We start from the raw sequence: 144,179 nt of genomic DNA, 5'->3' as shown, positions 1-144,179 counted from the left end.
ACTGTGGATGTTGTCTACCTAGACTTTAGTAAAGCCTTTGTCACTGTTTCCCACAACATTCTCCTGGAGAAACTGGGTGCTCATGGCTTGGACAGGTGGCCTCTTCGCTGGGTAAAAAACTGGCTGGACGGCTGGGCCCAGAGAGTTGTGGTGAATGGAGTTAAATCCAGTTGGTGGCCGGTCACAACTGATGTTCCCCAGGGCTCAGTATTGGGGCCAGTTCTGTTTAATATCTTTATCAATGATCTGAACGAGGGGATCGAGTGCACCCTCGCTAAGTTTGCAGACGACACCAAGTTGGGTGGGAGTGTTGATCTGCTGGAGGGTAGGAAGGCTCTGCAGAGGGATCTGGACAGGCTGGATCGATGGGCCGAGGCCAACTGTATGAGATTCAACAAGGCCAAGTGCCAGGTCCTGCACTTGGGTCACAACAACCCCATGCAGCGGTACAGGCTTGGGGAAGAGTGGCTGGAAAGCTGCCCAGCAGAGAAGGACCTGGGGGTGTTGGTCGACAGCCAGCTGAACATGAGCCGGCAGTGTGCCCAGGCGGCCAAGAAGGCCAATGGCATCCTGGCCTGTATCAGAACTAGTGTGGCCAGCAGGAGTAGGGAAGTGATCGTGCCCCTGTACTCGGCACTGGTGAGGCCGCACCTTGAATACTGTGTTCAGTTTTGGGCCCCTCACTACAAGAAGGACGTTGAGGTGCTGGAGCATGTCCAGAGAAGGGCAACAAAGCTCATGAAGGGTCTAGAGCACAAGTCCTTTGAGGAGCGGCTGAGGGAACTGGGGTTGTTTAGCCTGGAGAAAAGGAGGCTGAGGGGAGACCTCATCGCTCTCTACAACTACCTGAAAGGAGGTGGTAGTGAGGTGGGTGTCGGTCTCTTCTCCCAAGTAACAAACGTTAGGACGAGAGGAAACGGCCTCAAGTTGTGCCAGGGGAGGTTTAGATTGGATATTAGGAAAAATTTCTTCATGGAAAGGGTTGTCAAGCACTGGAACAGGCTGCCCAGGGAAGTGGTTGAGTCACCATCCCTGGAGGTATTTAAAAGATGTGTAGATGTGGTGCTTAGGGACATGGTTTAGTGGTGGACTTGGCAGTGCTAGGTTAACGGTTGGACTTGATCTTAAAGGTCTTTTCCAACACAAATGATTGCATGATTCTATGATTCTATGATCCTGTTCCCCTCTCTGGCTGATCAGGATGAAAGCCCATTAGTGGAAAGCATATACGTGTATCCCTATGGTAGCTGGTCCTAGACACCCAGTCTATCCCATAGCTGGCCGCTGGATCCCCAGGTTTTCCCACCTATTAGCACCTGGGCAAGCAAAAGTCTAAGACCTGCAGCCCCACTCCAGCTGTTGGTACTCAGACCTACACACACTCACGCAGGCACACTACATATTGCTCAAGTAACTGGCCTCAGACAATCTCTGTATCCAGTAGCTGGCACATGGATCCCCTTGTCTTCCAGCTGCATCATGTACAGACACACACACACGCAACATGTCTCTCTGCTAGCTTGTCCAGACCTAGTAGCTGGCCTTCCCAGGAGCTCTCTCTCAGACCTTCTGGTCTCTTCAGTATCCTGCCCAGACTGATGGTCAGTCTAATACTTGGCCTGACATACACACCCACAAAATAGGCACACTCTCCACTTTCTCCAGTTACCAGCACCAGAGACAAATGGGACCTTGTGTCTCGTGGTGTCCTCTCCAGCGGCTGGCACTTAGGCCTCCATGCACACATATGCACACAGAATAGAGAGCCCTTTACTCAGGAAAATAGTCAGGAATAAACTTTACTGACGGGATAGAGTGTGGTGGCTAGGAACAGGGCATGGCCAGACAAGTGTACCGACCAGCAACCTGTTCACATGTGACAGCTGCTTTTATAATCTTTTCTATCTGTTTTCCCGCACTATTTACCAAAGATTCCAAACCACCTCGATCCCTCCTTTTCCCAGAGCTTGGTTTCTCCTCATCCCAAAAATACTCTTCCCGGCATCCCATGATGAGTCCCACACTCCTCTAATCCCCTTAGTCTGTAAGGTGACCAGGGAGAACATCTTCCATTGACTCATCTGGTGATTCTCACATCTGGACAATGGGGTGGATTGTCCCCTGCAACAGTCCTGGGAGTAGCTGGGTCAGGGTGCACCATTGGCTCTGCTCAGGTTTTGGGGTTCTCCACACATCATTGTTCCTCTGTGGCCTGCATGTCTGTGACTCTATGTCTCTCTGTGCATCTGCTTTTCCTTTCTGCCCTTTCCCCTTCACCTCCAAACACAAATCTTTTAAACCAAAGATAAATCTCAACTGTATTTTTCAGAGGACCAGAGATGTCAAAAATGCCAAGTCCTGAAACATTTCGTAAAAATGAGCTGTTGGACAGCAGAAAGAGACCCTATTAGGTCTTCACTCAGGGGAAGGATGGAGCATGAGTCCAGCCTTTGTTAGCTATGAGAAAATCCACACCAAGGATCAAGCTTAAGATATAAACCTATAGGAAAGTGGACTGTGTTAACTTCACTATAAATAGAATTAATTTGAGCAACAGTTAGAGGCTCTTTGACATATTGGAACGTTTCGTGCTGTATATATGAAGTTAGGAGCTCTGGAGCCAATATTGCCATAGTAAGAAGTTTTTTTCCTTGCAACTAGAAATAAGAAACATGAACATAGATAATGTGATAAATAGCACATTGACTGGGAACCTCATTGCTTGGGGAGCCTGTCATTAAAGCAAGAAAAGCACAAAAGCTATAACTGTAAATGGGATAAAATAAATTTGTGTGTGTGTGAAATAATATTAAAGTAAACCTAGGAACATCTCATAAAAATATTGAACACTGAAAAGAGAATTAGTAACTTAGTCTGATAACACGTTGCATGTAGGCTTCAATGTCACATGGTAATAGTCCAAATAGCATGTCTCTTTATTTGAATCCACATAAAGCAAGTATTGCTTTTAAAACTTAAATTCTGAAATACTCAGTCTAATACTTGAGTCTCCCTTTCAGTTTGTGTAAAATTATGCCTGTGTGTATTTCTGTATTCATTGATAAGCATTAGAACGTACTGTTTTAATTTACGTGCCATCTCTGCATTTTCTTACTTGTCCCATTCACACTGTTTGGAAAGATTGAAGGGAACAGTACAGAATGGCAAGATACTGGGTTCTTGTCATGCCATTGTTTTCCCTGAAGAAGCAAGATTTGCCACAGCAAGCAGGATTACAGTAACAGAGGCATTTAGAATTGAATTCAGGAAGGGTGTGTACAGGTATGCTTTTAGGAATTTGATTTCAATGGGACAAGTTCCTATGCAGGATTATATTGGATTCAAAGCAGTACTTGCATATCCTCATATTTCAGTGTTACAAAACCACCACAGATCATTTCCTACCACACAGCTCTGATAAAAACAGCTAAATATGGTTGGAATGTAACAGATGAGAAGAGTTGTTTTTAAAGGCTGCTTGCTATAGGTTAAGTGGGAGAACAGCAGTTTTTCATTTATTCCTTTGCAGATCTGCACTGAAAGAATTCCAGCAAAGGATATAGATTTAGCAACAAACAGATGAAGTGGTTGGGACATCTTGGTCTAATGATATTTTGCATGATTTTTTTTTTTAAATGGAGGAGTTTATTCCAGATCCTTATCCAAAAATTTATTTGTTTAAGCAGTTACCACAGTAATTGGCCGTTGCAAACACCCAGAGTCTTATAGGGCTGGCATAATGGCCCTGCTCTTAATTTATAAAAATAAATCACAACTTAGATGTTGCTTTGCAGTTCCATGTAGGGAACTGATAGCCAGCTGGAGAATGTTAAAAATATGGTATTTTACTTTTTTTTTTTCATACAGTGGCAATGAAATTTGTTTTCAAGGTTGACCAAAGCCCCAAGACAACATAACAGCATCAAGACTGGTTAGTACAAGCCAATAATTTGGGTCCTCATTTTTAACAGTGTGGAAAATGGCTTTTGGTGAACTGTACATTACAGAACTCTTCAAATTACATACACACATACACAGATGCCATATAGCTGGATATCTTTCCAATGTAAGGTTACTCCCTGCTGTTAATTTCCTGAAGCTATATGAGCACCTTCTCCAAGACTGGCAACAGGCACCAACTAGAGCTGCCTGGAAGACGAAAATTTCCATTTTTCTTAACATCTTAGAGGCTTCAGTATTTGTTTTGTCCTGCTGTTTTTGGAAGAAAAAGCACATTGGAATAAAAATTGCACTGGAACAAAATCTTCCCCTCTGAGGAGAAATAAGAAAGACCAGCCCTACCATTGCAATATGTATTGAGGGACAAACAGCACAACTGTGCCATTGAGGGACACTAAAGTTCAGATCCCTGCTTTGTCTCCTTTGGCCACCTGGATGACTGCTGTGGCCTCTGGGCTACAAAATCAGCCTGTTGTGCTCATTAATAGACTTTAAATTGCTTATATACTAGCAAAACCAATGCTAACTAAAACAAACTGCCTTTGTGAAGTAGTAATTTCCAAACCTACTGAAATACCTCCACAATCACAATAATTAGTAGTTGCTCACAACAGAACCACAGGATCCATGAACCCTATATTTGTGCATGTAAAATAAGACAAACTTTATCCAATGCACTAATAGCTAGTTAAAAAAAACCAAAACAAAACAAACGACTCTTTTGCACCAGGATGAACTTTTCAACAACAGATAAAGGATAGGAACATCCATTATTGACAGAATATTTTTCACTAAATAACAGTTCTATTTCTGAGCTGACAGAGATGATTTTGCAGGGAAGCACATCTTTAAAACGTGCATCTGGAAAACTGACATTTCTTATTCTATTAGATACTAAAACACACTGACCTGATACAGATACTGGTTTTATAGCTCATTACAATCTTGTCTCCCGCATGCTGATCTGTCTCTATGTCACATACATAGCAAAAGAACCCTCTCCTCCAAAAAATTTATCCACTCTTTTTCATCTCAATTCAACTAAATTATCAGTCCAAATGGAATAATTTAAGACCTTTTAAAACCTATATTTAGCTTTAAATTTCATGCTTTGACAGACCCAATTGTATTAATTTTTTTTCAGTAGCTTGTTTCTCTTTTCCAGCTATGCCTGCTGGAAAGACTAAGAAGGTACTATATTTCCCTGTTACACTTGCTTCTGTTTCTCCTCAGAGTATTAGTTACAACATCCCTACTATTAAGCTGTATTCTTCAAGTTTCATTTCAATTTCTGATTGTTAGTAATGAAGGTGAAATCTAGTGTTGGAAGCAGATTATGCTGTATCATCCACCTGAAAAGGTCTTGCAAAGCTTTTCCATCACTGTTAGTAGTTGCTGTCACATTTAAGATACCAGAAAATGCCACGTAACCTGTCTTCTATGTAATTCTTGTGTACTTGGCTAGCTAAAGTGGTCCAAAAAATCAAATTAATGCCATCTGCCCATTCTGCTGCTGCTCCAGAGATGCTGTTCTCAGCTGTCTCTCCTCCTCTTGCTGCATGTGATATGCTGTTGCTCGGAAGGCACCCAGTCAACACCCTGTTTTGACATTTACAGAGGCAAAGGGACATCTGCAAGACAAACTGGAAATAGTAGGTTTGTGGATTTTAGAGAGGTGAATGAGAAGGGATGCACCAGAAAGGACCGGCATAAAGAATGCAAACCATGCAGTTTTGTTTATTTTGATATATAATTCAGGAGCAGAGGGAAAACAGTAGAATTAAAAGTCGGTAAATTTAAAACTGATAAAAGGGAAGGGATATTTCAGCCAAAGTCCAGTTCAGCTACCTTTTATCTGTATTGATTTTGCATAGTTAAAAAGAGTAAAAACCAGTAACAGAATACTACATTCTTTTCGTGTTAGAAAGAATAACTGAATATACCCCAGAAGTAGCTATCTTGAGTACAAATGTATCAGACTTATAAAGCTACTTTAAAGCTTACTAAAGCTTACTAAGCCAGTTATTAATAAAATCATTCATTTTTTTAAATACTAATGAATACGTATTTAAATATGCATATTGTACAGTTTATAGTTAGTATGAAGGGAGAAGTCTAAATCTAATATAACCTTTAAAGTCACTTGTTTCTGGACACAAGATGTTTGGAATAATGAACAGTCAATAACAATCAGTCAAGATAACGATGGTTTGCATGCACTTACATGCATGTAAGTGGGAATACTGTGTGTGAGGAAACAGAGGATTAGGCCCCATTCACTTTAAAAATATTTTAAAAGATTAAAAATTGTGATTTTAAACAATGGTAAAAAAAACACTCCTTCTCTAGCGTAATTAAGATTAAAAAAATAGTCTGCCATAGACTTTAAGAGGTCATCCAGTCCATTCTCCTACCCTAGGCAGGGTTACATATAAGGAAATTTCAGTCTCATAACTCACCTGGCAAATGTTTGTCTAAATTGCTCTTTAAATCTCCAGTGAAAGACGCCACAGCTTCCTGAAGCAAGCTAATCCAGCACTTCACTATCTTGCCATTAAAAGGGTTTTTTTGCTAATGCCCACCCTAATTCTGTTGAAGCAGTTCAAACACATCATGTCTTGTCCTGTTCATAGTGGCTATTATCATGTCTCTCCACATTCTTCCCTTGCCTAGACTAAACAAACCCAGCTCTTTCAACCTTTCCTCACAAGTCATGTTTTCTGGACCTCTAATAATTCTTGTTGTTCACCTCTGGATTCTTGCCAATGGGTACAGACATTTCTTGAACTGTTATCTGCCCTTAGCCGGGCACAGTATCCCCAATGAGGCTTTATTCATATGGAGAAGAAGTATTACTTCCCAAACCTTATATAGCACATCCCCATTTATACAGCCTGTACGGGGAGTCCTTTTTTGAAGTAGGACAAATCTGCTTACTCACATTCAAATTCCCTTTTGCAGTTCTGCTGCCTACTCAGTTGTTCCACACCTTGAATTTGTTCCCATGACTGGTCCGATCAAGGTACAGAACTTATTCTTCTTCGTCTTTTTCTTCTCATTGAGGCATTTCTTTGAACTCTTGAATTAAAAAAAAGGGCAATTTCTGAGTTCAAAAGATGAGATGCTCCAATCCAAAAGAGGAATTGTACATAGGTTTATAACGATGGAAAGACAGGAAAAAAATATGTTGCCATATAAAATTAGATGCAGTTTCATTACTCCAAAGTTATCAACAACACAGTCTCCAATCTCTTATTATAAATGGTGACAGTAAAGTGACCTCTGGTACAAATTACTTCATTCTGGCAACGTTTGAATCTTGACTTAATAAACGGAATCAGTAACTTCTTACTTATCATTAGTAAATAAAAAGAAAAAAGTATGTGGTCATTAATCAAATGAATGAATAGAAGGTCTCCGAGAAAGGTGAATGGATGTGTGGGATTTCCAGTCTTGTCTAGAAAATTCAGGAAAAGAACTCCTTTTTCTTCACTTCCTGTTAAGCTTTTAGAGTAAAAGTTTTCATTCTCTTCAAATGAAAGAATGAGAAAAAGTATGTATCTACAATGAAATACTTCAGTGACAAGCCATCTTCTTTCCTAGGAACATGAATCCTTCCATGATCAGCAGAACGCCTGAAGCCTTATTCCCTGGATCTCCAGGTTTTCTGGTTAAGCTCTCCTCTGAAAGACAAATTCTGGCCAAAGCTTCTTTTATGACTAGAGCACTAACATTGCCTTGCTGCTCTGTTGCCACTCTGGTTTCTGATATTATACTTGAGCTTCTGCTCTAGGTTTTCTCTCAGTAAAGACTGCTTTGGATCTTCTTCTGTCCCAACCACCAATTTATTGAAATTTGCAGTTTAGTGTCTCTGAAAACTGAAGTAATCTGTCAGATCTGGCTGAAATTGGAAAAGGGTTTCAAGATTATGAATAGAGGGGAGAATAACAGACATGAAAACCGGTTGTTAATATCAATCTTATTTCCATAGGAAATCAAGCTAGAAAGCCTGCTGCTGCCTATGCACTATCATGTGTCTTCCTATAAAATACATACTGCGTTGTTCAGGCTTTCTAGAAATAAATGGGACCAAAAAAGTCTTGTTATGAAAGAAACTTTTTGAGGATCTGGGTGTGAGATGAAACCAAGGAAAAGGCTCCTGTTGGCCAGAGAGAGATTGGGTAAAACTCATATGAACACCGAGACAAAGAGGTAAAATGAAAACTGAAATTTCATGCTTAATTGCAGCTGGCATCAGTGAAATCCCCTCTCCTAATTCACTCTGCAGCAATGACAAAGACATTATAATCACTGTCATTTAAATACCAGTGATAATAACGCAGAAGAACAGACACGTTAGAATTTGAGCTGGCCAAAGCTTTTAGGTTTCCATTTTAAATAATTTACACATTTCTGTCATTTTCCCATCTTCATTTAGAGCTATTGGGAACTCTCAGGTGTCAAAAGCAAACTGTGGAAAAACTGTGGAAATATGAAAATTTATGACATCTCAGCCTAGATGTTTTTTGTGGTCGTGTATCTGAACAGTGAAGCAATAGCCTGCTTGTCAGTTTTCAGTTCTGATGTAATTTCTTTTTCAAAAAGTAAACAAAATCCAGTCCTCCTCTCCTCCCTTTCAAACCAAATAACTGACAGGGTCTTAATTACATATATTTCCACTTAAACATTTATTTCTGAGGAAAAAGATTTTTAAAAAGAGGGAGAGGAAATAAACTAGCAAAAGTATCTCTGATCTGTTTTGAACTTGATCATTAAATTGATAATTTTTCCTACCTTCTTGCTTTTCCAAGGTCCCCTCTGTCTTTCCTTCAGAAATTCCTTGCATTGTTTCAACAGCAGTACCTAGTTCATTAATTCAGGCTTAGGCATCCGGTTCTTTTAAAACGGGGTTCCCTCAATCATTTTCTGGTCATGCAAGTAACCTTATTCTCAAATACTATTTTTTTTCTCTCAAAAGCAAATCCACCAGTATTATATTTCCCTATCAGAGAACAAATATATGAATTACAAATTCTTCCTTCTTCCCCCCCACAACAGCCCATTGATTTCATGCACACTTTCACAGAAAATCCAGCAGCTTCACATTCTCCCTGCCCCCAAATCCATCAGGTTTCCCATTCCCACAGTCTACTCCGGCCCCTCTGAACACACCATGCTCCTTATTCCCAAGGACTCAATAAACAGCCCAGAAGCGGAATGTCTTCTCTGCCAGCTCTTCCATGTAACAGCACCAGCATGACGGTGGCAGCAGATGGGCTGCCTTGCAAGCCTCTGCTAACAGCATGACGTGACAAACCGGTCTTCCTGTGGGGCTCTAATTTTTGGCTGGTTGGCAGGCTAGGAAGTGGGAGAATCCGACCTCCCTCGCTTCTGTACATTAGAGAGGAAACAAAAGCCTTCCCCTCCCTCACTGACTTCGGAGAGAGACAGGCTTAAGACCTTCACATTGTGCAGACAACAGACTGCCCCATCCTCCTTCATTGAGCTGGAGAAGGTAAATGCTTCCCGCTGCTACATCACCTGTCTTCCCATGGCATGCCAGAAAGATGATTCCTGCTGTATACACCTGCCTCTCTTGCTTCCAAACCACAGAAAAAGGACAGATTGCTGTTCCCTTGCCTCAGCGATGAGCTGAGTATAGTGTGTGTACGTGCGGTAAAGCTCATCAAGCCTTTTGGAGATGCTCCGTTTGAAAATAATAGTAATTTCTATCATAATACCTCGACTGCAAGTAATTAGTGAATTTCCAAGTATTCTATTTCTTTAAGTTGTTTGCTTGTTGGATTTATTAGGTTCAGCCCTCTAAACATTTATGAATGTTTTTATGTTACTAATGTTATTATATGGAAATCAGTTCAGGTAAGTTCACACAAGTCAAAGAGAATAGTTGTTAGGAAATTTGACTGCAAAAATCAAGGTTATTATAATGAAAGTGAAGCTCTTTCATTTACCCACATGTCAGAAACAAAATGAAGATCATCTTTTGCAATGTTACTTTGGGGAACAACTCCCAAAAGCTGCCCCTTCAAAGTAATTCATTTACATATTATTTGATCATGTAAATATAACATATGGGACTCCATAATAAACCGAGGGTGCTATATTCTGTTAATACATATAACTTAATTAGCATTTACATCAGAGTAACACTAAATATTTACAACATGAAAAATTATTTTACTTAGAGTAATACCCTAAAATAAAAATAACTGATTTCTCACAACAGTTGATCTATTACAAGTACCAATTTGCTGTCTCCTTTCTCTGCTTTGGAAATACACTCCAGTTCTGGTAAACTGACAGACCATAGAATAGTTACCAGCTAATCCTTGTGGACTGAAAGCTCCCAAGATTTCTTGTTCCCCTCCCCCTTGGCAAGAATTAAAGACTTCCTCTTTCACATGGCAAATCTCCTTTTCCACATATTTGCTGTCAGAGCTGTTTCACTAGACCTTTTACCGTACAAATCCAAATTCTTTCTGTTCTTTTTTTTTTGACTGAAATCCATATGTACAGGCAATAGGAGTAGTGAGAATACACATACTCTTCCTCCTCCTGTCCTCCTCTTTCAAGGCACCCGACTCTCCAATGTCCAGAGGTAGTTGGTTCCTTTCCTTGCACCTAGTACCATACAGAAGAGAACTAAAAGCCTTGTTTTTAAGTTCGTATATACCTTGCATATGTATAGGAAAAATGCTGTCATTCCTGTCGGATCAGTCATCCATGTCACCTCTTCCTCCACAGACCATTTTAGCTCTATGCCCACTTCAGTTGCTTCCTTGCTGCTATCCCAAGGGAGAACAAAGAGCAAAAAGGTGAGACGCAGAGGCAATGCAGATGTGCTCCACAGATGTAGAGTGGGGGATGTTCTGCCTCGATGGAGGAACTACAGAAAAACCAATATTATCCCTAGTTTTACATTACTTCATAGCTGCTAGAATCCCCTCTGGTTCCTCAGTTAACACCTCCTTGCATCAGTGAGGCTTAAAACTGGAACAGTCCACCTTCCACATGAAATCCATCTGCAAACATTAGTGTTTCTGCATGAATATAGCTCAACAGTTTGTTTCTAATGGTTCCCATCCTTTTCCCTTGGAAAAATATGCTCATGTGTTACCACTCCCACTGCACATTCATAATTCTCCAACTGCAACCTTTAAGAATCTGATTATGTACAGATCTATATAGCTGCATCATATGTGGATTCAAAACTCCCCTGTAAAATTGATCACAGTGTTTGTAATGGGCTTGCAAAAGTTTCTGTCAAATTAGTCGCATCCTGACTTCTATGGTGTGAAATGTACAGTAATTATTTGTTCCATTATCCACCTCTGTTATCTTTGGTGAGATGAAGCTGGATGGAAGTTGAAAGCTTGCAACTTCTGCAGCTAACCTAAAGAGAGAAAGAAGAGTCCTTCCGAATCAGCTTTCTGAATGGGAGTCAGCAGAGATATTAAAAGGGCTGTCAAAGGTGACACCTCAGGTAGGAGGTATTACCCTAGCTGATTCTAAATACTAGTCCTAATGTGGAACCAGCCTTGCCTTGAGGCTTTTTTTCCAGGCTGCTACTCACCTCTTCAGTAATACTTTTGTTGTGGTTTAACCTCAGCCAGCAACTGAGCACCACACAGCCGCTCACTCGCTCTCCCCACCCTGGTGGGATGGGGGAGAGAATCGGAAGGGTAAAAGTGAGAAAACTCGTGGGTTGAGATAAAGACAGTTTAATAATTGAAATATAATAATAATAACAACAATAACAACAACAACAACAATAATAATAATAAAATATACAGAGCAAGTGATGCACAATGCAATTGCTCACCACCCGCTGACCGATGCCCAGCCAGTCCCCGAGCAGTGGCCCCCCCGGCCAGCTTTCCCCAGTTTATGTACTGAGCATGACGTCACATGGTATGGAATATCCCTTTGGCCAGTTTGGGTCAGCTGTCCTGGCTGTGCCCCCTCCCAGCTTCTTGTGCACCTCCAGCCTTCTAAGTCGGTAGAGCATGGGAAGCTGAAAAGTCCTTGACTAGTGTAAGCACTGCTCAGCAACAACTAAAACATCAGTGTGTTATCAACATTATTCTCCTCCTAAATCCAAAACACAGCACTGTACCAGCTACTAGGAAGAAAATTAACTCTATCCCAGCTGAAACCAGGACAATTTTTGAGGAGGCTGGACCTGGTGTTGGGACTGCACTTCTTTCAGAATGGGTCATCATGTCCAAGCTGACAATGGATTTTGCTGTAAGAAATTGCCTTGTGTCCTGCCTTCTGCATTAAGACACTCAGAGCCAGTAGCTTTAAATCACCTCAGACCTCCATCTGGCCGCTCTGCCACACCAAAGCTGCTCTGTGGATGTGTCCTGCTACGTGCAAAACATGCTCTACAAACTGTGAGTGAACTCACTCACTGTGACATAAAGATGTTGGCAGGGAAAATCTTCAGTTGCTCTTTTTAAAGCATTATGGCTGTGCCAGAGCAGGAGCCTTAGGATGGACCATAGTTTAATCTGTCTTTGAAATGTTTGCTTTTAGCCCAGTTGTTTCTTGTTAGAAAGCACTTTCATTTCTTCTTGTCATTCATCAGTAGTTTTTTTGAACACAGTGTTTAATAGTACACAATGTACAATAGTACATCAACTTAAGACATCAGCTTTTTTCTATTAAAAACAATTTTCTTCTGTGTTGAAATAAATAGTATGATGTCTGAACCTTGAGGATACATTTTTAAAAGGAGCATTTTGTTTTATGCATTTTTATGTGCCAAAAATGCATGCACCCTGATTTACAATATATATATTTATACATTTGTGTAATTAAATAGATGCAAACACTAACTTACAGACCTCTACAGTAAGTGTTTAATGGTAAGTATACTCCCTAGCAGGCTTTTGGCTCAGGCCAGCTATTCTTGGTGTGGTTCAGGGAAGTTAGTAGCCCAAAAACTGCATCCAATAGGCACTTCAGATGCAGCCACCCTGTTTCAGAGAGGAAGAAAGTTTAGGCACATGGGCACAGGGCCAGGCCATGGCACTTGGCCTGTGAGCCAAGTCTGGGGCACCAGTTTGGGGCTGTTTTGTTTAGCACAGATGAAATATACATCCTATGCAATGTGTTTTTGTATTTCTCCTGTAAAGAATAACATATTGAAATAGGTGACTTTAATTAAAGGACCAATTTAAAACACGTAAGTTATTCATGCTTTCCTGCTCTGTTCTTCTGGCAAATTGTAGATTAGAAAGGAGCAAGAAATTATGAAAATAATTTTTTCCTTTTGTGGGTGAACAGCTGGCAAGGGAAACCCTTACTAACATTAAAAACAGAAAACAGAAAAGTTTTTTTTTAATACTAGTATGAAAAACCAAACATGGTTAAATAAAACTAATCTAGTTATTCAATTATTATTTTTCCCAATTAAAAAAAAATCCCTTAAAAACAGGCTGTTGTATGCAAATTGTAATTCAGGACACATCCCCCTGCTAATTATTGATGATGTTTTCCCCATTACTTTTTTGACTCCAGTTATTCCAATATTGAATGGAATCCAAGACTATGCAGTTAATGTTCAATTGGCTACATTTTTTCTCTGCTCACTTTCAGAGATTTTTTTTGCAAGAGGCTTTAGCAATGTCATCAATCCACTGCATTTTGGGAGAACCTTGGCCAAGTTCTGCACTGATTTACACACTGCAGAACATGCAGTCCATTGGTATTGGTCAGGTTACACAAGATCGCATGGAGCAGAATTTAGATCCAGTATATTCTAATTGCATGTTCTCTATCAGTCTGCTTAATGTCCAGAGAAAGAGATTTTTTTTATAGAACAGTTTTATCTAACTGGATAAGTAAGTTTTACCTTCAGATTTTTTATAATGAAATTTCTTTCTTGTATACAATATAAGAATGCTAGAGAATCGATGGTAGTATTGAGTAATATTTTTAATATTTAAAAAAAAAAAAAAAAAACCAAAACACTTCAGACAAAACCTTTTGAATACAAGGCATGACTATGTGCAGCATTTTCTGTAAGAAAGAACTTTGGAGAAAGAATACACCTGAGTCAAATTGCTCAGGTGGCAGGAAAGTCCTTTGGAAATGTGGTAATGACAACTTTGTGAGTGCTAAGCTTTCTTGTTTCTCCAGCTTTGTCGCTTGGTCTAATAAAAATATTATCTGTACCTGCAAGGTTTGCTTCACTTAAGGTACTGATATCACTATAAAAGCAGAGCTGACATACACTGCATAATTTAACTAAAGACTGTCATTGGCGAATCGATATGATGGCTGAGAGGAGAATAATTTAGACTTAACTTATATGATCCAATGTCTAAGATTTTGAACCACTAATGGCTTTGAAATAAAAGAGTCAGCTAGTCCTGCAAATACATCAGGCGGTGGTCAGGATTTCTACTTCTGGTTTTCATAGGAAACAAATCCGGCACCATTGCTGGAGACGCAGAATGCATCTTTATCATCAGTAGAAATAGGGTATTCAAGTGATAATGAAATACCCATAAACACATCAAGAATGGATTAAGGGCTGAGACAGCTTTTGGTGTTCCTGTGCTCATACCTACTTGTATAAATTTTTATGGCTTTGCTTGAACGTTTCCCATGATACCTAGTTATGCATTAAGAGGTATGATGAGTTTAAGTAAAGGAGCTTTACCTTTGGGCTTCATCTGGAAAACCAAGTGGAAAAGAATAAAATTCTAGGATGTCAGATAAAATTCTCTAGCGACGCTGAAATTTTGAACTCCTCCAAGGGTGGTTTGTGTGTCATCAAAACCTGTATCAGCCTAGATCAGTGCATCAATGTACACATACAGGTATATCTGGGGACCTCTTGTTATCACACGAAACAAGAAAAACCTTTCAGATTTTCAGCCCCTGCTGCATAGTGAGGAATATATGTGTTTTCTAGTTTGAAGTGTTACTTGTCTATTAGTCAGTTTAAATAACACCCCAGGCAAAAACTGATTTATCAATTAGCCAGGACGTTTATTGCCCAAAAAAACCCAACACAGTATTAGGACAATGCCAGTAGTTCAGGACTTTTTACCGGACAGGTAGGGCCTAATGTAATAAGTTTGAATTTCTGTAGGCATCCTTCTGGGATAACAGTGTTTGGGTGTCCTTCAGATTCTGCTTCTGATTTAGTTTTGGAGGCTTCCCCTTTTTTAAAGAAAGGTAGAGCATGCCTGGGCCTGTTTTTAACCATCTGCTAGATCTCTTTTCCTTCACAGGCACACAGATTGAAGCATAGGAGTTCTCAGATCACTTGTTATACCTGCATTCACTGTGGCTTTCTCCTCAATCTGTCTCAGTGCTTCATACCTAAGTCAAAGGGTCATCCTCACATACAGGAACTGCTACCTTCTGCTGAACTGGTCCATAGGGGAACAGAGCACTGACTCTACCACCATTCCCTCTCTCCTTTTCCAATAAAAAATCATAGAGGAATAAAGCAAATAGTGCCTGCACTCCTAAGACTTACCACTTTGACTTTTATATGGGCTGCCTGTTTTGTGGGATCTCCTCACTCACTGCAGATCTGCATGATCAGGTCCTTAGATAATATGTGGAGTGGCAGAAGAGAGAAATTATTTTTTCAGTCTGCTCACTTGTAGTATTGTAACACCAACCAGCTTTAAATACTTCTCTTTCCTTGCATTTTAACTCTGAAAAGACAGAAAATATTCCTTAATACTAAGTTAATCCGTTTCTTCAGTCTTTCATCAATACTCCTGATTCCACCACCCACAGTTCTTAACTGTAGTTTATAATTAGATTATCAGTGAAAAATTGCTCTCCCCCTTACCCATGTTTGGACTAGATCATATTTGATTCTTTTATTATGGCTTGTTTAGTGTTCCCTTTCCTGTAGGAATTTTCTTTCCCTTTCTCTTGGCAAATATGATCTACCCTCATGTAACTGCTTCCTTTTTGACCCTTTGACACTCACTGATGTATATTCAAGCATCTTCAATTAAATATAACTGGGCTAAACAGAGGGCTGACCTCATATTTTTACAGCTGTATCACAATTTCTTCTCCCCAAGGATTTCAAATTGTATTTGTTACTATTCATCACTTCTCGTCAAAGATACAAAAGAAAAATCTTTTTTATACTTATTGCAGATATCCTGAAGTTTACACTCATCTGCCTTAAAATTCTAAAATTTCCACTATGTTTATTAACTCTACCTATCTTCAAAGAATTAACTGAATTCTGATCACCCTCCTTTGAAGGACTGTTATCTGAAAATTTTCTGTCTTCAACATGCTAATACTGTAAACCTGAAAGATAATTTTTCCTAACGAGGTTCTTCATTAATACTGATTCTCCACACTGCCATTGAGTCTTAACACAGTATAGCTCTACATACTTCAGTAAAATCACGCTGATATGGAAACATCGTAAAAGTAGAGGAAGAGACCACATCAATTTAAATCGTACGGTTTGGAACTATGATTCTGGCTTTCTTTCATGAGTTCGACAAAAAATGACATGTATTAACTAAGAGCAGTAGAATTACATTGGTCCAATACCTGTATAAGATCAGAATCAATCCTTACATAATATGGTCAGGGAGATGGAAGCTGGAACAAATGCAATAATTCAAATTTACAATTATCCACCAGCCACTGTATATTGCTCTGAAAAAACAGGTAGCAGCTGTAACCTGAATTTAACCAGTTAATAAACCCCTATATGTGTTTGGGCATATAGTGTCCACAATGCTTTAATGCAATGACATATTCTTTTCTGAGTTAGCTAAGTTTGACTTTGGTAACATTGCTTACCACTTTTAGTTAATCTTTCCATCCACCAGGTTTACTCTAGCAAGGAGGCTGCTAGCTATCCTCTCCCATGAAGGCTGTGCTTGCACTGCATATGCAAACAAAACAAAACTCTCCGGATGGTCTACTGCTTTCCTTGCTGCTTGTTTTGGCTCACCTGGGGCTCAGCCAAGGACCCCTGTCATACCCAGTCTGTTTCAGCTCTTCAGCATTCATTTCAGCTACTACACAGTCCACATGTCATTCAGGAAAAGCCATGATAAAAAGGTTGCTAAAGGTTGAATTTAGATGATAAATGTCCAGAAGAAACAGGCTGGGAACAACATTTATAGCAAGCCTATGTAAGGGTGTTCCCAGACAAACCACTGTCATGGTATTGGCCTGGTTCAAGGTGATGTTCTATGTTTACTTACTCTGGCCATAAGCAAAACTCTCAGGGTGAATGTGCCGCATGGAGAAGTGATCTACAGCCATCCTGGACCTATACACATTTCAGGGTAGCTTTGCTTCAATGAGCTCTAGCCTGGTCCCATGGGCTGAATTTGTAGCTGGCATGCAGTAGGTGTGCTCCTGGACTTCTTCCAAGTTAATTTCATCCCAAAGGAATGCACTTCACGTGCTCCGAGAAAACCCTGTGTTACAAACCACAGCATGGTATTAAACTTACTGAGACCAAGCTTCTCTGCAACTAGTACCATAATCAGACTAAGAGAGGGAAAAGGCTGGTGCACATAGAAATCAGAAAATGCCTGTCTTCCTAGTGAATGTTTCAATTGCCCAAATTATTGCTAGTTATGAAGAATATTATTCCTTTCTGATTTAAAAAAAAAAGAAAAAAAAGAAGAAAAAGAGAGAGACAGAGACAAATTGAACAAACCGATCAGTGACAAAACCCCCAACCCTTTATAAATGCACAATTAAGTCTGTTTGACAGTTCAAATCCCACACGTCAGCAAAACTCAAGCCCACAAACCCTAGGAAATTAAGACTGATGGTACACAGCTGCATTTTTGCTGTTTCCAAACGATATCCTAAAATGCCCAAATGCATGTATTCTCCCTCAGTCTTGGTATTGCCCAGACAGTTGGGCATATGACCACAAAGAAGGGACCCAGTGTGCAGCACCTTCACCATGCTAAAGCAAAACTGGTGTTTGAAAGAAATACAATGAGCTGCATTTGCTGTACACTTTGAGCACATTCTCAAATAAGAGCTCCTTACCTACTCCATTTTAGCACCCTTTCATGCAGGTTTCCATCTTTACTTGCTCTTTATGTCCTGCTGCCTCACAGCTGACAATCTCCCTGGTAAAATAACACCGGGCATCATTACTGAAATGGACACCAACATAGCATTAAACGCAGTAAGCTGAATCTCTTGAAGTGCCCATTCACCTGTTTCTTTTCATTCAGTAGCAGTGAAGGGTTGCTAGACATGACCCTAAATAACCTTTCCTCACAGTCCCAGCACTGTCAAGATTTTACAGCTAATGCCTCCCTTCACCATCAGGCCATTTACACTTAACTTAGTGAATGCAACTGGGTTATACATAAGCAGTTTTTAGCAGGAATTGATAGCTTCTAGGTTGGAAGAACTGGTTCATGGTTCATGGAATGGTTCATGGATATAGTATTGCACTTCCCTGTTTTCAGAAACCCTAATTTGAATTACTCTAGCTGTTAAGTCCTTCTATTAGTACGAAAGGAAGGAGGGAGGGAGGGAGTTAGTTTACTTCTTAGGAGAAAGAAGGACTGTGGAAGAGACACTAGGATTTAGGAGAAGACACCATGATTTCAGAGAAGGTACCTTGATGCTTGATTCTGCTGTAGTCTTTTTGTAGGTTGCATCATTTACCTTCATCAAGTCATCCAGACCTTCAGGGTCACAACGACCTACCTTCTGCTTGTTTGTTATGCCTGCTGCTGACAAGAAAATACAATTTTCATCCCTCACAGTCAATCCATGGTTCAAAATTTGTTTCAGAATCTCAGTGAAGTTTTAATCTGACCGAACAAAAACTCTGAAAACTGTCAAGTAATACACAGTCCAATGTTTCACTTGGTTAATGGCAAATGCTTGTTTACAAAAATAATCAGTAGAATCACATTAAGAGCTGCATTCATCTCACATAACTTCAGAAACATAGGTATGGCATTTAGGGCACACCGGCTGCCAAGACTTGTTCTGCAGCTGATGGAGAGGATACCTAAGGAGGCAGCTCAATCCATTTTCCTGGAACAAATGAATATGTTCCTGGAGGTGCTGCTTGTTTAACCACAAGGGGTGCCTAGATATCTAGCATTGACTGGATACCTGTAAAGACAGCAATGTGAAATAATGTACAATCTACACCAAGAGACCTTAAAAACCTCATGAAATGAAACATAACTACAAAATGAACCCCCCAAATTTTGATGTTATGTAAAAAAACAGGAAAATTGAGAGGTCTTGTCTAGATTTGAAATGCCATGGACATGCTTATTTTTTGAAAAATAATCACTGCTTCTTCTTCAGTCATGCTGCCAGAAAAGGGTTTGACAACATTTTTTGGCCACTTCTAGTTATAGCCATGTGTGCTGGCGTAACAAAGGTCTCCAGTCTTTTCATGCTCAGCATTTGAACAGTGCCTAGTCCCAGGAGGGCTATTGTTCAGCAGGGTCAGTAGGGCACTTTAGTCAGCCAGACAATGATAACTAATTTACAAGCTGTGGACTTACAAATTTTATAAGTTCCATGAGAACAAGGTTTACAACATGCAGAAGCTTACAAGCACTGAAGAAACCACTTCCTATGCTCTGTATGGACTCTATCACATGATTTTTTTTTTTACTGCTAAAATGTTACATACTGGACTTCTTAAGCACTTAAGGACATATATTATTGTATCCATATTATTTTTATCTTCTCTTTCTAGCCAAGTATCTAATAATATATAGTGTTCCACCATGGGATGCAAATTTTACTTTTTAATTTGCCAATATATTTCAGAAAGTGTCTTCCATTTGTCAGAGAAAAATTCTATACCTTTAAAATACTCCTGAAGTTTTATGTTATTGCTTCTTTAAGCAATGTTTGAATGCTGTAATGAGCCAGGGAGACAGATGCCTAGAAATTTCAGAAAAAAAGCTCACATTGTGCGAAATTTTCTGACTCACTGTCTTAGACTGTAGCTGAGGTTTAATATGGTCTGCTTCTCTTTGTGATGCCAGCTGTATTATTGTTTTAAACAACTATTTCATAAAACTATCTAGCACCAATGTCCTATGAATCATTAACAATGTTGTTTGCAAGATGACTTTAATCTTCCTCATGTTTTGCTGTAGTAAATTTCCACTTTAATACAAGCCACAGCTACATCCTTAAGTGGAAATTCATTACCCTTAAGCCGAGTGGAGATATCTGCAAACAGAGCTTAGCTTTTACGCTTCTTGTTAACTATTAACATTTAATAGGTTCTGACAACATGTTCAGCCAAGTGCAAGACAGAACTGAAGACAAGCCCTTTGACTCTTAGTGATTAAAAAAAAAGTGACAGTAGTAGCATGTTGATTCAGACAGCTAGGGACAGAAGCTGGAGTTACAAGTACCTGCAGACTTTATTCAGATACTGATTCTGCAGGTGACAGGATCATTCCAGAAGCATAGACAATAAAAACGCTACAGGTCACTATTTTTGTGAATACTTCTTTATAGCTCCAAAATGTGAGCAATAGTGTGAGTAAATCTCTTTTTGACAGCACAGAGGAGGAAAACTGGGATAGGGGCATAACAGGAATAGAGAAGTCTGTGGCCGTGTAGCAAGCGATCCACTGAATTACTGGTTCTGAGGTGGCCACATTCGTGTTTTATAGATGCTTGGGCTGCCAGCCATGATAGATGGCTACTCACGAACTGCACATAGAATAAGCGATGACTGTAGGCTTTTCATCTAAAACTTTGTCTGGTGGCTGAAGTCCCAGCCATCACAGATAGCTGCTATTGCGTTTTGCCCCACATTGTTTGTTCTGTCTTTTGCCTAAATCAGTGTCCTTTCATTTTACCCTACCTACTGAATTGTAACAAAATACCCATCTTTGACAAGCTAGGTAAAGGCTGAGTGCTCCCATTCTTTACCCTGAAGAAAGATCCTGAACACTGAAGAGAAGAGATAGTGAGAAGAGAAATTGCATATGGCAAGTGAGGAAAATTGTGTTGAGGCCACAGCAATTCTATATTTTTGAAGTGCTAGCATGTCTTAACAGAGAACAAAGGATAACATAATGGCAGGTAGCTTAAAGTAATGGTGGAGCTTTGCAATAATTTTCCAGACATTTCTGCAATTTCAAAAATAAAACATGAAATACAATCAAATCTGTAATTGGTTAGAAATAGTTTTTCCCATTTATTTTTCTGAACTTGAAAATCAGTCAAAATTTAGATAATTTGAAATATTTTACCAGCTTTCACCAGTACTCTTACTGATGTCCTCATTATTTGTATTACAGCACTAAATGGGAGTTCAAATTATGGATCAGACCACACTGTGTAAATGCAGCCCTATCCTAGTCCTGTTGTTTCTGTATAATACAAGAAAAAACATAACTCAAGAAAAACAGGGCGCCACAAGGAAGCAATGCAGCAATGTGGATTAGCATGGCAGACAGATCAGCTTGTTTAACCGCTAACTTCCCTGTAAGCATCACAGCAAAGGAGAGGCTAAAAGAGGGATGTGAAGAAAAGCAGCAACGTTTTGCCGGAGGGAAGTCCACCAAAAGGGTGGAAAGTTTGAGAGAAGGGTTAGGGATGACTGTCAGCCAAACTTGATTAATGATTTGTGGAGACTGGCATAAAGGAGAGATGGAAGTGTCAGCACCTGCAAGCAAATAAGAAAAGAGAGTCTGAATGGGAATAGGGCACAAAATGCACTGAAAAAATTAAAATCAGCACCTTACTTAGAAAGACAGGAGATGAAAACAAAGAAAAAACATTCTGAGAACATCTTCTGGGGATTGAGGAGCTCCAGAAAAGAACAAAGCCCAGCTTTCCTACAACTCATTCCCCAAAGAAAACCAAGCTGCTTATTGCTGTGAGACACAGGATAAAGAAATGACCCAGCAGAGTATATGCACTCAGTGGTTAGTGCAATACAAAAGCCTGTTTTGCCTTAACCACATGCATTTATAGAGGGGAGCATTTGTCACTTCTGAGAGAAGTAGTTCTGGGAGGGATGTCTGATAGCAAACTTTTCTTTAAGTTGGATAGCATCTTGCAGGTGCTCCTAGCAGAACAAGACATATGACTGTACAGTCTCTCCAAATGCAGGTTGTGAGATGTTTTTTCATAATGGCAAGGGGTGAAAAGGAGCACAGGCAACATAACACTACTGAGCTCAGTTTGCTAAGTGGGCCAACAGGAGGACCAGTTATCCTCATGCAGACCAGTTATCCTCAGGGTACTCAGCCCCCCGAGCTGGAAGACAGGGACAGTGAGGAGGATGAACCCCCCATAATCCAAGAGGAAGCACTCAACGACCTGCTACGCCACCTGGACACTCACAAGTCTATGGGGCCGGATGGGATCCACCCGAGAGTGCTGAGGGAGCTGGCGGAGGTGCTCGCCAAGCCACTCTCCATCATTTATCAGCAGTCCTGGTTAACGGGGGAGGTCCCGGGCGACTGGAGGCTTGCCAATGTGACGCCCATCCACAAGAAGGGCCGGAAGGAGGATCCGGGGAACTACAGGCCTGTCAGCCTGACCTCGGTGCCGGGGACGATGATGGAGCGGTTCATCTCGAGGGCGCTCACAAGGCATGAGTGGGACAACCAGGGGATCCGGCCTACCCAGCACGGATTCATGAGGGGCAGGTCCTGCTTGACCAACCTGATCTCCTTCTATGACCAGGTGACCCGCCTAGTGGATGAGGGAAAGGCTGTGGATGTGGTCTACCTGGACTTCAGCAAGGCCTTTGACACTGTCTCCCACAGCATTCTCCTCGAGAAGCTGGTGGCTCACGGCTTAGACAGGTGTACTCTGTGCTGGGTAAAAAACTGGCTGGATGGCTGGGCCCAGAGAGTTGTGGTGAATGGAGTCAAATCCAGTTGGTGGCCGGTCACGAGCGGTGTTCCCCAGGGCTCAGTTTTGGGGCCGGTCTTGTTCAATATCTTTATCGATGATCTGGATGAGGGGATTGAGTGCACCCTCACTAAGTTTGCAGACGACACCAAGTTGGGTGGGAGTGTTGATCTGCTCGAGGGTAGGAAGGCTCTGCAGAGGGACCTGGACAGGCTGGATCGATGGACTGAGGCCAGTTGTATGAGATTCAACAAGGCCAAGTGCCGGGCCCTGCACTTGGGTCACAACAACCCCATGCAGCGGTACAGGCTTGGGGAAGAGTGGCTGGAAAGCTGCCCAGCAGAGAAGGACCTGGGGGTGTTGGTCGACAGCCGGCTGAACATGAGCCGGCAGTGTGCCCAGGCGGCCAAGAAGGCCAATGGCATCCTGGCCTGTATCAGAAATAGTGTGGCCAGCAGGAGTAGGGAAGTGATCGTGCCCCTGTACTCGGCACTGGTGAGGCCGCACCTCGAATACTGTGTTCAGTTTTGGGCCCCTCACTACAAGAAATATGTTGAGGTGCTGGAGCGTGTCCGGAGAAGGGCAACGAGGCTGGTGAGGGGTCTGGAGAACAAGTCTTCTGAGGAGCGGCTGAGGGAACTGGGGTTGTTTAGCCTGGAGAAAAGGAGGCTGAGGGGAGACCTCATTGTTCTCTACAACTACCTGAAAGGAGGTGGTAGCGAGGTGGATGTCGGTCTCTTCTCCCAAGTAACTAGCGATAGGATGAGAGGAAACGGCCTCAAGTTGCGCCAGGGGAGGTTTAGATTGGATGTAAGGAAAAATTTCTTTACTGAAAGAGTGGTGAAACATTGGAACAGGCTGCCCAGAGAAGTGGTGGAGTCCCCATCCCTGGAGGTATTTAAAAGACGAGTAGATGAGGCGCTTAGGGACATGGTTTAGTGGGTGGTGGTGTTGGGTTGACGGTTGGACTCGATGATCTTAGAGGTCTTTTCCAACCTCAATGATTCTATGATTCTATGATTCTATTCTATGAGGATAGGCTGCATCAGGAAAAGCCTTCCACACACAGTTACAGTTAACTGAGACCTTCCCCAGTCACCGCCCCACTGAGGCCACACTATGAAGCCTGGGGAAAATGTGACACTTCCTCTAACTGGTCTCAGTGTTGGTATCTTGGGTGGAGGCTTGACCGTGACACGTGGTTCCACCTTCACCTTCACCTTCACCTTCACCTTCACCTCTGCTTCTATTCAGTGTCAGTCATCTAGGTAACAATATTCCCCCCGATCGTTGTTACCTAATATGGCTTGTTAGTCTAGCTGATTTAGAAAAGCCATTAGAGAAACCCCCATTTAACTTGTCTTCTGAGTAGAGCCTTCCTTCTAAGCCATGCTAGAAAAGCTGACAGTCCCTCTAATTTTAAAAATCACTCCACGGTTGCAATATCATAAACAAATGAACAAACTGACAGGCAACACTTAGAAGAAGCCCTCAAAAAGTAAAAGCTCTGACAAACTCTCTCTAGTAACCCAGAAAGAGGAACAAGAAAACTGAAATTTGCAATATAACAAACCTCAGGGAGAATAAAGATTAATTCTATATGATGGGATATAGTGTATGGTACTACTGTATTATCCACAGCCTCTAATCAGTTGGCCTGCTCACATTTTACTACTTCGCTTCTCCCCTCCGAGTGTCCTTAGCTCCATCTCTTTCTGCTCCTCCCTTTTCTGAATAGCTTCCTGTACTCATCCTTTCTGGCATGCCATCTCAGGACTTTTCCTTAAGTCCTGAATGTGCAGAACTATTTTAAATCCTACCATTCAGTGGGATTTGGAGAAATGTGACACTTCACTATGTTGGATTCATCAGGAATGAATAGAAAATGTATCAGAAAGAAGAACCTAAACCAAACATCTCTACTTTACTTCAAACAAGATTTTTTGATGGGAACCCAATCCAGTTCTTAAAAACACATTGTTTAATTATTTATGATGTTTTAAAAAAATTTCTCCACAGTCACATTTTTTCACTTTAGCTTGAAAAATTTAATGTGTCCATCCAAGACTTTCTCTTAATTATTTTAAACTTGTGTAGTTCTGTAAAATTTTGGCTTCTGCATCTTTCCTTGTAGATACTCTTCTCAATTGGGAGGAATCATATGAAATAAGAACTGTTCCACTTTGCATTCACAGCATGGAGAGAGAGGAAAATAAGGTTATGGTCATTGAAACTGTACGGTTTGGGCCCTTTTGGCTACACTTTTTATCCTGGATTATCTGCTGTGATTACTAAAGTGAATAGAAAAAGAAATGTAGAAGGAGGGAAATCACCTGCATTCCCTCCTATTTCTGCATTCATATGGCAAGTGTCAGAACAGTGATGTTTCTGCTACACTTGGGACTTTTGAGGAACTATGTAATTCTGGGTGAGATTCACCTTTATTGCATGCACCATTTTTAGGGTCTTGTCCTGTGTTTCTTGTGCACTCCAAAGCTCCATTCAATGCAATGGATAGTTTGGATTTGCAAAGAATTTTTTTCAGTCTATAAGTGTTTTGTATCCTACAGCAGAGTGATGACAGGCATTAGTGTGGATTCTGCAGTTACCAGTCAGCCTCAAGCTTCAGACAGCTAAACCACAAACCGTCTGTCATAAGCATGGAATTGGGAACTTTGAGTGAATGAAAGCTAGATGGTTTTTGCAGGTTTTAAATCTTCGGAGCCAAAATTCTAACAATATCTATTTTAATCAACAGACAAAGCGATTCCCAGTGAAAAAAGATTAGGAAGAAAATACTTCCTCTCGTCTCTGGTCATGACATCAATTAAGATCATTAGAAGAACCTTGGAAATTTCTTGCATACTGGCAATTTCCATGTGTTCTTCAGAAGAGGAGAGCACAGAAAGAATAAAAAAATCTGTTTAGTTCCAAAGAATGGCTTGAATCTCTGAGGTGCACTACTACTTTTTATTTAAAAAATTAGCTGAAAAACATTCTTCTGATGTGCCTCTCAAATGTTCCATAAATTAATATATTTCAGGTAAAAACAATGCAGATAACTAACATCTGTGATGTGCTTCTTATTCCATGGAAATATTTTGGTGAATATTTATTAATGAAGCATATATTTGTTGATGTAAATACTTCATAAATACTTCATGAGTGGCCATAAAGCAAATCAAGCTAGACATACTTTTTTTACTTATTGAAAGAAAAGAGAAAATTCATTTTTCAGTTAAAAGTTTTGGTAAAACCAAATGCTACTCCTTTACTCTATGCTACTATTTAATGAAGGGAATATTTTAAATCTTTCTCCCTGAAATTCTTTTAAGACTTGTTTTCATATTTCAGAATTTTCTTATGAAGGCCTCAACATTTTTATGTCCGTCTCCAAAATAATAATAATAAAAAAGGACATAAAATTGTAAAAAGAAAATTTTTAATTAACATATTTTTAAAGGCTCTTAAAAATTCTACATAGAAAGGTCTGTGTCTGTCAAAATTTTGATTTGAGGTGCACTTTTCAGCCAGGCACATTTGTATTCATATAAACCCTATGTGCCCTATGTTGAGTTGTATGTAACCTGAAGTATGAGGTGTCAGATTTAGCTTTAACATTAAAATGGAATCCATCTAATGGCCTTCTTTCATACTGTTTTTTGTCTAAATTTTCTATTCTGAATTTGAATATAGCATGCTCTTCTTACAAATATAATCAAGAAACAATAATAACTACTTTCTGAGATTAAAAGTATTCAGACAAACCTGTAAGATGGGATGGATTCTTTAACTTATGGTAAGTTTTAGCACTGATCATTCTCTGTAGGCTAGAATAGGCATTGGATTAACTTCAGTGGCACTACTTTCAATTTAAAACGGTGGGAAAACAAAGTCAGGTCTCTGTGTGCAATGACTCACCACAGGTCTTATAATGCATTATCCTGCAATATGCCTGTTAGGTCAACAGGCATATTGACTTAAGTTGGCTATTGACTTAAGTTGAACAACAGTCAAAGAGGTCCTTACTGAGTTAAAAGTTGTTGAGTGCTTTTAAGAAAAATGTGTGATATTATTTAATATTAAGGGAATCATCATGATAGCAAGAGAGATGAAGAAACACCCAAACCTTTTACATGATAAGTTTCTTCCCTTCATTCATTCGTTCATCTTTCCTTTAATATAGTCCTCCTGGTTTTAATTATTACTTGATTTAAAGGCAACAAAACCAAAATAATCTGCAGCTGAAGGCTGCTGTGTATATTAGCTAAGTTTAACCTGGAACTTTATATGTGTTGTGGTTTAACCTCAGTCGGCAACTGAGTACCACACAGCTGCTCGCTCACTCCCCCCCACCCCCAGTGGGATTGGGGAGAGAATCGGAAGGGTAAAAGTGAGAAAACTCATGGGTTGAGATAAAGACAGTTTAACAGGTAAAGCAAAAGCCGCCCACGCAAGCAAAGCAAAACAAGGAATTCATTCACTGCTTCCCATCGGCAGGCAGGTGTTCAGCCATCTCCAGGAAAGCAGGGCTCCGTCACGCATAACAGTTGCTTGGGAAGACAAACTCTGAACGTCCCCCCCTTCCTTCTTCTTTCCCCCAGCTTGATATGCTGAGCATGACGTCACATGGTATGGAATATCCCTTTGGCCAGTTTGGGTCAGCTGTCCTGGCTGTGCCCCCTCCCAACTTCTTGTGCACCCCCAGCCTTCTAAGTCGGTAGAGCATGGGAAGCTGGAAGGTCCTTGACTAGTGTAAGCAACACTAAAACATTGGTGTGTTATCAACTTTGTTCTCCTCCTAAATCCAAAACACAGCACTGTACCATCTACTAGGAAGGAAATTAACTCTATCGCTGCCAAAAGCAGGACAATATGAAATTAGTCATGAAACATAAATGAGTATTATTTAACTGTCTTTATAAATCACCAGCTATAGTCAATGAGATTACTGTCCTCTCACATTAACTTGTGGTTTGACTGTAATCTGGTTCTACTGTGAGTGTCCCATGGCTTTGCCCTGAAGGAAATTTTGTTCACTGCCATAGACAGTAAGCCTGAGTCTCCCTGATTCTTTTTTTCTGCAGAAAATTAGAGAAAAATAGAGCCTCTTTTTCTTTTTCTCAGTAGTTTCTTATGGCTCGCAGTCAGATTTGGTGTTGATATTTAAAAAGGGGAGAATTGGACTTTAAAACCTAGTGCTGCAACTTTTGTACATATGAGTAGACTAATGTCCATGCAGAAATGAGGACTGAGCCCTGCTCAGCCTGAATATTTGGCTGGAGGTAGTTAAAAGGAGAAAGAGAATGGGATACTGACTGTATGCATAGAGAAATCTCTTCGGTAAACCTCATTTACCTGGTGAAGGGCAGAAGGAGTGCTTGCATGAGTAAAGGCTACAGTACATGGACTATAAATTATATACAAAGCATAGGAAAGAAAATAAGAGGAACCTCTTAGATAGTAAGACCTGAAAAACTCTTTTTTTAATCTACACAGAGACCCAACTTGGACATTTCTTCTAACTCTTCTGAAACCAGCCTCATGTGCACAAAAAGCTACATGAAGACATGTGTGAGGAAAGGAAGCTCTGTTTCTCTGTGAAGACAGATGGGTCCAGGACAATGACAAAGCAGGGACTGAGTCAGTGCACAGTGTGTAGCAGCAAGAAAGGGGACAGCCTGGATTCCCAGACGTATCGCAGGATGGTATCCTCAGCCTCCAGGCATCTAGACTGGCCTCAGCAGATTGCAGTCTACGAATAGGATCATCATACTGTTAGCTTGAATGCTTTTATATAATATATTGAGTTCAAAATGTTTCCTTGACTACAAAGTGTATGCTTCAATTTGCACAATTGCGCAGATTAAAACTCTTTTGTTACAAACTCTTGTTTTCATGTTTTCACTTCTTGGGGGAAACCTGTTTAGGATTAACTCTTCCTGGAAAATTTCTATGTGCAGTTGAAATGCAAGCAATTTTGAGTTCATTGTGTGAAAAGAAAAACTTTGGCTGCAATACTGTATATAACCTGACAAATTTTTACTTTGATAACTACAAGAACATTGAATGTGGAAATATGGAACTGAGCATGCTTATAGTTCTCAGAGGGGTGGTCTGTATTTGTAACCAAACTGGAAAAAAACACTGCCTAGGGATGATGAAGTTCTGACTGTTTAAGAGCTATGTACTGGGTAGTTACAGCAGGAAACGTTATTAAGTTTGAGAATTTGCATTGGAAAGGCCATTAGCAGGAGGCATTTCCATTCAGCTAAGTGAAAGATGTGGGGATGGTCTAAGGAGGACCTTCCTGGGGTTGCATACGTGAGGATCTAGGAGCTGAAAGCAGAATTTGGGGGCCAGAGTATTTATCCAGTGAATTAAACACAACACTCATACAGTGTCACACACATTATAACCAACAAGAACCAAAACTTCTTTCCCGTGGCAAAATAATCTGCCCACTCTAATAAGTAATGGGGGGCAGAGAGGGAGAAGGGAGGAATCCAGATGCTCACAGACAGATCCCAAAGAAGAGCTTTTCAATATCTTGAAAGACTGTAGTGCTCCAGAAATCACCCAAAGCACCAGAAAAAGAAAAATGTTTCTCTATCCACTTTGGGAAGTGAAACTGACCATTTAACAAAGGACCAGGCCTAAGCTGCCACAGCTTTGAGATAAAGGACATACTACTCCGAAGTATCAAATTGTAGATAGGAGCTGGCATACTCCACAACAGACTGTCTGGTCCACTCTTTCTTGTCTGGAAAAGCTGGAAAGCCTTGATGTTTCCTCCAGCTGCCCCAATGCTTGTTTGTGTTCAGAATGACCCTTAGGACACTCCAAGGCCAGGTAATCTGTTGGTGCTTCTGCGAATGAGTACTCTTGTCTTTCTGCAAAAGTAGCTACAACCTTTGCTCATTCCTCAAATCCAACTGCCAGTGTATAAGCAAGGGCGAAACAGCTGATTACACGCTGTAAGTGTGTGAAGTTTAACAGCATCACATCTCTTCTGAATTTGGAACTGCTTAGAGCTGCTAGCAGCCCTTTTCCATGTTCCCTAGGCAGAGTGATGTTCGAGTTGCTTTTTAAAGTTTTAAGTAAATGTATTCTTTCTTTTGTTGGTCAAAATAAAAACAGGGTGAGAGTGCAGCCAAAGCTAACAACAAGGCCTTTGTGAGCTCAGTTTACCCTGTACTTGCTCTTCGCAATTGAGAAGAGCTGTAAACCTTACCCAGAAATCTTGCCTAGGAAGAAAGGTTTGTAAGAATAGTGTTCCCTCACAGCTTCCTCAGACAAGGCTGGCTGCAGTTTTCCCTGTGGGATGTAAAATAAGTTTAGGCATTGCCAAACAAATAGGACTAACAGTGTTGTGCATTGTATTATGTGTCTAGTAAGATTTCTCTTCTCCAAAGTTCAGAGGCAGGATTCTGATCCAGAAGTCAATGGAAAAATGCCACTGATGTCCGCAAATGCAAGCACATTCTACCTGAAGAGAAAATGAGTTGCTCTAGTTCTATGTGAAAAATTCCAGTCAGCACCAAAATGAATATATTCCAGGGACAATAGCAGCAAATATCAATTCAGTAAGTTAAGACAATAAGGAAACCTGTGTGTCAATCACAACAAATACAATACGCCCGAGGGGTAAAATTACTTTCATCAGCTAAAAAAGGGCAATTATATTGGATGACAACAATTCTGCTAGTTGGAGGTGACAAGGATGCACATGAAGTTTGATGTAATAATATGCTTTAATCACTTCTCTGATTATTTATTTTGTCATTTCAGTTTGGATTGGGTGCATAAATTAAGTTTCTAGTATTGACAGCTTTATAAACTCACTTGACATGAATCAGCATAGCCTTAATAACTTCCAAGCAGCAAAGTTGATTTACATGAACTGAGGTGCTGGCCTAGACTTTTTTAATGCATTCACATAGCTTTATTCCTGCACATCTCCAGTTTTTGACTGCCTGTCCGAGTTACATACACAATAGCTTTCAAGCCCCCAAACAAAGGTTTATTGAGAGTACCATGGAGAGGTTTAATAACTTAGAGCTTGAATATGAAAATGTTAACCACAGGCTACCCAAAAAAAATCAGTGGAACTACATCAATTTAGAGCACTGAAAAGTCTGACAAGCAGTGACCTCTTTCTTAAAAATGTTCCAATTTTTTTTTCCATTGGTAGATCTCTTTGGTTTCTGTTTCTACTTCTTCCTTTAAATATAAATTCTCTGAGGACTGCACAGTAGAGAACTCTGTTATGTTACAGAGATTGAATTTTTTCTTCTTTTTTTTTATTCAAAGTACAAAGGCTGAAGTGCTAAACTTTATGAGGCCTATAATAGGTCCTTAGCCTGAAAAATAGTAAGGAATAAAAATAATTAATAATCACCTAATATCAAGCACTTATGTCATGGCTTTCATCTGAGGAAGTCAAATCACTTTATAAACAGCAATGAATTAATAGAGGAATGTTTTGCCACAGGCAAAAAAGCGAAACAAGAAACCATCCCTCTACTCCCTGCCGCTTCCTGAACTCCACAAAGGCAATAATTCTGTGAGTGAAAATTATACTGCTTTTTAGTGCTTATTTCTTAGCACTTCTGGAAACTTGGATCGTGCTGTTCCTCTACACAAAGTCCCTCAGTATGCAAGGAGCCATGTGGCAGGACCAGTTCAAGTAAATGTCGGGCCTCTGTAATTTGCTTTTCCTAGTTTTACTGCTGTGCCATTGAATACCAGGGAAGGAGATACAAATCACCAGTGCATTGATTTGTTACTGGTTTGCTCCTTTTTTGCTCTTAGTTGCACATGGGTGAAAATAACCATTTCGTGCTCATGAAAGAATGGGGAGCAGTTGAAGAAAGTCCAGAGTAGACCAGTAAGAACAACTGGATGCTTAAAAGACATGACCTGTGAGCAAAGATCAAAAGAGCTGGGGGTGTTCATCCTAGTGAGGAGTTAGGGCAATCACGGCAGCAGCCTTCAAGTGTAAAAAGGTTACTGTGAAGAAGAAAGATAACCTGTTCTCCCTGAGTATTGTAACTAGGATGAAAAATAGTGGACTTCAAATACAGCAAAGGTGGAGCACTATCAAAACAATGATGAGTTGTATGACAGCTAAGCCCTGGAATAGACTGCATTTACTGTGAAGTCTCCATTATGGGAAGTTCTTAAGATTAGACAAATATCTCGTGTGGTGTTACTGGCATTGCTGATCTGGCCTTTGAGCAGGGGAACAGCTCAGGCGGCCTCTTGCAGACTCTTCTAGGCCCTGCTTTCTATGAATCAGCTTTTAGGACAATAGTGAGTTTTGCTTCCAGAGTCAGATTCAACACAAGTACTCTAGAGGCTGTAATCCTCCAATTTCACAGTGCTGAAGTAAAGTGGATGAGAATTAGATGCTAAGTCAGTAGACAAGGGTTTGGGGAGATCTGCACCTTTCCCTTATGGAAGTGCTTAAAAACACCAGAAGCACTTTTTAAAATGTTGAAAGACGTTATATTTAATTAGAAAGCAGAAGTGTCTAAGTCATTTTGAAACAGACAAAGTTTTTAGCTAATAGTTTAACAAAAAGGCTCTGCATATATTGTGTCTACGCACCTTCCAAGAAACAGTCAGTCAACAGAGTATTCAGCATGTTTTGTCCAGTATCCTGGCAAAGACAAATGAGTCAGACCTAGGGACATGTGCCAGACTCATGTAACGATGTTTCCTTCTTGCACAGTCAGGAAAACAAATCCTCCAGTTTCACAGAAGTGTGACCATATGGCTCTTAGTTCACTGAAAGTCAAGTGAGTTTTGCTTACTTATGCCCTCCACATCTAGTGAGGCTCTTTCAGGAGTAGACAATGATCATCTTGGTAATGCCAGACAGTGAAACTTTAGGTGTAGTTTTCAATTGAGACAATACATACCTAAAGCATTGCAGGCAGCTAATCACACTGTTAGAGTTTTCTCAGGTCGTTCTCTTGAAAGCAAATATCTAAATTATGCCTAATAAGCCATTCAGACTCTGCTGAAGCTGGGGGGGGATGGATATACTGTCTCTTCATTGTATCTGATCTGTGTTAGGTATGCCACACAATTTAGAAAAGAAGAACAAAGGAAACAGTACAGGGAGGGAAAATAGGGTGGGAGATGCTGGACATAGCAAATGGAGCCGTTATTGTTTAGATAAGTGGGAAAGAAGTAGGACATGATATTAGGCTACTTGGGTAAATATACAGGATTCAATCTACTGATGGACTCCAGTCCTTTTCCTCCAGTCTGTTTAGAGAAGGGCAATGTGGCAAGAGGTTACTGCAGAGTTTGTGTGTGCTTAACCTATCAGAGACCAAGAGAGTCAAATGCCTCGGGTACCCTGTGTAGAGTGGGGTGTTTGTTTAAGTACCACTCATTTCCTCCTAAGCTCTCTGCCTAACTAGGGGACAGAATAACACTTTTCCAAAGAACAGTTTGGAGAATATAAGACAGACAGTTGATCTGAATCATCCTCTGAGGGAGTCGTCTTCTTTTTAGTGGTTATGGAAGAAGTCTGAGGCAGCTAGCTTCCTATTTTAAACACCTGAATGAGAGAGATGCCCTAAGTATAGAAACTTCGTCTTTGTGTTGTAAGCATGAAATATCACAAACAAATTTGCTACTGTATAATTAAAATAATTAGCTAGATACAAACATGAGTTTTTGCTCCCAGATTTGATGAGAAATTTTTTGCCTCCTCAAGCTTGGGACACCAAGCTACTCACAAAGCAGGGAACAAGGACTCCAATAATGTACTTGTGTTTTAGGGGGTTTCCAGTCCCGAAATCAGGCCTGCTCCTTTTGGAGTCTTTCATCAGCTCATAAAAGCAAGAGGAATTTAAAGCTCTGTTTTCAAAATCTTTTACCCTGTTCAGAAAGCTAAATGTGCTTTCTTATTTGCGACTCTGCTATGCTGCTTGCCATACACAGACATTTGGGAAACTCCAGATGCAAACTTCAGTAGTATAGAATTTTTTCTGCTCACATGTGAGGAGTAAGGCCCTGATCCTCTCACTCAAATACACTAGCTCCTGACATATCAACTAAAGAAGAACCTGTTTAGACACTGACAGCCCATAGACTGTGAAATGCTAATGAAATATTTCCATTCAACAACAAATTGCATACACTTTACCTAAATAATTTCCATCTTACGTAGTTTCTCAGCACATAGTCTTTTCCTTTGATTGTGATTTCTAGCATCTTGTATTTCCAATGCACAAATCCCAGCACTTCCTACCAGCCCAGAGGTAGTCATGTTTTCAGAAGTGCTTAAATGTCCTTCTAATTATGCTGACACATCCACATTTTCAATAGAAACTTCTATTTATTATTTCCTCTACTGTTGCGTGCCTTACAGTATACATGTTTGAGCTCAGCTGTCAAGACTAAGACATGCATTCAAGACTGCCGTTAGTTTCCACAGGAATAAAGGGTAGAGTTAATAAGGGAGTTGCTCATGGAAATTAACAAAATGTTATTTTTTCAATATTTAGGGGACTTCCTTTTTGTGTAAAAAGTGCATGATAAAAATTTGTCTTGGCAGGCATGGCAAGAACCCCATGTAACCTGAACCTGAAGATGTATTTCTCTCTACCTTTTTCTTTGAGTGGCCATGCTGAAAACAGTAAGAGGATTTTCAGATCTAAACTTCTGTGTTATCAGAATATATAACTAGTACAAAGTCACTTTTTTAATAGAACAGAAAACTCTCTAGATAAGACAAAATCAAAATTTAGGAGTGAATAAATAAAACTCCCTTGGCCAACTGACCAGCTCTTTGTGAGGCAGATTATTCCCTTTGGACATGTTCTCAGACCAGCAGATATTAGTATCTTCCTGAGTTTCCATAAACTCTTCGCAATTCCCTAGAAAATCTGTGCCTTTTGACCACACCTGAGGTTAGACTGTCTGCTGGTCCCTGTCTTCCTCGGGTGTTTCCTACCTTTTTCCTCCTACATGAAGCTCCTTCCCCCTCTTCCATGGCACTATAGATGACTTCCTGCCATAGATGTGTCATGCCTCTCATCAAGGTTGCAAATTCCTCTCCTTTCCTCTGCTGCTGAGTGCAGTAGCTAAGATAAGGTGAGCAAAGTGGTCTTCCTACCTCCTGCCATAGTCTGCCAACACAGCGGGTCATACAGCAAATGGGTGAACACAGAAATAAAACAGACACCATTTTACAAGAAACAAAACCCAGGTTTTGTGTAATACTGCTTATCACAACCCCCACATTGCCGTTTGTTGGGGTGATTGTTGAGCATATGATTTATTTAGAGAAAACTTCCCACTCGTCCTAGTTAAAAGCGCTCAGTTCCCTGTCATTGTGGTACAAAGGTGGGAACGGCTGAGGCCTCAAACACATCGTGACACATTTTGGAAAACGTTGGCTAAATAACCCCATATAGAAATCACCTCTAGCATTTCAGAGGGCAGTGCCTTCAGCACTTTCAATTATAATGTTCAGGAAATGTAATGGGAATTGAATGTAGTGTTGAATATCACAAAAAATAATCATCCAACAAAAGGTCCACATTTAATTAATGCTGGGCTGGGGGAGGTTTAGGCACTTTTTTGAACATAAAAGTGAACCCAATTGTATTTGTTCAAAAGGCAGGAAGGACAATTAGTTTGCTTTATGAGTAATATGGGTTATCTCCAAAGGATGAAGTGTGCAGAGCTGGATATTCTATCTCTCTGTGGTGAGAAAGGATCTTGAGAAGGGCAGTGAAAAAGCCCTCAGACTTACCGGGAACCCCGCTGAAGAAGTCAACACATGACTATAGTTATGTGTCTGAAATGTCACCCACTACCCAAGGGTCGACACACCTGAACGAGACCTGTCCATTAGTACCGTAACTAGCCTGTGTTAAGGTTTTTTCTGGCGCTGTTTTCTTCCAGATTAGCAGAACGATATTTGTTCTAGTCAACATTCAGCTACATGGGGGGCCATCTTCTATTGACATAAAAGCAATCCTCCGTAAAGTAGGGGAGTGAAGTTCTCTGTTTTCAATTTGTATTTCTCACAAATGCTTCTCAGTCATCAGTTTAAAGGTGCATTCTGTCCCATTTTCAGTATTATCCTTGTCTTTTAAGAAATGCGTGTTCAGTGTGGATAGAAACCATCCATTAGCCAGACACATGTATGACCAGGAGTCTCTAGAGTCTTGTTTCCTCCTGTAATTGCACATCCTGAACCCTATAAATCTCTGTACAATTACAGAGCTTTAAGAGAACAGGAAGAACACATTCCTGCCATTGCTTACAAACTAAATAATGCCCTTTTCTGAGCTTGTGTGGGTTTGAGTCTCTTATGCTGAGGCAGATCTTGGAGACAAATCTTTGGCTTCCTGGGTCAATGTGCTACTCACCCGTCCATAAAAAGCAAATCCCATACCACTGCCTTTGGCTGACATAACATTTTGAGAAGGGGACATCCACTCCTGTCAATGTTTGGAAACGTGGGGCGTGGGTTCCACACTGCATGTTAACTGGACATTAGTAGTGCTCTGATGGGGGCTGGGTCCAGGTTGTGGCAACTCCAGCTCCATGCAGACCAGCCATAGGTGTTGGGGGTGTTTAGGAGATTCACACAATTTGGCATCTGGATACCTGCACCCTAAGCTTAGGGTAGTTGTGTTTCATCACAGCCAGATGAGGTTAGACAAGCATGCAAAGGTATCCTGCTCATATCACCTTTGTAAGCACAGAATATTTCAGTGGTATTTTCTAGCAGTTTTATTCCTCATTCTGGCTCTGTGCCGCAAAAACACTCTTTGTGCCATAGAAGGATAATTTCATTCTGCCGTCAATAAGATGTGCTTGTTGGTTTTTTTTCTTCCAAGAGTACCAAAGCCTACTAGTCAGGAAGCTTTGTTCATCTATTCCTCAAGCAGTGAGCAGGGTCAGATTTGAAGTAGAATATGTTGAGTACGAGATATCTGTTATTGAAAGATAGCCTTAACATCACCCAGACAACCAGGATCTTGAGTTTATTAAAGATAAAAAGACAACATTTTAACTCCCCTCCAAATCTTCTTTAAGGCTCTTACTCAGCGAAACACTGAAGCATGCCAGCAAACTTAGGGTTGCGCTTGATCCCATTGACTTCATTGGGAATATTCAGGTGCTTAACACTACACAAATGGTTGAGTACTTTGCTGGATTGACACTGAATGCCTCTTAAGCATGTCAAGAGCTCACAAAATGATGTTCTGAACTAGTGGAGAATAAAGCATAGAAACATCTTCTTTTCCATGATAGCAAAGCTTCATAAATAAATCATGGTGTCCCTGAATAATTTCTCCAAGTTAGTTTCATGGGTTATGAATGGTCCTGTATATCTAGCTGACTTCCTGCTTTTGTGCTGAAGAAAAAAAAAAAAAAATTAAAAAATTAAATTTTGTTTTCCTCAACTTCAAATGATATTTTTAAATTTTCTCCCTCCTCCCTAAAATCCCTGAAACTTGTTTACTTCAGTTAACCTAAGCTGCTCTGTTAATCCTGAGGTAAGTAAGTGATTTGGCTTCCAGTTTGGATATTTAACCATTTTAAAGGCTCAATTAAATTCAATTTTGAATGAAAAAGCCTCTCAAAAAGCCAGAATATTTTCTATAAAAAAAAAATCTCAACAATGGACATTTTAAAAAATGTATTTAATTTTCTTCACTGGAAACTAGTTATTATGTGTTATATTATTTATGTGTTAATATGTACTATATTTAAAGGAAAAAATACCTTCTTTGCCCTATTTTTGTGTGTAGTCCTCAGGCTAAGAACTAATAATTTCTTTAATATTATTTAAATTCTGTATAAACAAATATTTTTCCCCATCCCTGTAGATATTTATAAAAATTGGAGGCTGTCTTTTGATGGTTTTCCTTTTATCATTGTTTGGATAGGTCTGTAGAATTTAATCTCCCACTTCAGTCTCTGCAACAGAACTAAAACCTTTTTTTTTTATAATTATTATGAAATTCTTACCTGCCATTCATAGGCATTCCGATTAGAATCGTTTTCTTATGAATTTGCAATGGCATTTTTCAAACTATAGAATTACTCAGTCTGCAACATGCCATTAGTACTACAGATACAGGACATATTTTATCAGTTTTTGCCAACAAGTGATCTCATTGAAGTTAGAAGGGACTGCTCATACAAATAAAATTTCACAGTACCTGGGTTTTATGTGTAAGTCTTATAAAACAGGATATTAATGCAAAGAACTGGGAGGTTATTTGAGAAGGAAGGGGAGGACTAGCAATAAGGTTGATCTATTAGAGTTTTTAGGCATTGCCTAACCATGTAATAGTGAGCATGGCTTTAATAGTATTCCTCTAGTGGCAATGAATTAGATCACTTCAATGTAAATTAACAGATACAGAATTTCTTACACAGTTACCTTGATAGGCGAAAGGGTTAAATAAGGTCTAAAAAGTAAAGAATTTTTCAATGTTCATGTTTCTTAGAGCTTTTAAAACCACTGGCTTTCATTTTAAATTGACAAATATTAGTACATGCCTTCAGAAGTCTAGTTTGTCCGGTGTTTAAATATGTTTTTATCCTTGATATTTAAAATGCAGTTTTCTATGAGAGATATGAAAAAACAAAGCTTTTGAAAATTTCTGAAAATTTAGTTTGGCTCTGTTTTTCTGGTTCTGTCATACTCCACTGAAAATAAAGTTGTGAAAAAATAGGCTCATAGAACCATAGTATGATTTGTGTTGGAGGGGACCTTTAAAGATCACCTCATCCAACCCCCCTGCCATGGGCAGGGACATCTTTCACTAGATCAGGTTGCTCAAAGCCCCATCCAACCTGGCCTCCAATCCAATCCTTCCAATCATGGGGCATCCACAACTTCTCTGGGTAACCTGCTCCAGTGTCTCACCACCCTCATTGTAAAAAATTTCTTCCTTACATCCAATCTAAATCCACCCTCTTTCAGTTTAAAACTGTTGACCTTGACCTGTCTTTCTTATAAGCCCCCTTTAAGTATTGGAAGGCCACAATAAGGTCTCCCCAGAGCCTTCTCTTCTCCAGGTTGAACAACCCTAACTCTCTCAGCTGTTCTTCCTAGGAGAGATGTTCCAATCCTCTGATCATTTTTATGGCCCTCCTCTGGACCCACTCTAACAGGTCCATGTACTCGGGATCCCAAAAGTGAATGCAGTACTCCAGGTAGGGTCTCATGAGAGCAGAGTAGACCGGCAGAATCACCTCTCTCGACCTGCTGGCCATGCTTCTTTTGATGCAGCCAAGATACAGCTGGCTTTCTGGACTGTGAGCACACATTGCCAGCTCATGTCCAATTTTTCATCCACCAGTACCCCCAAGCCCTTCTCCACAGGGCTGCTCTCAATCCCTTCATCCCCCAGTCTGTATTGATACTGAGGATTGCCCTGACCAAGGTGCAGGACCTTGCACTTGGTCTTCTTGAACTTTACAAGGTTCACATGGGCCCAATTCCTCAAGCCTGCCAAGGTCCCTCTGGATGGCATCCCTTCCCTTAAGCGTATCGACTGCACCATTCAGCTTGGTGTCATCTGCAAACTTGCTGAGGCTGCACTCGATCCCACTGTCTATATCATTGATGAAGATGTTGAATGTATGCATTGCTCTCCCCCAGATCATTCTCCATAGTCAAATAGTTACAGGAATCCTTATTGTATTGTATAAACCTGCCTATATCTTGCTCTGTCTCTTGTGCATGCATGCCCACACACACAGACACAATAGGCAAGGGCATATATAGAGATATGAATAGAAACTCAGTCTATTTGTCAGATGTTTTTTGGATTTTGTATCAAGTCCTGTAGATGCATTGCATACTTCAACTGCCTGTAATGTCTTACAGACCTTTTATAGTTTCATGAAAAAGTCAAGAGGCATGTGGGTACAGGAAGTTACCAGGAGAGTCACTAGCAGCTATGCAGTGCAGTAGGTTCACAAACTATCCAGAAGTGAGAAGGTTGACTGGGAGAAATGTTGAAATGAAATTTTGATGAAAGCAAAATAACGTACATGGGAAAAATTATATTCAGGATTCATAAATCAAAGTAGGTTCTTACTTGGTGTGAGTGGTATCCCCTGCTCCTGACCCCAGGTAAGATACCTGGGTGACACTGAGGCCATTATCTTGAAAGCACCAGAGAGCACTGAAAAGGAAAGAGAAATCTTTATTATGCCACTGTGTATGCATCTGATATACTGTGCACAGTTCGGGTCACTGCACCACAGAAGGAACTCCATAGGACTATGACAGATCTGGAGAAGGCTCGCAACAGTGGTCAGAGAAACGAAATGGCTTCCACACGTGTAAAGACTGAACAGACTACAACTCTTCAGCTTGGAAAACAGATGTCAGAAGGGAGCTATGATTGAGATCTATAAAATAATGAATTATGTGAATAAGGTGACTGAGGAATGATCATTCGTTATTTCTTATAGAACAAGAACTTGGGAATACCAGAGGCAGCATTCAAATGAAAAATAGGAAATGTTTTTGCACAAAATACACAATCAAATTATGGAATTCATTATCACAGAAGATTATGTACACCAATTATTTAGACACACTTAGAAAGGTACAAGAGAATTCCTGGAGGCTAGGCAGATATTAAACACCATCTTACAGATATAACCTCCAGATCTGGAAGTTTTTGTTTATGATTGTAAAATAATACAACATCTCAGAGTAGAGATTACTGTACACATCCCTGTAATTAAACTCTTTCCCTGTATATTGGGCGAGATGGATCTTTGGTCTCACCTAGCACATCATATTTCGTGTTTCATTAATATCTATCATCTAATGTCCATTAGCCAAAATGCAACTTCTGGGCTTAACTGATGCTTAAAGACTGATTACTTAAGTTTAGAGAGAGTGTATTTTTTTTTGTTCAGGAATAACCTATATCCTTTTATAGACTTAATTTAATCTTTCAAAAATTCCATGAAACCTTGTATGAAAATATCTTATCAGATAAATCCTCCTTTCTGATCATGTATCTGTCATCAGAGAATTTTTAGAGTAGGTTAAATCATCATGCAATAGAAGGACTGCTAACATATTTTTATTGCAAGATAAAGTTCTGGTTCAGGAAGTTGCTTCCTCAATAGATAAAGTTACTATTAACAGTGATACACCAGAAATTAAGTCTACCAGTTTATGGGTTATGCCTCAGACAGTTAGCAAAAGAAAAGTCATTGCCATGGCAAACCATTAAAAAAAAAAAAAAAAATAGCCAGGAATGTCTCAAACAATTAGATTGTAAACTGAAAGACCTGAAGTCAGTTCAGAAGCAATTGCCTAGTACTATCATCTGAAAAAAAACTCAAAATGATTATGTTCCAGACTGAACAGGAACTCAATTTTCTGCATGATTGTACTTTGGTAAGTGACGTTGCTGATGCTCAGCATCACTTTCTCTTAAAAGACCCAAGATAGATGTAAAAGTAAGGAATCTAGTAAGAGTATCGCAGCTTCTGATCTAGAGGTATATGATCTGGTATTTCCAGTATCATTGTACACAAATGGGGCCACCACACAATTCAAGACAATAAATCTGTCCAGCAAAACAAACAGCCTGGGCTTTGCCTAAACAGAACTAGAACTAAGTCTCCTGACAAATTGGGATCTAAGGAAGATCTTCAGCAGGTTCATTATGGGCCTGCAAAAATGCCGCTCCAAACAGCTGCAGGCACAAAACTGCACATGCAAAAATGGAAGGAAAATTAAGAAGCCTTTAAAAATAAAAAGAAAGATGCTGAGAGATGAGATGAGATGAGATGCTCAGGCCATTTTATTCTCCCAGCATTGTACAAATTGTTTTGAACAAGACCCATATTAGTACTGGGAATCTTATGCTGGCATAAAATCAGCATCTTGCAGCTATGCCAGAAAGAAAAGAGATGTTTGAGGGAGAGGACAGGCATAGGAAGAATTTGGTTGCATGTCATATTCTAAGTTATATGACATGGTTTGGCAGCAATTCCCCAGATGACCTCTGGAGTCAGGGTGAGTTAGAGCTGGCCAAATGAGTTAGGAATAAGAAATAAGGTGACAGAAGAAGCTTACGTAAAAACTAATTCGGATTTCAAGCCAAACCAAGCCCCTTTGTAAAGCGCTTAAAATGGAATTGGAAGTCACAAGAAAACAAAAATACACCAAGAAGCAATATACAAAAAGAAAAAGGAATTCAACATTTTTTAGTGATTTGAATATAATTGGTGTTATAAACTATTTCCCAGGCTCTGGTAATTATTCAGGGAATGTCACTTCCACTAACATTTATTCCTTTAGTTTGTGAAAGACACATCAACAGATAATATGTCAAATCTAGCAGATATGTCCATTTCACACACGCAAAATGTACAAAGCCTTGGGTAAGCACTTGCACAACGATTTATCTTTACTCATACAAGTAATCCTAAGGAGTTTGAGGGAATTACTTTAGAGAGCAAAGTTAAGCCCTGTGTGTTTGCATGGGAGAGGAAAGTTTTAAACATCCTGCACATAAGGTAAGATACCATTGCTTATAGCAATCCTTAGGAAAGTTAGTAATTTCAGTCTTTTTTCTTAATGTATTCCAGCTGCACAGCATTTAGACATATTTACAAAGCTGCAGTCAGGTTTCTTTGTTGGTTGCTGGAACCTCAGTAGACAAATGTACCAGGGACAAACTGGATGGAGTTCAGAGGGAAAAAGCAACATTGATCAAGGGGCAGGAGGAACTGGCACATGGTGAAGGGATAGATAGCTTAAGTAAAATTTGACTAAGGCAGAGGGAACAGCTGCCTGAAAACACAGAATTTACCAAACCGAGAATGAAGCGTTATTCAGGATGCTGTAATGGAGGGAAGTGTTCCACAGAAACAGAAGTCAGTTAAGATTTCTATTGCTTTGACTGTATAACAAAAAGCTACCCAGAGATATCCAATGTCTTCCAGAGATACATTTTGGACAAAATACTTGTTTCCCAATTTTTGGTGAAATTTCCTGACAAACAAGCTTGCAATGGTATATCATTTAATTAAGAACTGAAGCCTGTTTTTTTCTTTGTGATGAGTGAAAAACCTGTTTTAACAACCGACTTTCAGATAATTTTCTTTTTTTTCTCTCTGTTTTATATTTTTCCACTTGCAGTCTGCATCAAAAAAGTTGCATTTTGGGAGACAAAAAACTAAAACAAACAGAAAATGCAAACTGTTTTTTCTTTAGGTTAAACAGAAATGAGGAAAAAATGTCAATTTAAATATACACACTCACACACAAAGAAAAATAGGAAAACATGTATAGAAAAGCACGAGAAATTGTATAACAAAACCAATTTTGTACTCCTTTCAGTATAATACTTTTGATTTCAATGAGATTTTCTGTTTCCAGTTTTTGTGGATTCAATTTTTGTTCTGCCCCTGACCTGGTGCAAGCACAGTTGCACAGCTGTGATGCTACTGGAGCAGACTGAGAGCAGGTTCTGGCTTTTTAGTCATAAATTGCTCCCAGGTCTTCATCAGCTCTGATGGGAAAAGGACTCAGCACATCATTGATTACCCTGCACACTGAGCTATATATACTTCCTTCCCAATGTGTTAGGGAAAGAGAAGCAAAGCTTTGCCTGTACCATGTTCCAGATGATGTCCAATATCTAAGAAGTTATAAAATAGCTCCGCTGGATCCATTTTCCTTCCCACACTATACTGCCCAGCAAGCAGTGAGGAAAGAGTAAAATACAAGAAGACTGTAGTAATCTCATGGTGAGTGTCTGATATAAATATTTGACTTGATTTATTCAGAGCAGTGCTGTATCTGCTCCTGACCGTCAGCAGAAGCTGCAACAACAGCAAGCAAACTGACTCAAACTGCCATAGGAAACCTTGATTTGATTCTGTTATGAGGCGTAGGCTGATAAGATCAAGTCACTGTTCAAGATTTTTGCAAATAGCTTGTTCCCTGAAAAAAAGGTGGTCCAGTAATAACTCAGACAACAACATGCACAATAAAACCAGAAGCAGAATTAGGCAAATTAGGTCTAAAAAGCCAAAATATTTTATTAGAAGAGGTGTCTGCCTTTTGCTTAGAATGGGGGTTGTCAAGCAGTGAATTTATTGCTTTGAAGCATGTAAAGCCTCTTCTTTAGAATGCAATTTATAGGGAGTAACCCAACTTATCTCCAACACAGTATTCTCAGACTCTCTCCCTGCTCAGCCCCCCCTTCCCATGGCTAAGTGGATCTTTACAGCTCTAGAAGAACTTTGGCTGTTATGTGGTAGGTGGTAAGGTTAATGGAAAAATCAAAGCTTGATACGTGCCCAAAGGGTACAGTAGTGACGCTAGACGAAAAATTCCTCCGGCTGCAGACAAGCAATTCAAGCCAGTAGGAATTCCTCCCTGTGGCTGAACATCAGGATTGAACTATTCCCTGGGTAGCACCTTCCACAAGCCACTAGCTCGATACACTTTCTGCAGCATTCACAGAGTATTTCATTACTTTCCTACAACCCATACTCATTTTAAGATTTAATCATTTGTGTATCTGTATTTCTAATGGGGATTTCAGTTTCAAAATGGGCTTGAAACCAGAGATACAAATGGAGGGCCCAATATATTGATTCCTGAAAGATGACAGGAGGTAGAGGGGAGAAGAAGAGGAGAGCGCAGAAGGAGAAAGGAGGAGGGGTAACGTGGGAAAAAATGTGTTCTTAAGATTCAGGCTAATTGAACACACCAACAGAAGAAGATAGATGATCCTCCTGGGCAATTAGCAGACTAAGCAATATTAATAAAAGAGTCTCTTAGAGGAGACCTTCGACAGAGATAAAATGGCTCAGATGGAGGAACTGAAAAGAAGAGCTCTGGAGAGTGATGTGGGAAGGAGGTGCGATGCACAGAGCAGCCACTAAATCAAAACAGCTAGATTTGCAGCATTAGAGCCAAGAGAAAGGTGATGCTTGACAGACAGGGTGGCCCTTTTGAACGTTACAAGGTTGCAGTTCAGGAGGGCTTAGCCTTCCTAGAGATGAACAGTTTCCAACATGCTGGGCCAAGATACAATGATAATGGTAGATTCAGAGTCAGCATTGGGTCTCTTTACTAAGCAGTTCTTCCAGTAGCATTTATGCCTGCCTGTAGCCCACCAGCTGCTGGCACAAATGACCCATCCTACAAGAAAAAAGAGGTCAGAGCTTGACAGCTAACTTCTGGACTAGTTTTTTGTCTGTTTTGTTTTGTTTTGTCTGTTTTGTTTTGTTTTGTTTTGTTTTGTTTTTTTTTGTTTTTTACTCTGTGTTCCCTTTCTTTAGAACCACAGGACAGAGGATTGAAAGGGATTTTCCAGGGTCATTGAGCCCTAACTACTGCAGTCTCAGGGAACATCATACAATCTTGGTAACAAACCCATGGAACTCTACCTTAAAAACAGCTTAGATTATTGCCTCACTTCCCCATTGCTCCTGCTGAATGGCTGTTGCAAGAACCTCTGTCCTTGAAAACTTAGGAATGCTTATCAAATTTCCAGCCAAAATGTATTCCTGTCTAGGTTATACCCATTTGTTCTTGTGCCAATGTTTTCCTTTAGTTTAATCACCCTGCTCCCTCCCTGGTGTTTACTTAATTGCTTTTATCTGCTTGATTTAAGGGCTTGTTATGAAGTGGTTTTAACTGTCTTTGAGTTTGTTTCTAACTAGACTGTACAATGCCCCAAGGGGTTTGGCAGGGGCTTTCTGTTGTTATAATTCTCCAATTATTCTTAATCCTGTGAGCCATTCCTCTATCAGGGATGGTTTTGAGGTAATTAGAAACAGCACTGTCATGGTGTCACTGCTTGGACCAGGATGCTAAACCTAGAGTATTCTGTTAACCAAAACCCAGTCTCAATTATAGCTGTGAAAATTCAGAATGCAGACTCATTGGGGTCTATGGGATCCCATCAAAATGATGCTAAGACATTTTTCAATTTAGAGCAACTGAACTACTTCTTGGTCCAAGGAATAATTGGACACTGTTCAGATGGGTAGGAATATTATTCAAATATGACTGGGGTCTAAGTAAAGTGTTAGCTTTCAACAGATACTCTCAGAAACAAAAACTTTATTATTGATAATATTCCTGCAACTGTTTAAATATTTATATAAATAAATACACACTTAGATCTCTTAGTGTATACAAGAATACCCTGCTCTTTTGTCTCTCCAATATATTGCCATTTCTTTACCAAGCAGGCTTTGTACCAGAACATAAATGCTGCCCCTCCCATTCATCCAGATTTTGAAATGTAATTCCTACAGCTAGAGAGAGATAACTGTGTGTTTTACACTGTGACTACCTAAAACAACAGCAGCTCAATGGAAGTGTTGTACATGTGGAAAGCATCATATCAGTGATGTGTCTGTGAGACTGACGTCTTACATTGAAGTGTTAAAGCAGTTCCCTGCACAGTAAGTCCCTGGTTGCCTCCCCTTTGCTGGGACCCTGCAGCCTGACTGTACTCATCTAGGCAGTATGAGCAGGTGAGAGATAGCTGTAAGCTTTCCTTTGCTACTTCTGAGCCAGCAGACAGCATATGTATTTGATTTATTTAATGAATGGAAGTCTAGTTATAAAGCAGAGGAAATCACCGAAGCATGAATTTATGGGCTCCCTGAGATCACCTCACTAGTTGACAGGAATTAGTGGTGGGAATTAATGTTGTGGCAGCAGCAAAGATGTAAGGAAGAAGGTGTATATCTGGAGGTTTTCCCTGACTTCTAGGTAGAGGGGGGACAGGGCTGAGGATGTGCCAGCAACAGAAGAGGCTCAGTTGGCAGTGTCTTGCAAGCAAGTATCTCCTTGAGTCCATGATGTTATGACAAGTGAAATACGGAGACTTGGATAAAAAGTCCAGCATGTTCTGACAGCAGCTTGTCTCACTGTTTGGATATAACATGAAGAACAGTCATAAAGGACTGAAGCTATACAGTGCAACTTTGTGCCCATTTTTGTCTACATCTTGAATTACAAAAATTACAATGACTTCTTAGAAAGGAAAGCCTTTCCTTTCTCCGAATATGCTGTAATATTCCTGGAAGGGAGCCAATGTGTCAATTTAAGTACCCTCTCAAAGTGCAAGGGACTGTGATATTTCCAAGACACAATGTCAGCTCAAGCCCTTCTGAAACGTGTGCCAAAGTCTTTCCAGCGAGAAGAATGCCTTGCATTAAGCGTGTCATCCCTGGGCTGGCCCTCCGCTCCCTCCCCGGCCCTGGAGTCTCAGCTTTAACCTTCATTCCTGTATCCCGTTTCTCCGCTCCATGGAAAAAAATGCCATGGAAACAGCCCCCATCCTCCTTTTACACATTAATGTGAAATGAAGAATTCTCATGGCTGAGAATTGTTCAAGAATAAGGCAATCCTGCGTGGGGAATTTTAATGCCACATTTTTTCATAACCTGGATGCTGTTGAGCGTATGCAGATTGTACTCATATAACTTGTAAGTGTCTAAGGAACCAGCCCTGCAGAGGGTTTCACAGGTATGCAGAAGTCCACATTTGAGCTGTCCCAATGGAAAGCAGAAGAAGTTTTGTCTGGGTACAACTTGTTTCAGAAAGACTTTCTGAGACAGGATATCTCTGCCCATAAGAGCATTTCCGGACTTGTGTTACTTCCATTGATACATCAGGTATCTGATGTGTATTTAGAAATCCAGCTAACCATCATACACTTGTATTTTAACGGAAATAAAAGGAGAGCCCATTTTAAGGCCTGACTGATTGACACTCAGAAGACTATAATTAGATATATTTTCAAATGAAACTGAAATTTTTATGAGGTCAAACTCCCAACAATTGTTGATTCCCGATTTGGAAATCATGAAATATAATCTAGTTTGTATGATATTTTAAATACAGCAAGATACTAGTCTGTGTCTTGACTTCTTTGGGCCTCAAATATTTTCCATTTTTTTAAAAAACATTGGAACCGAGGAGTGTGTGTGGCAGAATGAAAGGAAAGAAAGCAGAAAAGAAACATCTCCTTGCAAGTGCACAGCAAGGAGATTTGATACTTTTCTGTAAAAAGGGGAATGGCAGTTGCCCTTTCAGATCACAGAGATGTAAAGATGGAAAGGCACAAAGAAGAGAAGGAAAAGCAACCAAATGAAACCGCTGTCACAACTGATTTTTCTACAGTCTCCGAATACCCAAGCTGATCCTTGTTAACTGTCATTACAGGCACTGCTGATTTCCTTGAGTTCAGTTTCAGTTTCCCTGACATTCTGAGTGTCTGTTGTAGTATGAAGATGAGTTTGAGAATATCATAATTCACAATTAGTTTTAAGTAACTTTCTACAGTACTAGAGTGGGGGAAAAAACCCAAACCAGTCTAAAGAATTAAAAGACAATGGCTAAAAACAATAGACTTTTTAAAATAATCATTTTAACTGAGTTTATAATTTAGGGAGGAAGATTTTAATGTTTTTCTTTTGACAGTGATGCAAGATCAGTAATTACAGAAGAGAAGAAAACATTAATAATTTTTTTATCTAGATCTTTCTTTTTAAAACAGATTTTGACAGGAAATGATTTTTCCATCCCTACACATCAGGGAAAAAAAAAACTAACTAAACAAAAAACACCCCAACCCCTACGTGGCATTAGGGTAGAAGTTCAGATTTTTCTTAGTTAAGGTGAGCCATATTACTGAAGTTAGTGAGTTCACCTGAAAAACAAACCTCAGTCTGAAATCTGTGCATCTCCCACACTCCAGGAGGGTGCTCTAACTGATGGGCTATGGGCTGTATTGTATGTTTTGCATTGTTTTGATTGCATTCCTGTTATAGCCTTAAAGACAGTCACCAGAAAACTGCTTTTTTAACTATAAAAACTGAAATGTTCACCATATCCTGCCATTCTAGGCTTTGGCAATGGTATTGTAAAGAACTCCCATTTGAAAGTAGAGTATACAGTTGTAGGTTCAAGTTTTCTAGCATACATAGAGAAACAACACCTGTTTCATTAGGCAGTTTCAGCAGTCTTGCTGCCAGAACATCATAGCTTTGAAAAAAAATACAGGATATGACAACTTAATAGCAATGGGAAATTCACAGGAACTTCACACTGGTGTGAAATTATTAGGTAGGTAGAAGTCTTCTAGGAACATGGGACTAACAATCCTCATCTTGTAAAAAGTAGCAGTTTAATGACCCATTTCCCCCCCAAGAGGCCCACATACACATTATGACATCGAGTGCTTATTTTCAGCTTGAGTGTATATGTTCTGAGTTCTGAAAGATGAGACCCACCATGGTCAACATTGCGATATTTCACCCCATGCTTGGACATGATTTTAACATCATTCCCAAGGGATCATTATCACTTACAACTGATATGCCTTGTTCATTAGTAGTTTAGGGTTTTTTTGCTTTTGCTTAGAAAAATAAAAGAGTTTGGAGAGAGAAAGAATTTAATGCCCTGGAGATCCGATACCATTATAAATGGACATTGTAAAGGTAGAGGTTATTTAGACAAGATGAGGAAAGACACCGTTCTTGCTTAGTTCCCGAGTTCCAAACCTTTCCACCTAGAAACGCTCCGCTGGAGAAAGGGGTCTTCGTAGATCATGTAGATCATTTTTCTCCTTATATCTATTTTTTATAATATGGGGGCAAAACCTAATTCTACACTGGGTTTTGCACATACAGCCCAGAAGAACTGATTTCAGGTGTTATGTAAAAGATTAACAATTCTAAATCTCATTTAAACACACACATACCATATACACATGTTCATATAGCTCACACATGCACAGAACTCACAGCATTTTTACTATCTCTGTTGAAAGAGCTGAGAAATCCAGGCAACTTGCATTGGGTTTTTCTGTTTTGTTTTGTTATTCAATCCATCACTTTCCTTTTACAATTTACATGGAAATATCAACTTTTCCCCCTTGTTAGATCTTTGGAGGGATTTGTTTGTTTGTTTGTTTTTAATTAACAGATACAGTAAAGGAGATCCTCCACTGCTGTAAATCAGGATCGTGCCAATGATTTAAACAGACAGCCTTTTGAGACTGACTTAGGATCTTGTGTTTAGAGTATGTGTTCTCTTTTAGCTGGATATGGGATAAATTAACACAACTAGATTTCTGCAATTGCTTAACCTCACAAAAAGATAATGGATTAGGCTGAGAAAGAATACATATATATATCTGACAAAGCATACATATACATATATATAATTTAAATGTAATATATATGCAATAAATTTATTTATTTTAAATAAATATAATAAATATTTAATAATATAAATGCACTATTAGTACATTTAAGTTTATTAACATTTGAATTTACTTATTAATATTTAAGTTTTTAATATTCACATTTAATGTATTTACATCAAGAAACTTGCTTCTTTGCTGGTTTTTTTAGGGCTTAAAAAAAAAGGAATTTAGGCCAACTTTATAGCCAGGAGAAGTTAGACGGAATAACACAGATCAAAATTTGGAAACCCACATGGGCACAACAGGCTGAACATGAACAACCATGGAGTGTCTTTTGTCAAACTTTCCTCAGGAATAATTTGTAATCAAGTAATAAAACAAACAAACAAAAAAAGCGTGTGGTGTCAATTAGCAGTCTTCGCTTAGAGAGAAAAAAGTCTTCCCTAATGGCTAACTTGGCTTCTCCTTCTTCCTAAGGATAATGGCTCTGAAAAACTGGTGGGGACTCACCCCGCAAACATAACGCGGTCTCAGGATTATGGCCCCTACAGAGGAGGGGCTGGGACAGTCTTTTCCCTGCACGTGAGAAGAGCAAGTTGCTTGGTGCACCCACAGAGAAACTCTGAGTCCATTTCCCACACATTTTCTTTGTTCCTGCACATCATTAACCTTAGGCTGTCATAGACATCTCGCAGTCCCTCCAGAAAGGGTCGAGCTCTCTTCTCAGTTATGCTGGTGAAAATCCAGAGACTGTTTTGGAAGTATCATGCGTTTTAATCTTTGTTTGGCTTTGGCTACCATGGGAGCTGATCCTGTAAGATGCCGAATCCTGCTATTAAAATTAAAGATCTTGGTTGTAATTTCACGCATGCTACTTTTTCACTACCACAAACCCACTGGTTTAATTGGGCTTGTTACTGATTTACACCTGTGATGGACATTTACATGGCCGGAGCAGCAGCTGAATGAAGTGACCTCCTCGGAGGACTGGGCCTGTGGTTTGTTTATGAGAAACTGATACAGGGCTGAAAAGCTGGAGTGGCGATTGCACAAACTGCCTGCCTGCTTCAGCTCCATCCCGTGTGCCAACAACAACAGTGTAATGCACTTTCAGAATCAAACCTGCACGTGAAAGCTGGGGATGAACAGAGACCGCAGTCAATGAGCAGGACTCCTGCCAGCTTCCAGCCAGCGTGGGTGTTTTGTTCCTTTTTAATTCACTCAGTAGCCAGATTACGTTTGTCTCTGGTATTGGGTGCAATTCGGAGGTGCCGCAGGAAAGCAACAAGAATTGTGGTTTAACCCAGCAGGCAGCTAAACACCACACAGCCGTTTGCTCACTCTCCCCCACAGTGGGATGGGGGGAAAAGAAAAGGTAAAATTCATGGGTTGAGATAAAGACAGTTTAATAGGACAGAAAAGGAAGGGAAAATAATAATAATAATAATAATAATAATAATAATAATAATAATAATAATAATAATAGTAATAATAATGATAAAAGAATATACAGAATAAGTGATGCACAATGCAATTGCTCACCACCCGCCGACTGATATCTAGCCAGTTCCCAAGCAGCCATCGCCGCCCCCCAGCCAACTCCCCCCAGTTTATGTACTGAGCATGACGTCATATGGTATGGAATAGCCCTTTGGCCAGTTTGGGTCAGCTGTCCTGGCTGTGCCCCCTCCCAGCTTCTCACTGGCAGGGCATGGGAAGCTGAAAAGTCCTTGACTAGTGTAAGCACTACACAGCAACAACTAAAACATCAGTGTGTTATCAACATTATTCTCATCCTAAATCCAAAACACAGCACTGTACCAGCTACTAGGAAGAAAATTAACTCTATTGTAGGAAATCAGGACAGGAACGTTTTGAGAGCTTTGGCACCATCCTCACTGTCAGCAGACACCATCCACTCAGTGTTACCTCCTTCCTTTGTTCATCCCCATGACATTTCACAACTCCTCCCAGCTCCTAATTTAATTTTACCTCTGAATAATGTACTGCAGCTTATTTGACTATGTCTTTTAAATTTTTTTTTAAAATTGGAATGCTTGCATTTCCTTACCTGTATTGATTAATGAAACTGAGACACAGTTATTGTGGAGGGAAGAGTCAGGAATACAAATAGTATAGATAGTATAGATAGATGGAATTAAGCATAGTTACCTTTAATAACTATATATATATATTTGCTTTAATAACGAGAGAGAGAGAATGTGAGGTATACATATATAAGCTTATATATATATACACACTTATATATACACATATATAAGTAGTGTCTAAAAAGATGAACATTTTAAAATACATAAATTCTTGTTGAGGACCATAAAACACTTAGTTTTTTGTCACTGAAAGATGTGATAGAAATGGAAATGAACCTTTGAAAATCACTGGGTAATTTATATGCTATACTGCTCACCGCTAAAAGAAGACAGAAGTCATTACAGTAACAATGAAAAGGAGCTCAGAGGCTAGCACACTGGAAAAGCAAAGATGATAAAGGCCGCATCCTCACCTGCAATAAATCAATATGCCTTTGGTTGAATCAACAGAGCTTCTTTAATTCCATGTTCTTCTGGTTAAGTAATTGTTTCTTTTTAAAAATTTTCCAATGCATTTAGGGAGGGAAAAGTTTAGACAGTTTTTTATTTAGAGAACACAAACAAAAAGGTGTACATTTTAATGTTATAAGTTCTTGTAGCCCCACTGAAGCAAAAGAAACAGCTGCTTACACCTGCTGTTGACCTAACACAGCTTAACACCTTTCTGAAACATCTTCTAATGTCTCCGAGCACTTGCTTGAGGTTTTGTCATTTTGTTTTAATTAGATAGGGGAAAAAAACCTCTAGAAAGATAAAGGGAAAGGCTTAAAGGAATGGAATGCCAAGATCCGTGGTCTAAGAGGAAAAAAAAAACCAAAACAACAAAACAAATTAAGCTTTAGGCAAAGGCAAAAAATGCAAATACTAAAATTTAACTTGTGAATGTATTAAAACTATTTAGAAATTGCAAAACACTTTAAGTGTAAAACTCCCTAAATTTTGGAACTGATCCTAAAAAAGGATAAAAATAAATATATATGGAGAAATGCATCAGAATTACTACTATTTGTAACATTTTAAGAGACTATATGATTTTATAAAGGTGGTATTAGTAAGATTTGCTTTACATTTTTGCAAAGAGACAAAACACTACTCATCATCTCTCATACACATAACTAGAAACTAGAGGGAGATAAATAGCATTTATTATGCTTTAAAGACTGTTCAAAACTGAAATTGATGTGTTAATATTGCAAAAAAATGTTTGTCCTACATTGAGATACAAAGCCAAAATATCACTTTTTCATATATATCTGTCATTTAACTTTCTGACCAAATAGAAATAGTCCCGAGCAAACTACTTGGGAACATATTTCTTTTCAGCTTTGTTCAACACAACCTCCCTTCACTCAAGATCTCCTTAGGATTCACAGGAACTGTATTTTAAAGTTTTCCTGTCACCATTCTTTTGCAGTCTTGGGTTGAACACCGTTTCCTGAGATACACTTTGCTCCTCTGATGTCTGTGACCGACATTTTTTAGACCTTGGGGTTAAACGAGATCCATCGTGCAATGAGTTTGCCCTGCATAGGAAACTAGTATTATGAGATAACCTGAACTGCAGCTCCCAGGAATATTGTAGAAGAAAGGGAGAGCCTGATTAGTGTGAAACTACCCCAAAAGAAACAATTCTGCTTGAAAAATATTTTAGCGTAAGTAATATCAACCCAAAAGGAGTTTCTTACTTTCCCCCCCCCGCCTCTAGTGAACAACCGAGAAGTTCAGGGAAAACTCTAACTTCCATCCTAAAAAGAAATACAATGGTTTTCATAGAAACTCAGACAAGTAGTCCAAGACAGGAGTCCAGTTTACACTGCGGTCACCTCTATAGCACTCTGCTAATGAAGAGGAGATATAACATGAGAAAGAAATTACTTTGGGCTCGTTTTATTCATTTTGTTTTCAGCTGGATGTAAAGCAATTTTATTCTCAGTGGGTTTTAAACATTTTGACACTAACTTGGGAGGACAAAGAGAGTTTCTGAACTGCCTAAAACCTGATAAAGGGACAATTTTACCTCTATGGTGGTCACAAAGCAGTTAAAGGATCAGTATACATACTCATTGCTCACAAAGCTGGAAGACTTTCATAATCATATCTAGAGGAAGAAAAAGGCCTTTTCGCTTCATGTCTTTCCTCCAACAACCCAGACCAAAACCAAGGACATTTCTCAGCAGAACAGCCACCCCCAGCAAGGGATCGCAAAGTTTATCCACCTCCCTGGGGGCTGAAGTGTGCTTTTCTGCTCTTGTTATGTTAACCCCTAATACCAAATGTTAGTCTTGCCTGCCTTGCATATGACATCAGAGTAACAAAACAAAACAAAAAAAAAAAAATATTACTTTGGCTCTTCACAGCAAAACAACAAAGATGATAGACTATTTATGCATACTTTCAGATGCTGTCTTGTGGTTGCTAAATATTTTCTGGCTGTGTTGTCTCAGCCATATCCATCTGTAATACAGGAGGTCCAGTACTTAACCTGTGTTTGTAAAGTTGTGGACATTTTGTTTGTATCTTAGATATGGAGTGCCCAGGACGAAACTTGCCATTACCGTTCTGCTTGCTTACAAGGAGGCGAGGTCAGAACAATCATTGCATAAGCCAGCAAACCCCAACTCTGCTCCAGTAGAAATTATTAACAAAATATTCAGGATCAGATTTCCTATGTCATTTGTACTGCACTATGCCAGACTATGTCGTCAAAGGGTGTTAAAGTTTTAATGCAAGCTGGGTGGAAATCTATTAGTCAAAATACAATTTTTGCAATAAATACATAAATATAAGGTAAGTATTGCAGTAACATGTCATTCTCATTTAAGTTTTCCAATTCTCTAGCTTAAAATACTCACTGAACATTTTTTGAATATCTGATCCAGATTGATCTTACCGATAATTTGGTTTTTAAGTGGACTTTGAGAACTGAATCCTTTCAAGTACAAACATTTCAAAACCAAAATAATCTTTTAAGTAGAGATTTCAGTGCTTTTTTTAAATCAGTCCTAAAACTACACTTTTTTCTCAGATAAAATGTTGATAAAATGTTTTTGGTTTTTTGTTTGGCTTTTTTCTTCGCAGAAACAAAACTGTTGTATATTTTTGTTAAAATACAATGACGAAGTGAACATCTCATTTGAGGTCTTGGAAACATTCAGTACCAGCACCAAGTGTTCATAATAATCTGGGACTAGTGGCAAAGGACTATATTTTCATGTGCATTTTTGAGTATAAAGGATGAATATTCAATTGTAGCTTTTAACAACTGGCCTGAGTAGGCGGTAGTGTGAAATAATTGCAAAAGGGATTGTGCCTCAGGCCACTGTAGAAGAAGCAAAGTCATGTCTTACCACCTTCCTCTGCCTGTTGACATGATTTTGTAGCCCCAGTGTGCACAAAAAATGTGTTATCTTTGTTTCTCTAAATTCCTCTAACTGCAGTTGTTCTTGTGCTTTTCAGTACTATTTACTTCTCCAACTAGCTATTCCATTCACTCATCTTCTTGTTTGCCTCCCACTTCCTACACACTATCACTGTACTTCATTTTTGTCATACAAAACCCAGAATCGGTCTTATGAAAGGGTAGGTGATGTGTTAAGCACTTGGTTGGGACCACAGAACATGTGTTATACACACAATCCCACGGGTGCAGAGCACAAGGAGGTGAAATTGTCTATAAACAGGGGTCAGTGATAGTAGCCTGCACACTGAACAGCAGTTGCAATGATAGACCAGCACTTTAGAAAGAAATCATTGTAGATCACACAGTATTGGCATACCCAGCTCACCTCTGTTGAGAGATGAAAAAGAGCCATGAACTGAAAAACAACCAGGAGATTTTAGCCCAAGGCACCAATTTCATGCAAGCTGAAATTCACAAGCATGGAGTGCACCATACATACACCCTATAAACACAGACCGTACAACCCCACCAGGCATCTGGGCAGTGAGGACCTCTCTGTTGGCATGCAGTAGTACAACTTCTTAATAAATTCACACTTAAATGCAAACCCCAATCTTTGAATGGTTTTTATATCTTCCTTTCACAGGGACAGCATGACTATCCCCTCTTTTCCTGCCCCCCATCAATCTGTGCATCCCACACAACCATACACGACACTGTGACACAAGCATTAATTGCTAACCACGCTCCACAACAGTAGGGGGTGTTTTAACAGCAGAAGCCATTTATGTGTGAGTAGGGACATGGCTACTGCCTTTTAATAAGTAACCCAAGGATAATTCCATAGAAGTTTTGAATGTTCTTCATTTTATTAAGCTGATTCAGAATATCATCCCTGGGAAAAACACACTGAAGCATGGAAATTGCCTTAAAGAACTTGAGACAGGACTGCAACAGAAATGACATGTGGCATTTCTCTCAGTATGGAGTAAGGCATGTTGCATGGTTATTTTTTCCAAGTGAAACAATTACAACTTGCTGTAGGTATCACATCACAGGACTAAAGCCTGGGGGGCGGGGTAAGACTTTGAGCTGCGTTGCATGCTAGGAAATGTTTTGGTTCTTGCTGGGCATTTTTAGGAGGATTTTCTGAAATTTATTCATGTGCTCAGTCAGAACCCAGATCTGTTACCTTTTTAGATACAGTACAACATCCATTCCTTTCCTGAGATATTTCAAAAGATAGAAGTCTTGTATGGAAGAAGGGGGAAGGTTGCAAAAAGTTAAGGGAAGATACAGGGAAGGTATCAAGATACGATGGAGAAAGCGAGCTAATCACTGATGATATGGAGTTTGGTATCAACAAATTTACATGTGTGATTATTTGTTTAACATACTGGGCCTAACCCAGTATAGACATGTTTCCATAAAGAAATCAGGGATTCCTGGAGTTTTGTTTTGTTTGGCATTGATGGCAGTGAAAATATTTGTCTTTATCAGCTGCATTCTGACTGCAGCACTGACTAGTGCCTTGCTGCAAGAATAATCTCTAATTTCAGTAGAACTAGCCATGCAAAAAAGTTTTATTTGCTCTCAGGATAAAGGTTTCATCTTATTCACTTCATAATGTTTAGGCAGAGACCATGATAATTAAGGGAAAGCCAAGATGCATACTTAGACTATAAACAGTGTCATGAAAACTGTCCTTAATACCTTTAGATTGCAAATACTTACTCACATTTCAAGCCATTATACAACATAATGATGTCTTGCTTTATATTAAAAGCAAAGTCTGCTGGGATAGAGCCTGTCTTTAACAAACACAGCTGGCTACGGAGAGAAGCCATCCATAATGGGGAATTACCTTCAGAAGGAACTTCTCAGCAAGGAGAAAAAGCATTGAATTAAACATTAATGCAAAGATGAAAATCAAACACAGCATTAGAGAGAATATACATGCCATAACCTCGTAACAGTTGTAAAGCCCCATAAAGTTTCCTATTGTTACTTGTGTGACCAAGCTTGCGTGACTCATGCATTAGGCTTTGCCAGTCATGGACAATTGTGTGACCATGCCCATCTTGCTGTAATAAACACTCTCTGTTGTCCTCTGCTCGACACGTGGTTTCTTAATTTTCCTTCCTTGCAGGGCATTAACCTCAGTTGCTATTCTGGTCCTCGTGGTGCTTGATAAAGAAATGGCTCAACTGCAGAACTGGAATAAGACACATGACAGGCAACAAAACATGTGAGTAGGAATCCTTTATACAATCACAGGCGTGGGTTAAACATCGATATTTGGGAAGAGAGATTTGCCATGATGATGTAACAGAACAGTATTTGGCATGAGCTGCCTTAGAGGGCAGAGAGGAGAGTTAGTTATAAACTAGGAACTTCTTAACTTAAACTTAACTTCTGTCATGGGCAGCCTGAAGCACAATCAGCCCCAACTGTCAGTAGTACTATTCAATCAAAAGAACATGCTGGATTTTTCCATTCAATGTCTTTTTTTTCCCCCTCCTCCTACGATGAGAGCTGGGGTCAAAAGCCTAGCAATGCCATGCCATAAAGTGTTCAGACTGAGAAGAAACGATAATTTTAAAATCCTCTATGCCTTTGCTTCTTTCCTTCTTCCCCCTGATTTCTTACAGGCTGAAATTTTCCTTCCTCTCCTTCCAAATAGAAGTGGGGAAGGATGGATTCTGGGTGAAAAACATTTGTCCATTTACTTGGTTAAAAATGAGACACATGGCAATGAAAAAAAGGTAGTCTCCTCCTTTGAACTGAGATCAAAAAAGGCTCTGAGCATGCAAAAAACCCTGCTGCCTGTTCACACAGTTCCTAAGGAGTGGTCTTGACTGTAAGTGTAGGGCATCTTTGATCAGCTGTCTTCATGGGTGTCTCACGCTGCATGCAAACCAACAGTATATACCTTACCTGAACTCAGCACTGCATGATGCCTCCAGGCTCTGGTCCTTGGAGCCCCACATGTTCCAGGGGGCAATCTGTGGCTATGCTAGAAGCTGCCTTTGCAAGCTTGCTTTCCATACAGAGAGCCAATCTGAGTTTGAGAGCAGGCTCTGGACTTGTGTGTTTCCACTTAAGCCCATGCCACTTGCTCAGTTGGCACTCTTCCAATAGTGCACCCTAACGAATTCACGCTGGGGTCCTGCTCCTACAGTGCATGGAAGACCCTGTTGAAATCACTGCTTACATCTAATACTAATAAACTAAGTGTTCCTGGGCACCGAGGCCAACAGGCATGGAGCAACCCACGTCCGTGCTAACAACCTGCCTACAAGAGGGTAGGGGCACACAGACTGCCTGCTGGGGATGGGCCTGGAACGGTCCAGCTGCCAGACCTGCCTGGCAGCTGCTGGGGAGACCATCATTTGAAACAGTCCAAGTTCAAGCTGGGAGCTTCCTAACAGTTCACTAGTGCAGACAACCACAGTGAGCTTAAAGTTAATACTATAGGCAGGTGCATTAAATGTTTTGTCTATAGACCCTGAAAGAGTACTTAGGCAGCTAGATTAGTGTACTGCCTAGTTTGGGAAATATCTATTTTTTTAAAAAGATAGGCCAGGATTGACAGAGAGCATAGTTTGGCCTAGAATTGTTTAAAACCCCCTGCCTGTACATCTGCATTAGCTCAAACAGGACTTTCAGTTTTAGGCTGCCTGAAAGTTGATCCATGCCATGTTTGCTGCCCTGCCCCTCCTCCAGCAGATGTGATTTCACACTAAGCTTTTAGAGAATTAAAATGTAGAAGCTTAGCCAAATGGACATCAGAATACATCAGATAAAAAGTCTGAATAAAAATTGATTTAATTCAAAAAAAGTGCCTTGTAAGGTCAGAACACACAAATACTAACTACAGTGTATACAAGCTAGTAATGAGAAATGTCCCACTGACTTCAAAAGCCAACTTCTGCTATTAAACACACCTTGTCAGCTGTACTTTGAATCAAGACTTTTTCTGTTCTAGCAAATGTAATCTCAGAACAAAAAGAAGAACCTTAACTAAATTAGTTTATGAAAAAATGTCATTGCCCAAATGTATTTCCATCATTACACTAACTTTTGTTGCTGCTTGCAAGCAAGTGAGCAAGGTTGGGGAGCATTTCTTTTCATGGAGCATTTTAGTATTTTACCTTCCTTTCTTTGTTTTGCCTTATTTTCTATTTCTTCCAGTAGGGGAAACAGACAAATGAGAAGAACACCTATATTTGACACTAAGTTTAGGAATGTAAACACAAAAGTCAGGACACATTTCCCTGTGGCTGGAGTATTATCAGATATATTGTGTGGAACTGTGCCTTTCATTTCAGTGATGGGTTATGTGCTTGGGTTTAACAGACACAGCTGATGCCATGTTGGCAAACCACCAATGCTCTGAGGCCCCTCCCTTTGGAACTGCTTGACTTAGTGGTAGATATTTTTATTTTTTATTTTGAAAAAAATATATTTGTCTTCTCCCTTTCCTTCATTCTCTTTCAACTTGCTTCAGATAGTGTAGTTCCACTGGACCTCAAAGATACAGAAGCATCAGTCCAGGAGAGAAAAACAATACTGAGGTTTACCTCCCTGCTGGAGAAATTTTAGTGTGTGCTGGTCTTTTAGTAAGCAGCTCTGCTGTGTGTAGCAGTCAATTCCCCTAGTGATAAAGTCCCTTAGTGTGCCAAACCAAGGCACATGGATATCTAAAAGAAACTTCCTGAAGGATTTCACTGGGGAGTTTTCTTCAAAAGCTAGGTCAGAGCACTAAGTACATGATGTTCCAGAAAATACTTGTTTTCAAAGATGATGTAAGTCATACAGTCATGGGAAAGATGAGCTGAGAGAGACTACCTAGACCTTCCCTTGCCCCAGTGCAGGATCAGTTACAGCCTTGTGGGTCCTGACAGATGTCTTTACCCTGTTGGTGTGGACCTTCAATGAGGCAGATATCACAGCAGCCCCAGGCAACCAATTCTGGACCTTGGGCTCTCCAGTTTTTCCTCATGTCTAACTTGAACCCGTCTTGCTGCAACTTACCAATTCTTGTCCCAGTCATTCAGGTTGTGGGCTGGTATCTTCTGTGCAGAAGCTTTTTATGAGCTTGAAGTATTCAATTGTAACACCTTGCAAGTTCTCTTCTTTGGTAAGCAATTCCAATTTTTCATCGTAAGTTATGTTTTAAACTATATTACACATTTAATCATTGCTTCTGTCATTTTCCAGGTCTTCTCTGACTTGAACTTGGTCAGAACTGGATCTTACATCCCAGCTGATGTCTTACCAGAGTACTTTATGTATCTTGCAGGCTAGGCACCTCTTTATATGTCCCAGTGCGGAATTTATCTTCCTTGCAAAAGAATGGCGCTGTGATTTCAAATATCTTCCTCATCTAGGATCATTAAAAACTGAAGGTACCTCTTCCCAGTTCCAGCATAAGTACTGGAACCAAACTTCTTCATGTAGCTTTAATTTGACTTTTTTTCTTAGCATTTGTGTAAGTAAAAGAAATTACTTTTTTGCAGATAGTCGTGCGAGTTCTGTTCAACTAATTTGGAAATCATAACAAATGAGTAGAGGCTAAAAGTATGCCTATTGTTACAAAGAAGGTTTTTTTTGTTTCCAGAAATGGTGCCTATCATCAACTAACCTTGTTCTGCTGCAACAATTCTTAATTATTCCTGCAATAAAGACTGTCTCCGGGAAAATTAGATACCATCAGAAAAAGACAAATATTACACAAGCCCAAAATATGTGCTAAACTCATAAGTGATGCAACACATCAGTATAGTAGAGAAGATTTGTAATGATCCATAACCCTATTGCCAAAACATAGCTATATATTAGCAAGTGGAAGTCCCCATTTGTATATTACTTAATATATAGCTCTATTTTGAAATAGGAGTACAGATCCCTACATTTCATTAAACAGGGAAACTTAGAAATGAAAAGTATTTGTAAAACATTTAAAATCTTTGGCTGAATACTGCTATGATGTTGTGTGTGTGTAAAATATTTTACATGAGAAAGTGCTAGTAGTTGTACTTAGTAGGTACAAAATAGTGTTACTTATTATTTTAATTAATACTACATTTATAATCCCATTTCATCTCACTTTGCTAATTCTCCATCAAGAAAATAGGTTTACAGGTGAACTACATAAAAGCTAACTCTGTAAAGTGTATTCCTTTTAGGAATAGCTCTGAAGAGCAATGGCTTTCAGGGTGTGACCTGAATTCATGGTTATTGCCCTGCATTTTTTCCATCCTACTCTTGGCATGTCTACAGCTCTGGGTACAAGTTTTTCACTGTGTCATCTTTGATCTACCATGTTAATTGTTATGAGCTGTTGTAATTATTTTAAGAATTTATCAGATTATTTTTTAAAGAAAGAGGAAAAACTGCAGAAGACAACTTTCCAAGAAATGTGTATCAGAACCAAATTTGACTTTGTTTGTGAATCTTGCTTGGAATTTCTCTTTAATACTCCTCAGTTCTCTAGCCTGGGTGCAAGAATGTAAGGAAAACTCAAATCTGAGCATACATGATGGCTCAAGTCCAGCACTAATGCAAGTGTATGGAAGGCCAATGTCAATGAGGTTTCAGCAATTCTTTCAGCTCTGAAATGGTACCATTAGTATTCTTGAAATAATATTTAAATAATGTTTAAATCAATAATTTCTAAAATAACCTATTCTTTCTCACCACCATTTCTACCAATTAAAGAAAACCATGCTTGGGTTCATTTTTACTTTTAACAAAATGTTTACGATACATGTCAAGGAAAAATCTTTTCTAGAGATGTTGTCAGACCCTTTATTAAATTCTGAAAACTCGGAAAAAAGTGATTTTGACATTTGAAAGGCGAACAGCCTCCTGAATTGAAGTTCTTAGTTAGACAAAATGTTCAGAGTTAATCTTCTGCTTCCACTTCTTCTTCTTTGTCTTTACTTCGAAACTACCATTTCATAAATGGAGGACCATATGGCTGGAACATATTTCCATCGCAGGTAAGTGTGTTTGTCATTGTGTATCAAAACCATCATGGGAATAGCGCAAACTTTCTGAAGCGCATGTGATGTCCTTACAGACATTCCCCCTTTCAGTATCTATTCGGGACTTCAACCACAAAGTGGTGCTGTTGCAAAAGCTAACGGTTAATGAGGAAAACCAACTCCCTGCTTTTATAATGACCCAAGGCATACATTAAACCCAATAAAATTTTCATCCATTTACATATTCATATGCATATCTTCTCTATAAATATTCAATTTTTTAACATCAAACGCAATTATAGTGGCATCTGTTAATATGTAGAGAAAAATACATGTCTTCAAAGTATATAAAATGTTACATATTTTGAAGTCTGATCAAGTGCCTAATTAATCAGATCAATGTCTAGTAATTCCAGAATTTAAAGATTACTTTCTACAGCACGCTTTGAGCAATATTTCAAATCTTCAAGACAGAACAGAGACTTGTTCAAAGTTACAATTTTTTTTTTGCCATGTCAGAACCTCAGATCCAAGGACTACATGTAAAATAAGGTGACCATTTGGGAGCTTTATTGTTTCTCATAAAAAATTCAGAAACATGTTTAAAGTGTAAAAAAAATCCACTTGTGCTAAGGGTTAGCATTAAAAAAAAAACCACATACCCAAAATAACAGATGAAGATGTAAAAATATCTAGAAAAAAACAGCTTCAGAACAACAGAAATGTTTTTAGAGGAAAGGTTGGAAAACTGCAAGGACCAAACGTGTCTCCTTTTTCTATAGGTGCGAAAACACCCTGACTACAATGCTTTTTACAGCGCACACATATTTGGCAAGATTAAGGTGTCACATCTCAAATTACAAGGCGTCTGATTGCCCACAGACCCAGACACAAGTACAGGGCAAAACCCCTCAACTTGTGCAAACTGCCTGGCTCTGATAGGTGTGCCTCCCATCAGAGAGAGGTAGGCAGCCCCTCTGCCTAGGACATTTACTTGTAGCCTACTTATTTTCCTTCTTTTTTTGCTGGGCTAGCTGCAAACGTGAGGTTCCCGGGCTAGGGCTGCCTTCAGTTGCTTAACCCTTTGCCTACCTCTGGGGGAGCATTCGCCAGCCACAGGAGAATTTTCTGTTCCTAGCACTGTTTGTCTACTTCAGGACATTAAAAGCTGAGTCATATTTTAGGCATTTCTCAGGTCTGACTACAGTGCTGGGGCTGGGGTGGACAGGATTTAGTTCTGATTCCCTCCTTTTGGCTGAAAGAGCTCTAAAAAGGATGGAAACTGCATTCAGCCAAATGGGGAAGACAAAAAGGCTCTAGAGTTATTCAAGGTTTGAGTGTTTTTTTGATTGGTAAAGCAGCAAGTTTTAGCAGAAAATTCTTAGGAGGCAACAGTGGAAGATGACTCTTTCCTTCTGCATCTGGGCAGTTAGAGGGAATAAGCGACTCAGGCAGAATTTATGAGACAGATACAATTTGTAGAGTTCAGAGTTCCCTAAATAGGATTATTTTATGGTTGAAAAAAGTCAGATAAAGGACAACCACAACAAACACCACCAACCGTGTTTCAATCCACAGTGGAAAATATTTCAATAAAACTGTGACAACTATCTAGGTAGATTAAAATGTCTTAAAGAAGATTGTACAATGCTTTGACAGCGTGAGACGGCTAATCATCCTTGCACAGGGACGGGAAAGAGGAAAAATTCCTTGATTAAATAACAAAAGAAAAAACTTCATGAGCTAGTAAAGGAAGTATTCTTTAAGGAAACAATCTGGTGACTCTTAAGATTTGAAGTGTTGTATCATATCTTATATGACCACGTTCTTACGGTTATGACTTGCTCAATTATGCTTGAATCAAATAGAAAAGAAAGATGACTTAAGCATGTAAATTTAGAGGGAGACTTAGAGGCATGCAGCTAAATTTATCAGCCATCTCTGTGAGCAATCACTCTAAATAAAAAGTTTGGAAACCAGTCACTGCTGGTTGCTGATGAACTTTCCATGTTTTTGGCACTCTCCATCCTTTACTTAATGGACTAATCTGCAAATCAAAACAGAATCTGGACACAAATATCTGGACACAAATCCATCCTAAGGTCTGTTCTTAACAGTGGATATTTCTCCCAACACTTATTTTTGTGTCATGGGAGGTGACTTGGTTGACAGAAATGCTGTCCAAAGAAATAAATTTCTGTAAGATTTGGAAGTAATAAAAAATATAAAATAAAAAAGAGGAGCCAGAGGGAGAGAGCAGAGGCTTGTGGCATTCTAGTTCTGTCTCTCTATTTCACCTGTTTTACATGTCCTATAATGACTTCTGAATATGGGTAAGAATAACAACACATGCTGGCAGTTTGACCAAAGGGTGTGCGTGTGCATGTGTGTGAGTGTGCGTGTGGGAGACAGAGAGTATGGGGGAAAGGGTGGGGGGCGAGTAGATGGACCATTAGAGTGCAAACACAGAGACATTCCTGCAATAAAATACTTGTCTTCTGAGAATCGCAGTCCGGAAGAGATAGTTATGATTTAACAAAAGAATTCTCTAAAATGTTCCCTGGTGCTAATACTGTTCTTAATAATATGAAAAGATTTTGCCAGGAAGAGGAATAAAACAGTCAATTGGATTAAAAAAAAAAATAGGCACATGACGGTTTTTTTAGAGCACACAGGGGAAAAAATGACCTTTATGACGGTTTTGTCATTTTCAAAAAAAATGCCTCATTCTCTGAAATTCCCCAACCAGGCAAGTTTATTATAAATGGTAGGTAGGGAAAGCAGAGTGTGGCAATAAAGGGGTTAATCTGCAGAGCACAGAGCCATCTGGCTGAGCTGGTTTGTTATAATCGAGCAGATTATGTTCACGGGACTCAGAGTTTAAGGCTCCTCTCCCATAGAGCAACTCTGCACAACCCAAGCAGACCAACTTTGGGACTTTGAATGAACATATTTACATCCACCTTTCTCTTCATGTCGACTTTTCTGGAAACATTCACACGGATGCCATGGTTACTCCTACCACGGTAAGAGAAATTTGACGTTTTCTAATAGGGTCCTAAGAGGGCGGGGAGGAGAGGGGGGGGAGAGGGGTCCTTTAAAGAAGTATAATGGGGAGGAGGGGGGGTCTTGTAAGCAGTAGATCTGTCCCAAATGTTGTTGCCTTTCCCATTGTGCCTCCTCCTTCCCCCACCCCTACTTGCCCTATAGCTTGCTTCAGTCCTGAGGTTCCTCTCTCCTCCTGCTCTGCATGCTGTTGTTCAGGTCCCTGGCAAGAAAACAGCAGAGGAGAAATATGAGGTGCTAAAGGAATCTGATTTAAGAGGCAAAAGTAAAGGATACTCTTGGTTTTATTTTAAGAAGGAAACCAGCAACTTCAGATATAACAAAAGGGGTTGCAAATCTTGAGCGTGGATTGCAAGAACCAGCCTCAGCATACGTAGCATGCTTGCCCTCAGGGAAAGTTAGAGCCCATGACAAGTAAAGTCAAAATTCCCAATTTCTAGACCTCGCCTATCTCAGGTAACTAACTTCACTGGAGCTTTCTTTTTTTGTGTGTGCCAGACACTGGAAACCCTATTCGTGACCTTTGAATCAAGCCCCATTCTCCTCAAACCCAAACACTAAATTCTCTGGGAGGAACTGGAGATCAAAGGATTCCTTACACATCTGTGTCTAGGTGAAAAAGATACACTCACTTTGTGCTAGGATGGCAGGAAAACTATTCTTACGCTGCAATTTCCAGCGTTTGGTAAGTGCCTTCTAGGAATGCGGCACACAACTAATCAACACAGACGCACATATAGAGAGCAAAATAGAAAGCTGTTTCCCGTCTAAACAGCTGAAATGCAGCTTAAAGCGTCAGTTACTGGCGAGTCCTTATGGAGACACCAAACTGCTATTAGCCAAGAGGGGAAAAAGTCCTTGAATGGTTTAGATAGTTTTCTGATCAGTTCTTAATCCTTCATTAAAATAAACGGGAAAGCTCTGTGTTGGTCCTATCTCTTGAACTATAAATATGCAGTATCTGGAGAGATGGATATTTTGGATTGAATAGGGCTGCTATGCGCACATTCTCTGGTTCCTATATTGCAAAACCAGTTATTTAGAGATGAGTGTGTGTGTGTGAGGGGGGTTGCTTCCCCCCCCTTTTTAAATAGACAGGGATGTGTGCTATATGGTCCAGTCAATTGTTATGAGCTACAACCTTTCAGAAAGCACTCTTTGCTCTTAGGCTCATGTGATTTGTTGCATGAGGAGTGCAAATGGTATGTAAAGTTTGCCTTTACATTATGCCTTCAGGAAAATACCCAGGCAAATAGGAGAGACATTCTTAGGCACAGAAATACCTGATCTGTGCAAGCCTGTAAGTGGAGGAGTGGTGCAAGAAACACCTATAAATAAGATGTAAGAAAAAGGAAAACTTAATAATAAAAAAAAGAAAACCTCATTTTGTGGCAAGGCAGACAAAAGCAGTAGAGAATGGAAGAGAGTTCGGCATGGTTCCAGCTGCTTGTAGTAAAAAGACTGATCTTAGATACACATGTCAGTACCAGGAGCTCTGTGTGTGAGCTTGGCGGTGGGAGGAAAACTAGACGTGATTGCAGGTGATGGACCCAAAATATGGGGAGAAGAGGATGTACCAGCAGAGCCAGGAGGGAAGCACTTTGTGTAGAAGGGTGCTATATGTTGAGGTATGCAATACATGTAGGTTTAGGATTATTATTTTTTTTTCCCCAGGGAACGAAGAACTAAATGGTACATAGAAAGATAGAATGAGTTTGGAGGGAAAATGTTATATACCAAAAATAAACTGCTATGTATTAAGTGTTCTGTGTTGGGGTAATAAGAGCAGGTAAGCCATACAAGGGTTGTCAGCTTAAAAGGGGAACTGCTGCAGGTCAACTGGAAAAAAAGGGTCTTTGTGGGTGGAAAAAAGTTTAGGAGCTCAGAAGGAGAAGTAACACTTGAGAGGGATGGGAAGAGGTGCAGACTGGAGGCTGGGTGAGGATATGAAAGGGACATACAAGGATGCTAGGGTCCTTGTATCCCCTTGTATTCCCCCTGCAAGGGGAAGGTAGGGTATGGAGTGGGAGTGGAGGAGAAAGGTGAAAGCACAGAGCACAAAGGATGTTTGGAGGAGGAAGAAAAATGTGAACTATTGTCTATTTGGAGAAAGGTATGGAAAATAATCAGCTACATGATGCTTGTGGGGGGCGTCTAAAGGAGACACCTCTGATTCTGTCAAGAAATAGATATGAGGATGTATTTGCAAGGAAGGTGTTAGAGTATGAAAGAGAAAGCTTTCATGGTGATGGAAACACATGCCGAGGAGAGGAATGCAGAGGAAAAAATGAGCTGTATGGAGACAGGGTGTGGTGATGGGAAAAGGGTATAGGGACCCATAATGGTATGTGAGGGGGTAGTTGCTTAGAGAAATTTCAGAGGAGGTTGGAAGCCTGCTGGAGTAGTGCTATAGACATGTGCTGCCTGGTTGCAAGAGAGAGACAGACTGGGGAAAAAGCCATGTGAAGGTGCTGTGAGGAAATGCAAGATAATGGAAATCATGGGGACAGGGTGAACTGTGACAGGACTATAAAGATGTGGCAGGTCTTGAGAAACATGAGAATGGGGGAAAATGAAGAATGTAGGAGGCATGAGGATGAAATTAAAAGCTGGGTTTTCTGTAAAGATGCCTGGGAAAAAGGTGGCTTAAAGGAGGTATAGGGAAAGAGATCACAGGGTGGGAGGAAATTTGGTTTTGTATCGCTTTGTAGGCAAACAGAGAAAGTAGTGCAAAGGTGCAGGAGTGGCTTGGCCAGCAGAATCAGAGGATGCCTCCTTACTGGGCAGTTGGGGTAACATAGGGGAAGAACAGGCAATATGTTACAGCGGAAGCAGTTGAGAAAAATAATGAAAAGTAAGGAATAATGGGAGGGGTGGGGAGGAGGAGAACACATACTCACATGTGTGTGAGCAATTTTCTGTTGAGAGAGACATAACAAATGTGCTTATATCTCTGTGGTAGGTACTGGCTAACTGAAGCAGCAAGAGGGAATGGAACAAATGTGCTAGCAGAGAAATGACTAAAGATATAAAGGGGTGGGAGGAGAAGGAATGGGAGGGATAACTACCTGCAGGGCTGTATAAGCCACATGGCTGTACTAAGGTCAAAAGTAAAGTGTGAAGTGTGTGGGGAGGTGAGTGGAGTTAGGAGCTGTAGGGCATGATGTGGAAGTGAATGGGAATGACAGTTCATGTTACGATGGGTGAAAAGCTTAGCGTAGGTTGACATATGATGGTGTGTTAGCAAGGAAAGTACCTGCCAGTTTGTGCCTGGTTGCAAGGGCTGTGGAAGGGAAGGTGAAAGGAGTGAAAAGTTGTGTCTCATAAGGGAGATTTGTGCACACAGCATGCTCAAAGTAAATGAGGGAATTACAGGTAAGGATTACAGACCTGGGCATGGGGCCTGGGAGAAAGAAGACAACTTATGGGGGAGGGAAGAGTGATGAGGAGTGGGAAAAAGTTTATGAAGACTTACGCCATCTGTAGTTATCTGCCTCTTAGTTTAAGGAAGTCTGTCTAAGTGTGCAAGGGGCCGTACATGCATGCATAGGAGGATGAGAGCAGGTTGGGAGTTAAGTGCAAGGGGAGAGCAAGTAGGAGGCACAGGTAAATGCATACAGTCAGTGATGATATGTGCACGGATATATGAGATGTTGGGTTTGTGTGCAGGTCAGGGACAGATGTGTTCAGTGAGTGTTGTGCTTACATGACTGGCAGAGTTGTAGAGGGAGGCATGTGATGAGAACGACGCAGCCAGTCTGCAGGAAGAAGCTGAAATCAGTGAGAAGCATGTAAGAGTACTGAGTTGCTGTAAGGGACGTATGTCTGTGTGGAAGTTACAAACACGCACCCAGGAATCTGTGCTGATGTGTAAGATGACTATCGGAGGCTGACTGGAGAATCACGTGTCCACTGCATTTGTGGCACAATGCTCCGTGTTGAAATAAGTTATGTAAGACACACAACAGAAGTGAGTTTTGCGAGTGCTAAGAAGGAATGTTTGCATTGAGAAGGAGGGTAGGGAAAGATGACTAACTGAGAAAATGGTTTGGTGTGTGGGTAGCAATAGGACTGAACGTATGCTAGATGTGCTTGCCTTCTGCATGGCATGCACAGCAGGCAGACTCTCCTTTAGAGATTTTGCAGGCTTTTTCTAAAGAACTAGTGAATAATCTTGAGAAAATCCCAGGATGTCTAACTAAAATATTTATGCCAGCTTCATTTGGAGGCATATCAATGCACCTTATTTTCATGCCTTAAAACTTTAATATGCTACTGCTGGCACAAAATGGTGGAGAGATTTCTCTAGGACCAGTTAACAGGGCTACTAGGTAGTTAACAGGGCTGTTGGATGAACAGCCATTGGGTTGAAGTACACATAGGGAGTACAGATGTCAGTCAAAGAAAACAAGAAAGTACTAGCTTTCTCTATGGCTTGAAGCAGTACTGGAGTAATGTGCAGCTGGTTGAAGCTTGAAAACATAGGATACATCTTGGGTGTGAGAGAGAAACACTAAGAATGACTTTCCCTTCAAAACAATCACATATATTGACAACGTCTGTTCTTCTAATCTGTTCTACAAACATCTTCAAATTGTCCGGCTTGCCTAGGGCTTCAGTGTCTTCTTAAGCACTGTCCTATACTGGGTAGGAAAGTGGTCATTTCCATCCATAGCTGATCAGAAGATTGTGAGTAATCCTGCAACACTTGCACTGGGAGAAGACAGTCTGATCACACCAAACCGCTAGGCTTGAAGGCTGAAGCCTCTGGGCCCAGACCTTATGTAGCACCAGTCACATGAAAGTTCATGGATCCCTTTCCGGTTTATTCCAGGGATCAATTCCTGCCAAAAAAATAGGTAGCCTGTAAAACACTTAGCTAACAGGCAGTTAGTGCTTGTGCATCCGTGGGCTGTGTTGGGAACCCGTTGTCCTACTTTATGCACTGGTTTCCCACTGCAGAGTCCAGTTCAAGCTCTCTAGCTGGATAATTTTTCCTGGCGGTGCTTGGAGCTGGTTGTAGTCAGCGGAAAGCCCCTTTCTCCTCTGGTGGCGGTGAGCTTCCCACCACGGCAGGTTGTGGGCAGTGGGGGCAGTGAAGCGGTTGTCCATGAGGGGGAGACGCATGACTGCAGCCAGCGGTCCCAGCCACTGGGATTCAGCTGGGCTGAAAACACAGACTGCAGCCTGCTCAGCCCACTGCCACCATCGTGGCCCAGGGTAATGCCCTGGCCTCTGACCGCTCCACTTCCTCCCCGCCTAATCGCTGAGAAAATAAAAAGCAAACGGTGACATCAACCTGCCAGCTGGCCGGGAAAAGAGAAAGGGATTGATGGGTACAATTAGTGCTGGATTGTTGCAGGAAGGGGATCAAAGCATGAGCAACCGAGCTGTGTTCGAGTGCGAAGAACATGGGGTATCTATGCCCGCCTGGACTCCTTTGTAGCTATGACACAGCCAGAGAAATGTGTTTGCAAGGGCTGGAACATCTGGGCATCCCTGCAGATGTTTGCTGGTGCAGGGCCATGTGTGTGTCTCCTTGTGGTGACTAGGAGCGGACAGTGGAAAGAAGCAGCATGTGGGCAGGGATGACAGGCAGCTGTTTCTGTGTGGGAGACAGCCATCCCTGTTCGTACATCTGTCGGTGGGGGATGTGGGGATAAGTCACTTTCTGAGGGGACAGATGGGATGTGCGTGTGAAGAGAGAAGTGGTAAGGGTGGATATGGAGTAGTTTCAAGGTTGTGACATGAGTGCTAGAGGGAATATACAGAGCTATGTTCCTGATTGTATCATGAGCCTTAAGTCCATAGGGGAAGGGGACTCCTCCGTGGAAAGCCTCGAGGAAGATTATACTTCCCGAGGAATTAAAAGAAAAACATACCAAGCATCCAGTTCAGTTAAGACTCTCCTTCTGTCCTTCACATAGTACAAGCATCTTGCTGCGTGAGCAAGCTAAGCCAGGTGGCCCTTTCCTTTGGGCAGCAAGCATTTGGAAAGATCAGAACAAGACCATATACTCCCCCCTCTCTTATCTTTCTCTCCCTCTCTCTCCTCTTCACCTCTTCACACACACACAGAAGGGTCTTTCCCAATTTGGCTTCTAAGTTTGTGTTTGAAATTTCCGCACATTGCGGAAATGCGCAATGAAGATATGTGTGAATGAGGACACTGGTGTGTTGGGGAAGGCTGTGTGTCTGTACGTGTTGAAACAAAGTTCATTGGTAACCATCTGGAGCTCAAAGAAGTAACCTGTTGGTTGCATTTCAATGCACATGGCAAGGATAGCAGGTAATTCCACGTTTCCATTAGGCAGTGCCGGGAAACTGGTGTGCGTGACTCATTGCCACTCTGCCTGTACTTTAGAGTCATCGCCCGCCTCGCCATGTAAATACGCAGATTCCATAGGACAAGCTCCGTTTGTGTTATCTGTTACAAACCTGTACCAGAGGTGATGAAAACATTCTTGGAGGATTGCATTCTACAGGGTAAGATTTGCAGCACTCCTCCAACATTTTCTGTGCTTCAGCTGCACGTGTTGCCCACAATGGAACCACAGCAATAAATGTGTTTCTTCTCAGTTGCTCTTTCACACCTTTCAGCAATAAATTCCTTTATTTTGGGCTTGTCCCTGCTATAGATTTTACATCTTTTATCTTACATTAGCTGAGTTAGCATGTGAGAAACTGTTAATCTAGTTAACTCAGAAATATATATTTCTAGGCTATGCCCAACAAAAATTCACCCACATTTGCCAGAAGTCTAAATTGATATCATCAGAGGTAACTGGCAATTGACTGGGGAGTTACAGAAGGACGAAGTACATTGTACTCTACGTGAATGTTTAAAGGCTCGTCTACACTCAGAAGTGAATTCAGGTTGTGAGTGTGAAATTTAAGCCCAACAGCTGCTTCTGAATAACTCTGTTGTTAGACAAGTTCTGAGATAGCATCCTCTCCTGTGGCTTCTGCCTCAGCCAGGAGGTGAACAAGCACACTCTCAAGACGAAAGCAGCTTTTGTCCTCTTGAGAGATGGGATTTGGACAGTATTCGGTTTCTGCTCCAAACCAAGATCAGCTGTTATGGCTTTTAGCTGTCAAAAACAGACCTCATAAATTCTATGGAGACATTTAACCAGTTTTCCCAGTATGTTGTATTTGAGGTAAACATATAGTACCACTAGATGCTGAGATCTGTGATGAGCTTGGTTTCAGAAATACTAATGATAATGATAAAATCAATGCCGTAGGGGAATAAAATAGAGAATGTATTATCAACTGAGTCAAAAAAATGCTCCTTAGATGCAAAAGCTACAGCAGAAATATCTAAGAAATGCTTTGGAAGAATGTGGAAACGTCTGTGTGTGTCCTCTCTCTACCATTTCCCACACTTTCCTACCCACTACTAGCACGTAAGTGGTATGCACAAAACCAAACTGCAAGGTAGCAGCAAAAATAAAGTCCAGTGACACCATTTTAGCAAAAGAGAAACTTTACCCTGCTCTGGATTAGGTACCAAAAACATGGTCATTAAGAGGGACATGCCATTTCATGTGCTGGGGGTCTTTCCTGGATTTGTACATTCAAAAGTTAGAAAATATTTATTCAGTTCATTGTTTTCAGCTCCTGTGATAAGTACAAAACTATTTCCTCCAATCATTTCTCAAACAATTTGCACAGTCTTATTTTACATAACTGACTTGTTAAATGGATAGTGCAGACAACTCCATAGGATAGGTTTTCTTTGCTGTTTATTGATATTTGCATGTTCTCTCACTTAGATCCCCCAACATCTTGAGCAACTTTCCTTCCTTTTTGCTGTTTATTAAATATACTTCTCAAATACTTGACACGAGCTGTTGTTCTTTGTTTAATCCCAATCTACTTACAGAATGCATATGAATTTTTTTTTCTTTCAGCCTTTTCTTCTTTACTTTTTTTAATCATGCTTTTTTCAGTTTTCTGACTTCCCTCAATTTCGTCCACATCTTTGTGGCACTAGAACGTCCAGGAGTAAAGCTGACATTCCAAAAGCAGGAAGACCTCTTTCATCTCTTTGTCTGATACCACCTTGTATTTGCATGTGCCTTCTGTAATTATACTGACTTGCACTCTCTAGTTCTCTCTTCTCTTTCTCTCTTCTGCTATAAAAGAACGTCTGTGTAATAAATCCAGCACTAATTTATTGTTTAAATTATGGCTAGCTAATTTTCAATATTATGCCTTTCCAACTTCCTCTCTGACATTTAATATAGGTGCTTTGAATTGATTTTCCCTAGACTTATTATCTTGGGCTTTTCCACTCTGAGCCTCTTATTTTCTGCTCATTTTTCTAACCACTGTCTGTCCTTCTATATAACAATTTTTTTTCTATCCTTTCCATCCATTTGCAGCCCATTCCTTCTCTATTGTTTTATTTTTCTGCAGCTGTACCCCTTAATGCTTTCAGACTGCTCAATGATACAACTGAAAAGAGCGGTAGGTCGCCAGACACTACCCCAGCCTTGATAGTCATCATTTACCAGCATCCTGTTTTATGGCTTATATCCAGTTTTCAGACCAGGTTTGTTTTGCAGAGTGTGTAGGAGACACGTATAAGCTGAATGTACATATGTGTGGGGATAATGCATGCATGCATGTGTGTGAATGGAAGAGGAGGAGTCAATATGTGACTGCTCTGCGAGAACACTGCATCCTATTTCTTTGTCCTCCTTTTTCTGGCCTTCCTAACACTGTCCTTTTCCTAGCACTCTCCTTCCTCTTCATGTCCTTACACGTCCCCTTTAGGCCATGTAAGACTGCCATATAATCGCTCTTTGTTGCATTGACCAACTCATTGTCCCTCTTGGAATTTTTCTACAAACTTCTGCCTGCTTTCCTGTCAGGGAGTCAGGCATCTTGTCATCACACCAGCATGCTGAGTAACTCTTTCTCCACCTCAGTTCTGCCATTCACACAAGCAGTATCTGTTCACGGGACCGGCTCCCTCACAATGGTCCCACCTCATCCTTCCTGACCACCATGGACCCCACCCACTTGCCCTCTACTTTCAGTTCTCTCTTAAGCACCAATTTCTTTTGTAACACAAGGAAAACAGCTGACTTAGACTGGAAGAAGAGAGATCCCTCATGACTTTGGACAAAATATATCTCTTTTTGAAAAAAATATAAGGAAAAGAAATTTTCATGTGATGAGGAATGCATGTTATTATGTTCACAGGGACTACCTAGCAGCTTCTTCAGATATATACGAAGTTGAAAGCAGCTGTAGTTAAAAATTCCTTGGCATTAGTACCAATAAGAGCTATCAAATTTTTGAACCTGACGGCCCTAAGGCCCAGAAAGCAGGATTTTTACAGAGTTGACACTTCTTTCAGAAGTGAATGGAAGTTTTAGCATCAATAGTAGTAGAAGCAGTTAATCCAATACTATGAGGATCTGAAAGTCCTACAAATTAGAACTCTTTTAAATATTCTCAGCCTTGTAAATAAGAATATAAATACTTCTACTTTACAAGTCTGTGTGTTAAAGAAGAGTCACCCTTTCTGCTCAGGTGTGTGGTGAGTACCACCATCTGCGAAAAACATCCTTCAGTTCTTCTGTGCGGCACCTACACATAAAGCAGCCCACATGAAGCAGGTTTTGCATGCCAGTGCTTGACGCCATATCCTGGCCCTGCTTTATTTATTAGTATAGGTCTGACCTGAAACTCAGCCCTGGAGATACTGTGTACTGGTGGTATAGGGTGGCTGGTATAGTCTGGCTGCTTCTGTTAGCAAGCATGATTTGCAACAGATAATTTTACGTAGTGAAACTCTTTCTGAGAGTTGGCAAATATCTCACTGTATCAGAACACCTTTAAGAAGTATTGCCTTAGTATGTCATTCTTCCTGGATGGGCTCTATATGTACTTAGAAAAAAGGTTGAATCAATTTATTAATACAAATCTACTCATGAAGCAATCTGGACAGAGACTTTATTTTTCTGCTGAGAGGTTGTATTTTCTGTATTCGAACTGCCTTTACAAGATTGAAACACTCAAGAACAGTGTTTAGCTTTTGTGTTGAAAGAGTAGCAATTACAGACTCTGAGAAAAGCAAAACAATCTAAATACTACTACAGGATGAGCTTGGGTGGTTTTTTTTGTTTTTAACAAAACAAAAACAAACAAAAACTTCATGGAGTTAAATCTTGCCCTGGGAAGCTAAAGCTGCTTTTCACATCTGTTAGGATAGGGAGTGGTCTCCCTTGCAAGAGTTTGCATTTTGGGGAAACAGATATGTTTTTAAAGTCCAGTGAAATATTCTGATTTTTCTAATTATTTTTTTTTGTCTTTCCTTTACTAGGAAATCTTCCTCTTCATTTTGCTTTTTTCTCATAGTTTGTTCTCATTTACCTCATTCCTCTGAAAATAAAGCTGGTGACTTTTCAGTGTTTGCTGTCCTTTGAACCACCATTAAGCAAATCTGATTGGTTTAGTTGTTCTTTGGTGAGTTAATTTGTTTACCTTAATCGTTCTCTCTGTCTCTGGTTCAGATTGTGCCTTTACTGACTCAGCCTCTGATGACAGGATTGACACCAGCACCTCCACTGAACTCAATCCATTTCTTTCTGATTTACACAGAATCGGGAGTCCCCAGCTGAGCAAATGTGGAAATCCACCTGACTGCAGGCCAAATTCTGACCTCAGTTGCACCCAAGCAATCCCAGTAAAATTAGTGAGACTGTAACCAAACTTTAAATTTTAGTCTTGGTGTTTGTTATTTTAAAACCATGGATGCACATCCAAAGCATTTTAGTATGTTGAATCATAGAAATCAGAGAGGGGAAGAGAATATGCCTATATTAGATGACTGGTATACTTGATTGGAAAAATTGTAGCAAATCCATTTCTTTGCTGCAATTTGCCAGTTCCTCAGAAACAACCCATTCCCCTCTTTGTTCTACTAAATCTCAACTAAGCCACCCTGGACACCAAAGTTTAAAAACCTGGCAGGCTTCCCCCTTGCTCAAAACCCTGTCTCCTTTTTGACCCATCTGCTGGCTGCTAGAGACACCAGACATCCACAGACCAGGAAACTGGTACTTGCAGCTACAAGGACAAAGCCAGTGAAGCCTGTTGACCTGGAGCAACCCAGGGCATGATACTGTCCCCTCACAGGGGACTCTGAAAGCTGCTCGGCTTAGGAGGTCAAGTGGTATTCCTCAGAACTGGAGAATTAAAACCAACAAAATCCATCTCCTAGTACAGTCTAATACCTCCTAATAAGGTCTGTGGTCCTAAGATCCCAGCCAGCCAGATAGCATATTCTTCAAAGCTCTGTCATGTCTAATTTTAAATTCATCAAGTGACTGGGCTTCCATCACTCCACTTAAAATCTTCATAACATCCCCCATCAAACTTGAGTGCCACTCGTTACTACAATATTGAGTGCTTTTCCATGTAAAAGTTGTTAGCAACAACACAGTCCTGGGTGGCAGTAGGATGGCTGGCAAGAGATGTTTTTAGAGTACAGGTTTGTTTTCAATTTTAGTTTTTCATTAGTTAACTTCTAGTGGTCATTTTTATTATGACATTCTTTGAGGAAGAAGTGAAAATAACAGAAATATTTTAATATTTTGACAAATAATCTGTTCTTGGAGAATGGCTTTTTTTCAAGAGAAAGGCTTAGCAGCATCTCCCAAAGATAACTGAGGTATGTCTATAGCCTGGCGGTAACCTGGTGTCGTGGTTTAACCTCAGTTGGCAACTGAGCACCACACAGCTGCTCGCTCACTCTCCCGCCCTGGTGGGATGGGGGAGAGAATTGAAAGAGTAAAAGTGAGAAAACTTGTGGGTTGAGATAAAAGCAGTTTAATAATTGAAATAAAATAAAATAATAATAATAATAATAATAATAGTAATAATAAGAAGAAGAATATACAAAGCAAGTGATGCACAGTGCAATTGCTCACCACCCACCGACCAATGCCCAGCCAGTCCCCGAGCAGCAGCCCCCCCGGCCAGCTTTCCCCCAGTTTATATGCTGAGCATGACGTCACATGGCATGGAATATCCCTTTGGCCAGTTTGGGTCAGCTGTCCTGGCTGTGCCCCCTCCCAGCCCCCCATGCACCTTCAGCCTTCTCAGTCGGTAGAGCATGGGAAGCTGAAAAGTCCTCGGCTAGTGCAAGCACTACTTAGCAACAACTAAAACATTGGTGTGTTATCAACATTATTCTCATCCTAAATCCAAAACACAGCACTGTACCAGCTACTAGGAAGAAAATTAACTCTATCCCAACCAAAACCAGGACACCTGGATAGAGATCCAGAAAGTAACTTTATACAAATTGGCATGCCTACACAATATAGCACCTTGCTCAAGGAAAGTCTCCTGATCCTCCAATCAATTAGCAAAACTGCACCAGGATAACTAACCTTACTTCTGCTTGGATGGCATTGCAAAGCTCTCCAGAAGCAAATTGCCCAAAGACTCTCTGTAGATTGGTGTTAAGACATCCTCATGTGTAAAGAAGCTCAGGTGGAGCGGAAAAGACAGCACTTTATGAGCCAGCACCCTGCAGTGCCTGCAGCACAAGCACAGGCTGTGCCATGCAGAAGACAGCCACTTCCTCTGCCATGTCCCTGCAAACATGCTGAGGCTCCTCTCAGGTATCCAGATTGTTTGGTGGGGCACGTGAACTAAGCTACAGCCTTTTTCCAGTTCCCTCAGGACAACATGCTCTTTTAGGATGACTGGAGTCAGAAATCTTCTTGGTCCTCTGAGGGAACTGTGCCAAATCATTGGCAAGAAAAAGGTACGGACATCTTGCTATTTAAGATGTTCAAATGTGTGCACACATGTGTACCACAGCCTTCCTTCAGCCAGGTCCATAAATTTGATTATTTTAATTTTTATTCATAAATATCCCTAGAGACTTGTTTATTCTAATTGCTTTCTGAATTTGCTCCAGATTAACTGATATTTTTTAGTAACACATGGAAACTCATAGACTACAAAGTAGCATCGAAAATGACTTCCTGGTTACCTGGCAGATTTCCATTGATGGATTTCACTTTGTTTTTTTCTGTCTTTTCCCGTCCATCAGCTTCTATCATCCTCCTGCTGAATTTTCTTGAATAGTCAGTTGCTAGCTCTGGAGATAACTAGCTTAACAGAGGCCTAATTCTGACCCCACTTACATGGAAGAAGCCTGATGGATGCCCAGGGAATAAGTTAATCTTGAGGCAGTGAAAATTTAGACCAGAGTCAAGACCTGAGAACTCAACAGAGAAACTACTGCAAATAACCAGGGAAATGAGAGTGGTTGTTTCTGCACAAAAAGTTTTTGTAATGTAGAAACAGTTTTCCAGATCTGAACTAGCAAAATTTCATCTGAAATTCTGCTCTGACCTGTCTACTGCTAGATGGCATCAAATGTTATCTAATCACAAGTCTGATATCACTCTTGTTTGCTTGCTTGCTTGCTTGTTTTGTTTACTCTTTTTGCAAGTATGTGCTGATGTGATGACTCCAGGTCTTTCAATTTTTCCATCCATGAATTTCATCCAGATGAATTATCTCAGGCAAAACCTGAAAAATAAAAGCAGGCATTTTACCTTTGATCTGAGGCAAACAATCGTAGGTGCCATCACCAGCCTTCCACAGGAACGTGGTCCAGAATAAAGGACTTGAAAAGAATCTCAAAGATCCTTCTAAAAGCCATGAAATGTTTTAGCAATTTCATTTTTTCCTTCCTTTTTCTTAGTGAAAAGGAGCAGATGGGAACAGAAGTAAACTCTGCCATCTGGAAAGACTGAAAGATTAGTATGAAAAGGGCCAGGTGTCAAGTTTGTTCAGCACCAGCCCATCTTTGCCAATTATCAACATCAAAACCTAGTCTCAACAAGGGCTAAATTACACTAAAGATGAATGATTTTGGAAAGCCATTTTTTGAGTATCTTTTTGTTATCTAGTTGTTCAACTATCTTGAAAACTACAGAGTTATGCACAGAAACACAAAAGAAATTCATTTGAAGTTTTATCTCTTGTATCACAGGAAATTCAGTGCCTTGGTCTTTCCTACACTACATTTAACACTGCAGTCTGGATTCCAGTTAAAGTCCATTAACTGTGTCATAATCTTTTAATATTATGCTAATTAGAATTTATTTATGGGTAATTTGGACCTTGTTCTTATAACAATTTGAAATGGAAATATAGCACCTGTAAATCTTATTTGAGTGGGAAATCAGAAGACTAAAATCCATCATAGGTCTGTTCAGTTGCTCAATGGTGTCTGATTCACTGACTTTTCTGCTTTAGATATTGGAAATTACATGTGTATATGTAATACATATATATATGTATTATACATATATACATGTACATGTACACACATATATATGTGCATATATATATGTGCACTGACTGTACATAGAACAAGACTGAAGATGTCCTGTTCCTTATCTGAGTAGATTTTCTATTTTTTTTTTTACATTATAATGATGAGAATTCACAATGCCTTTGGTTTTAATCTTATGATTATATAAGCAGGTATTCTTGCTTTAAACTTTCCATTGAAGGACATTTGAGCAAATAATATACCTTCTCCGTACTAATGAGACTGGTAATACAGACCCCCAAAAATACATTTTCCCCCAGAATACACAAATAAACAACCTGTGTCAACCTTGGACCATGGATCTAAGTTCTGGGAAATCACCATCATTGGTGGTGTGAATTCCATTTTTAAAAGCTTTTTTTGTCTGTGTTTCAATCTTCCTACACTCCTTTGAGGTAAACATATTGCATCTCTGTCTCACATCTTCCACTTGTGTGTACAGTATCTCTTAACTTAAATTTAGGGACAACCTTGGAATAAAACACTGTCACATAGCACCATAACATTCCTTGAAGCTTTCCCATCATTTCAAGTTTCACTTAAACTTGGGCACAAAAGCAGAATGTGTAAGTCAGAGTTTTAATTTGGATTCAAGGTAATGTTCCAGCTAATATATATAAAAAGCTATTCGGCAGTTCCAACCAATACTTCTTTTCTTCAACCATGCAGAATTCATACACACTGAGTTTCTTGGTAAATATCCTCAGCCCGGTTTTGCCATCTTTTGCAGAACAGTTTTGCTTCTAAGTTGCAAAACAAATCTTTCCAAAAGCTGGAGCTGCATAAGCTGGTACTTTTTTCCATGCATAATGCAATCATTTATGCTTCTTTTACAAGTTGGCTCTGATTGTCTTTTGTCAATTTTTGCTTGTAGTCCTCAATTTTCTCCTGTGTCTGCATGGTTCTATGGGTTTGTGGTTTGGTAACCCAGTCAGCTGTGGCCTTCCCTTGCTTTCCCTCCAAAACATGCAATTTGTTTTGTTTCTGCTGTGCAGCCTAGCAGTTTTTCATAGCTTTCTTTTTTTTTTCCCTAAATGTACATCAGGAGTTTGTAATTTTTTTTTTCTTTACTCAGTTTGACGCCTTTGTGCCCCATCACTATCTAAGCAGATAGGGTCCATGTACTCCCCTGAAATTGCTTGTGTGATTGAAAAAGTCTCAAATATGTTGTGTAAAAAAGTTTTGTCCCCATTGTTTTTTCTTTATGTGATGCTGATACCTTTCAAAATTTCTTTACCACAGTCTGGTAACTGCCTTGCTCCTCCTCTCTTAATGCCATGGTATGAAGCAAATCTAGGACCTCTGACCAAGCCTCCAAGACATAAAAGACATAATTATTGTTGCTCACATTCTTTTTTAATAGCATTCCTTATCTTTGTGAGAAGACAAATACTTGTTTGAATCTCTTCTGTTCGACTTCAGGAAAGGTTAAGCTCTTTGAGGACCTTTGGCATTTCTTTTCTCACTCATCATCTTCTTTCTGCTCTTGATACTCTACATATACTCTTCTTTTTTCTCCTGCTACAATGCACTGTGCCTTGATGATGGTTAGACAGAACTCAGACAGAAAAAGGAATTAAGGGAAAAGGCATCTCCTCATCCCTCTCTCAGAAAGACAGACATTGAAACTAGCTTTTAATGGTTAAAATCAGTATTTTTTAAATGGTTTAGAGGCACTGAAAAAGAATGGCTGCATCAGGCTTCCAAACTACATCTCCAGTAGCGTACCATATAAGCCTACAGTCATGATTCACCACAACAGTTCGATCTGAGGTACTTTAATAAACCAGTTCTTGGAAATGTTATCTGTCAGGGGGCACAGCCCAGAAGGAAGAGTCATGTCTTTGAATAAAATTGCTACAATATAATGTTGTACACAGAGAATTGTGTAATTTTTTATTGAGTTTGGGGAAACAAAATGTGTTGAGTTTGTTAAGAAAATATAAAGGAAATATCTCATTTGATGCAAATCACATGGAGTAAAAAGTTTACTGTTAGCATTTAAGATTTAATGGTGAAAATGAGAAAAATATTGCCTAATCATAAATATCTGATGGAGAACATAAATTGTACAGAAAGAATATTTACATGAGCACAATGAGAAATTTTCAGCTAGTTCTATTTCTAGTATTGCTGATCGCATCTGGCTAACGAGCATTAACCCTTAGTGCATAGTTTTCAGTCTGTATTAATCCACAATTTGATTTGAGAGAAACAGGCAAAACCACACCACATCATTGCCATGCAACGTGGTTGTATCACTGCAAATAGATTCTCTGCTGTGTTTGGTTCTAGTTGTGGAGGAAAGTCAATGAGCTTCTCAACATCAGAATCAAACTTATCTCCTATGAATGTCACCTATGCTAGTTTCTTTGGTTACGGGGGACAGAAAATAGAGGGGATGGAAAATTCCCCCCTCTTGTTGCTCTTGCATTGAAGAGTGCTGTAGATGATACTGGCATCAGCCATATCACCACTGTGTACTCTCACCATATTTAGAAAACGTGGAGACAATCTGGTAGTGAAAACATCAATGACTGGTCTAAATTAATGTTTCCCTCATTGTTGGCACTGCTAGAATCACTTCCCCTCTCCTCTACGTTAGGGCTCTTTTGTGGTTTTCAAAAAAATCAGCTTCTTTCTGAGAGATTTAACTGTCTCTGCAATCACTGATGCCATTTCAGTATAAAGTGAAAGAACAAAGCCAAAGCAAATGTCTGCCAATTTCGACCCTTAAAAGTTGCTTTCAGCTAAAATCGAAACAGTTAACAGTAAGGTTATTTTAATTTTTTTTTTTTTTTTTTTTTTGAGGGAAATGCTGTTGAACTTTGTCATGAGATTAATGGTTCATATCAACAGCACACCGGTGCGACATCACAATTTGTATCAGAAATGCTAAAAGTACAGTTCTAAGAATGAATTTTAAAAATGCTTCTTTCACAATTCCTCTCCAACTGAATGGGTATTGCCAATTACGATTCTTTCTTTAACTCATTTATAACTTCCTTTATTTCTTGGCAGAACCAAATTTTAAAGAGTACCTCCTGCATTTATGAGGGTGATTGTAATCATGTTTTTTTAGCAGATGCAGTTCCTACTGGTACTCCCATCTTTCTTTTCTTCTCAGCCATTTCCACATTTCATTTATGTCCCTAACTTCATATTTAATCTAAGAATGCAAGCAGGTGAAAGATTTTATGCATGCAGATACCTCCTCATCTAGAAGGGAAAGAGGTTTGCTAGGTTTCAAACTCCGTGTCCCACTACAACATATATTAAAGTGGAATTTGAAATTAAGGAAGCAAGCTGCAAAATTTAGACTATGTCTCACTGATAAAAACAAGGAAACACCCTTTGCAAAATGATTCTAACCAATTACAGGGAAAGACACCTCTCAGGAACACAGGCTTGATACTTTCAGCTGTCCTGAATTAAATTATATTTAAATCTGTATTCTGAATGCATGACCTTGATGTTATTCAACAGCTTTCAAAACAGAAGACATGTAGAACTTCATCGGATGATGATTTAACTGTTTTGTTTACTTGCCTTCCCATTTCATGAAAAGTTTTAAGTAACTCTGACCCTTGCTATGTTTCCTCCTAGATGTCATCATTCATACAAATTTAGTATAATGGTTATGTCTTCACTACAGGATTAAAATAATTCATCCACAATCCAAATTGTGTCAACTTTTCTTCAAACTCGTTCTTGGCAATATCTAATTCCCATGGAGTCAAAGTTCTTGTTCATGAAAGAAAAAAAAAAAATTAAAAAAATGTTTCATTGTAAAGCCTGAAGTGTGAATTTAAAGCAAGCTATGAATTTACCAGCATGCCCATGTGTGCATAATCTGCTTCTGGTATATGAGTGTCTGGTTTTGAGTTTAAGATAAATTATTTTCCAAGTAACAAAGACTAAACCAAAACTAGTTGTTTGTTGGCAGTGACATGAATGAAGCCTGGTTTCTTATGAACTTGTGTCCTGTGCCTGTATTCCTTTCCTGAGCTTCACTCCCTTTCATTCTGCAGTACCTCAGCTTCCTCCTACTCTCCTGCTCTCACCTCCCTGTCCTGTAAGCACCTACACAGTGTTTTATCTCTTTTCCATGTTCTCTGACTACTAGCTTGGCAGGAGTCAGCATGTGCTTTAGCTACTTGAGAGTGCTGCCTATGCTAATACACAGCCTAAAAGCTACTGACCTTGCAACACCTTGCTCTTTATGAATGAGACACTCACTAGCCTGAGTGTCTTCTTCCACCAATTATCACGAAACTTGTAGGAACTTAATATTTTTGAGAATTTTGCACCTCTATAGATTTGGTTAAGATAAACTTGCAAATTTAGAAATTACTGGGAGGGGATTAGCAGGCAATGTGATCATGCAAAATTTTCCTTAGTAAAACAGTCTAAAAAGACACAGTGGGAGTGCACAGGGGGAGTTGCAGGGTAAAACACTACCTATATTGCTAAAGAATACTTCTGTTCCACTAAATACTTTTATGTTTATTCTGTGATCAAACATAATTTTTTACAATTATTTAGGAGCAACTGGGGGTCAGTCCAGACTGTCTCTGAGTTGGAAAATTCTGAGGAAGCAGCAATCTCTTAATTCTTTTTTGTTTTCTGATGTTTACTTGTCCCAAAATAATTCAAAGATGGCTTTACCCTCTAGTTCACAAACAGGGTCAATCTGTTCTGCTGTTTCATTTTTTTTTAATTGTACGCCACAGTACTGGAAGCACTTGATCACAGCCTAGACTAAGAGCTTCAGTGCTGATAGCCCAGCTCATACAGTTGTCTCATTTAGTGCCTCTGTAAACCCAGTGAATTCAAAGATTGATAGTGGTGCTGGGTATTGCCCTGGGTCCTGGCACTGGGAAAAAAATGTACTTGTCTGACCACCTGATCAATACATCTGTTTCAGAGGGATCAGCAGTCCCTGAGAGTTCATAATCATGCTATTGGAGAAAACTGGGACCAAAGCTTTCAGACTCTTTCTCCCCACAACAAGTAGGAACTTGCACTAGCACACAGCTTTAAGTTAGTAAATTCCTTTTATCACATGATTGTAGAAGGGTGTGCATCTGAAAAATGCAACCCTTCTCACTGGGCATGGGCATGCATTTTTTCCCAATTCTATGCATCCCAAAGAAGAAGGTACTACTTGAGAGGCAGCACATTGTATCATATTATAGTGTGAGATCTTGTCATAGGACTTTATCTGTCAAACAAATGCCAGCTAAGTATCCCATATAACTGTGTGAGAGTTTTCAAGTCATGGGCTGAAGATACCAGTTGACAGACAGTGTTTGCCACAGAAGCAGCCCTGGATTCTTTACAAAGAATTGGATCAGCTTGTTCATGTGTTTTTAAATCCCTAAGTTCTACTAGTATCAACTCACTGGGATCCGTATTTTCACGTTGAACTCTTGCATTACAAATATTTTGGGGTGGGAATTTGTCAGGCAGTAGTCTGCCAATGTCATACCCACACAAATGCATTCACATCTGAACCAGTTTGAATGAATGTTTTAAGGAAGATTTCATGAGCTGTTATTAGTAATGCATTGCTAGGACCTAGATACTGCATGTTTTAATACTCTTCCTTTGGGTCTTATTAGTAACACATTGCTAAAACCTAGCACAGCCTTCTATCATTCATACACTCATTCACTCATTCATTCATTCATTCTTGCTTCTCTTATTTGGGTTAGGTTAATTTTTTTCTTTATACTTTTCCATTAATTTGTTATATACTCAGCATTTGGGGTATAAGCTGATCCACTCAGATGAACAGAAAATTTTTGAGTGATTTCAGTTAGAACAGACTTCATCTTTCATGTATCAGTTGCAAAGCTCTCCTTGGCTTCCATCTCTAAAGATCCACAAATATAATAGTTGTGGACTCATTGATATGACCCTTCTTGCTTTTTAGATACAAAAATGCCATTTATATTGACCTGTGGAGTTTCAGGTTATAGGCGATGCATCTACTTAAAAAAAAAAAAAAAAAATTAGAAGTACAGTCTGAGAGAATAGAAACATTTTTTCTTGAACAGAAAAAAATTGCTTATCAAAATTGTTTTGTCGGTGTTCAGTACCCCTTTTTGTTTTGCTTTCCATAATAATTCCTTCAAGTTCATTCACTTTTAAAGGAATTTTGGACTTTGAGCCCAGAGTGGTTATTGCAAATTTGTAAAAATTAGTATCTGCAAGGGGACTTCTTGAAAGTGGAGTGTCCATTGGAGAGGATGTGACAAACCCATTCCATACGTGAGTGATGCATCTAGCAGCACAGCCTGACATTTAAGCAGCCAAAGCAAGGGATAGGGTGAGCAGGGCCATCACTTCAGAAAGGCACCAAAAGGGATGTATGCTAGAGCTGTTGCCCTTCTCAAAAAGGAGGGCCTGCAGATCTCTGGGGATGCAGGAATCTCTGCTGGCAGCAGCTGGAAGGAGCCCAAAGAAGAAGGAAGGGAGGGCGAAGGGTTGCCAAAACAGGCTCCAAAGTGTCTTGCTGTGACTCTGACCAAGTGCTTGCAACAAACTCTCCAGGAATGAGTTCCAGCTCAAAAAAAGCAGTCACTTAGTGGAGGTTATTTGGCATGCCTGCCTGAATAACAAATTCACTGGGGCGGGGGCAGGGGTGTCGTAATCCACTTAAAACCAGTTCTCAAAGGCTGAAGCTCACCCCTTACAAAGAGCCAGCAATGGGCACTTCCACCACATTGGTCGCACTTACAGTCTATTATTCTGAGAACTTAGCCTGAGCCCAGCCTCCTTACTAGTCTTCTAACAGTGAGTTTCAGACAGAAGGAAGAAGGGAAATTCATTGAATATATTGCTTTTTCAGACATATTCATTCAGTTCTCCACACCTTAATGTTCTGCATTGATCCAGTGATATCTGGGCCACGTGTGGTGGTGTCAGCAGTATCCAAATTTGTGCAAATACCCATGAAATGTGGCTTATTATGCATAGTTTGGCAGTTTGACGTAGGTAGTCTGCCAAAATGAGACAAGAGCCTTATCAGAAGGAGACAGGAAATTCTCAAGCAAATTTGGGAGTTGACTTTTGAGTTAGGAGTGTTGACAGGCACAGATCCCTCTGTCTGGCAATTATCAATTCTCCCCCTTATAGCTGCAGAACAAATTGAAGCGTCTTCAGATTTTGGCTGGGCAGGAGGTGTGTTCAAGACTTTGTTCTCCAGAGCCATTCTTTTTCTGCAGTTCTGGTTCTGACTTTGGTCCAAAAGTGCAAGGGTCATATTCCCATGCTCCAGAAATCTCAGAGCAGCATCTGTTGCTTGTGAAAGATTTCCATCCAACATGGTAGAAATTTCAAAACATATGACAAGATTGCGACATTGGCAAATCAGAATATAAATTCAACTCTAGACTATATTTCATCCAGATCCAAAACACTGCCTAGGAAGTATTAGAGGTGCTGCTGCAGGTCAGTAAGCTGTTTTCCCTCTCAGGTATCTGTGGGGTTTTTTTGTCTTTTTCTCATCTGTGCATCACTTGGCTCTGCCAGATAACTAAGTAGTTGTGATCAACTTTAGTCATGACGATACTCAAGTCTTTGTGTTAGTATCTTGTATGATTGCTTCAGCACCAGACAATACATTCAGACTCTAGTAGGAGTATGATTGGACACAAGGTGAATGACAGTTTTTCTTGAAGTGGAAAACTCACTCAATTTTCCGCTAAATTATTCTGTCCCTATCAGCAGTTTGTTATTTCCACAGACTTGGCTCATAAATATTGGATGTCTGCCTAGCTGGGAAATTGCATTTCCATTTTCAACACCTGCTATGTGCTAGACTTCTATGAGAGGGCTAGCTAGTTTTCTGCAAGGATGGGATACTTACAGTTAGAACTGCCACCCGTGACTATTGTTAAAAAGTGGTTAATGCTCATCCCAGTTTTACCTTTCCTGCAAGATTACTTCAGTTTGCTATTAATTTTGAAGTATGTTTGGGATTCTTACTTGACTTTTGTTGTTCTTATGATGTAACCACGTAACCATATCTCATGTGGACATAAAAGATTCTACGTCCTTCCTTATAAACCCAGGCTATGATTTTGTTGGCCAATATCTCTCTCCACACCCAGCCTTTCACAGTGTGTTTGTTAGTGGCTGTTTAGCAAGATGCAAGTATTTGCATTTCATGGCGCTGTATCTATAGAGGCTGCAGAGAATTCAGCAGATCTACTGAGGTGTTACGTAAACAGAGGACATTTTTGATAATTGTAATTATACACGGTTGCACACAATTATTCATGGAAGCTCTGAAACCATCATTATATATTTTGTTTACCAGATCTCAATAACTATTTTAGTAAGACAGACAGATTCAGAGCTAAATTTATTCTCTGTCAGGCTGGCAAACCTGGATTTTTGCCCATACACAGCATGGGTACAAAATCAGTACGATATCTTGGGCTTTTCTTACACAATAATGCATAAATATGTAAATGCTGAACTATTTCCCCCCAGCCTTGCCAGAGCACACTGAATTACAGTGTCCCCTTAGTGCTATACACCATGGACATATCCTTCCCTGCCTCCTACTTACCTTTATCCTAAGGCTGAGACCTGCAAGGGCAACACAGGGGCATTCCTGCACAGTCTCAGTAGCCTCACCTCGATAAACAGATGCACACAGGCATGTATTATATCATTAACATGGCAGATCAGTGCATACCTTGTAGCCTAATGCAGCCTAAGATGCTGTTTTCATTTCCTATAGTTTAGGAAATCCAGCAAACTTAAACTGGTTGTTTTGGTTGTTAGGTTGTTTTAGGATCTGTTATCTTTTGCTTCCCAGTGAGTTTACAAAGGCAATGAATTCAGAAATAGCCATTTATGCATAACTTGAAATAACGTATCACAGCATCTCTGTGCAAGTTGTGTCATCTATTAACCATAAATTTGCAAACACATTCTCATACATGAGACACACTTCTCTCTCCTCTTGCAGCAGCCCTAGGGTTCTCAAAAAGAAAAAGATCCAGTCAAGAAAATCACACAGACTCATAAATGGACATGGAGAGGTCACCATTCTCTTGCTGACAGACTCTTCCCTGTAAATAAATATCTGTTTATCTGTCTAGAGACACAGAGTTAAAACGACTGATGAGCACAGTGGCAGGAGATTCCTGTACTTTATGGATTTGTTGCTACAGCTTTCAAGTATGGGTTTAGCTTACAGCTGGCGGTAGAATAAAGATGAAAATGCAATTTCCTGCCTCTCAGACTGAGTGAAATACACCTGGGAATGAACAGGACTAGGGAACACAATTGTCTGGAGTCCTTGAAATGGAGGCTGGGTGGCATTTAAGTTCTGCTGTGGCACTTTCCATAGGAGCACATTTATCCACTGTGTTCATTCCTCCGGACTATGCTAAAGGTTATCACCGTTCTAGCTTTTATACTAGTTTCAAACATTTACGCATTAATCAACAGAGATATGGCACTGAACTTTTCCTTGGAACTTCTGCATATTTACTGTCTTGCATGACATATGTATATATCATTACTGGATGTTGATAAGAACAAACGAGAAGGAAATATTTAACAGACGCAAACAAGCACTATACTTAGCATATGATTTATAAGTTTAAAATGGAGTCCAAATGCTAGTGGTGGGAGCCTTGTAAACTGCATATGCAGTATTATGTTCTGCATCACCACTTAAAAATGAAAAATTAAACATTACTTCCATTTACTTAGGCTACAGTGAATATCTTTAGTGCTTTATGAATTACTGAGATGTGCTTTCATGCCAAGCTAAAAGAAAAGAAAAAAAAAACAAACCCAAACACCTACAAGAAAACTCAAGTCCCTCCACTTTACAAGGCTTTTCAAGTCAGAGACCAACATGTGCTTATGCCATCACAGTGCAGTCTGGCCCAAGACAAGACAAAACAAAGCATTGCAGAGTACACGAAAGCAAATTAATTCACTGGGAAAGTCCTTTGCAGGTCACTTCTGGAAGACAAAGAAAGTGATCTCCATTTTCAGCCCTCTCCAAAATAATCACTTAGCAGCATTTCAGAAGGTTGGGTCAAGTGGTCTCAGTTGGAACCAATGGAAACACTTTCCAGTGTCAGACTTCCCTCTATGACAGCTAAAAATAGGGTTTTTAATGCAGAATAGCAGTGAAGGAGAAGAAAGGAAGTTTTCATATAAAAGGAAAGCATAAACAGAGAGAACATTCCTTCAGAGAAAGCAAAGCAAAGTAATTGATTTTTTTCTGCCCACTCTTAAAGTGAAAACATTAGGACCCCATAGACCAATCCAAATGAAGTTAATGGAGAGATTCTTAAGGACTTTGGTGGACTTTGGAGTTATACTGAACTTCTGGCATTTCACGGACAGGCTGCTGACATATGGGTAGGAGGGATCCAGTCCTGTCCACCTTATTCCAGAAATAATGCAAGAAGTTGATCACAGACCTATGGGGTCATTCCCTGTTTGTCCCATGGAAAAAACTAGGTAGGCTTTTGTGGTGGTGACAGTTTTCTTCCTCTCTCCCCTTCACAATGAAAAGCAGGCATACAAAGCAAGACAACACTATTGAGGCAGATAGAAATCAAGAGGTAGAACAAGCTACGCTAGCTGGTGAAGTTATGGTGCTTGGGGAGACATGAAGCATTGCTGAGATGGAGTGTTTACAGAAAAAATCCCACAGCTCATATTTGTATTATGTATTTATAAATTCCTGGAACTCAATTTTATAGGGTTTTTGATTAATGGTTGTACTGCAGTTCAGCTCCAAGCCTATTGAACTTACTGTACTGGAACTGAGCAAGACATACACTGGCCAAATATGAACACTACTACTGGACTGTGATTTAAAGGTGGTTCATTGCTCAAAAGCATTGCTGTGGAGGCTCTGCTTATTGTACATGTAGAGCTCAAAGCTAAAGGAGGGCCTCTCAGTAGCCTTCTTAAAATCAAAGTCAGATATATATTTGTCTCGGATACCTCCATGGCAGAAGAGGTGAACATCAACGAAAAATGTGATTTCCCCATCACTTTTACAATAAAGTGGGTGCAGCTCTTGTTGATGTACGGATTCTCCTAATTATACATTTATGTCACTTCAATCACAGTATCTTCCAGGAGCATGGCCAAATGCTCGATTTTCTTATGCTGGTGGTGTATGCCAAGTGTTCCCACACTATGGTATTTGACATTAGTGCTGTTTCTCCCACACTTCAAGGAAGACATCTGTGGTTATGGCTGGCAAATGCCGACTTAATTGTTGATTATCATAATAATATAGTAAAAGCAGTCTCATTCTGTTGAGGTGGGAGTCACTTCATTAAATACAGGCCTTATGGCTATTACGATTTGCGAGGCGAAACTTGATGCCTGTAATCTCTTGGTATGCCAAATGAAGGCAATGTAAAATAAACCAAACTGGATGAGAAATCTGAAGGTTTGCCAATGTTGAGAGAAACTTCTGCAGTCCCCTGGGTTGTGGTCTTCCCAGACAATACAGCCTTCGGCTGTAAGATGGAATCACTTTAGAAGGTGCAAACTCTGTTCGATCCCAAGGCTGGTATGTGAGAACAGGATCACTGGGATATTTGACCCATCCTCTTACAATCACTTCTAGTGAAAAATAAAACAGAAGATTGATAATCGTTGTTGACAATACAAATCTTTAGAAAACATGAGGAACATTTGTGCTCCTTCTGAAAGCGCAGGGGTTAAGGCAACTAAATCTGTTTCATCTCACTTCTTTCTGAGTATAGCGTAAAGATGAAGCTGCATGTGAAATTTGGAAATGCTCAGACTCTGTTAATAGTCTCTTCTTCCATACACGGTGTAACAACAACAGCAAAAAGCAGCCTACCCCTCTACACACAGAGTAAATCCTAGAAAACTGAATTTGCAAGTAAAAATTAATACTGAAGAATTGTTTCTAAGAAAGATTTTCTCCTTTAGTAGTTTGGCTTTGTGTTTTTAAAAACACAAAACAGTTGCAATGATGCTGGCTTATTAAATAGTCCCAGTCCAAAAAAATGAAGAGGTATAGAGTTGCTGAAATTCATTTAATTACACTTTTGTGGCATAATGGGCTTAGTCTGTTTTTAATGAAAATGTTACTAGTTGTTATGACTGCTTGCATTTGGATGAATGTCCTTTATTGTTAAGTCTAAAATAGTACACATAGGTAATTAGCATGATCTATTTATGGCAGAATTACATCTTTTTTTGTTTTGTTTCTACTGGGTTTCTTCAGTACTCATCTTCAATTAACTTCATTTTTACTTAGCTCTTCTTATTTTCTTTGAGCTTTGCAAGGCATAGTGGCTGTCTTTTCTTACTCAAGGCACTATTTTGAAAGATAACTGTGTGGAGTGACTTGTGCGTTTCTTTTTTAAGAAAACTTTCATTTGTGTCTGTTGAAGTCCTTGGTTTCCAGATGGTTCAAATATAAAGCAGCATTTTTCTTGCTGTGCCACACTGTCTTTTGCACTGCTGTGATGGTTTAGTCACAACTAATGGCTGTCAAGCAAATGAGACTCTGATTTGTTATTTCAGAAGTCCTTGCTGCATGATTTAAGGGTGCGAAGTGGGTCAGCCACCAGTCAGACATTGCAGCAGACGGTCAAGCTCCAATAGGAGTGACAGACAGTCATAAAGTTGCCATTTTAATGGGAGAATACTGGAAAAAAAGTTACAGTCTGAGTATGTTAACTCTAGAGAAAAAAAAGTGGTGATTTAAAGAGGAAAGGCAATGACATCCCTGGAAGTATTTAAAAGACGTGTAGATGCAGCACTTGGTGACATGGTTTAGTGGACATGGTGGTGTTGGGTCAACGGTTGGACTCGATGATCTTAGAGGTCTGTTACAACCTTAATGATTCTATGACATCAAGAGTGTGTTCATATATCTATAGACTATCAAGGTTTTAGATTCAGATACATTCCCAGGCTTCCCAGGCTTTCAAAGTAGGAATGATGTGAGGTAGTGTGAGTGTATTTGAAAGCACCAGAAGTTAGAGTTGAGCCTAAGGATTTACATGAATGTGGTATACAGAAGACCATTCACACTGGATAGCTAATTTATTCACAAACTGGTGATCTGTGCCATCTTGGATGTAGTCATGTCTGGGAGTATCAGGGACCAAAAGGGTGGAAGAGCCATGAGTGACCTCACTCTTCAACTCCCAGAATTATCATCTCTTCAACACAGTACTTAAATGAATGATGTAAAGAGATGACAGCCTCCACCGTTTGGTATAGCTGTGGGTATAGTGGATTTAGAGGATAAACTCAGGTCTCCAGTATCTTGACATACTGTATTACTGAAAATACGAAGGATTAGGGAGTACCAGAGGGATCGTGTATTTTCATCCTGACTCATTAAGTAATTTTGAGTATTCCCAAAAGTTTCCCCAGTATTTCTCACAGCTTTATCAGTCCAATTCCATCTCACCAAAAGGAGACAGACAGACTCCCACTGACTTCTTTTGGAGCAGGATTGGTCCTGAGACATGCTGCATACAGTATATTTGCCTAGAAGCCCCAAAATAGCTAAAAGCATATTAACAAAGTGCCTGGATGCTCATTAATTGGAATTCTTTTTGTATAAATCGTATGCATTTTATGGTTCATGTTTCTGGCTGTCAGATTATAAACCAATCAGCAATAGAAAAGGCATAAAAGATTAAGAAAAGCACAGGATCACAGTCTCTGATTATGTCGTGTATCCTGTGTGAAAGGAGTACAAGGACACTCTGCCTTTGGGACCAGTGAAACTATGACCACTTGACAGTATTCATACTTGTAATTCACTTCTGTATGTCCATTTTTAGGGTGATACCTTTTTTCTTCACTAACATACTTTAATTCTAGCAACTAGAAGCCACTTCTATGCTTTCTCTTGTGAATTTAGTGTGAAAATCAGAGGAAAGGACTTTCTGAAACATATTGCAGTGATTCTACACACTAACCAAGAAACATACATTTTTTGCAGAACAAAATTATCAGCAGAAGGTAGTTCTACACAAACTTCACGTGCTAAATCTCATAGTGCTACAGTTTATCTGTGTAGGGAATATCATACTGGATTCTAGTTTTTATCAATTCCGCATTCCAGGAAAGCTGCGTCTTTGTCAGACAACACAGTAGCAGAACTTGTCCAGATGGTAGATGCAGAGCGCAGAGGCAGAGAATTCATCTCATTAATACTCCTTGAATATCTATACTGTTTAAAAATGTTGAGCCCTTTTTCAGAGGCCATCAAAGGACAGGGGCTCTAAAGTTATTGTCACTTCCCAGAGTGTTACAGAGCTCTTTGGTAATCCATTCTGAGATCTGCAAAGGCACCAAAACACTTCTGGCAACTGAAGGAGTGAGCACCTTTAGACAAGTTTGAAAATCCTACCCATGATGCTGGTTTTTCCTCTCTGTTTCTACAAGTGATGACTCACTGAAAGGAATTGAATACGTTTGTGTTCTTTCTTGAATACGTTTGTGTTCTTTCTTGAACTCACATTTTGGCTAAGTCATCACTGTGAGATTTCACTATCTGTATAGGAGATGCAGATCCACAAGAAAATTTCACTGATATTATTGTGATCACCACAAACATTTTCTCATCGGTAACAAAAAGGAGTCAATACACATTGTTTGTAGTGCTTACACATGGTCATGTAAACACTTACTGAGAATTAAGATGGTCACATTTTGATTTAGCTGAAGCTGATTCTACGTGGTCTTATGTAAAACCAAATAAGGATCTGTGATAAAAAAGTAGTTTATGGATAACTTTTATTAGCAAAATCAGTATCATGGTTTACATAAAGAAGCCCAAATACGTGATCTACCATACCATGAGCAAAACCCACTGTTAGTATCCCTCTGGAGGTGAGGGGTGAGTGGGTTCACATCTTTCCCAAACACTGTTCAGGCTACCCATAGACCACTTGATCACTGTCTACATCAATCATGAGTCTACCAGATCTGCATCTAGCAATATCATTTACAGCTATATTCATGTAAACCTTTACTACAGATATTCTGCAGCTAGGAGAATAGTGGCAAGCAATAACCTAGCTTTCCCTAGGTTTTATTTTTAGTTTTTGTGACACAGATGAGTGAAATGCTCAGTTGAGACAAATATCTAAATATATTTTTGCCCATACATGAATAAACCCAGGGAGCCTTGGGTACAAGAGCTGTCTTCACCTCCCACAGCAGCTCCCACAACAAATATGGTCTTTCAGTTTTTACAGTGTACTCAACAGTATCATTGAGACAAGGATAATTAGTACTATCATTCCCATTTCACAGGTAGAAAAGTAGCTTTAGAAAGCTGCATTCTTCTTTTACTTCAGAACCACTAAATGCACTCTAGCTACCCAAGGTCAAAACTACAATGAAGGCGAAACAAGCAAACAAAAAACTTCAGCTGTGCTACTAAGAGTCAACTTCAGCAAATACATCTCAGACTAAAACTAACATGTTTTGTCTTTACTGGTATAACATTGTGGCAGCTACATGTTCATCAGTAATGCTACAGTAAAAAAATGAAGTTAATTTTAACAGCGTAAACAAGTCCTCAATGTCTTTCCCAAACTTATAAAGGCAATTCCCAGGGGAGTTAGGAACTGAACACAGGTTACTGACCTTAACCACTGGACACTCATTTCTGACTAGTTGAACACTGAGAAGAAATCCTGCAAAATTTCTGGGAACTGTCAGCTTTCAGTTGGCCTCAAGCAGTACTTGAAGTCATGAGCATTCGGAAAGCCACAAATACAGTCTACATGATGATAAAGGCCAGTTCTGATAAGACTGTAGATGTTTCTTTGCAACATCTTTTCTAAAACTATATGAAAAGCAAGATTTTAAATTTATTGTGCATTATTCATTTAGTTATGGTAGATTTTTAATTATTATTGTTATTGCAATAACATCTGGAGGCCTTCATCAGGATCTGGCCTCACTGCCCCAAGACTGTGTAAGACGCAACTTTTTCAGAGTTACAGGGAATGAGACCCCGCAGACTTCATCATGTAAGGGGAGAGGAAGTGGGGACATGCTTCTGGCATCTGGGGCTGGCAGGCAACCAAGATGCTCTGGGATTGTCCGATGGGCACATGTCCAGTGAGGAGAAGGGCCATAGCACTAGGCTGCAGCTGAAAATAAAATCTTCTCGTAAGGCTGCTTTCACACGCAACCCCATGAGGTGAAATACTCAGCTGCAATGCAGGCACATGACGTTTCTCCTGCTCCGTGACCTCAGTTAATCCAGTGTGTAGGTTCACAGAGCAGGAGAGAGGCCACAGTGGTGTTCGGTAAAGACAGGATATTTGGCCTTCCCTGCTGGGGAGTGATAGGACCCTCACACTTAGTCCTCAAGATCTGACAGATCTCACGTACAGGCATGAATTAAGATGTCAGTCTCCATCCCACAAAGCTCAGAATCCAACAGAAAAGATTTAACACGTGGCTTAAGAAAACAAGGCAGGGAAGGGGAAAGGCTGACAAGAGAAAAGGGTATATTTATGTATGTAGCTGGGTGCTCAATTCACATACATGCCTCAGGCAGTCTATACCAGCAAACACAGCAGTAAGTTGTAATTGTAAATATATATTTTTGCTTACTCAAACTGTAAACAGTGATGACAGCTGGGAGAAGAGCAAAGATGGGTAGGAGGGAGGAGAGGAGAGATTTTTTTTTTTAAATTTCTCATGAAGAAATGTATTTGTCAATCTCAGAACTGGTGAAAAAGTGCACTGGCATGAAACCATAAAACAGTTCCTGCATGACAATCAAGGTTTGTTGTTTTTTTTCACTGAATGATATTGTTTCACAAAGCATTTGAACATTTTCAATTAAGGGCCAGATCCTCACAGTGATGCAAACCAGAGTAATGACACCAGTCAGTGATGCTGTACTATAGAAGATCTGGCCATCTAGGCAAAATTCAGATGCCAGTATTGTTGACAAAAAGGACTTCCAAGGCTTTTAAATACTTTTGCCTCGCATCTTTTGGAGAATATTGTTCATTCTTGTGATTCCACTGTAATGATATTATCCTGAAGGTCATTGACTTGCTAGTATCTAGCAATCAGATGAGATTCTCACTTTGTAACAACCACACTATATATCCCAATTTTCCCAAATTCCTGAAAACATTTTGAATCAGAAAAGTCCAATCAATTAAATTCAAACCGTGTGGAAGAAAAGCCTACTCATTTCAAACAATTAAACAATTTGTGTTTCTAAACATATTTTTTGTTCGTTTATTTCTTTTAAAATTCAAGTCAAGCAAGCTGTTTTGATCTGTTGAACCCAAAATATTTTCAGATGGTCAGCTTGTAAACTTTTTGACATTGACTCATGTTTTTTCTTGCTGAATTCATGACTTTTAACTCTTTGAGACTCCCTAAGCTTTTGGGATTCCTCTCCCCAATTTTAAATAGTCCTTCAAACCCCATTTTGTTTCATCTTTGTAACTGAAACATTCTCCAGTGATTTAAAGCATTTTTGACCTTTTGCAATCCCAAGACTTAGCTTTAAGAAGAAGTTACTATTTGCTTTTTTTAATTTGTTCTATGTGTTTAATCTTGTTTCCTTCTCTATGTACAATTCTACTCAATATAGGTTCCTACACTCTCCTCATCAGCAGAGTATGTGACTGCACTTTGATTTGGTGGGATTTTTTGAAATTTTATTTTATTTCAAATGCATATTTTACTCTTTTTTATGTTAAAGAAGACTGGACTGTGAAGTAAGCTTTTTTCTGGGCTTAAACAGGCTGACAGGGTCCTGCAGTCTACACAGAAAAGTTAGCATTGTGGTAGACATTTCTACAGAGTGTGAAGAGAGGATTTCTCAGCCCTTCGTGAAGCGCTTTGAATCAAATGTCCTGTAGAAACAAATCAAGATAATGATATAGAACAGAAATACCCAAAAAGCAATTTGTGCAGGGTCTGATTATTACACCATTCAAGCTGGAATGAAAGTGCTAAATCAAAGGACAGGCTCTCCATACCATGGCATTCTGAGTTCAAAACTGAGATCCTGACATAAATTTTGGCTTCTTGATCTTTATTTATGCCAGAGAGCCTATTTGCACTCAAATGCAAGATGTGCACTATTCCTCAACACTACAGAAGTGGTGCATCTGAAATGATATTTGAGGGGATGTCAGATTGCCGCTCTCTCATTACCAGAAAAATTCTAATACAAGTAACTAAAATCCTAACACCAATTTCTTCTGTACAGCTTAAATAACACCATCTCAGCTTTGTAGAGCTCTAAGTGACTATATATCAGCTCAAGAACTGGAGTGGAGGTATAAACCTCAATTGTTCCCTGCTAATTTGCTTCATTTTCTGCATTCAAAGCCTGGTCTCCTTTGCCCACCTGGGCTAAGGTTTTCAGGAACTTCTCTGGAGTCAGAGAGTACCTGCTTAGCCACATGGGAAGAGGGGCCTATGTTTTGCAGTTCCTATCGCTCCTTCTGGAAGCCGTTATGCAGAGATGGCAGACAGGAACGTTTTCTACCGTTGCTCAGGACTGTTGGTGGAGTAGACATCAGGAGGAACTAGGGCCGTGGCAGAGAGAATGAAAGAACAGTTGTGTGCTACAGAGAGCCAGAGGCTACAGCAATGATAATGGGGCAAAAACCAGAAGTGTTTCTCCATGTCTTAGGAACATATAGCCCATCTCACCCAATTTCTGGCAATCTCTGTAATACATGAGGCTTATATAGTAATATAGTCTGTGTGTCTGTTCATAAGTCCCTCGCAATAAGTTTTGAGCTTGGCCATTGTTGAGAGAGGATCTTAAGGTGTTTTGCCTTTACAAAGGTCATGGAAACAGATGGCTAGAGAGAAAAGATGGAAGTGCTATGTTAGTGCTCCCACTGAGGGAAGTCCAGCCAAGAAAGGGAAACTTGTAGACATTGGTACCAGACAATCCACACAGCATAAAAAGTTAAGAACATCCAAACTGCAGCAGGAGTTTCAGATGCAGTTTGACTTTTTAGGAGATCAAAGAATCCAACCACAAGACACTAAGCTACAGTAAAACAAATTTCATTATTGGTACTACTCAAGGAAGTGTACTACTGCAGACTGAATTTAGCATTCGAGAGCTCAATGTACAATATCTCAGCAGGTCCAAACCCAGAAGTTGCTCTGGCTACTGCTTACATAGGCTAATTTCAGTCCAACTCTCTGTCATACCACAGGCCTCCTGTGGACCTCAGGCAGGTCAGCTTGTCTCTTTGCCAGACAGTTTTTCACCTGCAAAACAGGAATAATTGGAACACAGTTCAGTTCCATGGGAATATCATGAAAGTAAATACTATAAAGATACCAAATCACAAGTTTTATAAAGTTGAGGAGAACAGAAGGGGTTGTCTAGAGCCACAATTCTGCCAGTTGCCTCTGCCAACAAAGCTCTCTAATGGGATGACAGCACATGACAAGAAAAGGGATTTAGCTACCAACAGAGCCATGCCCTTTCCCAAGCATAAGCTATATAAAACAAGGACTTTGCAGCAGCATATCTGTGTGAATGCTGTACAGGTAGAGCTTGTTTTACAGAGACTTTTATTTTAAAAACAAAATAACTATGCAGGAAAAACTCTAGTGTAGATCTGGCCCGGACCTACAGTTGAGTGTTTGATGTTGACCCCATCAGCCCAGTACTCCTTGTAGGCAACAACCACCAGAGGCATGATCATGCTTTGTATAGATATAGCTACCTTCCACAAGCAAAGTAGACTAAAAGAGTAAAAATCCATTTTTGCCAGGAAAATTCAGAGAGTCTTCTGCCCATATGGCAAGAAGAAGTAGTGCAGTCCCTGACTGATCCTGCTATAAAACAGTGCATCTTTGAGATAAGCTTAGTCAAAATTTCATAGCTGAACTGGTGCAACTTTTCTATGTGGTCCATTTTAAAACTGTTTCTTTGATCTTTTTTCCACCTGTAGAACACAAACTGATAGCAAGCAGATTAACCCACTGAAAGGACATTGTCAGGATTATAAATTTGAATATTTGAAGAATGTGAATATTGGGAGAACAGAATCAGAACGAGAGGGGCCCCCTCTTTTGTCACTCATGCTTGGTTTGCACAAGTTTGCATCAGCTGCAGTGGAGTTTCCCCCAGTCTAAACTAGTGTTAGAGGTGAGGCACAGGGAACATCAGGAGTCCACAGTGAGAATTTCTGAATTTGCTAGTGAACTGAACAGTCTGGACAATTTTTAAGTGCATACATTTCTTACACAGAAGCCTGATGGGAAAGCATAAAGAAAATAATGCTTCTGAAGATGCTAAATGCAATTTATTCCAAGAAAAAAGTATCAAAGGGAGTATTTGCCCAGGAAGAAATCTATGTTGTATGCAAAGCATAGAAAAATATTTGGGAAGCCACTGTTAACCAAAAAAAAAAATCCTCTTTGGCATCTACTCCAGAAAATAGCAACCAAGAAAAAAGAAGAAAATAAGCTTCTGTGTTGCATTACTTTAAAAATTCGCTTGAATGAAAACAAGTAGTATAATAATGAACTGAGTCAGAGAGCACTGTTCAATTAGATGTAGAATTTAAGGGAGTTTATAATAGCAACACTTACAAAGAAAGACTTGGTTGTGCTTGTTGTTAGGGAAAGGGGAAAAAAGTTGTGGTGAGTTAAATGACATTTATAAAATAGGAGGGTCTAATCAAACTGATCCAGATTAGTCCTCCACAGCAGTAAGACCTTAAAATTAGGTCACGGGGATGAAAGAAGAATTTAGTCTAAACTATTTCATACAAAGGCTATGTGACATATGGAACATGTTACCCTAAAGAGTAACTAAAGCAAGGAGCATGAATGTTTTCAAGAAAGAAAACAACAAGGAACTGCATAAGGAAATTTCCAGCCATGGAAGCTTCAAAAGGAATACAATTCCTATTTATTTATGTATTTATTTAGGGTAGTCAATCATTATCTGTGTTCTGAAGGGAAATTATGATAAGCATTATTTCTTCTTTCTCCCCTCCTAACTGTGGTGTTTGTGGGATTTAGTTTGTTTTGTTTTCATTAGAAGGGCTGCAATTTTGCCTTCCCAGAACACAAAGGACAAGAGCTAATAAAATGTTAATGGCTATGTATTTTCTTTCAGTATGTAATGGTTTAAAATAAAAGAGAATTGAGAGAACATTGTCTTTATACTGTGAATAGAACTCTCTTTTCCACTGCCAAAAATTACACATTAGGAAGAAGGCAGTGAAATTACAATATATTTTTGTGGAATGATACGTGCATTTTAAGGTATTTCTTTGACAAACTAGCCCCCTTGCAGTAATGTTATTTTCTTCCTTTCACATAGCTGTAGACCATCTGAGCCAGCAAAACATATGACTCCAAGTTTCACAGCATGGACTCATGTTTTCCCCAAATTTAAGGGAAAGGAAAGAATTTGAAGAAATTATGATCTTGGTTTCAGCTTGTTCATAGAACACAGAAAAGAGGACAAGAAGATAGTTTGGTTTTACCACCTTGTTGTTCAGAAATTTTCATATGCTTCCTTCCTTCACTTTTGTTAGAGATCTGACATGGAAAGATCTAAACACAGTCACATTTTCTTCTAACTTGTACCAAGGTAAATCTGAAGTAGCACCACTCAAGTTAATAGTGTTCTTTTAAGTCTGAACAAGCAACTAAATCATAAGACACAGCATTGTTTCTTAAATTCCTCCAATTTATTTGGAATCATGTTGACTGTGAGCATTAACACTGGACCCGTTCCCTATTGGATTTCCTCATAACAGCTTACCAGTACTGACATTAGCTTAATAGAAAACTGAGCCAGCTCAGACACTGTGCCAGATTATGACCTCAGTTATATGCAACTGCCTCTTCAGTCGCCTGCTTTCTGCGTGACCAAAAGCAGAATTTGGCCTTGAGCTTTAATTTTTAAGAGTTGCATGTACACAATTGTCTCCAAGCATAATACCAATTAATAATTTAAAGTGGGAATAAATATTCTTTGCAATTTTCCTTAATTTCTAGTAGTACCAAAATATTTGTCTTAGCTTTTCTAAATAACTTTAGCACAGTATTTTGCTTGTAAATCCAACCTCTGCATGTGCACTTGAGTCCCATAGTCCGGATGATCTGATTCCCCCAGTCTTGACCTGCCAGGTTCTCTTCTGCTTTCCACTCACCTATATTTTAATTGAAGCTATACCAAAAGTTTGAAATCGCAAACTGTACCCCCATATGTATGTTAACAAGAAAGAGGCCTTCATTACATGGTGAAGGAAGACATTTCTGAGGCTTGATGTGCTTTCAGCCCAAAGATGTAGGTTTAGGGTGAGATGATGGGAGAATGGGACAGAAAAGACATATGTGTGTGCTTTTGCCTTTTTCTGGGAGGGCACAGGAGATATTTCCTGAGTATGTGCAGGCTTCCCATCAGTGCCAGCCACAGGAAAAGTTGCCTTCCATTGGAAAAGCCGTTTAATCCTGCTTGTAGCTCAGCAAAGCTCTTTGTGTTCCTATTGTCAAAAAGGCCTGAGAATTTATTATCCCCTTTACATCCAGTTATCCCAAGATGTTGACTGACCTCTCACCTTTAGTAAGAGTTTCCTCATATTCTTGCCTCCCAAAAGTTCCTAAGGATGCGATCGCTTTGTTTTGTTTTTGCAATGGGCTCCCTTCCATATTTTCTAGTAACATACTGAGATCAGGTTAGGAAGATGCTGGTCTTCCACAGGTTTCAGTGAACATGCTCCCCCGTTTTCTAGCACTGGTAATATCCCGTATCATTTTAACATAGGCCTTTAACTCGGAATCTGTACAGAATACACTTGCTAGGTTAAACTCACCACACATTGTCAGGGGACAATACCTAGTCAGACAAGAATATGAGGGAGGAGTGTCCTTCCCTCTCCCCCCCCCCCAGCTTTGTTCTCATGAGTGTTCAAGTTCAGCTTGCTCAATGCAACTCTGCCTGCAGCAAGGAGAGCAGGGGCTGCTCACCCAATACTCCCTGCTGAGAGGAAGTGGGTGGAGAGGGGGTGTTAAGCTGACAGAAGTGCAGAAAGCCCAAGCTTCACCCCACTCCCCTTCCTTGCTAGCCAAAGTAGCTGGCTGGGAGCATGGGAGAGTAAACTGCTCCATGAAAAAAAAAAAAAAGAAAAAAGAAAAAAAGGATGAAGTAATTGACTTTTGTAGCAGAGCAAAGGGAGTGCGTGTGGTGGTGGAGGGAAGATAGGGAGGAACTGTGACTCTGACTCACAATATATTGTGTACTCTGCTCATGGGGAGATGCAGCTGTGCATCTCCCCTTGTATAGGCTACACTGTAAGGTTACACTGTCGTCCAAAGTAAGCATCCCTAATTCTCCCACTTCCTGAAGCACAACAGTATTTGGCTCCTTTTTAATCAGGGATTTCTACTGTGCAAATTGAACTCTAGGACCAAGCTTTTCCTATGTGCAGAATTAAAAATCTCTCCCTTGATTGTTTTGTTGGTTCCTGGGGAAAACTACTGAACTGTTACAGCTGATTTACCTTGGCCTGCTCCTTTTTTAAGGCTGATTCCAAGTTATTCTTAATTCCTCAAGGCACCTGAGAACTTCTACATGAGCCAGCCATGGACACCTTTGGCAATGTTTTCTACATCCTTTTCCCTCCCTCTGCTTGCTTCCCAGTTACTTCTGACTTCACTAGAGTAAGGACTGTTTCCCTTTGCTACCACTTCAATAGGAAGAAATATGGCATGAAAGTCTTTCTGATTTTGGCCAACTGACTCAATGGACTTTGCTTGGGGCCAGCAGTATTGGGAAGAACTAGAAGGAAGAGGCTAGTCCAGTGGGTAGAACCAACCACAGCCTAGACCTCACGAGAGGAAGGTCTGAATGCCCACTCTCATTCTCTTCTCACATGACCTTGGGCTCGCATAACCTTGGAAAAGTCACATAACCTGTCTGGGCTTTAGTTTCCAAACTGATCTCTCACAAAAGGAGTAAACTCCTGCAGCAGCGTCTCCATAGCTCGTATCTAACCTGTGAGTCGATTATCTAATGATGTAACTAACCTTTGTGGTGATCAGATGTCAGTAGGATTCTTTCATGAAATGTATAAAGTGTGCATACAAGAAAAGGTGAACAAAAGTCTATTAAAAAAATTACTGTTTCTATTCCTAGTTCACATATTCTGAGAGTTACTTTATTCCTGCCCTTCTATAGATAAAATTTCTCATAACCAGAATTTCTTCAGTAAGAAGAAATTTTCTAAAAAGACATTCTAGTTATTGACTGTATAAGGAGAGGCAAGGCCAGCTGCTGTACATCTCATTTGTCTCCTTCCCATGCCCAGTTTAAAACATTGCTTTTCTATCAAATATCTGGAGATCATATGCCTGGCGAGAGACAGCATGTGTTAAAGTACTCCCAGTTCTAAAATTCTTCTTTCAAAGATTTTTGGCAAGAAGGAGGTGGGAGGCATTGTGTATTAACAGCAAAACGGCATCTGGATCAAAAGATAAGAAAAGCACGGTGGTTTCCAAAAACCAAGGCAGTTTTCAGATGAGTTTTGGACCTGGCAGAGGTGCAGAGCCTGCATTAGCGCAATAGGAGAACACAAAGATCATGCTTTGACTTTGGAAGGTAGGGCTTAATTCTGCAAATTAGCAGACACTTTGGATGCAGTTTAGCAGAGCATTCAACCATGAGCTTAAGGAGTGAACAATCTACATTTCAGTGGGACAACTCACGAGCTTAAAAAAATACACTCTGCTAGACCGGGACCAGAATACTCTCACCATCCTTGAGCATTAACCCCTAAATATAGTTGAACTTAGAGCAAAGTGTTAACTGAGAGTTAAAATGAGAAAACTTCGGTGTCTCAAGGAGAACTGCATACTGGAAATTTCATCCACATGAACATTGATGAACTAGGGGACTCACAAGCAAAGTTCCACTTCAGGCAAATTTTTACAAGGAAAAAATGCAGAGTAGCTAGATTTACCGGAACAGTCTTTACCCTCAGGACAGGCCTACATGTAAACAATTTGCTATAAAGTAATGCCAATTAGTAGAATGACTTTTTTCTCTAAATGGGCAATGGCTTTTTTAAAGATTCAGATGCAATGGGAAAAAGCACAACAGTCTTTCATGGGCACACATTATATTTGTGAGCTCTTCTCCATAAGAAGGATTCAGGGATCTCACTGTGCAGCTGGGAGCAGTTCTAGGAGAGCCATCATGACTTCAGTGTAAAACTGAGCAAGGTTGTTGGGAGAGGTGATCTCTCATATTAGAGCAGCTTATTTAGCTTGTCAGAAAAGACTTTTAGGCATACAAGCTCTTTTTAATGCAAAGAAACAAACTTCTAACCTTACATTTCCCCAAAAAACCCTTACCTGTATTTTATCAGAAATACAAGACTGTTTTTCTCTGAGAATGGCCTTAAAAATATAATATTAAGCTTGTTGCGAGCAAGCTACTGCACCTGTGCAAAGACCATGGAAAAGGTATCAATTATATACTGCAATGCTAATTTCTTATTATGGTCCTGATGCAAACAATTCAGTTGCATGCTACATGTATGATAAAATAAGGATCAAACATCAACTGTCTCTAGTCATATTGTCATTCTCTCACACCCCTTACTGTGCAAAAACTTTGTCCAATTCATGCTGAATTCAGTGAAGTCCTACTGGTGGTTTTCAAGTATTTGGATCAGGCCTGGAGTCCTGTTCTTGAGAACTCTGCATCAGATACTTTGCACCTGCCTGTCTAACAAGACTTCTATTTAGAGGTTCGTGAACCTTTGAGGAACAGGGAGAGACAATTCAGAAAGCGAACTTTGATTCACAAAGTGGTCATGGATGCATTTGTGTATGGCTTTAAAGAAACACGGAGTCATGGGCTTTTGCAAAGCAAACACAGGTGCAGTTTTGGCTGAAATGAAACTGGGCTTCCCCACCAAGCCTCTTCCTCCATGGCTCGCCACAATCCCAGTCCCATGGAGCACACCCGGGGTGGCAGTGCATTGCATATGGAGGCGCAGCAAGGCTCATACCTGGTGCTTGGGAGAAACTCTCAAGCAATAGTGCTGTTTCTTCTAAGCAAATGGTACCTTAAAAATTTGACCGGGCCTCTTAAGAGGCAGTGTTGCCCTAACAGCGTTCCTACTCTCAAGGCAAACATCTGTATTCAAGGGTCACAATAGAGCTGTCAGAAAACCAAAGAAATGTTCTTCTTTCAACAGAAATATCTCAGATTGTCTTCAGGATTTTTTTTTATTCAAACCAAACAAAAGCTCATTTCATTTCTAACTAGCATTCCCTATTACTGTATTTCTGTTTCCTTGTGGGTGTGAGGTCTGTCTGTACCCATAAACTAGGTTTAGGGATGCAAGATTTCTCATATTGAGACTAACATTTTTGAAGCTGTAACCCTTGTTTTCTTCTGTTTGTTTGCTTGCTTGATTTCACTGTTTTCCTTGCTTCATAAAAGAAAAAAGAAATTGGAAGGTATTAAAAAAGATGGAAGAGGAAGTTTTCAGTTTCTAAACCAAAACAAAATAGAAACCCTTTTGTTTTCAATGAAAAATCCGGCAAAATAATTATCCTGAAATTCACAGTTTGAAACAGTTTTCCCCTTGAGTTTCTTAATATCAGAAAAACTAAAAAATAGCATTTTAAAAATCTCTCAATTTTTTCCTACGATATTTTTTTTCTACAAAATGAGTTGTCCAGTGGGAACGTAAATGTAAAAACATGTCAGACCATCCTACATCACAGGATCTCTAGAAGGCTGCTCTTTCATAGCCAAACAGGAGAGGGGCAAAATTCTGATGATCTGAGAGTTGTTTCACTTTCTCCTGCTGCTACAAAGTTAGATAAAACCCACCTCTGGCATTTAAAAATAGAATGACTAGAGCAATCTGTTATAAATGTGGACCACTTCACCTTAACCCTTTCCACGGCTTCTCTTGCTCTTTCCAGAAACATACAACAAATATAGTCATGCCTCTGATATATCCAGAGGCCAGGCTTGAACCCCCCCCCCCGAATTGTGGGGAGGTGAAAGAAGTGAGTTTCATCTGCAGGACTGCTCTCAATTTTAATTATGGAGAGCTGAAGCCCTCAAAGCATCTCTCTGAAGAAAATAAGAGGAACTGCAACTATTGCCCAACTTTAATACAAAACAATTAATCAGCCCTGGTTGAGCCAAAGTAGGTCCAGGTTGACTTGAAAGGTTAATGGATCTTCAAACTGTTTTAAAAAAAGACTTAGATGGCATTTCAAGGCTGCAACGAAACATGAAACCAAGCCTCTTTGGTGTGGTTTTGGGCTTGTTACAAACATCTTGCAGAGCTTGAAAACTGCTTTTGATGACCAGTTTAACTTCCCTTTCCTTAGTTTAATCCCATTTTTCCTGATTGCAGTCCTTTGCCTCACCCTAAAGTGAATGCTCTCTTTCACCAACGCTTACACTTTCCAGATCTTTGCACTGGGTTTGCTGTCATGCCTTTTCTGTCAGCTAATAGCAAAGGCTTACATGTTCAAGGCAATTTCCTCAAAGACCAGTTATACAGACTTTCTAGTAATTTTTGCCGCTATTTCCTAATTTTCTTTTTGTATGACAACACCTTCCAACTTTCAAGCAGCTTTCCCAATTTTTCTGCTTTGCTACGAAAAGCAGCAATTCCTTCCTAGCTCTGCAATTCAATGCCTCAGTATTTGCATTTATTAAATACTGTGCCGTTCCAAAGTTTTAGATCATTCCTGGGTCTGATCAGGTATTGCTCCTTTCTAAATTTCTTTTCCCCTCTGCATATCATTGCTCAGTACCATTATCCCCCCCAGCATGCTAGCTTGTAATTTCTACCTTGACTTTCATTTTGTAATTTTCTGCCAATATTTTATGTCTCCATATCCCCAGCAGAGATTGTATTTCTCTTTGCTTACTGCTGTTTTCATCCCCTCCAAATTCAGCCGCAAATTTAATTTGTTTGCAGCTTGGCCTTGCTGCTATTAACAAACAGAAATGAAAAGATTAGCTAACACACAAACAGTTTATCAGCTTAAATTATCCACTACCATGATTTAGTTCTGGTGCTTTCTATTCTTCTGTTTGCAAATGACTTCTTAAAAAAAAAAAAAAAAGAAAAAAGCAAGTGCAAAGCTCTGTGCAAATCTGTTTTTGTAAAATTAGCACAGGTCTAGTCAAGTCATTGGAATTTATTGATTTAGCTAAAGATATGACCTTTAGATTTCTTGTTACTTTGGAGAGTTTTCAGAGCTACACAGTGAATAATACGTAGAAATACTTCATCTTTTGTGGAAATTGTTTACCCTACTATGGCTTTAATTCTTTCTCATGACTAAGATGCGGCTGACTGCTCATCTCAGATGGCATTGTTTTTATTTCCTTGCATTTCATGCTTGTCATTGATCAATCAAACTTCCATACAGCATTACAGATGGGCTTTCCTGATCCAGGCAGTGCAACAAGAAAAGCCAGGGGCTGTTCCCCAACATGCAGCAGAATACCTGTATGACCTTGCAAACATCATCTGACTTCTGTGTATTCCAGTCTCTGCTCTTTAAAATGGGAACAATGGCAATCTTCCTACTTTGTCAGTATTAACCAAGATAAATGTTTATGGAATGCTCAAATATCAGTGATGTGAGAATGGTAAAAGAAAACAGAGGATGATTTACACTGAGAACATTTATGGAAATATGTTTGTTAAGATGCCTCGTTACTCTCAAAACAGACAGGCATCTCCCATGCAACATGCAGGGCATCGTACTGCAATGCTATCGTGCCTTGTGTGGAGAGAGGAAATCTTTACTTTTGCTCTCTTAGTAGGTTAACAACAGCCAGCTCTTTGAGGGAGAAAAGAAAGGATGTCAGGGTATATATCTAGGGTAATAAAACCCCAACACCATTCCATAGAGATCCTTACTTTGCAGATGTGGAAAGTAATGAACAGAGATTTTGACTTGACCGAACTCTTCCAACAGATCAGAGAAATCAGGATCCCAGCCTCCCAAACCCTTGCCCTGACCTTTTCAACACACAGATTAATTAGTCAACTGGTTAATGCAAAATTACACTATGGCAGTCTGGGCAGAGACAGACAGGTGTAAATATCATGTCACAAAAATATGAGTGAGGAAAGAAATTCAATTAGAAAAAGTCCTAGTTGTGACTGAGGAAAGCCTGCCTATTTCTGTAGTTGATTATAGACCTGGGGATGTAGCTAGTGCAGTTGATATTGTACCATACATTATTAATAGTCGAGTCCCTTGGTGGGATTGCTAGAGGATGCTGGGGAGTGTCAAATGCCTCCAGGGGGGTCTCGAGTGCCCTGAACTCCAGATGATGTCGGTGCGGGGGGAGCAAGGTACGGGGCCAAAACCTAAGAGAATTAACTTTGCACAAGGTGTGAGAAGCAGCTGCTGTTCCAAGTAGTGAGGTAAGCACAGACTAACCACTCCTGACCTTTCTCTTGAAAACAGGCAGGTATGTGTAAGGAGATCACATCTTGATCTCCGAAAAGATATATTTGTGGAAAGATCAAATGTAGACACATATGCCATTGCAATCAGCTGTGTCTGAAATGAATGGACATTACCGCAGTTCTGCACAGCACATTTAACCATTCAGAAAACGGATTGTTCCTTGCAGCAGATGTATTATCACAAAACTGTCCCTCAGAAAGATGTCACCAGTCAGGAAAGCTGTCCTCAATGACTAGTAGGGTCATGGTCACAATGGTAATCATAAATAGTAATGTAGATTGGTTCAAAGTGCAGATGAGTTTTTCATACTTGGGTGAACAGCTGTCTTGCTGTGCTTTGCTCAGCCAGTCATTTAAAGAGGAAAAGAAAATGTCAGTGACTCAGTAGATTGAATTCCATTTCCATAAGAGATTAGGTGTATACCGTTCACTGGAGGCTACTGGGGCTCAGCGCTCAGATGTGTCTTCTCTTTTGAAAATGGCCTTGAGTAATGCATGATTAAAAGCAACTGACCTGCTACAGAGACTTAAGAAACTTTGGTGGCCTCATCCTCAGATATGGTGTCTAGCCGCACTCCCCAGCCCATCTGCAAGCAGAATGCATTAGTTTCAAGTTCCTTCACTCTAACTTATGGTTTGGTTGGCCCCAAGGATGGGAGGGTTAACACTTGGAGCTGCCATAACTCAGTCCCACTTGGTTTTGTCTCTGAATTCTTCAGCTTCTTAGTGGGTCTGGCACTTGTGAAAGCTTTAGCTTCAATCTGTATGTGTTGAAATTTCCGTACCTTGAGAAGTGGAAATGTTCAGGAGGGTCATAGCATCTCAAGGGGCATTAAGCACTCCACAGCAATCTACCTTAATAAATCCTTCTACAGGCACATATTGTACAAATAGTCGATTACTATTCTGAAATACAGTGCAAATTTTCATATGCAATTATTCCATAATCCCGTCTTTCTGAATGTTCAGAATTGAGTGATATTTTTCTTGTTCTGTACCTTTTCACTGTCCCCCTAAGCACAGAGAAGGGCTGCATTTCTTCTCAACATCGCTATTAGGATGAGGGAATCAACAGGGCATTCTGCTACTTGTTGTTTCTGTGAGTTTGTGAAAATAGTGCTTAGCAAGCAATGAGAATAATTACACTGTCTTCTTTGGCAAAAGCCTGAATAAGCTGTCAGCCACCACAAATGATCATTAGTTGCTCGGTCTGAAGAACAAAAGCTGCTCTTAAATTTTTCAGAAAGTGCCAAATACTTCAAGCTGACTTACATAAATCATGTCGGGTATTACAATGCTGAATGTAAAATTCACCAGTCACTTTTCCTTCTATTCCAGTTCCTTTTAGCAATGACTTAAAAGTAAATACTTAGGCAGTATCTCACAGCACTAGAATTTCATTATTTTCACAGAACATATTAAATGACACTTTGCTCTTCAGCTGGGTAGACTGTTCAGAGACTGATCAAAACAAAGCAATACAGATTTTTTTTAAATCACCACAAACAAAACAAAACTAAACAAAGCTTTCCAACACTACAGAAAGTGTTGAGTCTGAAAAGAGCAGAAAGTGATTTGCCAGAGTCTATTGGGGATTTAATTTATGGATGGAAGCAATAGGTAAGCTTATTTACTTCTCCTAAATTTAGGCCTTCCCTGAGACACGTAGATTAGACAGCATTAATACCCTGCTAACACTGCAGTGATAGGCAGGAATACAAACCATTGAAATAGAGTAAAACTGAGCTACAGTTGAAAGATCAAACAACTTTGCAATGCATGAGCTTTTCTTTTCTATCATGTTTGTTTTTACCTGCTGTGCCACAAATATCAGCAATCTCTAAGTCAAACTTGTTTAGTGCAAATTAACAGCTGGCTCTATATTACCAGGATATGCTGGTTTTCCTGCCGTGCTGTGATGTGTGCTCCCACAAACCCTCTGGACCATTCATAATGCCTAATTGTCACTTAGTTCTACTATTTGTTCCTTTAAGGATCTTTTTTGCTTTTATTGCCATGTTTGCAATCATGTTTGAAAGCTGGGGTAGTATCTCTGAATAAGGGAGCACTACCACTATGCAAAAGGATCAACTCGAAGAGGCTAATATGTCTTCCTACCTCGATGTCCAGTGCTTTTCCAAATTGCACATAGCAGAATGTTTTCCAAGCACATTTAAAGGCTGATTTGACAGCCATGCACCCTGCGCCCCCTTTTTAATTACAAGAAGCTCTCTAGCAAGAGCTCAAAGCATCAAAGGTGCGTCCCAACATCTAGAAGGGCACACAGAATAGCACAGCACAAAAGCAGAGCTGGTCCAAAGCTTCTCAGCACCTCAGGAAAAAGAGCTTTCTGGAATATGTCAACAGCCCTTGGTGAACTCCCAATATATGGAATAGAAAAGGAATTGGGTGATACAGGAGGAGAGAGACGGAAAATGGGGTGGATATCCCAGCAGCAAGACTGTGTCAGACTGCTAATGCCCACCCTAGGTACCCGCCTACTGTCTTTGTAGCACAGGCAGAAAGTGAGATGAGCAATCTACCATTACGTCTAGCCACTGAGTCCCCAGTCAAATGATGAGTTTGCCATAACCAAATAGGTCAACAAGGGATACCTTTTGATGTGAATCCAGAGAAAGTACTGGATCAATTCTTCTGGATTCACACTATCTAAACTGTTCTACAACCACATGGCTTCTAGGACAGGTATGTAGTAGGTACTGCACAGTAAGATGATTATACTGGTTCAAATAGATGTGTCGTTATATCCAATATATACTGAAGACCCATTTAAGTCATGTGCTGTCATATACCTTAATGCTGACTAGGTTGTGTGTCACAGCTGACCTGACAGCCCGTGGAAACAGAAACTAAGCTCAGGTCCCAGAGCTAATACTCTAGCACAATCAGGTATCAGGCAGAAAAGAAGTGGAAGCAGTCACTGATTATGCTCTTCTCTATTTGTATCTAATAATATTACTTCAGCTGATACTGGGCTAGGGAGCATGCTGCTGGGCTGTGCTCTTATTCTGAGCTCACCATGGAAATGCTTGCCAGTGCCTGTTTGGGACCCAGACACAGGCCCCAAATACAGTACTCCAGTCTGTACTTCCTGTAGGAGTGTAAATAAATTCTGTCCATTTCTAGGACCATTCATCACACTTAATTGACTACAAACAGTCCACAAAGACAGCTAAAATGAACCTTTTTCAGGGATTTACATGTGGAAAATTTCAAGAACCTTGAAGAACAACAAAAATATCTCACAATATGCAGCTAACTAGAAAAAGTTTGGCTTGAACAAAATTTTTCTTTCTACCTGAAATGAATAATTTTAATTTTAAGAATTTTTAATGAAAGAACAGAAAAATTCATGTGAAGGACTAAATTCTTGGGGGATTTTTATACCATTCTTCAAAAGCCTAAAGAAGGAGCTATTGCTACTCATGCTGGAGTAGCTTCTGCTAAGGTCCTGTGCCCCAGGAGCCTGGAAGTTAGGTCAGTCTTCTCTTAGACAGGATACCTCTGTTGAAATCTTGCCTCTGAATGCAAGTCTCCTCTGTAGACAACTTACTCATTATATAGTCGCTTGCTATACTGGGTAAGCACTTTTTCTGTTTTGTGAATTATGTTGTGTAATTTTGAATCAGGTCCAGAAACATCAGAATAATTTGCTTCGAAAATATGAAAACGTAAAAATTTTGATTTTTCTCTCCTTTGTATTGGTTTAACAACAATAAAAAAAAAAAAAGAAAGTAAAAAGTACAAATTGCAAATTATCCTCAATTTAGACAGGCACAAAGTTCCATTTGGGGCAAAGAGACATTTATCAAAAGCAATATTACCCAGCCCTGCAAACCAATGCACTTTTAAGGTGTCCTATACTCAAAATAGAGCCAAGGCTATAAACCAGATGCAGTTTCCCAGTGATGTCCATTTCTCCTGGCTAGAATAGTGCCTTACACATATTCTGAGGTGCTGGACTTCACGGGCAGCCTGACAATTTCAAGTCATCAACTGGAATTTCTGAACATGCCACTTATGAACCTCCTAGGTGAACTGTCTTGGAGGAACTCCCTGAAAACTGTAATCTCATTAAGCGTTTGCATTTTCTTTCCAAACTTTGCACCCCAAAACATCCCAGAAAAATGTAAAGATTGGTTCTGAAACATTTTTACTTTTGCAGCAAATAATTTGCCAAGTACAAATCAAACTACAAGTCAAATTTCAGAGTAGTTTAACACCCTTCCCACCAAATCCACAAGACATTTTACGTTAGCTTCAGAAAAATACATTTAAACATTTTTTTCCACTAACAGGTTTCCTCCATGGATGAGAAAAGTAGTTTATTTGAACTGCTCTAATTCTGAGGTCCCTAACCCTTCCTTTTTGTGTGCAGCATGACATTAAAGAGAGTCTGCAGGAACTCCAGTCTTACTTTTCCCACCTCGTCACCTGCTCCAACTTGTGTATTTTGCTAGTGCCACTTAGTTTTGAAACTAAGCAGACCAGTGATTACATGCAGCTGCATGTTGGCATGAATAATGCTTTCAGCTTTTGAGCTGAGCATTGTGAGAGCTTTGCTCACCATCCTATGGACTTGTATGTCATACTGCGTGTGGGTTAGCCCTTCTGAGTGCTGTAAGAAATCTGCTGAATGACATCTGTTTTATAATATTTTTACTGTTTTTAAAAGCACATAATTTACTGAGGGAAGACCAAATTGCACAGGAAGAGGTCTTTTTATACAGCACGGTCTGGGCTCTGAGATCCATCTACATTAAGTTGGTATTTGTTTAGGTATGACAGTAATTGTATGGTAACTGAAAATCTTAGATTTTTTTTTTTCCAAAGCATAACATAGCTGCAAGTAACAGTCTAGTTTTAGGTGAACTCATACTGTGACAAACTGAGAATGGAGAAAACACATTTCTTGTCCATAAAAGGACAGATCACACATCCACAGAGGGTAGCTCTGATTTTGCTGCAGTTCCAAGCTATGAAGTGGGGACTCACTGTTGCTAAAAGGAGTTTTGCTTAGAGAGGATAGAGGATTCTCCAGTAAAACTTTTTCATTTTTTTTCTTTGCCTTCTTAAATAGAAAATGGTTTGCCTTCTTAAGCAGAAAATGGTGATTTGAAGAAGTGGAAAATTTTCTGTTTAAGAGGCCTGATTTCTCTGCAATTTCTTCTGGGAAAAACACAGAGTACCCAGAGCATCACTAGCAGGTTGAGGGAGGGGATCCTTCCCCTCAGCTCAGCACTGGTGAGGCCACATCTGGTGCTCTGTGTCCAGTTCTGGGCTCGCCAGTACAGGAGAGACATGGACATACAGGAGTGAGTCCACAAAGGTGATTAAGGGACTGGGGCACCTGTCATTTGAGGAGAGGCTGAGAGAGCTGGGGCTGTTTGGCCCGGAGAAGAGAAGGCTCAGTGGGATCTTATCGAAGTGTAGAAATACCTGATGGGAGGGAGTAAAAAAGATGGAGCCAGGATCTTCTCAGGGGTGTCCCAAGAAAGGACAAGAGGCAATGGGCACGAACTGATATACAGGAAATAATACTGAACCATGAGTTGGTTTTTTTTTTTGGTTTGGTTTGGTTTGGTTTTTACTATGAGGGTGGTCAAACACTGGAACAGGTTGCCTAGAGGTGCTATGGAGTGTCCATCCATGGAGATACTCAAAACCTGACTGGGCAACAGCCCTGTGCTAGCTGCTCTAGCTGACCCTACTTTGAACAGTGGGATTGGACTAGATGATCTCCTGAGGATCCTTCCATAGAACATCTGTTCTATGTTCTGTAACTCTGTGCCTTCATCCTAGAGTGGTAGTGGTCTGACATGTAGTGGGGTGTTTGCAGTGCAGGAGAATCAAGTTCAAGACTGTTTTGAGTCACTTGGAGCAGTACTACAGCCAGGGCTTCCCACATGGTATGAAAGTGCTCAAACATAAGTTTAATATTTTCTCCTTCAATCCACTACTTGTGCAACAATTTCATTAAAATAGGTGTGCTTTGAAGTGATGGTTTGCTTCCATGATTTAGTATTTTACATTGAAAATTAATTTCATTTGAATATAAGTGCAAATACAAAACATACAGGTATCCACAAAGAAAAGAACACCTTCTTAGACAAATGCTCACAGTTCTTAACTACAAAAACAGGATGACAGAAAGATTTAGCCAGAAATGACAAATGAGCTTCTAGAAGATGCTCAGAAGCTAGAATTACAAGGGCACTACAAGAATCCATATGGGCCAGTTCATGGCAAAGTACAGTACAGAAAAGAAGCACAATTTTAGGTCCAGTTTTCAAAATCTTGATCTTGAGTTCATTTCAATATTTTTGAACAAGATTCGTCAGTTTTGGGGGGGGGGGGGGTGTCCCCCCATCTGTCCTTGAATATTTCTAACTACAACCAGTTTTGTTCCACTTCATATAAATGTAATGAAGGAATTTCATTAAAAGCAACAAAAAAAAAAACAATCCCCAACCCTGCGAACAACCAGTACAAAATGGTCTGTGGATCCATCTGAACTTCTCACTTGTATTACAAAAGTCTAACTACTGCTTTCTGAAGTTCAAAATATAAGAAACCCCACTTTGCTGCTTGACTGCATCCTTTTCCTTCAAGAATACTTTCCCTTATAGCACCAAAGAGAGAAAGAGAAAGAAAGAGCTATTGAAACACAGTATTTATTTCCCAGTATATGATGATGCTTTTAAGGTAAAGTTAAACACAAGCCATTTGATGAATAGTAATTTGAGGGATCCATGAGATGTCAACACACAAAAATTGACATACTTAGTAAAGTCAGAACTTCTTCATTTTACACCATTAGATAATCTTCTACTCTGCATAATCTTGCACTTTTGAAACTAAACCATGCTGTAGAATAGACTCTGTGAAAGTAACTTGTCCTCTCTCTGCTGCCAAGACCTGGACATACTATCCCAAGAGTAGCTACCTACCGCTGTAGAGAAAGGACCTAACTGACATATCTGCCACTATACATGGAAAGAGGAAAAGTGAGGTCATCCTGAAAAGAGGAAAAGTGAGGTCATCCTGAAAAGTGCATGAAATATAGATGAAACACTGAAAAAAAAAGTCAGAAAACAGTTGCATTCATTACAAAATATAATGAAAAATTATCTTAAAAGAAACACATGGCCCATCTGTATCTATAACATGCAGAAGATGTAAGACATATTAAAAACAAATCTGAATTTTCATGTCTACAGCATCTAGTAAACTTCCCTATTTAATTGTTTTTATCTTGACTTTCTGTTTCTTTGCAGATCTTACAGGTGAACAAGGTGATGTCCATCTTCTTTTATGTGATATTTCTCGCTTATCTTCGTGGCATCCAGTCTACCAACATGGATCAAAGGAGTTTGCCAGAAGATTCAATAAATTCTCTTATTATTAAACTCATTCAGGCAGACATTTTGAAAAACAAGCTTTCTAAGCAGATGGTAGATATTAAGGAAAACTATCAAAACACAGTGCAGAAAGCAGACACTCAGCAAGACATGGATGGAGACGAAAATGTGAAATCAGACTTCCAGCCAGTTATCCCAATGGACACAGACCTCTTAAGGCAGCAGAGACGCTACAACTCTCCCCGAGTCCTTTTGAGTGACAACACGCCGCTGGAACCACCGCCGCTGTACCTCATGGAGGATTATATTGGAAATTCGGTGGTGGTGAACAGAACCTCCCGGCGGAAAAGGTACGCGGAGCACAAGAGCCACCGAGGGGAATATTCCGTTTGTGACAGTGAAAGTTTATGGGTCACAGACAAATCGTCTGCGATCGACATTAGAGGACACCAGGTAACTGTGCTGGGAGAAATTAAAACAGGCAACTCTCCAGTTAAGCAATACTTTTATGAAACGAGGTGTAAAGAAGCCAAGCCTGTAAAAAATGGCTGCCGCGGCATTGATGACAAGCACTGGAACTCCCAATGCAAGACATCCCAAACTTACGTTAGAGCACTGACTTCAGAAAACAATAAACTGGTAGGCTGGAGATGGATAAGAATAGACACCTCTTGTGTGTGTGCGTTGTCAAGGAAAATAGGAAGAACATAAATCTGCATCTCTTTGCTATATAAATTATTACTTTAAATTATATGATATGCATGTAGCATATAAATGTTTATATTGTTTTATATATTATAAGTTGACCTTATTTATTAAACTTCAGCAAATCTACAGTATATAAGCTTTCTCGCTCAATAAACAAGAGCAAAGGGTGTGTGCCTCTGCTGTGGGCAACTCCGGGTTTTTTTTAGACTATGTTTGTGACACTGCTTGTCGGCAGCATACCGTAACCTTACTGTAAAATCTGTGTAAAATCAGTATTTTTCATTCAGTATTGTCAAGCCAGTGACTGTCATTTAGTAAACTTGTTAAAAATCAGATCAATGTCAAGTTGTGTACATATTTATATTCCCCACTCTATACATTCACATTTAATTGGATGCAGTGTTGACTCCTCACCGCCAAAACAAAAATGGACCAAAATACATGTTGTAGCCTGCAGATGATGTCAACGTTACAGGCACCAAGTAGCCATAAAATACAATTTCTGTGTATTATTATGCCAATTTTACCATTTTCCCTCTGTTAGCATTTCAGAATGACTGCTAATAATCCAGCAACTTTCGTTTATGTTTTTGAAGCACATTTGTTTTGCAACTGTTTCTAATGCTGCCAGTTCATTGTAGAAAAAAATATGAAAAAAATCTAAAATATTTGTAGCAGAAACTTAGTGAAGCCAAGAACCAATCTAAATTGATCATTAATATAATATATAAAAGATGATTTCTTCAGAATTTACTATTTATTGTGATCGGCCTCTTCTTCCTCACATGAATCAATTATCTTCTGTTTGCATTATTGCATCATTCCTCTCTGTCTGAGTTTTTAAAGTAGAAACAAAGCTGGTGGTGTCTTAACATTAAAAGCACCCTTGGCTTGCAAACTGTAGTAAAGAAAGATATGATATCCTGACATGGATATCAAAGCCACGTACCTGTGCGAAGATATTCTTCTCTTCAGCAATCCATTCTCCATTTTTCAGTGAGGGAAAAATGTGTAGAACTGCTCGACAAACCTGGTAGCTTTCACAGGGACATGAAATAATATCTCTTTTTGAGCAGTATGGTGACTAAAATCCAGGTAGTCCATAGTTATAATGAAGTTCTTCAATTATACGGGTGGGTTGTTACTTAGGACAGAGAAATGTACTAGCATATATATACCTCAAACTCTTCTTTGTATTGTCATGTAGCTCCACTGGGGACAGTAATAATTACACTACATGAAGAGATAGTCTATTATACAGTAGCTGTTTGATGCCCTGGATGGGCTCCCACTCCCATAAAAGTAAATGAAAGTCTTGTCATGGATATCAACAGAATTAAGATTGGACTGCATATGTTATCTGTGTCTAGCTAGATCTTAACACACAGTCAGAGCTGAAAAATGCCAGCCATTCAAAAAGCATTACAGCTGTAGTGGTCTTACGTTTTTACAGTACGGCTTTCACTGTTGTAGCATGTTCAGCATCGCAAATGAGAATGAGATCAGAGCACTCAAAACCAAGGTTGCAGGATGCCTTTGTTCATAGAGTTTTCAATACTGGAGACCCAACTTCAAATCGGCAACTGGTCGTCAAAGGCAGCTAATTGTGTGGTCTCCCCTAATCCCTTACAGAGAGCGCTACACATCATAAAACCATCGGAGAACCGGACAGGTTGCTCATGAGGCCAAGCACTGGAATAGCAATGCCTCTGAAAGCCACGTTGGAGCATGTAGGTATAATTCTTCAGGGGAGGCCATAAACAAAGGTTTTGAGAACCATCTAAATTTTCAACATGAGGCCAGGGTATTTACCTCACAGGAAATATCATCACCTCACAGGACTGAACCCTAACTTTGCTTCAAGGTTCGATACCAAGGCAATAGTTAAAAGGAAAGAGACTATGTAATATAACAAGGAACTTGGTATCTGATAGATCTGACTAGAATTTTTCCCGCATTCGCCTTCCTTGGCAATCATAAAAAACAAAACAAAACAAAAAAAAAACCCCTCAGCAGAAGTTTTTCTAGTTTTACTAGTAGGAAAGTTTAAGTTTCAACAGGGAAAAAATGACCCCTACCCATTAATTTTTCAGCTTGGAGGCACAAGCATATTTTTCCAAGTACTGTCCCACTGAAAATTTTTGCAAGTTAAAAACCTAATTTTACACCCTGAATTCCCAAATAAAGATCATTTTCAGCTGCTGTGAGTAATTGAGAGCAGATATTGTCATGGATCATTAACTTCAGAGATCTCCATTCTTCAGTATGCCAGATAGGTCTATCTCCATATGAGAAGAGGAAGTAAGAAAACTGAGCTTGGTTAGTCACTGTTGCTTACAGACCCTATACCCCATTAATTAGAAACTACCTTGTTTCTACAGTGTGGATGCCACACTTGTTTACATCACTGTAAATCCAGAGAAATCTTATTGAAGACTGGCGAGAAAATGTAGGTTTATAGCAAAATAAACAACATCAGAATCAATCTTAATGCCTTTCTTTCTGCTCACTGAAAATCAAGGGAGGTTCATTCTTTATAGGTTCAAAGAAAACAATTTGTCATTTTCCACTGTAAATCCAGTAACATTTGACTCTTTGACTCTTAACTTTACCAATGCACCAAGTATTTTACAAGCGGCCAGCAAAAATGTATCGGAGTAAATACAACGCCCGTCATCTGAAACACATTAAACGGGAAAGAAGCATGGTGCGCAAGGTTATTAGATCGGCTGCCTCTCTCCCACCCCAGTATAACAATGAACGGAAGTGTTGCCCTCTGGATCTGATCCAGTTTCCACTAAAGTCAATGGAAAAATTCTCACCTTCTCCAGTGGAAGCTGGATCAGGCCCCGAGAGAAGAAAAACCTGCAGATCTCAACCAGAGAGCGGAGCAATCGCACACATCAGTTACGCGTTCTTGTAAATCCTGTGTACACAAAAGATGCTGTATAATTTTGTAACAAGTTTGTAAACAAAGCTTGTAATAAATTTGTTAAGGCCTAATCCTGTTTTCACTGTAGCTGGGGATGGTTTTATCGTCAACTTCGGTCATGGCACAATGAATTCAAAGTTCCTATCTGAATTTTTTGTATGTGTGTTAAGTAATTAAGCAAAATATTCAGCTCACAATGCTAGTTTGAGTATTCTAAAACTCACTCCCATTAGGCAGCTCAGGTGCTCTGTCAATATTGTTTTGCCAATAGATCATTATAAACACACATTTTATTTAGCTTTTCTCCCGAATGACTGAATGCTATTCTGAAATTGCCTGTCTGTGTCAAACTGTATTTTCTCCATTTTTTCCCTAGTTTTTTTACAGTCCATTTAGTAACAGTAAAAAATGCTCCACTGAGGTTTTGGGAAACCATCTGCATTTATTTTATCACCTTTGAACATGTGTTCAGGAATGAAGTCTGTGCAGAGAGTTTACTGCTACCAAGAGATTTGTGCGGCTGCACCAGGAAGAAACTTTGACTGGACTATACAGAGTATGTGCTCAAAACCACTCTGCTCATACTCTGTTATTTCAATGCTTTAGCAATCAGAGTCTTTTGCTCAGCTATACATTGTATATCTGCAGACAATACCAAACAGGAAACAAGTCTGATTGGGAGTTCCAAAATTAAAAATTTAATGATAATGACCTGCTATTTCTGACCTTTCAGCAAACGCATTTGCGCAGCAAAGTAAAGCGCATAACCATTCATTTCATTTAATAGAAACATTGTGGCAAAATCAATGGGATTCTGTGTTCTCCACGCTTGGTACGCGTATGTAATTCATCATGCATGTGGTGGGGGGGCCGAGGGAGGAGAAGGAGAAGGAGAGGATAATAAGCACTACAGCTTGTGAGAAGTAAAGAGCTGTGCTCCGGGTTGGAGCATTTTAAAGTGTGGAGGGGTTGTTTTCTGAAATGCTTTGCCTGTATTTTGTTACAGCAGATGGCAGAATGACGAAGCAAGCACAGATGTGGTGTAAAAAAGTCAAGCAATATGAGGATAACAAAACCTTTCCTGGGAGAGTCGGCCATTCGCTACCGCTGTAGGTCCGTGCAGTTCTGTGCAGGTTATTGAAGAGCTCAGCAATGACATTCCCAGTTAAATTATTTAACTAACCTCTGTGGCAAAAAATGTATTTTTTCCTGAAACTTATTACATTAACGAGCTGGATAATTTTTTTTTTTTTTTTTTTGTAATCACTGGCTGCTTTGGTACCTCTGATGAACAGCAAATGATAATGTTTTCCATGAAGGTCCCCAAATATAGATTTCTCCTTTGTTTTACTGCTGAGCTTTGAAGCCAGTGGCACCTGAAAGCCATACTTTCAGTACAGAACTGGCCTTTTGATGTCATGACCTCATGTTTCTGGACATTTTGATCACAGGGTCCTATTTTGGAGCCTTTAGCCACACAATTAGGTGACATCATGATCAGGCTGCTCTAAATCATGCTTGAGAAGTGGCTGTGTGCACAGCGGCCAAGGAGCAAAAAGAGAGTGAGGCAGCTCTACGCCATCTTTACGTCCACCTTCCCAAATCTCCTGCTGTGCTTTCAGTCTTGAGCTGTAAGTTGCATAATCAAAGGCTGCATAATCAAGGGTTGCTTCCTGCATGTCCAAGGGTTGAGATGCCAAGCAGACCTTTGACAGAAGGACAGTTTCTGTTGTTACTATTTGCCTGTGTCACAGGGAGGAGAGAGCATCATTGATAGACCAGCTACATTATTTGTAAATTACATTGAGACCATTTGACAGAAAACATTAATGTGTCCAGGGGAGGCTGCTAAGGAAGAAGATAGGATGATCCTTTTCTCTAAGCAAAAATATTTCCATGGAGGGTGGGAGAAAAGGAAAGTAAGTGCTGAAAAAAACAGGGAGTCATAGCTGTTGGGTGGCAAACATCTTACAGAGATTTAGGAAAGCAAGGGAGAGAGATTGCTCAACTATAACCTCAGATGAAAGACTCCTTCCTGCTATGATAAGGGTTAAAGAAATACCACTAGATCGTCTGAAACATGTATTTGAAAGGAAAATGAACCTCTATTAATTGGGGTCAATCCCACTGCATTGATTAGGAATTAACTATGCTCACTGAGCACAGACAATGAAGTCTTGCTCTCGGTTAGACCTATGCAGCCCCTGTTATCAGCGCTTAGGACTATGAAGCTGTTAAGTGAGGGCAGAATTTGGCTCAGAAGGTGTTAAATCCAAACTGAATGCATAAGGGAGAGCCTAAGTTGAAAGCATTATCCACCACACAAAACAAGCCAAGGTTTTAACATTGGTGTCATAAAAATTGTTCATTATTTTGTCTAGTTCCAGGGATTTAAGTTTTAAAATATGTTTTGAACTGTCTGATATGACCAGTGCACATATATTTAGCAGCAATTTACAAAAGAAAAAAAAAAAAACCAACAGTAAATGGAAGTATGCAGTAAAATACTGTGTCTAGCACTGTAAATAACTGCTGTTGATTCCCATTTATGTTCTCAGTGTCTGAGAAAGGAATTTTAATACAAATCTTGGTTTTGTTTTACACATGGTATTTTGTATAATAAGCACCTCAACTTACTGCTTGTAGATGTTTGTGGTGTGCAATCTTTGTGGACAATGGAGCAGAAATAAGGGTCTAAAGTTGCTGGGCAATGTAAAAGTTTTAAGTCTCACATTTGTACAGTAGATAGTTAAACCAAACATGTGACAGTGACAGAATCTGCTTCTCAGGCTCAGAGATTAAATATGTTTTAAAATATCGAATGGCAGCTTTTGTCAAGTTATTACTAATATCTTGAATCAGATTCATATGTGACGCAGCCCACTGCTTATATGGAGTGCAATTTTTTTTAATCTTTGTTATTGCACAAAGCTACTAAATGCGATTCCCATTAAGTTCAGAATATAGAAATTTGTTCATTTCTACACCGCTGACAGAGCATCCACCATAACCCCAATATATGAGCCAAATCACAGGTCGGAGTACGATCCCTGAATTTATGCCCTGAGGAAAAAACTTCCAGGAAGGAAATTTTTCCATTCTACAGAGATTGAGAGCTCAGCTGCCACAGTCACAGTGTCTATGCCATAATATCACAAGGACCTATGTTTGAAGTCTTGAGGAGGTAGAAACTGGCCGACTGGAGGGCTGAAGGGTAGAAGAAGTGGGATGGGTGGGGCAATAATTATTACATTGGTTCCTTGAAAATTGGACCCCTCAAACACATAAACCAGACTGTACAGCCATCATGATCCTCCTGATCTCAGGATCTGACTCAGAGGCACATATCCCCTAGGTCAATAATCTTGGCCGTCTTGGATTCCTGAGACTTGGCGTCAGGACATGGTACTTGTCCTAGGCGGGGGTAAAGGTGAAAAAAATCCCTTCTCCCACCATAATCAGATAACGGCAATTATGCAAAAGGGAGTTCTCATGGGAACAATTTTGTCTCAGACTCCCATGGCTTTTTGTTGTTGATTTTTTTCCAAAGAAATGGAAGAGAGAGGTTCCTGAGAAAGGTCTGCTGCACGGAGTTTTCTCAGAGGGATATGACAATGCTGGAGAATAGAAGTTAGACAGAAAGAGGAAAATTCTCCTTTAGTAGATTCATTCAGTGATCTATTTTCCCTTCAGGTTTCCTCTTACCATGTTGGTGGTTCACTACAAAAATATGTGGTGAAGTCTTCTGATGTAGATCCTGTTGCAGGGAGCGTTTATATGTGAGCAGGAAAGAGGAGCACCGCAGTACCATGACTGGATTGAGGAGAGGGGCTCAGCCGTCTTTGTGGCACCTTCCTCTCTTTTTCTAAATGCCATGGAGACTGCGGTGTGTCAGTGGCATAAAAATGGAGAGCAATAGCAGTATAGCTGCACAACAGACTTCCCCATCCACAACAGCCAGGCAAAGAGAGCATGAGGTCAACTCCATCATCTTACAGGTTGATCCTGGGACAGGTCCTTCATCTCCTCCCGTGGAATCTTTGAGGAGAAGAATCCATGCTGCCATTTCATAAATCAAGTTTAAGAAATATCAAGGCAATCCTGCAATGGCTTGGACCTGGGTCACACAAAGTGAAAGACTAACGAGGAAGGCAAAAGTGGGTGGGGCTTTTTTAGCAATATTTACTCTTGAACAGTTTCAGTTGCATCCAGAATGAACAGAAAAAGTCAGTCTGAATAGTGGAAAGTGTTTAAGTCACCCATATAGTTTTAGGGGGAACCACCACAGACACAACTAATAAATACGTAACTCTACTCTGATCTCATGCAGGTTTAATGTCTGACTTCAGTAGGATTAGTCCCAGTTTTTACTGACACAATAAAGCTTGAAATTATGCCTGTGACATTTTAAAGCAGGTGGTGAGCTCTGTACTTGATCAGACTCTCAATTTCTATATACCACATAGCCGCTGCCTGCATAGCTACAGGATGAATACCAATCAAATTATTTAATGTGATAGATTACAAGGGACCTACACTTCTATGTTGTAGCAGCCTTAAACTACATCTGCTCTGCATAGGAGGAAATTGTTGTGAGATCTCAGATTGATTCAATGCAGTTCACCAGGTAAACCCAGGGGCTTTCCATGGCACCAGCTAAATAGTCTCCCCTGAGAACCACCATGCAAAGCATTCAAAATTAACTTTACTTCTTGCTTCAGATGTAACTTCATTGGACCTTGTTTTGCTTGAAGAAATGATGAGAAAGAAGTAAAAGCTAGACTTGCAGGTACTGGCATTCAGAATTAAATTCTGAAATCCGTAACTATTGTCAACACAAGAAACACTGGAAAATTAAGATAGCACGTGCACACTACAAACTCTGTGAAGATGTCTTTATTTAGAAACAAAACTGCTTTAGACAACAACAATCTAATTTCAGCTAATACAAAGAACCCAGTCCTGCTGAACAGAGGTGCCCACCTGAGTTTCTTTTTAATTCACCGGAAACTTCACATTTTGGCTTTCCCAAGCATTTTTCAGTAAGCAAATATTGAGAATAATTAACATGATAACTTTTACTACATTAGAAACACTTGAGAACTACAATCTGAAATAAACTGAAATTATTCATTCTGGGAAAACATCACATCCTGAATTTTGTAGCCTTTACCAGACTTCAGTAATGACTCAATTTGCAAACTAGGGCATACAGCTTGACTTTGTGGGCTTAGAAAACTTCTTTGAGATTTTTCTCTTTATCTGCTTTTCCATAAAGTCTTCATATATACCAAAGATTTTACAATCCCTAAACATAATCTGAAGCGTCCGCTTCTGTCAGCCCTAAGGTAATTAATTATCCCATGAAGTGTTTACTAAATATTCCATTACCCCAAGCACTGACCTACTCAGTAGAGACAGTGCAGGCTCCAGAAGTGAAGCTGGTGTGAATACAGCAAATAACACAGAAGCTGATACTAAGAAATTCACTGGAAAGCCAAAACTGGAGTTTAACAAGGACAACAATAGGAGAGAGAAGCAGCAGCTGAGGAAAAAAAAAACCGAAAGTTTATAATCTTAAGAAAAAAGATCAGCTGGCCTTTGATAATAGCAATAATTTCTTTTTTTTCTCATAGGGTTCATCCCTCTCTGATTACTGCCTTGTAAAATCCATTCCTTTCCCATGAAAGTAAAATATAATAGCTTGATCTGAAATTCTGTTGTCAGGGAGATTTTCATGCTTAAAACATTTAGTGGGTCTCTGCTAATAATCAGGGTAACCACTCCTAACAAATTCCTCGCTTAAACCTGTAATCCCACTCTGTCCATCTGGCTATGGGAGTGGTTTATAGATTCATTCTTCAAAAAAATACACAGTCAGGATTTACTGAGAGCCAGTTCCATAGCTTGGGCTGCATTTAAGTGGATTTAGTTCACCCAGCCTGCTTGCATAGGTCTTGATCCAAAATAGCCCTTAAGCATATGCCTTATTTTAAAGAGAAGAATAGCTGTCTTGAAGTTGGTAAGATTAACCCTGTGCTTAAAGCTAAGTGCATGGTCAAATGTTTTTATGGACCAGGGCAACAATAGGGTTTCTTAGTGATTTTATTACTGGAAATAATAGCAATTCACTAAAAAAACCAAATGGAACAAGAATATGAGCAATCCTAGTAGTTCCCATACCATAAATTTTGCTTAAAATTCCTAGGAAAAAAAAAGCACAACGAGTAATCTGTAAACATTTAAGACCTGATCCAAGGTCCATGGAAGTCTGTAAAAAGCTCCATAAATTCCAGTGGGTCCTGGATTATGTGCTTAATAATTGAACCATGATCAATAAAATGCCATGAATTTATAAGATAAAAAAAAGAACACACCAAATAAAACTGATCATTTGGGTTTTTTTAAATCAAAGAAAAAAATTAGCAGATAAAGTAATATCTAGAGTGCAGTAAAGCATTTGGCACTACTTCACAAATTCTTACTTGAAAAAGTCATTCAAATAGACTTGGATATGAATGCAGTCACCTGGACGGGGAGCTGGGGAAAGGAATATGAATTACATGCAAAGATAACTGGAAATGTGCTGAACCAGGGGAAGAAGTCATTCAGTGGGTAACTGCGGAAACAGCTTTAGACCTGGGGTGAAATTATCAAGACCACCTCAGTGACTTAGGTGCCCACACTACTTGTTTGAAGGCAAATCGGACACTTCCTTTCAAATGAGGGGTTTGGCAGCAGCACTGTCTAAAAGGTGCTGAGGAAAGAGAAGAGAAAATGTTTTGGGTAATAATTTGAGATTACTTTCTCCTTGCTTAGTGACTCTTACTCATTTAGCTGCTCAGAAGGCTGCTGCAGCTGCAGATGAATATTCTAATCACATGCCCAAAGAAACTTCCTTGAAATTTCTCTGGATTTATCCCTCTTACCATTAATATACCCTATCCAAGACTTAAGCAAATTGCTACAATGAGGTCCTAAGCCCTTCCGAGTCCCTGGTAGATGGCTCCAGCAATTTATGGAAGATTTAAAGCAAACACATGGAAAGCTGAGGGATTCCTCCAGCATAAGACTGCTTATCTAGAATTTGGACTGAAAGGGTCCTTGGCATAGAAGTCACGTTTCTTCTCCCTACATAGTAAGTGACCTAGCAGTAGAGTCACCCCAAGCAAGGATGAGCACTTTTGCCCTCTCATACTGCTTTGCTCAATGTACGTTGTATCCAAAAGGGAAGAAACTAAGCATCATCCACTTACAAATGGAGTGTCTTATATGCAGTCAGGTCCTGTTTTCTTGCCTTTCCCCTTCTGTTGGTAGCTGGGCTCAGTATTGCCTTAAACTCAGAGTCCAAAAAATTTATTGCTCCCATTATTAGAAGACATTGTTGCTATAACTTGGGTGGCAGAGAGCGGGACACACATCTGCAGTTTGGCCACCCCAGTTCACATTCATGGGCACTTTTCATCAAGGTGCCTGACTAGGTGCTGTGGGGCCAAGGCACATGCATCCCTTCTAGAGGAAAGTGGGTCAGGCCTAAAGTAGCCTGACGAAGTAAGGTATCAATTGTGCAACACGATTGCCCCAACTCCCTCTCCCAGTTTCACACATATGGGAGAAGTTTTACAAAAGTGACATGTAGAAATGTAGAGGTCCTTAAATCTACATCCACTGCTGTCACCAACAGGGGAACCCTGGTAAACACATCCTAGAAACAAGCAGTGGTGTGCCACCATTTGCATTAAAAATAGCTGATGCCAGCCTCCTGTTTTGCTGGCAGCAAGTGCCATGCAGACGATCAGTACAGACTTACTTCTGTGCCCAGTTCTTGCTCAGCCACAGTTCTTGATGGTTGCTGGAAGAGGAACGTATGACCTGCTCTTTAGGAGCAGAAAGGCAAGTACTTGTTAATGCGGCACTTTGGAGATCTCCTCCCCACCCAGTGCAAAATACTCCAGCACAGACACTACTTCATTGGCAGCAGATGGAGGAAACAGGCAAGGACACTTTTCAAACATTCAACACAGAATTTGGTTAGGACCATGGCAAGAGATTCTGGGAGATTCATGGTTCTTATTGGCAGAGGAGACTAGATACTGGGAGAAATGGATGAACAAACATTCACCTTCTTCCGCCTCATGTGATCTCACTAGTACTCCAGATGCTCATGTGGGATGATGAAAGTACTTGGGCTATTTCCTTTCTGCATGTTCCTGTGTGGCTCCTTCCTGCATTTTTGACTTAAATGCTGTTTAATGTCATCCTCGCTGTCAGGATAGGTGAGCATCCTTCACTGTGGAGATCCAGAGGTGTTAAAAGAAAAGGACTAATAGCTGTCACTGAAGCTGACAAACTGCTGTTAAGATAGCACTAACCCTTGCTTTCACATGTCTCTCCCCTTCGCAGTTAATTTCTGGTTCAGGATGGAAGTGTCTGTGTTTCCTGGCTGCCTCGGAGGGGCTGGGCAACTGTCACAACTAATACAGGGAAGTCTGTTAGGTTATATGCCATGTACTTAAAGAAAAAGTTACCATCTCAAGACACAAGAAACAACTTATTCTCTAAAAAAAGCCAACCAATTCTAAATGAAAGTTGAGCTATAGGGTGCTACTCAGGGTAAACCAGATTGCTGTTCCTTTCCTTCCTAATTAGTTCTCCAGATTAATTTATTAGGCTGTCACCCACATGTGAGGGACTCTACGGAAAGGTGGCCAAAACCAGACTGTGAGATGAATTATTTGGCCAGCTGGAAACAGCTTGTATGCTGCAGGCTGGGCATCCCTGTCTTAGGGAGTGATAGATTCCATCACAGACTTAAAAAGAGGGACAAAATGAGGATATATTCCTTTTCTGTCAGGATCACAACCTCATTTGCAGACTACTTTGCTTGTCTTCCAGCCCGATGTGCACTGACAGATTAAAACTAGGAAATACGTATGAGGAAAAGGGGGATTGGGCTAATTGAGAGAGATTTTTGGCACTATCAGAGTCAAGTGCTCAGAAAACATGAATCGAGCCCATAAAGGAATAAGTTTGCCCTTAAAATAATGAAAGACATAATAGTTCATCACAGGTAAATATACATTTATATACTTGTTGATTCCCTTTTGCCCTTGGTGCTAGACTGACTATGAGATGGCTGTGATTTTTTTTTTTTTTTTTTTTTTTACAGACCTACTGTAGTCTGCCATTCCAGAAGCCTCCCATGGGCTGGAAGACTTGTCCCTAGCACAGTTTACCTACAAATCCCAGGTAGGTAACGGAAAGTGGCATGGACTGAGAAGCACAAGACAAGCATTTTGACTTAAGATATTCTGTGAAGAGGAAGTTCCATGTGTTTTCAGCACAAGCGTGAGCTCTGAAAATGAAGTTAAAGCTGTCAACGCTGACCGAAAACTAAAGGGCTCATGCAACAGCATACATAGGAGATGGAAATCCCAGGGCAAACAGCTTCAAAGAGTGAAAAAAGAGAGGGGGAGAGAGAGGGAGGGCAGGAGAGAGCAAGGGAGGAAGAGACAACTTTTTTGGACATTTGGCAGTGGGGACAAAATGCCAGTCCTCAAAGAAAAATGTGTAGTTTACAATAGAGATGATGAATTGGGTACAAGACAATCAACCATTTCTGGGCTGGGCAGGGGACAGGATAAACTAGCAAGAAGATTGACTAAGGTTAAGGAATGGTTGAGGCCAAGAAGCTGAAGGCCACCCACGCAGATCAAATGGGAAAGCGCTAATGGGAAAGACATTTTGCAAGTTAAAAATATAACCAATTCCTTAATCTGGGAACACAGAGCTGTAAAATAACAGCTGTACAGCAAGGCAGAACAAAGTTTTCTTCGGTGGTTGAATGAAAGGTGGTTGAATGGAAAGACACTGTCTGCTTTATCAGAAATAGGCCCTGCCAGGCCCTCAGCCAGGAGGGCTTCGTGTGGAGAAAGGCAGGTTCGCATTCCTCCGAGATGGCAACACAGCTCTGTCCCACAGGCCAGCGCAGCAGTCTTCAAAGTAACAATGAAATATTAGACGTTTTAAAAGGATTTCCCACTATATTGATGTTGTTCCCATAACACAAGCCAAGGAGTAGGAAGGCAGCACATCAAAACACATTTGCATGCACTTGGAAACAGGCGTCTCTTCTGTACCACATAATGTTTTCTACTGCCTGTAAAGGCAACATTTGGACTGCAAGTCCATGGAAAATCTTCCTACAGCACCTGCACCAAAGGCAGGATGCTGAGAAAGCAGCCTCCATTGCCGACGGCGTTTGAAGTAATTAACAAAACCCACAGGCATGTTGGACCCTGTAATGATGAACACTCCGGTTCTGCCCCAGTGTTCAGCCTCACCACTTCCACTGCTACGAGGACAACACCTGGCCCTACAGTTTAGGATTGCTATGACTGTAGTGGCTGACCCAATGTAGAGCATAGACATGAAATATACTATGATTCAGTCTAATTGTATAGCACTCATGCATACTTCAGTTCAGAAGTACAACTAATGCAATGCAGGCAAGATGTTGTTACGGCTCTTGCAAGGAGTTAATTATTCATCTGCCAGTGTCACCTCTGCTTGAGAGTGAGCACTGATAACACCCAAAGCACCACAGAAGACCCACAGGTCACAAGATGCAGGTGACTGCAAGCTCAGGAGCTGAAAACACTTTTTGCACTTCCCAACCATCACATTTTGTAGGACACAGTCACTGATACTGTCTGTCTCTCGGCACTCTTCTTTCTGTCAGCTCAGTGTTCCCCACTATTACGGCTCTTAAATTTTTCTTTCAAGCTGCGGTACATGACAAATGCAAAACAATGACAACTTCTACAGTTTTTTGTCTTACAGTCTTATCAGCTTTTCCAAAATCCCCTGCAAAGCTTGGAAGAGTCACGAAGCAGAAAAAGACCATCATCTTGCAGTGTAATGACTGACTGCTTTATGACATAGTAGCTACTACTCACATACTCCCCTGGGATAAGGTGTTGGCATACCGGAAGAGAAGGGTAGCTTGCTGAGCTTACTTATGAATTTCCTGCAGACTAACTGCATTCATACAAGAAGACCGTGTAGATCCCTTGCTGCTTCATCAAACATTAATTCTTATACAAGCCTGTCAGTTCTTTCTATTAAAACTTCTGATTTGTGATGGAAATCAGGCTTCCAAATTTAGTTCCTTATCTTTCCAAATACTGTTCTTTATTATTCCAAAGTTATTATTCCAATATCGTTATTATTATTGTATCTTTATTATCCCAGTGTTATTCCATATTACTCTTCAGGAACTAGTTCTAAAGCATTCAGTGGCATCCAGATTTTTAGCTGACGTAGTATGATATATAACAAGGGTGGAAACATTTACTGCTACTATTTGGTGAATGAAGGCATGATAGAGATCTGAGAACAGCTTCCACTGACATCTGTTTGAGATGTAGCATACCTGTTAGCTATCCTGTCTCTTATCACCTTCAGCTGCTACCTCTGCCTTTTATTTTCAAATCCAAGAATACTGCAAAATGAAATTTACTTATGCAATAAACAAGGCACCTGTCTTGCACCTGTTTTAAGTATTTACCAATGACAGTGAAGCACTGAGCTGCCTGAGCTAGAGAGAAAAACAAAAATATTACTTAAAATTGCAAGGGAAAGAGCCCAGGGAAGACTGCTTAATCAATGTAATCTGGCAAAGTGCTGCATACTGGAACAGACCCTGCTCTTCAGTACTGGCTAAAGAATAGAGACAATTTTTCAAGGCTATGGACGTTCTTTTAATACTAGCAAATGATGTGTTACAGCATTTTCACCATGATCAAACACGAAAGAAAAGTCAGACTTACCGCTGGATGAACCTTTTTCAATCACATGTGTGAGATGCAGGGATAAGAAGGAGAGGGCTGTGGAAAAGCATAACAGGTACTAACCAGTTAGGAGGCAGAACAGGCACCCAGCAGTCAGCAGTTGCAAAATGGCTACGGTAAGACTGGAGCAGTTCGGCTCTGTAAAACTTAAAGGGCCAGATTTATGCAAGCACACTGGGGGAAAAGCCTGTGTAAGAGCATAATTCTCCACTGGGAGAAGGCAGGCCCCAGTCCCGGAAATATTTAAGCATGTCCTTAACTCTAAGCATATGAGTACTCCTATTGACTTCAGTCTGTGTATTCCTGTACAAACAATTAAGCATGTGTATAAAAGTCTGCAGGACTGTGTTTACTGAAATACAAAAAGTTACCCAGGAAGGCAATGCTCTAGCATAGTGCTTGTTACAGTTTTATCACAAAAGGAGTGGGGTATGGTCACAGTTACTTCCCCCTCTGGTGAGTTACTCTGATCACTGAATAGTGTTAAGATACATTCTAGGAGTCCAGAAAGAAAAAAAAAAAATACAATGTGCCCTAAAAAACCTCTAATTGTTGCAACAAACATTGCTCATGTATTCACTCTAATATTTCTATTTTATTCAGTATAATACCCATAATAGGCCCCCATCTAATTGAAACAATTCAAAAGCACTTTGGACTGGTCAAAGTAAGTGAAAGTAACCTCAATTACTGATTTACAACTACCGCCTCCTCTATAACTGAATCACAGAGATGCAGTCAATAGGATGACAATATTTTTAAAGTGAGAGCAGAAACACCCCAATGATAGGGCAGAGGTATCTTTGTTGGCTTACCATTGGCAAAGTGATCTTATGCATACCCGTGCTCTGTTTCAATTTTCTGCTCTTTATCGAAGGAATTATAACATTTTCCTCACCTGCAGCATTCAGTGACTTTCATGATTGATAAGCATTTCAAGGGTTAGCACTTACTCTTACAATGACCTAGATGGGAGGGAGACTTTAAAAACAGAAGACACCAAAGCAGTATCGGAGGGTTTCAAAGCGGGGCTCCCTCTTATCCTTGCTGCGCGAGATCATCACAGCATGGCTGCATAGGATAGTTGAAGCCTATACAGTGTGCCCAGCCCTTCGTGCACTGCAAAGACACCCTGAACAATAATCTGAGGTTTCCTTTCAGGCATGCCAGGTGGTATCATGACTTTGGGACAGTCAGCAGGGTATTTCTGCAGTTATGTGATATGAACAGGCAACAAATTTTGACTCAGGCTTGCTCTGAAGTAACTTCTATATGGTCACAGGGATGCAGCTATTGGGTTGCTGATGGGATTTATTTGCTTATATTGAATAATATAAGTAGTTAAATGTTGACAGAATTGAAACCCTATTTTTTTGCATATTTTTCCCTATGATTAGAACCTAATCTTAGCAGTTTTCCTAATGCCATCATTTTCCTCCTGTCACTGAGTTTATGCTATACTCTGCTCAGTTTTCCACAAACATGAAATCAACATTAGAGTCTATTGGAGATATTTTACTTTGTAAAACTTCATTAAATTCGTATCACCAAATAAAACCCTGTATATGCAATAACTCTGACTTGCACAGAACCCATAAACCACTCATCTTTGATTGCCTCCAGACATAAGAGGCTATGACCTTCTCAAACATCTTAGCACCAGAGGAATTGCTTTGCAAGTTTCATTTGCTACAGTATGTTTCAGGAAACGTGGTGAGTCTTTCCCTACTAATTGAAATGTCCTGAAATGTTGTGAGACTCATTCTGCTCTTACTTACACCACTAATTTGTATTATTTCACAGTCATCTCAATGAGGGTTATACCAGACTCCAATTCCCTATGCTTAGTCCCAGTAGTTCCCACTTCACATTTTGAGTAGCTGTGTGGGTTGTAGCTTTTTTACAGTGTGTCATTAGCATGATTGATTACATGTTATTAACATGTCATGAAAACTTGCCAGATGTAACTTAAAATTGGATTCTTAATTAATATCTGGGCCTGAATCTGCTTTTTCTTATACTTTGTTTACTCTGGAGCAGCAACTCTGAAGGCAATGTCCATTAGAGTGAGATTAGAAGGGATCTGTGGGCTGAATCCTACTCCCAAGAACAACTCTGAAGATACCGGGGTGGAGTGACAGACACTGAACATGTGGCAATTGGAACCTGAATTTTGCTTTTAATATTACACAATGGAAACATTACTAATAAGGTAAGCTTCACCTATTCTGTAATCAATTAATGGGGTTAGGTTTATCGTCTCAAGACTCTTTAATAATAGAAATTCAAAGGCAATCACTTAAGAGGACTTCTTTATACCCTGCCATTAAAACAAAGGTTCCTTGTAAGGCATTAATACAGGTGGGAAGAATTTACCATACAGGGATAAGAAAATTAAACAGGAAATGTTCCAATGATTATTTTAAATGTCTCTGAGTGAGGTAGCAGATAAACAGGGCTAAGGAACTTCAGAGAGTTTGAAACCTTTTGCTTTCTGAGCCAGACTGCCCTTTCCAGAGACATACTCCTAAAAAATTAGGTACCAAAAGATTTATTAGCTGGAGTGGGAAAAAGTTTTAAAATATTTTTCTTCATTCCTTTAACATGAAGCAACTCAGAGTGTGTGTGTCCCTAGACATGAAGGCAGAATAAGATTATTATGAGATACAACTATGCTTTGATACAACAACTCACTTTATAGCCTGCTATAAAGTTTGGTTTAATTGTTTAAAAGCTGGCTTTGTGCTCCCTTGAATATATGTAGATGTAAGATTTTGTTTAAGTAAGCATATACTTTTTTTATTGTATTGGACCTTAGAAACTCATTTGCTGCATCAAATGCTATCATATCCCATATTAGATACTTATACTACACATACATACTGATGCCTGGTGTGCAGCTTCCTGCAGCCAGGGACATGTCAGGCAATGCTCTATTTAGCATACAGTTGTCTGGTGGTTATTTTATATTATGTGAAATTGCCTCTTCACTGTTATTATTTCCAAAGGTAAAAAGGTTTCTGTAAAGACTGTTGGCTGAAATTCAATGTGATAAGGAATGAGATAAAGTAGTTGGCAGCAGAAACCTGTTATATTTGCAAAAGGAAAAGTGAGGAAGCAAAAGAAGTAGCCCTGATGGAGGAAAAAAGAGACACTATAGAAGAGATTTCCTGTCTAGTGAAGACAATAGGCACTTGCTTGAGAAAGCAGAGCAGAGCAGACAACAACAGGAGAAATGTTTCCAGTGGTTCTCACAGAATTGGAACACAGAGTTTTCTTTGGCAAATGAATTAGCTGCAAGAGCCAAATGTCTTCAGAAACAGCTTATCCTCTGGTAGCTGTCTTTTGCTTAAACTCTCTAAAAAAGCATCTGTAAAGCACTGTGAAGCATGAAGCCATTCCAAATGCAATCAGTTAGATAAGGCAGTGTCCATTCCAGCTTAGCCACTTGTTCTAACAAACTTAGTAATTTAAAGCTCTGTGGAGAAGAAACTTCAGGCTGCCTGCTGCACGACAGGACATCATGGATTAGGTTCTTATATACAGGCCAAGTGGTTTAGCAAGAACTCAGCCAAGATGCAAAGACCAAAGGGAAAATCCTGCTTTTAGATCTGCAGGGCTGATCTCAGACCCCCACATCTATGAAATCAGAGCGCAGGTCTACTGCTGTACATATTTTCTCCTGTCTGCATTCCTGGGAGAAAGCATCAAGTTGAGAAACAGCGGTTGCTTGCATGGAGTTTACCCAATTGTTTTCTGTATCTGACGTTTGATGAGAGGACGGAAAAGGCTGAGGGACAAGAAACATTAGCATCTAGCATTCCGCAAGAAAGAGCTATTCTTCAAGGGCACACATCAAAGTTCCCAGATAGTCACATTTTAAATCTATTCCTTACAGGGCAATGATCTGATAGAATAGGAAAGTCTCTGGGGACACACTGGTTCACAAGAGGAAATTAATGACTGGCATGCAGCTTATACACTGCTGGTTATGTCCTTGTTTGTCAGCTACCAGCAATACAGGCAATTAGGAAAATTCAAGTCCAGTTGAAGCCTGGATACTGGTTGCCAGCTTGGCACTAGCCTCTCTGCTGTTAGGCCTTAGTTGACAAAAAGACCCAGTTTTAGAGTGACTCAAACATTTTACCTCTTATATGTTTTATATAAATGATGAAAGGCACTGAAACAAAAAAAATAATTGCTAGAATGTCTTTATTATTACCTAAATGGACTTGGGGTCATGGTCATGTATTCTATTTAATTCAGCACTGAAGTATAATTTCAAGAACATAAGTGGAAAAAAAGAAGAGTCATCTGAAGGAAGATCATCAGACTCCACTTACATGACGACTTACACTTATGCTTAGCTTCACACAGTGCAAAAACAGTATATGGTGACACTGTTCACAGGTTTAAAATGATGTCTGGAGATTTTGTAGGATTAGACTCCTCATTTGCTACTTGAAGTGGAACTTCTGTAAAAGTCTTCGTATGTTGATGCATAAAAATGAAATACATTTTTAAAATTGTGAGGAATCCTGCAGTAACCTAATGAGCAGGAGTCTTTTCATAAGAGATGGGCAATAAATAATAATTTCCTTATTTTCACATGTATTATAACTTTCTCTGAAATAGAGAAGTGTGAAATTAATTCTCCTTTTTAAGCTAATATTTTGCATCTGTTTTATTTTCCCTCTTTTGTCTTAGCATTGTCCATCTCTATTATAAGAAAACTTTTCAGATGTGAGACACAATGATTTATGCTCTCTTTAAAGATGGAAATCCATGGAAGCTTTGTTATTTGTTGTAAGGGGGCTAGGAATTCACCTGGAATTTATCTATTTATTTATTTTAATTTAGGTATGCATAGCATTTCATGGGAAAGAGACAGTGGTATCCTTGTCAGACAGGGCAGGGAGCTAGCTCGGGATGTAAGGACTGTCCCCCTCACTACACCTCAGAATACCACATTTCTGCCTTCTCGTTATGTGCACGGTTATCAGAACAGAAGATGTGTTCCCATTTTGCATATTCTAACTTTCACCACTTCAGTTTGATTCCTTTCCCCCTTCCCCAAGGGACTTATAAAACAATCATGACATAACTATTGTTTTTTGATACCTCTGTTTCCAAGCCATGATGCTGTTTTGGTAGATATTACAGTATAATTGGAATGACTCCCCTGTAACATTGTTGTGGTCAGATTTATTTATTCAGCACACAGAGTGAGTGTTCAGCTCCTTCTTACTGTGCACAGAACTGCCAAAACCATTCAAAAAATAACAGAGGACATAAGCACCTATATATGCTACATTCTTAAGGTGAGGATACTCTGTAAAGGCTTTAAGTCTGCTTAATATGTTCTGCCTCTTGGAAGTCAAAACAAATATTTAGTCCTGAAAAGAAACAACCAAGTATGCACATCTTGGATCACTGGGCCAGTTCCAGGTAACGTGGAAGTCAATGGAAAGACTCTCCTTGGCTTCAGTAAGGTTTGGGTCAATATGCAAGCCAAGAAAGAGTACAAAGGATTGTCATAATAGTTCCTCTCTTCTGATGGCCAAGCTTCAGAGATGATAAGGGGAGTTCTGCAAGGCTTTTGGCTTTCCTACTCAACTAAAGAGTCTATATTTGGCAATGGAAAATAGCCCTATTTAGAGCATTTTGTAAACAATGTTAGTTATAGGCAATGAATTTTTTCCACTGCCTATATATAGTTATCTGAAGCACTGTTATGTTCAGGTCAAGAGACAAAAAGTTATTTAATCTGACTTAGGTTTAATGCCACATTGAATTGCTTTAACTCACCATTGAGAAGCAGTTGTACTCCATGAGCAGTTTTAATGTGCATGTCCCTACAGTATTGTTAAGAGCACATCGAATTTACCAAGATCAGATTACCTATCAGTAGTCGGCAACCTAGAAGTGTAGCCCCAGGCACAGACAGAGACCACCTTTGAAATACATGTAATTCCACATCCCAAATGAGCTGGATACAGCTTCATGGGGTGTTGATTCTCAGTTAGGTAAGGGGGTACATCACAGGAAGACCCAGACAGGCTGTAAGCATATAGGGCATCCGCATGGCCACAGGGCTCATCTTAGAGTATGCCATGCTCCTGGCTGCTCCTCGGGCCGTGCTTGTATATACACAGCCAGTGAGAACATTGATACTTTTTGCAAGATGAGATATACCTTGATCTGTGTAAGGATGCCAGATTTAGTGTTTTTAATGAAGAATGTTACTCCTGAAGCAGATTTCAAGGGAATAATCACTTACACGAAACTACATGAAATTTTCTGTATTCCATTGCCATGACTACTGGGTGGTTACTCAAAGGTATTTGATTTATTACTCTTTTCTCTTTAGTCACACCAAACAGGAGCTAGTATTTTTGTTGTCTAAACAATAAGTCAGTCAATGTTTATTAGTAGTACCTTAGTCCTCAGAATCTGAACTAATATCCAGGCACAAGGCATTCCACAAACATAAAATATATTATATATAATTTATGTATGTATAAATATATATTAAATGGAAAAGACTCAAGGTGGAAGGAAAGGAACAAAACTTTTCCACACCATTATATTCAATTATAAAACTCATTGCTGTAGGATATCACTGAGGCAAAACCCATAGATGTATTCATATAAGAAAACTATTCATGGAGGCTGGCCCTATTGACAGATGTTTAGCACAACGGCTTAGATGTCTGTTCTGGGTCATGATGTCTCCAGAAGCAGGGAAAATGTTTGTGTTTCTTTTTCATCTCCCAGAGTATCCACTGAGCCACCACTCAGTATGGGCTACTGGTCTAGATAGGGGGGTTTTTGGGTTTAAGTCAGACTTATGTTCAGCAGGCAGTGATAAGTGAAGTGAGTTGTTTGAAGACATGAGGAAGCTTAGCAGCAGATCCAGCTACAGAACCACAACCTCTAAAATCCCACTGTTTTGCCTTTTCTAAAAATCTGGTATTATCCAAAGGCCCGTGAGTGCAGCCAGGGCTTTAGGAATCTTTTATGGATGACTAATTGTTCTCCATTTGGTTACCTTACTGAATTATCCTAGTATTTTATGGTTCCGATACACAGAGTCGGAATTAACCTTGTCCTCTCTCTTATGTGAAAATACACAGAGAAGTCCTTTTCAGTCAATATGTGACTTGTTCTCTTTGACCCAACAGGAAATATTTCATGTGAAGTATCTGGGAAAAAAGGGGAAGGCAGGGAAGAACTAGAGCCACAAAACCACCATGGGAAGATATGCACCTGCTTTGGTTTTCATCCAGTATCTCATGAAGTACATACAGGTTTCAACCAGGATGTGAAAACAAGGGTTCGTTACTCCTCTTCCCACCCCAAAAACAGCTCACAGAAAGGGTCATACCCGTTAGGCTACAGAGTAATGAAGAGAGGAGGCAATGAAGGGAAAACAGTGTTCCTCTTCTTAATTCTGTATAAATATTCAGGAGAAGAGTTATTTATGGAAAACAGATCGTTGTGAGCAACAGAGAGTCACAGCACATTTGCCTGATTGTAGCCCAAAGTAGTAGGGTGCTTTGGGTGCCATCCTGAGGAATATAGGTGGGGAATATCTCCTGACACAGAGAGTTTAATGATTTTTTTAAATCTTTGCTCTGGGCAAATGCCCCAGGTGTTTAGCACATACTGTATCAGCTTCCCAGCAGCAAAATGCAGTTGAACTCCTGTTCTTCTCCTGCACCTATTCTGCTTTTCAAGCCAAGTTTTTTTAGAGTTTCAGATGCTGAGTCTCTTCGTTGAACTGCACCTGAATTTGCTGAATACATCAGGGATTATGGAATTGCATTTTTCACTACACTGGCTATGCTCAAGAACTAAACCCCGCTCATTTGGAGACTTCTATTAAAAAGTTAATTGCATTAAGAAAAGAATTATTCGCTAAGGTTAAAGATCCTTGAATTAGCCAGTAAAGTAGTAGTTTCATCTACAGTGGCCTATGATGCTGGTAACCTCTCCTCCTTACATGCCGAAGTCCAGTTGTGGCGAACACTTTCAAGAAGTTCAAGATGTCTTTGTTTCTTTCTAATTCGTCTCTGCGTGTTTGCTCTGGGCATTGCGTGTGTAGGAGATGTCAGGATTTGCTGTTTCTTCTCTTGCCTAACTCTGCAGTGGATTTGAGGTTTACTTAAGGTCATGCTGACCAGTTAGAAAAGATTGTTTTGTCAAGAAAATTTTGTCAAGGTGCCCAGAATCTTTCAGAGCAGTGGGTGCTGAGAGGGGGGGAAAGAAAGGGACACTGTTATTATTTACGTATGCACGCACAGCTCATTTCTGCTGTGCCTCCCCTCAGTCTCTCATGTCTGAAATGGGCACACACTCATGGCATGTCTTTCCTGGAGTTAACTCAGATGCTTGGCATGTGAGGCTTTAAGATAGGTCAATTAGCTTCGACAGAAAACACCATTGAACTGTGAAACATGTATGCACATGGATGATCACACCATCAGTTATAATGCTCTGTAATTTATCCTACCTATGAATGCATACCCTACTTCTCTGCATCCTGCCAGTGCAGGTTGTTCTTGAGAAATATCCATTGCTCCCGCATGTGAACTATCCAATGCTCCTGTACTTACCTACCCGTTAGGGATCAGAAATGTTTTGTATCAACTTCCATCTATGCTGCAGTATCAAACAGTCAGAGCAGAATCTGGTCTGATATTGTAGGCACATTCATTCACATTGAAACTCCAGATCAGCACGTTTTAAATATAGTAATAGTCGCATCAGTGGGAACAGCAGAATCACAGTACTGTCCCTAGCATGAGCTGGTGTAGAAAAAGTAAAGGCAATCAACAGTTTCTTGTTCAAAAGACTGAATATGAACCTCTGGCCACCTGGAAGAGATGGTAATGAATCCTCTTGAAATTCTGGCCATGCAGTGCATTGAGGCAAGGGGGAGATGTCTACCTCAGTCACTGAGGACAGACTAGCGCTCCAGAAAGGGCACTGGCCTGGTTCTGTGAGTGTTTCCTCACTGGGAGTGCCAGCTCAGGCAGATTGCTCCTTCTTGTGCCACCAACAGATGTCTATGGGCCTGCCAAGTGAGGTGGTCAGAGGAGCTCAGTTAAGTTTAAAATAAATTTTTGAACAGTCCTGCTCAGTGTTGCAGTCCAGTTAGCCATTCAACTGCACAACCAGCACCTGACAGGAGAGGAATTGCTTGAATCAGCACTGCTGCCAGAAGAAATCTCGGTGGAGTCATGACCAGGAAGAAAAGTGCCTTGGAGACCACATTTCTAATGAGCTTGCTCTCTTCTGGGAATCGTGAAAGAGTTCTGCCTCAGTGTCTTATAAAGTATAGTACTCGGCCCTGTTTACATGCAACCAGTTATCCAGTCCATTCCTTTAATGTCTTATTCTCACTCACCCTTTCATCCCAGGGAAGAAATTTAAGTTGCACAGACTCTGCCTTTTCTCTCTGAAGAAGACCTCTGCAGTCATACAGAGGTCCTATCTCATTCTCTTATCTCCTATATCCCGTCCAAGTCCACAGGATCTTCACACAAGAACTATATCGCACTTTGTAATCACTAAGGAAACAAGCCAGCACAGGAAACAAAATTTCATTTCTTCTTTCTAGAAATCGTAGTGGAAACACATCAAATTACCACATCTAGCCCATGCCTCCCATAGGTGAAAAGTAGCAGTAATGAGAGCACCAAGCTGGGAAATGGGGGACTGAATTTCTAATACAGCAGTGACAAGATGGATGGTCTTGACTTCATATCTCAGTTCCCCACCTATGAAGTGGGAATAGGATGATGTACAATTAAGAAGCACTGTGTTAGAACTAAGCATTGCTACGTGACTGCAGAGAACAGAGCCTGGTAGACCCCATCAACTGGTTCTTTGGAAGCCAATTCCCCCCAAAAGAAGACACCAAGAGAGAGGAGAAACTCCTGCTACCCTTTACCAGGCAATTCAGTGACACTAAGAAGTCCTTATACACTAAGAAAGGCTTCAGCTTTGGTCAGGTTTTAAAAAAAGATAAAAGCAGACACAGCCACATGGAAACACAAATGACATCCGTTCAGAATTAGCTCTGCCCCTTTTATCTTCATAAGAAGCCAGGCTGAACTCCAACCTTTGGATTCTCTCGAGGCATTAGCTTTTCATTAGGAATGAATGGCTGATCACATCATGACAGACAAATGATCGGCAGCAGGAGGGTTTACCAACATACCGTGCACTCCCACAGTCACTGAGGGGGAAGTCTAATGAGCAAATAACCTGCTGCAACTTTCTACATATTTCCTGTAATTGAGAACTCTTCTGTACTTCGTCTGGAATGCAGATGCCTGTCAGTCACGGGGTCATAAATAGGATTAGGAGCTGTTTCTGGAAAGGCAGGCAACTAGCTTTAGATGCTCAGTTGAAAATACAGATGTTTTCTGGCTGCATGGCTGTTAGGCGGTGGTATCTCCAATCTGTTTAAGCAGGTTTGGCTACTAGCTCTTCCCTGAGGCCCCAGTCTTGCAACTGGTGCAGATCCCTACTAATTTTTGCCTGTGCAATCAGTTACAAGATCCAAGCATTAAAAACTCTGTTTAGAGATATACAGCATAGAACTGACTCTCCAGCCTCTATCAAAATGATTTCCAACATCTAATGGGCACTGAGACCTTTTTTCTTTTAAGAGATTTGTTTCAGACTATTGCACAAAAAGGATTTAAAGTATAATCTCCCCATAGGGAGAATCCCTATGTAACTTCCCTAAGTTACCCTGAGAAACCTGATAAAATAATATAGTCTTCTGAGAACTTTATCCTCCTCCATCTCAATCATAGCTGCTGTGTGTGACAGAAATGTCTGAATAATTAATATTTACCAATTTTTAGTTAGATTTTTTTGTGGCACTGGCCAATACATTTATTTCAACACTACAGTTACAAAAAGCAAATATTTCAAGAAAAGAAAGTTGTTTTCAAAAAAAAGTGGGTGTTTTGTTTTGGGGTTTTGTGTGTGTGTATTATTTGGGTTTTTTTTTTTAATGCAATGCCTTATTACCAGCTGAATTGCTCGTGCAGAGACTGTGAAACTTGTATAACTTTCGTCAAAGTAACATGACCACTTATGGTAACTGACAGGCTCTGCCTCACAGCTTTGCTGTTCTTCTGTTTGTCCCTTCACTTCCATATCTATATTAGAACTTATTTCTCTTGTCAGTAGAAGCTATTTCTCCTGTCAGTAAATCTTCTTATTTTAGGAATGTTACAAAAGAGCCTTAAGATCCCAACCAGGATCAGGGCTGGTGAGCCATTTCATAAGCACGCAGAAACACTCCTTGCCCCGAAAAGCACTTCAAATCTCAATAGCCAGGATACAAAAAGTATACAATGAGAGCTACTGCAGTGAAGCAACTTCCTCAAGGTTACACAGGAGATCAGTGACCAGACCAGGAATAAAACCTTCACCTCCCACACCTTTCTGCTGTGCTCTATTTTTCTTTAGTAGAAAGGACTCAGTGTTGAAGCTTATTGGTTTCATCCAAGGCAAATTCCACTGGATTTCACCATAATGAGAGTAGGGAGAGGGGTTATATCCACTTTAATCAGTCTACCAAAGCTTACAAAACCCTTGCATGGAATGCAGCTGAGTACAAAACCGTCCCATTTCAGCAGCTTATTCAGGATATGCAAACCAGATGGAAGTCTATGTATTACATGATTAAATGTACTCTAGATCAGAAAGGAGCAATCACCAAAATCGTCCAGAGC

At 39.9% G+C, this 144,179-nt stretch overlaps 1 protein-coding gene and 1 long non-coding RNA gene across 2 annotated transcripts; one reads left to right on the top strand and one right to left on the bottom strand.

The window, feature by feature from the left end:
* The first annotated feature begins 65,475 nt into the window (after window positions 1-65,475).
* Window positions 65,476-118,304, top strand: NTF3 (neurotrophin 3). Its single transcript, XM_076328787.1, has 2 exons — window positions 65,476-65,595; window positions 116,842-118,304. Exons 1-2 carry the CDS (start codon window positions 65,578-65,580, stop codon window positions 117,634-117,636), a joined length of 813 nt encoding a protein of 270 aa, XP_076184902.1. The 5' UTR covers window positions 65,476-65,577; the 3' UTR covers window positions 117,637-118,304.
* On the bottom strand, window positions 79,164-132,434 carry LOC143155811 (uncharacterized). The gene is made up of 3 exons (XR_012994475.1): window positions 132,397-132,434; window positions 120,456-120,559; window positions 79,164-79,207 (listed from the first exon to the last, which is right to left on the bottom strand). It is a non-coding gene; the product is annotated as an uncharacterized LOC143155811 (long non-coding RNA).
* Between the last annotated feature and the right edge of the window lie 11,745 nt (window positions 132,435-144,179).

Source organism: Aptenodytes patagonicus, chromosome 1 (assembly GCF_965638725.1).
Source record: "Aptenodytes patagonicus chromosome 1, bAptPat1.pri.cur, whole genome shotgun sequence".
Taxonomy (NCBI): domain Eukaryota; kingdom Metazoa; phylum Chordata; class Aves; order Sphenisciformes; family Spheniscidae; genus Aptenodytes; species Aptenodytes patagonicus.
This window is presented reverse-complemented; position numbering and strand designations above follow the sequence as displayed.